Source organism: Sparus aurata, chromosome 5 (genome assembly GCF_900880675.1).
Source record: "Sparus aurata chromosome 5, fSpaAur1.1, whole genome shotgun sequence".
Taxonomy (NCBI): Eukaryota; Metazoa; Chordata; class Actinopteri; order Spariformes; family Sparidae; genus Sparus; species Sparus aurata.
In genome coordinates, this window is record NC_044191.1 from 24,261,546 (window position 1) to 24,404,957 (window position 143,412).

At 42.4% G+C, this 143,412-nt stretch overlaps 7 protein-coding genes and 1 long non-coding RNA gene across 20 annotated transcripts; 3 read left to right on the forward strand and 5 right to left on the reverse strand.

The window, feature by feature from the left end:
* Positions 1-539: 539 nt before the first annotated feature.
* areg (amphiregulin) lies at positions 540-6,683 on the reverse strand. The gene is made up of 6 exons (XM_030416729.1): positions 6,522-6,683; positions 5,606-5,776; positions 5,180-5,408; positions 4,850-5,020; positions 3,365-3,478; positions 540-896 (listed from the first exon to the last, which is right to left on the reverse strand). The coding sequence occupies exons 1-5, from the start codon at positions 6,556-6,558 to the stop codon at positions 3,385-3,387; spliced, it is 702 nt and encodes a 233-aa protein (XP_030272589.1). The 5' UTR covers positions 6,559-6,683; the 3' UTR covers positions 540-896; positions 3,365-3,384.
* A 5,074-nt stretch (positions 6,684-11,757) lies between these two features.
* Positions 11,758-20,115, reverse strand: LOC115581561 (proepiregulin-like). The gene is made up of 5 exons (XM_030416739.1): positions 19,869-20,115; positions 14,572-14,637; positions 13,480-13,606; positions 13,236-13,382; positions 11,758-12,836 (listed from the first exon to the last, which is right to left on the reverse strand). Exons 1-5 carry the CDS (start codon positions 19,909-19,911, stop codon positions 12,770-12,772), a joined length of 450 nt encoding a protein of 149 aa, XP_030272599.1. The 5' UTR covers positions 19,912-20,115; the 3' UTR covers positions 11,758-12,769.
* Positions 20,116-20,444: 329 nt separating this feature from the next.
* On the reverse strand, positions 20,445-23,913 carry LOC115581555 (epithelial mitogen homolog (mouse)). The gene is made up of 5 exons (XM_030416731.1): positions 23,169-23,913; positions 22,768-22,902; positions 22,260-22,380; positions 21,947-22,099; positions 20,445-21,549 (listed from the first exon to the last, which is right to left on the reverse strand). Exons 1-5 carry the CDS (start codon positions 23,371-23,373, stop codon positions 21,495-21,497), a joined length of 669 nt encoding a protein of 222 aa, XP_030272591.1. The 5' UTR covers positions 23,374-23,913; the 3' UTR covers positions 20,445-21,494.
* Positions 23,914-24,821: 908 nt separating this feature from the next.
* On the reverse strand, positions 24,822-35,738 carry LOC115581560 (probable bifunctional methylenetetrahydrofolate dehydrogenase/cyclohydrolase 2). Its single transcript, XM_030416738.1, has 8 exons — positions 35,550-35,738; positions 34,408-34,592; positions 34,075-34,197; positions 33,655-33,807; positions 31,900-32,007; positions 27,743-27,835; positions 25,486-25,611; positions 24,822-25,377 (listed from the first exon to the last, which is right to left on the reverse strand). Exons 1-8 carry the CDS (start codon positions 35,693-35,695, stop codon positions 25,262-25,264), a joined length of 1,050 nt encoding a protein of 349 aa, XP_030272598.1. The 5' UTR covers positions 35,696-35,738; the 3' UTR covers positions 24,822-25,261.
* A 65-nt stretch (positions 35,739-35,803) lies between these two features.
* Positions 35,804-90,970, forward strand: slc20a2 (solute carrier family 20 member 2). 12 transcript variants are annotated; one of them, XM_030416674.1, is made up of 12 exons: positions 35,804-35,892; positions 40,786-41,098; positions 69,092-69,678; positions 71,922-72,062; positions 73,494-73,579; positions 74,966-75,062; positions 75,276-75,395; positions 76,834-77,067; positions 78,134-78,770; positions 79,017-79,202; positions 82,231-82,315; positions 85,384-85,548. In XM_030416674.1, exons 3-12 carry the CDS (start codon positions 69,390-69,392, stop codon positions 85,546-85,548), a joined length of 2,040 nt encoding a protein of 679 aa, XP_030272534.1. In that variant the 5' UTR covers positions 35,804-35,892; positions 40,786-41,098; positions 69,092-69,389. The 12 variants fall into 12 exon arrangements, with proteins under 12 accessions (XP_030272534.1, XP_030272545.1, XP_030272546.1 ...); XM_030416685.1 differs by lacking the exon at positions 35,804-35,892 and adding an exon at positions 40,278-40,380 and having other exon boundaries at positions 85,384-90,970; XM_030416686.1 differs by lacking the exons at positions 35,804-35,892; positions 82,231-82,315 and adding exons at positions 40,278-40,380; positions 82,917-83,001.
* A 1,267-nt stretch (positions 90,971-92,237) lies between these two features.
* LOC115581566 (uncharacterized) lies at positions 92,238-93,526 on the forward strand. 2 transcript variants are annotated; one of them, XR_003984047.1, is made up of 4 exons: positions 92,238-92,863; positions 93,014-93,046; positions 93,160-93,259; positions 93,373-93,526. It is a non-coding gene; the product is annotated as an uncharacterized LOC115581566 (long non-coding RNA). The 2 variants fall into 2 exon arrangements; XR_003984046.1 differs by having other exon boundaries at positions 93,160-93,526.
* A 582-nt stretch (positions 93,527-94,108) lies between these two features.
* LOC115581538 (E3 ubiquitin-protein ligase KCMF1-like) lies at positions 94,109-108,527 on the reverse strand. Its single transcript, XM_030416706.1, has 7 exons — positions 108,356-108,527; positions 105,610-105,777; positions 101,780-101,919; positions 100,167-100,268; positions 97,481-97,661; positions 95,949-96,267; positions 94,109-95,829 (listed from the first exon to the last, which is right to left on the reverse strand). The coding sequence occupies exons 1-7, from the start codon at positions 108,369-108,371 to the stop codon at positions 95,502-95,504; spliced, it is 1,254 nt and encodes a 417-aa protein (XP_030272566.1). The 5' UTR covers positions 108,372-108,527; the 3' UTR covers positions 94,109-95,501.
* A 3,435-nt stretch (positions 108,528-111,962) lies between these two features.
* On the forward strand, positions 111,963-117,740 carry lipg (lipase, endothelial). The gene is made up of 10 exons (XM_030416690.1): positions 111,963-112,370; positions 113,519-113,709; positions 113,940-114,119; positions 114,995-115,106; positions 115,202-115,420; positions 115,532-115,774; positions 115,981-116,101; positions 116,377-116,604; positions 116,701-116,805; positions 116,919-117,740. The coding sequence occupies exons 1-10, from the start codon at positions 112,280-112,282 to the stop codon at positions 116,929-116,931; spliced, it is 1,503 nt and encodes a 500-aa protein (XP_030272550.1). The 5' UTR covers positions 111,963-112,279; the 3' UTR covers positions 116,932-117,740.
* The last annotated feature ends 25,672 nt before the right edge of the window (positions 117,741-143,412 follow it).

Here is a 143,412-nt window from a genome sequence, read left to right on the forward strand (position 1 = left end):
GTATTTGTTTTAGGAGTTGACATCCAAGACATTCTCAAAATAGCTCAGACGAGTCACGCCCCGGCTTCTTTTCCCAGTGCACCTGTGCAACAGTACAACATCTACCCGTTCACAAAGCTTTGAGCGTCACTCAACGGGTAAAAAACAATGAAGTGTTATAGCAACGTAGCGATCGGTTCAGTTTGTGTGTGTGTGTGTGTGTGTGTGTGTGTGTGGGTTTGTGTGTGTGTGTGTTTGCAGCAAAAATGCTTGTGTTTCTCTTTGAAGTTGCTTTACCTTCCAATAGTCAAAAGCTGTAAAGAAAAATTAATTAGATGTTTCTGTCGGTAACACACGCACACACACCTTAAGTGAAGAAAAGAAAAAGACTTTCCGTTCTCTCGTGTGTTTGTGTTCCTCAGGGTTATTCTCGTCTCCTCAATCTGTGTTTGGCTAACAGGCCGAGGTGTTTGTGCGAACAGGCTGCTGAGGAATGGGACGCATCCACCGATGGGAATGTAAACACAATGCTCCGGCAGAGATGCACAGACAAGTAAGACTTTCATATAACACTGAGACACTTTATTGGTGATCAAAATTCCATCCCTTTTCCAAAGTGAGATGAAGAGTGTTTCTCTGACCTATTACAACAGCAGTGCAATAAATAAAACCGAACCTACAGAAGAGAAGTGGACTGAATGCTCAGCATTCACACATAAAAGACATCATAACAATAGTCCAACACACAAACAGTCATACACTCATAAGCAATAAATAATCACACTAAATAAATTACATTCTAACAGTTACAGGACAGTGTTGTTATATTTTTACAGCATCTAATGAAGCAGTCTATTCACTCTACTGCTCTCTCAGGTCTTAGACTCCTCTGGTCTGCTTCGCCTTTGATCGGGCAGCTGGATGAGGAAAGACAGAGAGAAATCAGATGTCAGTAAACAAGTTAACATAGAAACAATAAGCACTACATATAAAAGTAAAGAAATCAAGCATGCAACAGTTAATTCAACACTTCTAATGCTGTCATTTTTATGCATATGTTGTGGTTGTGTGCTTTGTTAAAGCCACTATGCGTAGATATTTATATATTGTAATAAAATATGTTTGTTGGTTTGTCACCAGGATTACACAAAAAATGCTGCACAGGTTTTCATGAAACTTGGATGGAGGATTGGTCTCGGCCCAGAATAGAGCCCATTAGCTTTTGGTGTGGATCCAGATAAAGAGAAGGATTCAGGGATTTCCTTTTAACGTTGCAAGATTCTCAACATTTTCATTGATTTCTCAGGAAATGACGTGTGGATCCTGATGGAAAAACATCAGGTGTATTTGGGTGGCTAGTACAGTTGGACGCAGATGCAAATAAAATATCCAGATCTAGCAGATTTAAATATGTTTAGCAACAAGTTGGGTGTGCTCACTTTTGGTTTTACCTTCCAAATAAAGTGGTTTAAATAACATTGTTCAGAACTGTCTGTTTGTATACCCCAGCAATTGCTTTGGTGAGTTTAGTCTTATGATTACTTAGAAATGATGGCTAAACTAATCAAAAATCAATTGTAGAATAGTGAGATTGTAACTTTAGCTTTGGCATTGATCCCATTTGTATGACTCTTTACTGTATGTGTGAGCCGGACAACTTTTTCTCAGGGAGGACACCGAGTGACACAGGTAATGAGGAGAATGCTGCACGGGTGCATTGTTTGTCCTGCAGCTAACGTGTGTTTCTGCATGCATGTGTGTGTGCATGTGATGCTCAGTGAGATCTCACCACATGTAAGCGCACACTAAGCTCTTATGGCAAGGTTATCACGTGTAGAGTTAGTGTGTCAGTACTGTTATTCTTTCGACACACGGGTGAATGTGTACGATCAGGGTTTTTCTTTACGCTGGTATGCAGAGCAGAAGATGGGACATGCCGAAACACCCCAGGCTAATCCAGGTTAACTCCTCTAGTGGGGATTCCTCTTTGTGTGATGCAACCTGCTGTACTCAATAACAACAACAGGCAGACGGTCTCCTCTGTCACTCTTCGGGCCCACTCTTTCCTGTTTGGCTTAAGGCTCACATGAGTGCAGGACGGACACCGCCCTCGGAGGACTTAAGCAAGAGTTCTGCATGAAATACATCACCAGAATATACACCACCGGAAACACAGGAGCGCCTCATCATATTTCTTTTATTACAGCATCATAGTCAAGCCTGTACGAAATGGCATTAACGTTGCATCAGCTTGGGGGAAGCTCTGGGTTTCCATTCTGAGTCCTTAGTAAGTCAGGTCTTTGATTTTAGACAGAGGGAGACAAAAGCTCCTTTCTATCCGTCGAACGCAGATTTTTTTTGCTAACAGTACAACCGTCGCTAGCAGATTTTACCAGCTGTAGCTTGTTCAGTAATGAAGCTAATGTTTGAGTGTTAAAATCTTACATAAATGAAATACTTTGAATTAATTGACTAATTATAATATGCACTTCATGTTTCATCAACATACATGATGTTGTGCTAAGATGCAGACTCTAAACATCCCTGTCAAGAAGTTAGCAGACCAGTTGATGATTATATAGAAGACACGTAAATGAAGGAACATTGATATTCTGTTTTTATAGTGTAGAGCGCAGTGGTGTATCCCAGAATTATGTGTATTATAAGGAAAAATGTAATGTAACAGGGACGACTAACTGACTGCCACAAATCCAACAGAGCAGAATAGAAATGCTAACATTAGCCAAAACGCTAGTAGAGTCCATGAAAGTCTCCAAAACAGCAGGAGAATAGACAGTCCTCGAGGACGTTACAGTAAATCTGGACAAAGTGTTGGAGGCAGAGACCCATTTATTCCTGTGAAAGCTGCTCAATGGTGCTTTGAAACCAAAAAAGCTTGACTCCCCGGGTTTGAAAATACCCAGATCTTCCACATTGGGCGGCCTGTTGAGCATGTGTACTAGAGACCAACCGAGCCAGCTGAAGTTAGCGCCGGCTAACTTGAAGGGGGTTAACATATGAGCGTGCCGCTTTTTAGGTGTTTTCAAAATTATCTGACAAACACTGTTAAATCATTACATCCTTGTTGTTGTGTTTTTAGTTTTGGGGGTGTTCATTAAACAAACAGCACTACCTAAACTATAGTATCACCGCATTTTAACATTCGAATCCCAAATCTTGACTTTGCTCAGCTATAATTGGACAATAGTGGTTCAAGAGGAAAAGAAGGCAAACAATAGAAGTTCTCAAGTTTGGGGATACTGAGATGTTTGTGAATGGCAGGGTGTCAGAATTGAATAGATTTGAATGCAGTTAACTCACTAAGAAGTACAGTGAGAGTGCCCTTGTGGACACACAAGTAGGTCAAAACCTCGACAACACCTACCTCTTCGTAACATGATGCCCTCACACCACGACATCACCGATGGGTTTCTGTAGCTTCTCCTGCTCCGCCCCAGTTCCCAGGTAGGATGCCAGGAAGTTTTTATGTGACCTGTAACTACAAAAAAGATTCAACATGAGTACAAAAGCCGAGCGTAGTGCTCGCGATTATCAGATGACCGCAGAAAAGAGTGCAGAGTCAGTTACATGACTTGATCCTGCCCAGACGAATGAGACTCGAGGTGTGTTTTTATTGTATTTTGGCCATCATTTCCAAGGATTAAAGCCCATAAAGGACATTGTACATTAACCACGTCACAACATTTTTTCACTTTTTATTTCCTCGGGTGGTTTTGCTGTGAGGTGAAACTGGAGGCAGTTCAGTCTCACTGTCACTACTTTCTCTCCGCCTCCACACCGTGGCTGTAAAGCTTTGATTGCCCTGCTGGTGGTTCGTGGACTGTTGACTTTGTCCCACATTCCAGCAGCTGTGATCTAGTTAAATATTGATAAGGAACCGCAATTACACAACAAATGACCTGTCACACAATTACAGTAAGTCATAGGTTGTCGTTTAAAAGAAATCGTGAGTAATACGCACAGTGTATCAATCGACGTGACACAATGTGTAGTGATATTTCAGATTTCACGGCAAGTTGAGTTTTTTTTCCGTTAAGGTGGTGAGCAATACCTGTACAGTGAGGGTGTGTTTGGGTGTGTTAATGTGCTTTTTGATGTGTCAGTGTGTTTGAATGCCAAGAACTGTTACTGGGCACGATGTGTGGATTGTACATGTGTTTTATATTACAGTGAGATTCACCAGGGTGTGGATGGTTTGTTTAAAGCTTCAGTACTTCACCTATGACAGTTTAAAAGAATAAAGAAAGGTCTTTAGTACCAAACCAATGGTGCTGGTTCTTCCCTTATTATAGCTATCATCATATCCAGAGTATTGTAATTTCCCATAAGATAACGAAATATAATTTTTTGAGAAGTCTTCTTTTTGAGTTTGGCGCATTTTGATTCTTACATGTTTTTTACAAGTTGAACTGAGTTAAATTGTAAAAAAAACAAATCATTAAAAAAAATGTTGAATGATTAAATGGATACAGACATATGATACAATATGTAAAGCATTTATTTTAATCTGAATTATTTAACAAGCAGTAGTTATTATTGATGTCATATTTTTGACTTGTCTGAAAACCTTTTATTTAGTCGGTTTTGGGGCTCCATATATTTTCTTTTTTCGCTTTTTCCTGATGTTTTTTTTTGTAAATCATGGTTAAGACCACCACTGCGGTACACGTAGAGTCGCTGCTGGCATCTTTTCACCTCGTCGCTTTGTCATTTTTCACCAGTTTTGCCTCAAGATCCCTCACTGGCTTCCCACCCGTAAACACTAACACTGAAAGCGTTTAGTGCAGCTTCAAACTCAAAGTATGTGTAATAGTGTGTGCATGCGACTGCGCGACTCTTGCATACTCACTGAGCACAGGTCAGGAGCAGGATGGCGGTGCAGCTGATGACCGACAGGACCACGGCGATGACCACTAAGACTGTCTGCACTAGCTCGGTGTGGTTGATCTGACCGGGCTGGGTGTTTTTCACCGTCAGCGTTTGGGTCCCGCAGCGCCCCCCGTCGTAACCCTTCATACATCTGCAGAGTGAAAAGTGACCAGAGCAAATGAATCAGCCAGTGTCAAGACATGACATCAGACACTGAACTCATAGTGTAAACTGAAAGAGGTTTAAAACCTGGTGCCGAATACAGAATGTACTGAATCTGGTCAATGATTTGGACTGATGCTGTACTCACATGCAGACTGGCTCCGACAGGCCCTCTATGTACTTGCAGTAACCGTGAATGCAGTAGCCCAGGTGGGTGGTGGTGCAGGGATCGTCTGTGGTGCTGTGAGTCGACGTGTATCCGCTGGTGAGGAACGTGTGCTCCGGGTTGAAGGCGGTCGTGCTTTTGCTCTTGCTCTTGTTCCTCCTCTTGCCTTTGCCTCTCTTCCTCTTTCTCTCATCTCTGTTGGGATGTGACTCTGTCGGAGGAGACAAAAAATAACGTGTTTATAACATTTCACCCTTTTAGCCCAGTTTTTTTATGTCCTTTTTTCTTTTGTATTCTGAAAACACTTGGTGATCTCAGATTCACTAAAATATGACCTTAAACCCAAGTTGACCTGCATGTTAATGGGGAATTCAAAATGTCGAGAAGGAAAGAGTTTGTTTGTCCTACCGTGAAGGCTGAAGTTTTCGTTGTCTCCTCCTGAAAGCTCCTCGTCTACCTCCAGCTCGTCATCGTCGCTCAGCTGGAGGCCCTCCCCAGAGGCCGGACCCCCGGTGACCCCAGCTAGTTCACTGGAGAGCGCGGTCCCAGATCCCTGAGTACCAAGAGCACCGCAGACGACTGTAAAGCCAAGAGGACAAAAAAAAAGGAATGAGTTCAGAATAGATCTACATGATGATAAACTGTGAAGCAATGAGGGACCACGTTTTAATCACATGATGCAGTTTCATGTGTTTTTTCCATTACGTTCTGTCCAAGCGTGAAACTGTTGCCTGATACGAAATACAATTCAGCTTAAAAAGTTACAGGGGCGAAGACATTTAATTTGAGATAGATGAAATGGCATTTACTCTTCATCACCAGGAGCCTAAAGGTTGCTTAGTTACTTTCCCTAAACATCAAATTCTGAAATCTTGGCTCTTTTACAACTGACTCATCCATTCATCTTAAAAACATTCGGCACAATCTGAGCTTTCAAATTACACACATATTGTATTAGCACCTAAACCAGTAAGACCAGTCCTCATCCAGATCTGCACTGTACCTGAACACAGCGTTCACAACAGACAAAAACAGTGATTTATATCCCTTGATGAAGTATGTGAAACATGTTGACCTTTGGCAGTGAACAATAATTTGGTCTATAAATAGATTTTGAATCAGAAGTGCCACAAACATCTCTCTAAAAACAGCTGAATATCTTCGTCCTGCCTGACAAGTCCTCACTTGCAGAGACATTTCCTCCTTCTTACGCCCCCCATTCTCTGTCCTCAAACACATTTTTACATTTCTTCCCATTCACCGCCTGCACTTCACACACACCAGCACACACACACACACAATATAGGTACAAGTCCAGACTTACCGAAGCACAGGAGACAGGTGAGGACGAGAGTGTTCATATCCCAGGAAAGAGAGTGTGGTGTGTATGACAGGCCTGCGCTAATCTGTATGTGTGTCAGAGCTGTGTGTGTGTCTGTGTGTGTGTGCTGGTCCCCTGCCGATAGAAGTTGTGCTTTGCTCTCTTTACCTCTGCTGGGTGCAGCTTTTATAGAGCAACGCCTGCCTCTCAACTCCAAGGAGTTAGTAGGGTGTGTGTGTGTGTGTGTGTGTGTGTGTGTGTGTGTGTGTGTGTGTGTGTGTGAGTGAGAGAGAGAGACAGACGCAACTGTGTGCGTGCGTGTGTGTGTGTGTGTGTGTGTGTGTGTGTGTGTGTTTAAGTGTGTTTGTGTATGTATGTGCACGCTTAAACAGTTAGATCGTAGAAGGGAGGTGTAATAAAGGTGTGTGTGTGTGTGTGTGTCTGGTGATTAATCTGCCCGAGGCAACACATTTTGCGCCTAATGACGAGGCTTCTGTCGGGGAATAATTAGTCTGAACGAGACTGAGACACAAAACAGTTTGAGGTATTCTGACTTGCTTCTGGTCACCATTAACACGAACACACAAACACTACTGCACCTGCTTCTTTAAATGTTATTACTTCCGCACGTCTCCATCTATGTTCACAATTACAGCATGTACCCATTAGTAGCACGCACGCACGCACACACACACACACCCACGCACACCCACACCAACACACACAAAGCTACTTCAAAAATAAGAAAAGAAAAAGTGTGTGTGAGAATGATTTTGTTAAGATGCCTTGAAATAAGGCATCTTAACAAAAAACGATACTTGTTTGGTGATTGTGTCTCATGATAAGTGTAATAAGTCTTCTTGATCTTGATCTTGATCATGATCGTGCACATTTTAATTTGGGTGTTTAGGTGCTACAGGAGGGTTTAATAGGAACAAACATCTGAACTTAAAGGACAACACAATTCATACTGTTTTACATATATGTGGTGTACCCTGCCACCTTTCTAGCTTCAAACAGTGTTCTGGGGAGTTTATTTTCTCTTGCGAACAACTTGTTTATTCTCTTCTGGAAAATGATTGATTCTGAGTTTGTATTATTACCTCATTAATAGTGTAAATCTTCTCTAAACTACGCAGTGCCTCTCAGGAGTTGGGAGGCTCTGCAACACACGCTTGTGACTTGTGTTTATTAATAAACTGCATCAGGAGTCACGTCTGCGCATAACTACGAAGGTACGAAGAGGTCAATATAAAAAAGGCCATTGACATCGATACCAATTACAAAAGTCATAAAACTGATTTACGTGATTGATAGATAGTATCATGTACAGATATGCTCTAAACGGTGAGAATGTTTAGATGACATCATGAAACAAAGCAACAGCAAATTCATCTCTGTACTTGTGTTTTTGCTGAATGATGAGTCGTTTTTTTTTTTTTTTTTTTTACTGTGTTTCAATTTGACTTTACACTGATCAAAACACATTTAAAACAAATCTGTTATTTTAACATTACATGTATGTTTTGTGTTTTTCAACAGGGTTGTTCTTTCTGTGTCTGATGTGTTGTGTGTCTGTGGTTTTTATCAAATGCTGTCATTATTTCAGTGCACTGTAACCATGAGGAGACCTTAAGGTATGGGTGGGGATGCTTTTGCAGAAGGGTGTGTTAGAAATGTTGTTGTGTCTGTACACAGAGGCAGCCCCATCATTCGTGCTCCACAGGAATCCCATAGAAACCTGCGAGGAATGCCGGGAACTTTTCCGTGTCTTTCCTCTGGCCTCAGCAGCGACCACAAGCTCCTTACGCGTTTTTTTTTTTTTTGTAACTGCTGTGGAATGAAATTGTTTGGATTATGCGTAATGGCATTGGGGATATGTAATAGGAATATGTGGAAAGTCTGACACAAGGCTGGAGGGAAGCACCTTGTAGCAGCCGCCCATTGTAAACACACCGCAACATAGCTCGCGGCATGAAGGAAGACAACTTTCTGACAAGCAAATACAGCCGTAACTATTTGGATAAAACTTTGAATCATGCTTTTTCACAAAGCAGTTGTCACAATAAAAGGGATTATTGCACACGTGAAGGACAACTTAAGATTTGGATGCAAGCTTTAAGCAGATTCATTGAGACCATATAAGGCTGGTGAATAAGACTTTACTTAATCGCTGTTGTATTTTTCCGGCATGCACCTTGTGTTTGGCCGCTTAAGGTGTTTGCCCTGATTTGTCACACCTGTCCCAGTTGGTGTGATGCCAGTTAGGGTTACGGCCGTAGTTCATCCTGAAGAAGGCAGTTTATTGTCGTGTCAGTGTGATACATGTGCGGCTTTCTTGTTCTTTGAGCTAAACAGTAGTCCAGAAAACAGATCCCGATGTTTGTTTACAAAGGCTTTCAGGTTTTCTGCCCAAGCTGCATTGTGCAACTATATTTCTTTACATTTTTAAGTTAAAGCTGAAAATGAGAGCAGAAATTAATGAGGTGCAAATGCAAATCAAGAACCAGCCGCCAACCTAGATTTGACTGTTGGTAGCAGGACGGCACAGTGACTTCTAAAATGCTAACATGCTAATATTTAGCAGGCTTGCCATCTCAGTTGAGCATCACCTCATGAGGGAGCTGGTATATGACATCACACAACAATGCTGCACCCATGGGATCAGTGCCAACCCAAGCCTTTTAGGGGGCCCTAAGCAGAATTTGATTTGGGGCCCCCCCTTTATTTAATACGTAAAAAAAAAAAAAATTTATTTGTAGTATTTGTGTTCGACCCGTGAATAAAAAGTTGAGGGTTCAAGCAGGTTTTTATGGTCAGTCAAGTTTTTTGTTCGCGTTTAACGTGTTGCACCTGAAAAGCTGGGACTAGGAATTTCCGAAGGTGGAGGCAAGGCACTTTCTCTTAGTAGACAAATGTTTGTGTCCCATGCAACACCAAAAGTTATCGGTGAGAATGTAGCTTGCTTATTTTTTACCAAGAACAATTTCTTTTCTAAACCTAACCAAGTATTTTTTTGATCCTGAACCTACCCAAACTGTGACCCCCACCTTCACAACATTAATAAGGTGATGCCAAAGTTTCAGCCCTTTTAAGAAACATAAACATAATCAGTTTTAACAATCTGCAAAACACAAGACATCCAAATCTGCCGAGAGTTTTTGAAAAATCTGCAGTTAATATGGAGCATTGAACTACAAATGCGATTTATCACTGGATGAATGGAAATTTTGACCTGCTGGTGGCGTAAGAGAATAAGTCACAGAATTACAAAAATCATTAGGATTCATTCACCCTTTAGGGATCATGAATGTCTGTACAAAGTTTCACATTAGTCCATCCAATAAGCCGTGGAAATATTTCAGTGGTGGCGGACCGACCGACAAACCTACATTACCATCCCCCCCGCCGTGCTGCTAGCGTGTCAAACAAATGTAACAGTGAAAATATGACATGAATCACCCTCGAGTTACAAAATTAATGTGTGCATGGTACACGTGGACACTTTGTTTTGTTAATGGACACGCAAGGATGTGCTTAATGGGGCTTCCACCAACCACATTACTCACTGCATGAGCAACCTACTATTACTTATGCAATAATTAGGTCTTAACATTGAATGAGCACAGTTTGGAGATTAGACAAGCATTTCCTGGATTTTGTTGTGAATGTTTACCCAATGGCTTTATATTTAGAACAAAACGGACACCGCTCAGAGGGTGTGTTGTGTTTAAGTGCGTGCTTATGTGTTTTTAAGTATGTCCTCAACAGAGCCGTGTCTGCGGGTGAGTTAATGTTTATGTGTAATCATTGCTGTTCATTAGCATAGAGAACATATAAAGACTCAGTCAGGTGTTAAAAACTGCTCATTGACTCTGGTCGAAGCACTAATGAGGGAGCACAGATTATTGATTAACTCCTCACCGGACGCTGCACTCATTAAATCAGACGTGACCGACCTACGACATGCACGTTTTAATCGCAAAGTCTTTAGAAATCCTTGTTCTTACTTTTCAACCATCTGAAAACGAAGAGTAAAAGCAACACTGGTTTGATAAATCTTAACAATGTTACGAGGCGACAGTTCTGGAGATGCAGTTCTCGGCAGAGTTGAACCTGTTCTTGTTCCTAGAAATTTGTATTAAATAATCCTAAAATATCGCAGTCGATGTAAATTCAAAACTGTTGTTGACCTATTTGAAGTAGTGGCATGGTTTGGGGCATTTAAAATGTTATGAGCTGGTTTTGGGCTGAAAAAATGTATATATACTATACATTGCTGGATTTGAAATCTCATTGGCTACAGGATGCATCAGTCATCTTGTGGCTGGCATGTAAAATGCTCAGGACAGGCATATAAGCTCCAAACAAACAGCTGCTTTTGCCATTTTGTCAACATTTAATAATGGAATACTGTGTTTTGGAATAAATATGTCACTAAAATGGATCAAGTGGACATTTTGGGAATAAGAAAAGTTTTTGATTTGGAAGTAGAACCATAAAATACTGATACTCTTCATGTCATTGTATCCAAGAGTCGGTAAAGAAGATTGATCCATCTGATAAGTAAGATTCTTCTATCCGTCCTGACATCCTGTCAAGGTCTTCACAAGTCAAATGCACCAATTTCGATTTCCAAATAAACTCTTGGTCCCAGTTCTGTCTTACACTCCAACTGCTACCATAGTTTATTGTATTAAAAAACTACAGTAACAGGTTAGGTTGTGAATCAAATACTCTGTTTGAAGGCGTCCTCACATTGTTTTCGAGCCAGTGTTAGACTTTCATGTTTCAAAGCTTTTGGAGATCTTTCTCGCTGTATACATTTTGACCCGTCACAGCAAGATAAGCACAGGCATAGTAAGATTAATAATGACTCACATCCTTCGAGCCAGCATGCAGAACCCTGGAGCTGTGAATCAAGAACAGCTGCTCTTCACTGAAGCTTTACAATTCCTGTTCTAGAACAAACTATATAAGACACAAATAAAAGCTAAATACAATGATTTCAAATCATTTGACATATATTCAATAAAGACAAAGACATTATATTTAATGTTCAACTTAAGTTGAAGTGTCTACTGTGATGAAAGCATTTTAGAAGCTCTGAGGATAAATGAAGATTACATTTGAAAACTTAAACGACATATCAGGTGATTCACTTTGACTCACTGTATAAGTAAGGTCCAGTCAAGAGTAGGGCTGAAATTCAGTATCAAAATAAAGGGAGAACAAGCTGCAAGTTTGAAATGTGTTTGCTTTATTTTTATTTCAATAAACATGCTATTTCTCGCAGTAATACTGCCATTGCAAAAGTTACAGAAATGTGTTGGTAAAGAGCGATGTTTTCATCCAAAAGCAAACTGCTATGCCATGAGAAGAATGCGAAATGTGCAGATTTTCAGTTGTAGCCTTCAGACAACAATGTCGTTTGATGTAAGAAGTCAATAACAAGAAACAGAAAAGGAATTTCATCCAGGAGTAAAAAATTCAAGTTTTTGTAGCAGTAACAGAGCTTCCAAAAAAAAAAAAAGATAATAATAATTCTAGTGTATACAATAATACTTTATAATAAATTATCAAATGAGAATTATATCTGACTACTCAATTAATAAAACACAGAACTGTTACACTCAGTGACCAGTTTAATGACACTAATGGTTATTTTTGATTTTCATTATAGCTTCAGAGGGCTAAAAGTCACAATAAATACAAACTATGTCGGGAAGAAAGGTATGATACTGTATGAAGGCAGCTAAATGTTTAAGATGTCATCACATGGTTTCTAATAACTTTAATTTATTTATCTCTGAGGCTGATTTAAAAGAACCTGTGAAGTTGCTACATCAATACGACTGTCACTGTCAGCCAAATTCAGTCAATTGTGGTGCTAAACTACCGCTTGTTGCCTTTCTTCGTGAACTTTACGCCGTCACAGTGGGTGGGTTTCACCCACAGAAACTGCCTTTGTGTATGTCACAATTCATCTTTTCAAACATGAGGGAAGCAGTCGCTGAAGCAACATTGGGGCCACATCACAAAGCGGCTTCTTTTTGAACATTTTAATCTCTTTGTGTCGATCTGCCCGCTTGATAAAGTGATCCAGAGCCGCGTGACGTAGAGTACCGCAGGAGGTAACAATTCAGTAAACCAGTCGCTGAGTGTAAGATCGTCAGGTTACATCATGATGCTGAAGTTTTCACTTAGAAAATCGTAAAAAAGATCCTGGTATGCTGGAAGTATGTGGCCCTCTAAGCAGTCTGGACTCCTTTGTATCCCTGCTGCTTCTGCTTACGTGGGAATTTGTTTTTCTTATACCTGTAAAAGTAACACAGAACAGCCAAATCATTGACTCATCATCCATCCTTAAAAATCCTTAGGGTGGTGAGCCGGTTTGATCTTTGCCAGTGGCTTGACATGTTTCTGCATGAACCAGGATGTTGGAAGGCCGACTTTACGTCACGAGGGGGCTTCATTTGTCATTAAAGCAAGCTACACCTGCAGGTTTTACACGATGAGAGGAAGTGTCTGAGTCACCCTCGTCATCTATGAGCACACTGTGTTCAGCTGACGTAGCAAAAAACGAAAACGCTTCATCAGAAAAAGGAGGGTTTCAAATACTGACTGAATTATTTGGGTGAACTTATCCTTTAAAGTCACATTAAAAGTCATTGATATTACACACACACACACTGGTTGTCAGTCTAAAAGCCTTACCATTTGCAGCAGAAGTACAGAGCTCCGGACAGCCCTATAATCAGCAGACTCACACAGAAAATGGCCACAATTATCTGCTCCTCTCCCATTGGCTGAATGACGAGCTCCGGGTTGCTACACCTGGGGCCGTAGTAGCCCCTCTCACACCTGCAGCGCAAAGAGATGAGTCATTCGTGACCACACAGGATGATGACAAGCAAGCAGACACACACACACTGACACACACACACACACGGGATCGTACTTGCAGTGGTGTTCATTGATGTCCACCAGCAGCATGCACTGTCCGTTGTTGAGGCAGTACTTGTCAAACGAGCCGTCACAGTTCTGCGTCGACCGCCTCACCACATGAGGGCGCGCTTCTCCCTGACCTGAAGCACCGAAAAGAAGGCAGCTGTTAGAAAACCCTTTTCACAGGAAACCCGGCAGCATTGTTCACTGAGTGGATCTCTGTTGAGCCTCTGGGATCATTTGTTCAACTTACAGACTCGTTAAGCCGGTGAAAAAAAGCAACCTGGTGCTGTGACTGAGCTGTTCCCTTTTCTTGTAGAAATGTACGTCTAATCACTTTGAATCACTGTTTCATTTGGCTTTGAGTTGCAGTCATTACTTGATTACATCTGCAGCTATTTCAGCAATCGCTTAATCATCATTTCCCAGGGAAAACTGACAAACATCTGATGGTTCCTGGTTCATAAATGTAACAGTTTGATGTTAGATGTGAGCTGTAGTTCAAAATCATTAACTTTAATGTTACTCTTTATCTAAATGGGTCGTATTTCTATTAGAATGGGCCTCTACTTGCACTTCGTAAATTTGTTTTGTGAAAATAAAATAAATGGCCGAGCCGAAATTGTTGACTTCCAGCTTCAAGGGTGTCTAACTAACTGTCTTGCTTAACCTTTTTATCTATGAATCGTCAGAAAATTGTGAATTGTGGACAGAAGTTTGGTATTTTTAATTTTTCAGTAGGTCGGCTTATCAAAGAATCACTATCTTGTCATTTCAGCCTCACAGCACTTTACCCTCTCGTATCTCAGATCCACTGTAGGCTTCACACTGAGGTGAAAACGCTCCTTTAAATGTCTCATTTAGGTTTGATTCATTCACTACTTTCACAAACACACAATTCTCTCTTTTCCTTGACATTATCTACAGTTGTCAAGAGTATAATATCCTTTATGAGATTAATTCCACTTCCACAAGACAGCACCTAAAATGACGTGTTTGGGGGAAACCTTTCAGAGACAGATCCCTGCACATTTATCACACCTGACAAATAAAGCGATTTTGCTATCTTGGAAAAATGAATGAAAACAGCTGTCTGGGTGAATACCTGCAGAGAGCGAGGCGCTGGAGGAGACGCTCTTGGTGAGAACGTAGGGCCACAGCAGCATGACACCTGTTGAACAGAGAACATGTGTCTCATTAGTTACAGTGGATTTAAGATTAAGGGCGGTTTTTCAGGGACGTTGACTTTGACCCAAGTCGTGAGTCTCCTTATAATGAAGCTGTGTGCCCCTGTCACAGGTTTAGTTGAGATAACATTATTTATCATTTTCTCAAATTGTTCAAGTTAAATAATTTTAGTGGCCATTTTTACTTTTTTGAACCCCAAATTCATATCTTTCAAGTGTTTTCCCACATGATCACTTTTACCTAGTTTCATTTGTCAAAACAGATAACATGTCATATGATAAGGTACTTTTTTTAAATTTTACAGATTTAAAATGAGGATTTACACGTTTACAAACTGAGCTGATGGGACCGGTCTGTGTTTGATGAGTGTGTTTAGATAAGGCAGAAACACATTAAAGGGATATTCCGGTGTAAGTTTAATCCATGGTCTAACACACCGTGAAACTGTGTTACACTCCCTCTCGAAAGATAAAGTTAGCAGACCGCTAATTTACGGAGTTTTATCAACCTCAGAAACGGCCGCACGACAACAATACACTGCAGTAAATGGGTCCAAATATAAACCGCCACCAAAAAGCCACAAATAATGCTCAGTACAGCACCAAACTTCAGCAACAGTACAAATGGGGTCTCAGCACATAGTCCGGGGCATCTAACCTCCGCTAGCTTAGCTGGATTTCTACTGAAAAGCTGACAAAATTTACCACTCTTCTGCAGCAGCTTCCTGTTGACGGGAAGTCCCGACGAGTCGATTACCGAGTGCAGTAGAGTTCCGCAGTTCATGGATGAAAATGTATGATTATGACTCCATGGAAAAGCAATCAAAGATCATATGTGTCTTACCTGCCAGTTTATAACAGTTATTAGCGAGAGCGGACAGGGAAAAGAACGGAATTGAGCATTTCTTACTGCACTCGGTAATCGTCGTGTCGGGACTTCCCCGACCCGGAAGCTGATGGAGGAGAGTTGAAATCTGTTTTTAGCTTCCCAATAGAAATCCAGCTAAGCTAGCGGAGGTAAGATGCCCCGGACTATGTGCTGGGACCCTATTTGTACTGTTGCTGAAGTTTGGTGCTGTTCTGAGCATTATTTGTGGCTTTTTGGTGGCGGTTTATATTTGGATCCATTTACTGCAGTGTATTGTTGTCGTGCGGTCGTTTCTGAGGTTGATAAAACTCCGTAAATTAGCGGTCTGCTAACTTGATCTCTCGAGAGGGAGTCTAACACAGTTTCACGGTGTGTTAGACCATGGATTAAACTTACACCGGAAGGAAAACGTACAAAACCAAACAAAAAAAAACATTTCTTTGGCACTGAGACGTCAGATTGGCTTCCAGGTTCTTTGTGTAAACTACTCGGAGCAGGACATGATGTGGTGCGGCTCGTGTTGCCCAGCCCAACATGCCTGTACCAGCCTGCACGGCTCCATAATGCAGACGCCCACATTCCTGCAGGCGGGACAGAAAAACACATGAACTCGGATGCAAGATGTGTCTGGTTACGACTGGTTAAGAATCGGGTTATACTCGCTGTAGAACCTTCGTTCTCTCTCTCTCTCTCTCTCTCTCTCTCTGGTGTCTGTCCGTTGTTATGGCTGCAGAGGTATTTTTCCTCAGTGTTTGCTGTGAGAGGACTCAAGCCCGGTTGTTGGGTGTTTCTGACGTAGGCTGATTGGTGTAAAGTGCACTTCAATCAGCTCATTTATATCATTAGTCACTCTCTCCCCGGCTCGTCAAGAACCAGCAGGATCCAGATACTCATCTCACCTCATTAGGGGTAATTTGGATGGGAGTCACACCTGTATTTTTCCAACAGTTTGCAAAATCATACGCAAATTATTGGGACTCTTTGACTTGCAACATGCTGCTGCACCGATGTCTGGTGCCTCAGGTAAAGGCGAGCATGCTGACTTTATATCCCCCACATGATGGAGAGCAGTATCAGAGGTAAGGTCATCAGCAGCTCAACTCCTATAGTGACGGATATCTGGTTATAAAAATAAAATGAACCAAGAGGAGGAATAAATGCAGAAGTTGGATGGGATTGTTAAAAAAGGAGGAGGCATTATGGGATTTCCACTCTGTAAAAATCTGACAATCTGAGTTTACTTTGTAACCGATTACTTCAAGGTTTTTAGCTCGCACAGCTTCCAGCAGTTCAGCAGTCTACTTTACCTGGCAATTCTGAGGTTTCTTTGTCTTTTTTTTTTTTTAAGTAAAGTCAACTTTTAAAATGTACAATGTAAACAATGAGTAAAAAATCCCAAATGAAAAAGCTCAGCCATAGTTTTAGAAAATAAATGAGGAGCTTTCATTTATTCATCTGCTGCACAATTTTAGTATGAATTCACAATAAATCGGAATATTATCAAAATTTCCAAATCGTCGAGGCTGCACTTTTTTGATAAATAGGTAAAATGTGTGAAAACAGCTTCATAATTACATTTGCAAATCTTGTTCTACAGATGTAAAATAACTTGTGCAGACTCTTAACGAATGTTGCATCATCACGATATGAATATTTTTTCAGCGAAAAAACGATAATTGTGTTGCAAAACTGTTTGTTCCGACTAAAAATTTATCACATCTCAATATGCTCGTTGGACCATATCATACATGTTCCTTTTACTCCATTACATTTATCTCACTGTGAGTCACTGTGAGTCCTTACGAATGATTCCCGTCTAGATGTTGCAGATGTCTTCTGATGAGTCATGAGCAGCTGATTTTCTCTCTGAACAGATCTGCTCGATGCCAAAATGTGGCCGGCATTTTCAATATTTCACAAAAAGGCCAAAGATTAGAGAAAAGTCCAACACATGAGGCACATTTTTGAAGGCAGGGACTCATTTCTCATACTGGTTGCGCTGATGTGCCTAACGGTGTGACCAATAATACACTGCATTTTCAATTTCTTAACACAATGTGTAAATGAAACAGGAAAAGGGTGCAAAAACATGTTTTTCTTCACATGCAACAAAAAAACTTTGATAATTTCCCTTGTTTTGGGGTGCATATGTGATCAATTTAGTTGCACCCTGGGGCCCTGGTAGCAGAACTTTCATTTCTTCTTCTCTCCCAATAATAATCTCACGACCCTCAGATTTATGTCATGACCCATTGGAGGGGCCCAACACTGAACTACTACATAAAAGTAGTTTAAACTTGATGCAGCTCAGCCAGTTCCAACAGTAAAACGTTGCTTTAGCATATCTTATATTTCTTCAGAACAAGTGCTTTTTTTTCACTTTTATAAAAAGTGTTTTTTAAATGCAGGACTTTTATTGGTAACGGAGTATTTTGACATGGTGGTATTGGCAGGTAAAGTATCCGAGTAACTCCTCCATCAGTTTATACAAGCTAGAACATATTGTTACCTTCTTATGTTTGTATTTTGGCTTTTTTATTAGTCAAAATTAACCTAAACAAGGTGTAACCGACAGATTTAGTCAGACCACATGTGCGTTCAGATAATCAATCTTCCATTTGTGGTTTAGCTGCCAGCATCCCTCAGGCTCCACACTTAGAATGTGCGTCAACTCATTAAAACAGGCATGAGGGAAGGTCGTTCTCCGAAATCTTCCACTTGGTTTCTGACATAAACTCAGACCTGATGAAACAGGCCTTTCACCTGGGGATAAAGGTCCATTTTACTGACTTAACAAGTACTGACAGAGGAAATCGGATACTTTACAGAGTGAAATTTGCATCTGATCCAAGTGAGTCTGAAACTACCGCTGCAACACTCCTGTCTCCCCAGCTGAGGTACTTTCATGTTTTCAGTCCGGATAAAGAATTTGATGTATAGGTTTAAAAGGTTGGAGATATTTTCACCTGACATTAGCTGAGTTTTACGGTCGTGGGAAGAAATACTGAGATATTGTTTAACATAAAAACATTAATATTAATGTCTTAAAGGTACATGATGTAGTTCTGGGGAAGACATTTGATTTTCATTGACTTAAACAAACTGTCTTTGTTTCCATGATCGAATCAACAAACTGACCTTAAAGAACAACACAATTTCATATTGCTTTACTTTGTTTATATATGGCGGACCCTGCCACATTTCTAGCTTCAAACTGTGTCCTGGGGACCTTATTTTCCTCTGAGAACAGCTTGTTTATTCAGTTATGAAAATTGTTTATATTTCTGAGTTTGTATTATTACCTCATCATTATTGTAAATATTATAATTCTGGGTTTGAATTTCTTCTCCAAAACTACATAATGCCCCTCTAATATTGAGTCCCGCATGCATGACTGTACATACAGAGAAATATTATCTGAACTTTGCACTCAAGATGTCAAAAGTAAAAGTACTCACAACACTGCCTGTTAGAGTTTTATATTACAGAAGTAGATTATTATTTACTGGTATTATTATTGTTAAGAATTTGTATGTGTTGAGGTCATTTCAACCTATAAACTGTTGTTATGTTCAAGTTTTTTCAGCTGATTGTACATCATGTAGGTCTCTTGACCTTCAAAGTAACTTATTACTTCTGTGAATAAAAAGTTCAGCATTTCCCTCTGAAATGTATCGTGTGTGGGCACAAAATGGCATGATGGGAATACTCAAGGAAAGCATATATTGACAGCATCATTCTGCTGCATAATGTTCACTTGTTCCACCACAAGTCAAGCTGCAGAAAAAAAGTAATTATAAGTAGGTGAGTACAATGTGTTCGATTAAAGTATATATATTTAGATAGTTAACTCAAGTAAAGGCAGCAGTGCCATGCCCTGAGAAAAGTAGATCATCACATTCAAAATGTTAGTTAAGTACCAAAAAGTACCAACGGCCATGTGTACTTAAAAGTAAAAGTAAAGTAAAAATAAGAATACTCATTTTGCAGATGAAAAGATGTGTGTTATATTATCATATAATGCTGCTTTAAATAGCGTCAGAATAATCTGAAATGTAACTACAGCTGTCAGACACATGTAGAGGTGTAAAAAAAAAAAAAACAAAACACACAAAATGTCCCTCTGAAATGAAGCATAAAGTAACATAAACTGGAAATACTCGGTAGCAGTACTCAGAACTGCGCTCAGGTGAATGCGTAAATGTCCTCAGTTACTTATCCTGCGCTCTCAGGTGTTCCCTGTGCCTGTGGAGCTGATCTCAGTCCTCAGCAGAACCACGTCAGGACTCATCGACAGGATAAATTACAAAGTGTGAGCCTGTCAAACGTTAGAGAAGATCTACTGACCGATGAGTGAGAGCAGCGCTGAAGGTTTGCAGGTCGGATCCATCTCAGAGCCGCTGGCAGGAGGTGCAGGTACCGTCTGAGGCCAGGAGCTGGTCTGGAGACGCTTCCGACTTACTGTCAAAATAACTATTAGGTGGAGGAAGGCAGGCGATGCGTTTCCTGACGGAGACAAACCTGAAACCAATGGGCTCAAACCTGCGGTCTGGGTGTGGTGACTGCACTCCTGTAATTCAGACAATTTAACACATCAAAGGTCCGAATAAAAAGACGGACCCTGAAGGCACCACTTAAAAAAAAAACAAAAAAAAAAAAAAACGAGGAGGGCGTCTCACGCATCCTCCTGTCAATCATGGACTTCTACAAAGTCAGATGGGAGACTGGCCTTTACTCGAGCTTGTACTATTAAAGAAAGAGTGATGGAGGAAGCGTCCAGGTGTTTTACCTGATGTTTAAAAGTATTTCAAATGTGAAAAATACTCTATTAAGTAAAAGTCTATTATTAAAATCAAACTTCGGTAGAGGCACAGAAGTGTTATCAGCAAAAGTAAAGTCTCAAAACTGAAGGTGGTTCTTCTGGATGAATATCATTCTGTTCTTTATTTAGATTATTACATTTATGTATAATACAAATATTATACTTCTCAAATAATATAAAGATGTGCAATGACTTGAATGAGTCGTTTTTCATGAACATTCACATATTATTTCGTTATTATACAGTCCTTTCTGTCCTCATTGGTGTGACTTTAATTGTTGCCAGTTCATAGATGAGCTCTCTGTGTTTCATCTTCAGCATTAACTGGTAGATCACAGTTTGTCTTTGTCCGGTCTTTAGCCTGTAGCTCTTCTACATGTTGACTCCGTGAAATGCTTTGAAATTGATATGTCATTCGATTTTTAGGAGAGCTCTTGTACAGTTTGTCTGTGGATCATCCAGTCAAACGCCATGCGCCAGTAAAATCTTGTATTTCCATGTGGCTGTAGTGTTTGACAGTAATGGAAGAAGTACAGAGATCTTTCTTTTAATAATACTTTACTTGACTATTTCCATTTTCTAGCTTCTTTGTGCTTTCACTCCACTGCCTTTTGGAGGCAAATATTGTACTTTTACACAACACTACACATTAATTGATGACTTTGGTTACTAGTTGCCTTGCAGACTGTGCGCTGAATCAGAAACAGAGTAGGACATTTCAGAAATTGGATAAAAAAAGAGAGAAACAAATCATCCAGATTCCAATATCATATTTTAAATGATATTATGGTATCTCTTGCAATTACACCGAAAAATCTTCTCCATTATCTCCAAAACGATAATGATTGCGTGTGTGTGTTTGTGTTCATCTTTTACCCACAGAAATACAGCTACACAGCTATATTTTTTTAATACATTTATTACAAAAAATTAAATAAATGGCACACTTTTAATAAGTTAATTGATATATTACAATAAATAGTCACATTTGGTCTGCCTCATTCTTTACAGGACGATGAGGTGGTACGTTTCTGATTCTGTTCAACGTGACACACTGTTTTTCCAGTGAACTGAGAATGTTGGTGATAATGATGAAGAAGATGATGGTGGTGGTGGTGATGATGATGATGATGGAGAGCGAGTTGCAGGGGTCACACTGATGACTCAGACGGTGCCGTCTTAATTAGTGGTGCTGATTTTTTACACCTGAAAGAGAAAAAAAATCATCTGGATTAGACACTGTGGTCTCTTATTCTTGATATTGTTGAGCAAAATGCCAAAAATGTAAACATGTGACTGACTGTAAATATACCAATAGCTCCTTTTTACGATTTAAATGTAAACTTTAACACGTGTAAACCACAAGACTGAGGAGAAAACACCAGAAAAATGAGTCATTTTGCTTGAGATGCTCGGTATGAAGATGTCTCAGATAAATGTGCCACGACTTGATGAGTGACAATGATGTAAGAACGTCCCTAAAAGTTCATAGAAAGGTTTATCTCAAATCTTACGAAGCTTCAATCCTCCCGTATTTACGCGACATGCTCCCATTCCGTCACACAAGTACACCACTGTGTGGAGAAAGCCCGCAGATACTCACCTCTTGTAGGCGCAGCAGTAGATGATGACGGCCAGGACAGAGATGAGCATGGCCACCCCACAACTGATGGCAATCAGCTGCTCCGACTCAGGCAGAGTGCGAGTGAGATCACTGGTGAACATGCAGCGGTGCCCGGTGTACGAGGACGCGCAGCTGCAACGGAAGAAAGGGAAATATGTGAGTGCATTCCGACGGTGAACACGAACCAACATGTGCATGTAGACATGAAGTAGCGTTTGCACAAAAACATAGCAGGCACAGGGAGCCTGGAGGCCAGAGCTTGTGTGTGTGAGAGAGAGATAATGCTTCTTACATGCAAAAAGGTTTGTCAGTATCTTGGGGGAACATGCACGTTCCACCGTTCTCACACCAGTTCACATGCTCGCTTCCGCAGGATTTGTGCGAGTGCAGGACCAGAGGTTCCTCCATGCTGCCTGCAGAGAGAACGAGAGAGAGAGAGAGGAGCTGCAGTGATCACATTTCAACATGGAAGTATGGAGGGTAGGTTGTGCCATTGATTAATCAACTGACCAATTAATAGATGAGGTGATAATCAATAAAGAAATAATTTAACAAGGGTGCAGAAATTATTTATACATGATAAAACAACCAATTACTCCTTGTGAGATGGATTAATTAATAATTGATTTTTGAGTGGCACGTTTGGACCCTCAAAGGTTTCTATGGAGACTCAGATCAATCTTTAATCTCCGGTGAAAAAGTTTATAGTCCATCTAACTCAGCTGTCAGTTAAATCAGCGATGACACACTTCGGTAAAACAGTTCAACGTCTTTGAGCTGAGACAAAACTCTGCACTCACTGTTGTCGGGCTGTGTGGTCAGAGTGGACCCTGACAGAGCCGGGGCCGCTGTGGTCTGCAGCTCGTTGGTCAGCGTCGCAGACTGTCCTGGAGGAGTCAGGAGGAGGAGCAGCACTGCCACTGCTGAGAGGAGGGCTGGAAATGACAACAACAAAAAATTAATGTGCTGTTAAAATTATTTTTGCTGCCTCGCAAGAGTCTCATTGTTTTCATATCTACAAATGCTGTGATTGTGATTTTTTTACTCTAAAACCTGCATTGATTTGGAAAAAAATGACTGCAAGTTGGTGTAACATCACCAGCACAACACATTTAAACTGTTAATATAATCAAAGACAATTAACGCACCTTCAGACTAATCTAACTTTAAAAACTGACAGTACAGAGTAAACTAAACTTACCGTTCTCCAGGTGTGTCTGTCTTTCTGTAAACATCTCGTCTCCTGTTGCTGTGACGTCTGATGTTCTCAGCTCAGCGCTCAGTGCAGTGAGTGTTATCAGCTCTTTGCTCGGCTTATATATACTGTCTCCCGACCGGCGAGAGGATTTTACCAGCCAATCAATCAACCGCAGATTTCTTTTTTTTTTAAGTGAGAAGCATTTCATTCCAAAAAATCCATTTGCATCATTTCCTATTTTTTTTTTCTTTTTGTGCGGACTCTCTCTGCATGCACAGGCAGAGTCATCAGGTTTGATGATGGTGCCGGGTGACCACGTGATTACCCAGGAGCTTTAGAAGTGTGGTTTATACTTTGGAAGCCTCTGAACCCACGTAAGCCCATGGCAGATTGATAGCTTCACTCAAATACCTCCTTTGCGGTTTTAGAGGGTTGCTTCATTGCCGATTACAGATGTTGTGAAAGACTCAATTTTCTTTAGTGGGGTTTTTACAGGAGATTTTTTTTTCTTTGCTGCCTTTAACTTTACATAACAAGTAAGGACAGGATGTATAGACAAGAAAGACAGAGGCATGCGTGACAGGAGCTGTGAGGATGAAAGCAAAGCATTGTTCAATGGACGGCACCCAAAGAAAGGTCGAAGAAATGCTTCCTAGTGTCCAAAGCTGTATCTCAGTACAACATGCCTGAGAAAGAGCTGTGTTATCTTCATTAATGGCTAATAAATCATTCACAAATCCTTTACAAATGAGTTGTAACTCATTAATAATAATAATAATATTAATATTAATAATAATAACTTTTGAATTTCCAGATTGTGGAAAAATCATTGACACTTGTCTTTTTAAGCTACCTGGACTTCGCAGTTCCCTTTAAATGTTCATTATGTTAACAGATAGCCAAAGTCTGTGCTTGAATTGTTAAATAAATTCCCATTCTCCTTTTTCAAGTGATACATGCGATGAATTAGTGCACATCTGTGAAAAATAAATGTGAGTCAAAGTCCCAGGTAACTAATCAGAACAACGGACCCACGTTAGTATTAACTGACCACAGGCTAACTTGCTAAACATATGGGAGACATTCTCTTGTAGGTATGTCAACTTGGATTGACCCCCCCATTTATGTTTTTCATTTAGTGATTTTGACATCCAGTGTCAGTGATGCTTTTTACAGGAAGAATGTGTGACACATGAAATTCTTCTGGCAGCAAAATCATTTTCTCTGGAAGAAGGATGAGATGAAGAAATTGTATTTGTTACCCAGCAGCAGTTTTCCCGGGTGATATTATACAACGCGCTTGGCAGGTCAGGTGGGTGTGAAGCCAGTGTGGGATCATGTTGTGCCTGGAGGTGCTGGTGGTGAGGCATCCATTGGGGTCAGCTGGAAATGGAATGGAAAATCTACTGGAAATATATTGAGATGTATGGTGGCTGAGTTTGCATTTCATGGAAGTTTTTATGTGAAAAACGAGACAACAATACATAAAAATAGCCACAGTCTGTGTTTTGCAATCAGCAGCATGGTGTGTTGTGCTGTGGCAAAGTCTCCTTTGATCCCAGCAGTCTAAGCTGTAAGGCCCGCTCTACTTGACCTACAACGTCTATGGTTAAAAAAAAAAAACGCATCTAGAAAAAAATATCAACTGAGAAAAGGTCGTATCGGCACAGCATTGTTTTGTTTTTTATTTAATACTCATTTTCCAGTGAATCTGGATGTTCAAAAATGAACCAAAACAACTTCAGTAGAAAAAATATTAATCTAAATTCTTAAAAAGTGAACTCTGAAATAAATAACTTAAATAAATAAATGAACAAATTCACAATATAAACAAAGTACATATCAAGTAAGTTTCCCAGCAGGTATGAAGTCTTGAGCTTGTGGATTTTTAAATAAAAGTGTGTGGGATGTTTTGCAAACTGTGTGTGTGTGTGTGTGTGTGTGTGTGTGTGTGTTTGTGTGTGTGTGTGTGTGTGTGGGCGTGCTTGCGCACACGTGTGTGTACGTGTGTGTGTGTGTGAACTGAGGTATGTATGCCTATGATATTTTAACTGTATATCATTCAATAAACTGAGCTGCTTTTATCGTGCTTGTGTTTAATGCATCAGTGCATTTCTGGCAGCAGTCACAGTGTTCTTCATCAGCATGGCGACTGTCATCGGGCCCACGCCTCCGGGAACAGGTGTGATGAAACCTGCCTTCTGCTTCACTCCTGAAACGCAAACAATTGATGCTAAAGTTACCGGAGCTTGACCGAGACCAGTTTTGCAGAAACCTCCCTTTCTGAAAAACACAATAAGAAACATTTTGGATTATTTACCCTCAAAGTCCACGTCACCGATGAGCCGCAGTTTCCCCGTTTTCGGGTCCTGGATGCGGTTTATGCCCACGTCAATGACAGCCGCGCCCTCTTTCACCATATCTGCTGTGATCAGCCCAGGAACACCTACGCACAGATACCAAGGAGAAGTAAATCATCATCGCGGTGAAACTATGGGACTTCATGGCTGGACTCATCTGTTTGGGGGCCCATTCTCTGTGCGATCTGAACATCAGTCCTGAGGAACTACCTGACCTTAGGTTTTGTAGTAATTTGGGAAAGTTTTCCGATGGCATTCCTGGCCATGCCTAGTCAAACCAAGATGTGCAAATTTGCAATACCATTATGTGCTTTACCACGCCGAGTTGAGTCGCATGGACCCGCTCTGGAGTGGGGCCAACACACGCCCGCCACACCGACCAAGCCTCAACTCTTGTCTGTGCAGAACACCTGAGAGAATTGTGTTTTTCTTAAAAGGTTTCTGTGAGTTCAGCTCCCAGTAATCTTGTTGCTTCTTACTGAATCTTTGGGGTTTGACTGCATCGCTGATCATACTTTCAGATATCTGCTGCGTTTTACGGTTTCATCGTGTTCCCTTTAGCTGTTTGAGAGTCAAGTTACTGCTGGTTAAAACACAACATTTCCTGATTCTTCTGATTCATAAAAAAAGATTTTAATAACCAATTTCTTTGATAGCAGCCCTGCTGTTATGGAAACACAAATCCCTGCCTCCAAAAAAGAAAGAAAAGCCCCAAAAAAGTAGTACGTTTGGTTGGTTGCTTGGTTAAAAAGGCATCTGCACCCACCATTACATTCATATCCTAACCACCATGCCAGTGTAAATAACCCGTATCAGGACAGAGTTGAAGTTCTGCAGGTTCCATTAAGCATGCTCTCTTCTCTTCTGCAGCGATGCTTGTCAACACACAGCTTCTAGAGGAAGACCATGACAATTACCACTTCACCTCACACTTGTTATGCATTATGATAGCAGAATAGGATGATACCTCAGCTGACTGTCAACAAGGAACAAAAATAATTAAGCCATCTATGTTTCTGTTGATAACCATTCCATTTGAAGATGTCTATTTGAACTCCTGAAACTACAATTATATCTACTCAATAATGGAAGCAAGTCTGAGTGAAATAACAATTAAGAACCGGATTTAACTTCAGAAAATACAAACGCTTATTTATAGCACACAGACATCAGAGGAGCTCAGTGACACGCTGACCCCAAACAGCACCCCGAGGCAAATGTATGTATGTATTCATGCTGTAATTACAACAATTAAATCTCCAACATACCCCTAATTTCGACTACAGCTACATTACACTCAAATGTGGACTGCTGGGGTTCATTTAATCATACAGCACAGTGCAGACACACTTTCTTTCAGGCAAAACTAACAGTTGGAGGAAAAGAAACTGAGGTGTCCTTCCCAAAGAGCCACTCTTAGTCATCAGAAAGAATCCCATTTATTATCAAGGAAATACTACATGGCACCCCCTGAAGGCATATCCGGTTACTTAAGAGACGCCTAACCGGCATTGATTGATTGTTGCACATTCCAGCTGCCACGGATCACTATTGTTCTTCACAAAATTTCAAATCCGTGAAACAGAAACTTCCGTGTTGACTATTTAGATTTATACGACATCACTTCAAGTAATGGCAGGAAAGGACTTTCACAACCTCTCTTCCTGGTTGCATTACCAGGCCAGATAATTCCCTCTACGGTAGTTCCAACATGGCGAAATCACATCCGACACTGGTTTAAACACCATAAAAAGTGGAATCACTTCCCTTAAAAGTACAAATTTGTTTCATTAAATGGAATAATGCATGAAAATGACACGAGTGTTTGCACACATTATTAATCTTCGTGTTAAACAACAGAGGCTCATTCAGTTATTTGAACAGAGAAAGAAAACAAACAAATGAAAACACAACTACTCAGATTGTTACAAATGACATCCAACATCCATTGGTTTCAGGTTCTCAGTTGTGAGAACTTCCTGCCTTCCTCTCGTGAACTGAGTATCTTTGACTTCTTGACAGTTGGTTGGGCAAAACAAGACATTTGAAGGCATCAGCTTGAATGTAAAGGACATAGTGATGGAAATGTTATACTGTTTTCTGACATTTTATAGGGCAAACAATTAACTAAGAAAAGAATCAGCAGATCAATCAATACTCAGAATGATGAGTAAGCTACTGCTGACTCAATGTGTTGTGAACCGGGGGTGAAATTACCTGCAGCTGCAATAATGATGTCTGCCAGGCTGGTGAGCTCCTTCAGCTGCTCCTTCGGTGTACATCGGTGGGCAATAGTCACCGTGGCATCGCCTGAGAGGAAACAGTGAATTCACCTAAATCATTAAAAACACGTCTTTAATAAAAACTCAACACAAATGTGTTGTTACTCAGGACAATTAACAGACAAAGCTTTGAAAGCTCTCTTTTGAAACTTAAGTGGTCATGATCCTTTTAGAAAATGTACAACTATCCTGACTGACAAAGACATTTCCTTCAGGGTTTCTTGAGGCGTTCCTTGTCTCCTTAAATAAGTATGGATTATCACCTATGTACCGGAAATAACATATATACATAACATAACATATATATCATCATATATACAACATATATACATCTACATCTATACAGCCCTTTAAATAAGAAAAATACTGAAATTAAAGAGGCTTTGTGGAATTTGCTGGTTCATGTTTGCTGTCATTTCTAAGTTACCATATGCTACTGTTGCTCTCTGTTAGCCGTGAGGCTATAAGACGAGGCAATCAAGAATGTGTATAAAGTCACATACTTTGGACTGTCATGGAAAACACTACCTGCGTCCTTCACAGAGGAATCCACAGTCCAGCAGCATTTTTCAGCATATTCCGGTGTAAGTTTAATCCATGGTCTAACACACCATGAAACTGTGTTAGACTCCCTCTCGAGAGATAAAGTTTGCAGACTGCTAGCTAACGTAGTTTTAGCATCATCAGAAACGACTGCACGACAACAATACATTGCAGTAAATGGGTCCAAATATAAAACCGCCATCAAAAAGCCACAAATAATGCTCAGAACAGCACCAAACTTCAGCAACAGTAGAAATAGGGTTCCAGCACATATTTCGAGGCATCAAACATTTGATATAGTTGCCGTATTTGTCGGAAAATATAAACGAAACTCACCACCCGAGAAGCCTTCCTTGTGAAGATTGTGAAGATGTAGATATTCCTCAACAGGTCCTCGGCTGCCTACACAAGCCTATGGATATTTGAGTTAGTTAAAGGGATACTCCGGTGTAAATTTAATCCATGGTCTAACACACCGTGAAACTTTGTTAGACTCCCTCTCGAGAGATAAAGTTTGCATCAAACATTTGATATAGTTGCCGTATTTGTCGGAAAATATAAACGAAACTCACCACCCGAGAAGCCTTCCTTGTTGTGGGGAAGCCCTGTGAGTCGATTACCGAGTGCAGTAGAGTTCCGCAGCTCAATGATGATCATTACTGCGGGACTCTACTGCACTCGGTAATCGACTCACAGGGCTTCCCCACAACAAGGAAGGCTTCTCGGGTGGTGAGTTTCGTTTATATTTTCCGACAAATACGGCAACTATATCAAATGTTTGATGCAAACTTTATCTCTCGAGAGGGAGTCTAACAAAGTTTCACGGTGTGTTAGACCATGGATTAAATTTACACCGGAATATCCCTTTAACTAACTCAAATATCCATAGGCTTGTGTAGGCAGCCGAGGACCTGTTGAGGAATATCTACATCTTCACAATTTTGCATCTCAATGATTTACTAAACTGCATAATTTGATCTGTTAATTTTCACAAGAGTGGGCGAGAAAGTTGATCCGATCTTATATTGACCCTGCTACTACTACCTTTAACTGCGTGTTTGGTTTATTTGATTTATCTGTCTGACACAGATCAGGATGTGACAGTGATTTATGTACATTCACTCTGCAGGAAATAGCATCAAAAAGAAAAGTGTAGGAGCTTTTACAAGCCTGTAAAAAACTGCTCGGGGTATCTAATTTCTCGGTGCTGCAAGCAGTACAAACAAAATTCCTTTCACGTCCACTGGATTGAGTAGGCAGCACAAAGTTCAGAGGAAAATATCTCAAATATCTCTGCATGCCCCAGTAGCAATATGGTTAAACAGGAATTAAACAAAAAAATGTGTGCGTTTGTGTAATGTGTGTGTCTAATATATAACTTATTAAACAACAGTGATACATCCTCCATTGCACTACGTGGCAGGTGCCGGTGGGTTAACGAGACTTTACGTAGTGAGTAAGTACACAATTAGGGAAAGCACAATTATGAAAGTTATCCTTATCTTATCTAAGATGAGTAAGGATATCCTGCATAGTCATAACCGTGAGCAGGAGGACCGGGGTAGGAAGAAAAGAGAGGATCACACAACGAGGGCTTCAAGGAAGATAAGAATGAAAGGGAAGGAGAGGCAAGTTATGGCACGTCACACCTCCAGGTCACATACCTAATGGGGAGTGTGTGTGTGTGTGTGTGTGTGTGTGTGTGTGTGTGTGTGTGTGTGTGCGTGCGTGCGTGCTTGTGTGGGATGGTGAGGGGGGAGAGGACCGACCTCAAAATGAAACATAAAAATCTCACAAAATTGGATACAAACATCTTTTTCTTTTAAATATTTTGGAAGTTGGCCAAGTGTGTTTGCTATATTGTTGTATTTGTTATTATATGTTAACACTTATAAGAGGTGGCTTGTTTTCAGCTTAATCATCTTTGTAACCTTGTCACTCTGTGTAGGTTCGTGCAAAATCAGTTTCTATCCCACACAGTTTTGTCTTCAGAGAATAGAGTCTTAATAGCATGAAGATTGAAATCTCGATGTGGGGCTTTGTTAAAAACCCAAGTTCAACAAGTTTTAAGACTTTGACATGAATTCACTTGTTGGGTTACCAGTTTAAATAAAGAGTGAGTAAGACATGACTGTCAGATATTATCAGGTTAAACTGGTTTTGTAAATAGTAAATAGTTCAAATCTAGTAGTAGCTTCAAAGGGACCCTGTGTACACTGGTGTGCACAAGCTTATAAGATTTAACACTGCCAGTTGGAGGTTTTGAAAATTAAATGGAACAGTTTTTTTTCTTTTCTTTTTTTTACCTATGACAAGTTTCTTTAAAGCAACAATAAGTAACTTTTAAAGCAATTCTGAAAAGACATATAGCAGAAAAAGTAAGGAAATTTGTATTTGGTAGATTATTTCTTTGTTCTAACAATGCTTCTTGGCAATAAATCTTATAACGTTAGAAAGCCTGTTTATTTCCCTTGTAAATGGTGCAACATTTGTAAGGACAATGCATTTGTCGGATGAGCAGCAGAGTATGCGGGTTGCGCCCATGAAAAATTTGCCAAATCTGCCAGTGCCAAACAGCTTATTCTACAGTTGCTATTGACTCTTGTTTTGAGGTTCTGGTACCCCCAGGTGCTGTCAACCAGGTGCCTGATGCAATCTCAAAACAGACAGATATTGAGATGAGATTCTGCAACCATTAAAAAGGGAAATAAACAGGCTTTCCAACAGTATGAGATTTATTGCCATGACACATTGTGACAACAAAGAAATATCTATCAAAAATCTACCAAACACAAATTCCCTTACTTGTTGTGCTATGTTTATTTAACACACAAAATAAGAGTATTTTCCAATATGTCACCAATATGAGCAGTCCTCTTAGTTAGGACAACTTCATACAGCCGACAGTTACAAACCTTTAGTAGCTTCTATAGAGCCTTTAATACAGTGGTGGTTATTGAACATAAATGTATCTTGAGTGAAACTGTGTCGCATACAACTGCTGCTGAGTTGTTAACACCATTGTGCTGATCTGACCTGTCGTACAGCCATACCTCTTTGACAGGTACAACATATTGTGTTGCTTCATATTTCCAAATTCCATTCTATGCCTTTCCAAATCCCCTCCCTTCTTCCTACACCCTTATAAGGACAGTCGATCCGTCTGCCAACAGTGCACAATGCCAAAAGTCTTGCCCAGTTCGGCCCTTTCCTTCACACTCCCTGTTTTTTTTGTCTTCAATCTCTTCCAGCAGGACGTGCATCAGCATTTATTGTTTCATTAAATAAGGTGGGAGTCAATGAAGCATTCATTTGTGGGTCACATCCTGACCAAAGCTGTGAGTATCAAATATCTTCCAGGGAGAGTCAAGGTGGTGCAACATCATTGACATACAAAGAGCAGCACTCCGATCATTTTGATGCTGACTCGCCTGCGCGCGCACACACACACACACACACACACACACACACACACACACACACACACACACACACACACACACACACACACACACACACACACACACACACACACACACACGTGCTTACCACCAGGGCGTTCATGGTTGCGATCGGTGTGCAGCAGCATTGCGATGGGCATTCCAACATTTTTGGAGCGACCGGCGACCAGCACATTCTTTCCCACAGTCTCAATACCTGCACAAACACATTTTTCAGAGGAAAAATACTTGTGATATATTTTGCTTGTTTGACTGTGCTGATCAACTGAGAAAAGGGAGAACTTGAGCCTCCAAGGATAAAATTGTTTGTTAACCACAAAATACCGAAAATTAACATAAATGTCCCAGCGAGCCTGGGGCTGTGTTTCCTCCTCGACTGATCACAAAGGCATGTCGAGGGAGGTGATTCTGCCAGCTGCACCACAGCCTGGCACCGCTGTGTCGGGCCAGTGACATTTACCACATCTATTATCAGCCGACACATCAGTCATTACAGCGTATTATAGTGGGAGGACAGGTATGTACACAGTAGGGCCATATCTCAGTTCACTGATGAAGTCTGCATTAAATATATTAATTCTATTGAGCCCAGTAGTCAGTTAGCAATCAGTCAATGTAACCTGAACTGAAATAGTGATCATATATGTGGATTTTATTCATTTATATAAACCTCTGGTGAGTTCTTCACGTTTTGAATTCACTGTGTCACAATAGTGTTATATCTTAGGTTTCACAACCAACATGCTCATTCAATTTAAAATTCAGAAATTCAGGAGTAATCTTAAGGAGAAGGAAAGTTCTTCAACAACATTCTCCAGGCAATATTAGGTAGAGCAAGGAGAAAAGGTGTATTATATGTACTATAATCCCCCAGAATGCATCCAAAGCCACTTCAACACAAAATTCCCTGATAGCAGCTGATGGAGAATGTACTCATCAGGAACCGTATCACAATCATTATTAACACTGCATCCAGTAAATCCTTCAACATTTTCATAGAGCCTTCCCACACTGAATGACTCTTTATCTCCAAATCCTGGAAGTCGTGACAAAGTCATCTAAACTTGAACTGACAGACTGTGTAAGAACTTTTTCCCTCTGCAGTCAAGACTCTCAGCGACATCGACTGCTTGTACCAAATCATCAGTTTGATTGAAAGTTTAGCTCTGTTCGTACATGACCGACAGCGCCCTCTGCCTGGTTTGTAAAGCAACAAATGAGTTAGGTCCCAAAGCAGCCAGTTTTCTTATGAATTTTGGTTTGTTTTGGGGGTTTTTAACCATTGCCTGGTCATTAAAGAATGGTCTGCCTTATTTTCGAGTTACGGTCACATCATTTTGGAAGATTTCTTTAGGTGTGTTCCCCACATTCAGTATATAAAATCTAAGTGGATCAGATATTCTATCATTGAAATGTGTATACGCTGTGATTTTGTTGGTCTGCTCTGTACACACAGCATCTACTGCATGCCTAGTTAAATGGAATCCCTCCACTGTAGCTTTAGGTTTATAGGTTTCTTCCATATTTTTCCTCATGTTAAAAAGGGGAGGAGTTTTTCCTTACTCAAATCGAGGGTCTAAAGGACGGAGAATGCCATTCACTGAACAGATTGTAAAGCCCATTGAGGCCAGCCGATTGAGATTTTGGACTATCCAACTAAACCTGACTTGACTTTGTTGGTGTGTTAATGATTGTTAGGCGCCATCTACTGGGTCGGACATGACAGAAAGCCCAAGTTATAGGTTACACTAATGACGACGTTGCATCTAATTCAATTCAAGAGATCTCCAGTGTCCCCTTCAGGATAAGACAAAGAGCTGAAGAGGTTTTTTTTATGGTTTACCTGCTCTTTTGATGATCTCCCACACAGCTGCAGGAGTTGCAGGCACCATGGATCTCTGGTCCAGACACAGCTTTCCGATGTTCACAATATGGAAGCCGTCCACATCCTTCTCTGGAGCGATGGCGTTACATACGGCTCGCTCGTTGATGTGCTCTACAGAGGTGCGAGAGAATGGCAGATACTCAATATAAAAATGTTTACATAATATCTATCATATAACACAAACCAGCCTATTGTTGACCACCACTTCATAATGTATGTGGATGTTCTGAATATTGCCAGTCATGTAAGGAACAAAAACTATAGAAAGAGTGACACAAATGTGTTCAGTGTATACTGAACTGTACAGACCAGCTCATTTGTTTAACTTTCATGTCAGTGATGGAAACTCGCGTGCAGCTGTGTGACGCCTGTGTTTACCAGGAAGTGGCAGCTGCACCAACAGGCCGCTGACCCTCCAGTCACGGTTCATTTTGTCAATCAGCTCCAGCAGCTCCTCTTGGGAGACCGAGCTCGGCCGTACCACTGTGTCACTGGAGATACCTGGAGAGCACATACACATCCCACACACCCCATGTTCAAACTGCTGCCATGTGCACGTTTGATTACATCTTTAACATTACATCAAACGTGTTTATCCCTGTGTATGCATGCGTAAAATGTGAAATGCATTAGGGAGAATTATAGTCATTGATCTGCATGATACACATTATGCATACAGTGTTAGGAATGCACGCAAAGCTCATGTCTGACCCAGGATGCTGGCTGCCCGGGTCTTGTTCTTCACGTAGGTGCGACTGGCTGGGTCGTCCCCCACTAAGACTACTCCCAGGTGGGGTCTCATGTTGCCCTGAGCGACCAGCTCCTCCACATCACGCTGGATTTCTCTATGGAGCTGACGAGCCAACTCTGTCCCCGATATCACCACAGCTGCGTGTCTGGAGGGGGTAATCATAATGGCGTGAATAAGTGCACATGCACAGCTCACACATCACAGATTACAAAAACCAACAACACATCTGACATATTATTTCAAATAAAGCTTGGACAGTTAGGCGACAAGTTAGTTGCTTGATAGAAACGTAATCAGCAACAATTTTATTAAATAATAAAGTTCAGTCCTGATAAAGTCCAGACGCCATTTGGACAATATCACAGACATGATGCGCGACGGGTCTCAAAGGGGTTTTACTGTCATTTTTGGTAACTCTACACATTTCTCATACTTTTCTCAGTAGATATCACAGTACGGTAACAAGTTCCTTTTAAAAGTAATGTTACTATGCCTTGAGTCACATGTCTGCCATGATTCAAACAGTGGTTTTGTGAGCGGACCAGTGGACTGCTTCTGAAAACCTGATGCACACATTACCCACAATGCATCTTGAGTGACATCACTGGAGGCAGTTTATCAGATTACAAGCTTTCAGAGCCACAAAAGGGCTTCATACTACTTTTTCTCACATATGCAGCAGTACTCCACAAGACATGTAACCTTTAACACGCCTGGTTGAGTAAAATTGGTGTAGTTACCCTTTAAAAAGCTTAAACGACCGCGGGATGAGCGCTAGCTAACCGTCCGGCACTGTGCTCTGGAACGTTGAGCTAACGTTATAACCGGCGAAACTGCGGCTCGTTATGCAACACAGAGCCGTTTATCGACAGCATGGTCGGGCTAACCGGACCTGTGCTTGACCTCCCAGCTACAGGGACGTCCAGTAACGCGTCCCCTCTCCACCATGTACGGTGAGCCCTGCTGTCAATCACCATCCTCCGACACGTGACGGCACACACGCCCTCACCGGCGGATGGAGCGTCGCTCGTCCCCTCCGCAAAAGTAACACCGGACATTAACAGAGGAGAGCGGCGGTGTCTCCCAACATGGAGCCGTTTACCTCGTCGCCGTCTGGTGCAGGTGTCTCCTCTGGCTCTCGCATTTTCTGCTGTGCGTCCGCAGTTTGGCCCGGCAGCAGTGATGGTGTAACGTTAGCGGGCTACAAATCCTGAAGGAGGAGCGTAGCGGTGAAACAGAGGCCGCCATGTTTGTATGCGTGTGTGTGTGCGTCGTGCGTGTGTGCGTGCGTGCGCGAGAGGGAGGGAGGGAGGGGGGGGGGGGGGGGTCCAGAGACGCCACAGCTGATGGATGACAGGCTGTGCTGCACATACTGAACATACCCTGGCTCGTTGTGACGGAGAGGGGGGCATGCATCATTGTCTGACTGAAACAAGAATGAGTTGGTGAGTCAGAGGGCTGCAGGGAGCTCACAACAAGAAGCAAACAGAATCACAATCACAATTGCTTTTATTGCTAAGTAAGTTTACACATACGATGGATTTTCTGTGGTCTGTAAAAACCAAACCATAGTAAAACAGACATAATGAACATGGATATAAACAGTGTGACCAATTTTAAAGTAGGTGAAGACCATCTAGATCCACTCACAGTTAAAGGTATTATTCAGGTGATGTGGCACACTGAAGCTGCATTAACCTTCATGCAACATTTTATGTTTTCAAACTTTTAGTGTTGGATCATTTTGGACTGGATGAATGCATACTGCATACATTTTGGCAAAGGTGTTTTTTTTTTTAATTCTTTCTCTTGAATTTCAACCTCAGTTCATATAATATCAATAAATCAGCCAAACTTTATATATATACAGCACCTTTCAAACTGCAATTCCAAGTGCTTCACAAGTGATTGGTTTAGAGACTAATGTAAATGTATGTATATAGCACCTTTAAAAACAGAGTGCTTTGACAATCAGGCGAAAGCAGGAAACCCAGGAAACATTATTGCAGAAAAAAACAAAACAAGAACACAAAATGTAATAACACAAATGAAACTGTGAGTCTTTTACAAGTAAAAGGAATAAATTGTAAAATTGTAAAGTACAAAACTTGAATAAATGTACATTATTTTACATTCCATCACTAATAATAAGGGACATTCAGACAATGAATTATTTCATATTTGTGTTTCTATTTCACAGCAGCAGATTGAAGAATAAATCAAAGTTTTGCCCACATAAATATTTCACTTCACAATACATCAGATGAGAAGCAGTGAGTGTGGCTGCTATATCCTGATATGCCACAAGGTGGCAGCAAATATTTGTTGCAACAAGATCTGTTTAGAAATGCTTGTATTTAATGAGGAAAATGAGCATCAGGTGCCCACTCAGAATATCATGTACAAATCATGTTAAGAACATCTAGAGTGAATTATTCAACAGACCAAACAGGAGGTAAAATAACCTGGATTTATGGTCCAAAGTGTGCTGGTTTGACCGATTAAAAGAATAGTGAGCAACATGTTGAGCCATTTAATGCCTGTCTCCTACAAATTACATTCATATGCCACAAACAGAGAGGAGCCTTTTAGATGGTTAGGCAGGTGCATAGAAAGAACATGACCTTGACACTTGGCCATTTCATATCCTGTCTGGTCCTTTAACACCTTTTCAATATTTTATCAAGACCACAATCTTTTCTCCATCCTGAGATAAGTTTTAGTTCTCTCAACAGAGGCATAAAAAGAAAGAAACGTCGACAATATATCAGCACGTATAATGTTCAGTGTGAAACTGTTCCCGTTGTATTGCTAAAAATGAAACACGATGGGTAAAAAATGCGGGCAGAAGATCAGAGGTTTCATGTGAAATGTATGTTTTCAAAGTCAACTTTCACAATGTGTTCACCTGTGGGACTACATGGTCTCGCGACTTAATACATCAAAGGGTAAAGCTTCACATGTAAAATACTGATGTTGCTCCGTGTCTCTCCGGCAATGACATGTCAGTGTTGTGTGTTCGTTTCGTTGTGCTGCAGTTCACACAGCTCGTGAGCCAGCGAAACCTAACGTCGAGCCGGCTATCTTCACGATCACCTTTGTAAGCAACATACATGCACGGCAACTGACGCCATGGTAACGGTACTAGTGAGGACGAGACGGTCTTAGTGCGGGTTATGTAATTGGATTCCAGCGTATGGGTGTTAAAAAACAGTCAGAGAGGAGGAAAGTTAGGACAATTTGTACAAGAGGATAAGAGAGAGTGAAGAAGACTACTTTGCTGGCAAAAACAAAAATACAGTCTTCGCGTGTGTAACTTGGAATGTGAAACACCACTAGATTCATATCATTGGATTCTGAATCATAAAGTCTATGACACATTTAGGGTAAAGGTTTGTTTGAGGGGTGGGAGTGTATTCAGAAAATGTGGTAAACACCCCTCCCAACCAGGCCTGCCTTGACACGAGGCTCATAGAGAATGTACGCTTTATCCTGTGTGACAAAAGCAAAGCTGCAGTTTACCCTAATTAATGGCTTTTCCATACGACGTCTGTTTGCCAATGTATAGGCTCTTTTCCTAACTCCGAAAGCATGTCTTTGAGAAACATAACAATTCAGTTGAAGATGATACATGCCAGGAAAAGATAGAATAACGTACGTCTGACTGTCACTGAGAACATTGAAACATCAGCAACAAGCATATTTCAAACTGTCTGATCCAGTGATTGTTTATTGTAACAGCACAGACCGTAAAACACATTGTGCAGCTGCCAAACAAAGCTCAACTCAGTATGAGAACACTCCTGGAAAGCGAGAACAAAGAGGATCCATTTCCTGTAACTGTGATGAAGCTGTGATATTTGTGGCGTGACTGTTAAAGAGCAGACAGAACATCTGAGGCGCCGCAAAGCATTCGGTTCTGATCAGGGTCGCTACACGTGAGAGATGAAAATGAACTCTTGCTCTTTTATTATAACCTTGGATCATCTTCAGGAAAAAAGAAGGGACAACTATAGGGAGAAGGTCACAGATGAGACCTGGGAATCATCATCGGCTGAGATGATCCACACAACCTCCACATGAGTCAGACGCAGTGAGATCCAGCGTCTCGCCATCCTCATCCGGAATTCGATCCAGCCTGTCATCGCCGTATACCAATCCCCCTAAAATCCTTATTCAATCATTCTGGTCTTGGGGCAAGTTTAAACCAGTTCCTGGATCAGGTTTATGAACATGTGGTCTTATATAGTTGCGTCATACAACTTTGTGCTCATGCGCCAGGCGTATGATATTGTGGCCGTCTCGTTGTTTTGAAGAAGACGTCTCATTCTTTACAATTTTCCAACATGTCCGCTAGGTCGTCAAGGTGTTCCACCTGAAGCTGAGTGAGCTTTTAGAGACAACTCAGGGCTCGATTAATGAATGAAAGAATGGAAGCAATTCCTGGTCTTCCACAATAAATGTCCATACTAATGGAAGTCTAGCCTCTAATTGATAACCATACAAAATAATACAGATTAATATACATATGAGCTACAAGAGATGCGATGGAAAAGGTGCAAAAAGCCCTCAGGTTGGGCCTGACAATGGCAATGACTACATTAGTCTGTCATAAAAGAGAAACATTTTAAAAATTTAACAAATCTGTGTGATTAGAAATCGTGTATTGATGATTGTAATGGTGTAATCGATAGGGCTGCCTATGGGACAGGATTTTGTACAAAACTGTATTTCAGATTATATTTTTGTACAACCTGAAAAAATAATAAAGACACTTTGAGCAAAAAGAAATAAGATTCCAGATGACAAGAACACTAATGAAATTAGGATTAGTGGGTTGTTGACGAAGATAATCCATGAGGTTAACATTGCAGAGATAACAAAACAAACCTTTAACAGATTTCTTAAATTGTCCTGGTGCTAACTGATAAATGGCAAATCATCCCACATCACTGAACCTCTGTAAATCAAACCACACTATAGTTGAGATGTTCGACAGATCGTAGGCTTCACTCTCATTGTAGGGTCCATTTATTAATGTCAGGATTATTATTGCTCTTTGACATTGTGTTTTTCTGCTTGTGTGTGTTGGCCACTCCTGCGGGGGGGATGGATTGGGCTTTGAATATACATATAAACGCTTGAAAACCTTTTAACGACATCTACTTTATCCTCAGAGGGGTGAGCATTAAAAAGAGCTCTTTCACTTTTTGCAAATCTGCTCTCAGCCCCTTACAAGATAGTCACAGGATTATAATGACAGGAAAAGCCCCATCAGAGGGAGCGTAAGCAGAGTTGGTCAGCGAGGTTGAATGCTGATCATTTTGGTGCCGTCTGGTGAAATGTGTCGTGGATTTTAAAACATTTTTACGCTGGCTGTTGAGTCCGGAGTGGAATAAAATAATAAGGTGCCTGGGCAATGCGTGGGTGAAAGTAGGCGAGGAGTCAGTTGTTCCACCCTAACCACCGGCTGAGAAGTCATGTCTCGACAAGAGGCAGCACTTATAAGTTCAAAAGGGGAATTATTTTTCAGATCACACACACAACAAGGGACTCCAACATGGTCATAAATATTTTATTTTGAAGGGGCTGTTTCAATCTGTGGAGTGTGTTTCCCTCGATTAAGGAAATTCAGGTGAAAACCGGAAACATTTGATTTTTCTTTTAATTATTCACACATTTTAATGTGCTGCTCGCCATAGGCTGTATGTATACCCCACAGTTGAAGCAGGTTTGACTACCCCCCTCCTCCTTTCCCAGTCTCCACCCACCCACTGTTGTTGACTGGCTGCGCCGGTTACGTAACCCATTTATGCCTCGCGCACGTGGCCACAGCCATAATAGACGGGCAACATTTTGACGGATTAAACGTTACCACCGACCCAGTAATCACAAACCTTCACACAGCAAAGCCACGTCTCTACCTTCTTCTGGTAGGGGGGTTGGGGGGGTCAAGGAACCCCATTATTGTGGGGTCGCTATAAAAGATAATAATCGACAATGGGGGCTGGCTGTTGTATGGGGAGGGGGACTGTGTGTTTGCTTCTGATTAGATCTGAAGGTGCACACAGGTTGCCTGTATTCTTTATTTTATCACTAAAATATATTTAAAGCAAAGTTACGCACTGGAAAATAAATATCCAAGCGTAACATATGGAAACCAGTTGGATATATTTTTACGCACAAATAATGCTCTTAAATCCCCCCTCCTCCCCCCTATATGGTCTCAGCATGACCTCAGCAGACTGACCACTACTCCTCTCTCTCTCTCTCTTTCTCTCTCCCTCCTTCCCTGTCTCACGCTACCCTCCTCCTCCTCCTCCTCCTTCATCCCCTAGCTGTCATCCCGAGCAGCGTTGAGACTACGGCTCAATCCCTAAACGCCCGGATGAGAGCAGCAGCGGCGGCAGCAGCAGCAGTAGGCGACATTCAGGGCAACATGGTCGCATAGAGTCCGAGGAGGCGCACAGAACACCCCCCCCTCCTCAGCCATTGACGGGACGACGCACGGGGCCTCTGCTGGAATCCGTGACATTTTCGACGCAGCCCACGGAGCCGAGCCGCTTCTGGGAAACGTACAGGCAGAGATATAGAGGCGCGGAGGCGGAGAGCAGCGGCACGTTTCCCCCCTTGTGGTGTCCTATTTCGTTGGTGAGTACATTTTGTCTGGCTGCCCCTGTCTTCTCCCGACACCAACACCCCCCTCTTCCCTTTCCTTTACCACTGGGGATTTTTTTTTCCACAAATCTTCTTCAGTCACTTTTTCCTCACGCATTTCCTTTGCGGTGAGCTGTCTGTGCGGGGCTGCATTTTGGAGGAGGAACGGGCCTGGTAAGTGTGCGCGTAAAAATAAGACATGTCCGTGCGTTTCTCCTCTTTCTTTCTTCCTAAATGAGCCGCTGCAGCTCCCCGGACACGCAGTCTGCTGACTCGCATTAACGCTATTTTGTTGTGTGACAGGAATCACCGGAACATGTTGCGTTTCGCGTTGTGTGCTCGCGATTCTGTTGCCACCGCACGCTCGCACGCACGCACACTGACTGAGTGTGTGAATGGAGCTGCTACACGTGTGTGTATGTGTGTGTGTGTGTGTGTGTGTGACTCCACATCCGATAGAGAACCACAATAGCAGTGATTCAGTCGGGCTGTCTGCTGGCGTGTTCACTGGTCTGAGCCAGTGTGGGAAACTGGGAAAAGCCAAGAAAACGGCGAGCACTTGGCCCGCAGCGGCGCGTCCAGCGAGGCTTTAATTACTCTGCTGTTAATCACGCGAGTTCATTTCACTCTGTTGAGCTTTACTGTTTGACGACAAGGCGGGTCGACAACTGAGCATGCGCACTGTGCGCTGCCGCTGCCGCTCCATTGCCCAATAACAATAAGACAAGCCTGTCCCAAACATCTCAGAAGTGGCCCAATGTCACTTCCCTGCTCTCCTTCACCAGCTTCAGGCTTTTTGTTAGTCTATCCTCATGTTTGACTGGATGGTTTAGTTGTGTCAGACGGTCAGGCAGCGCAGGGGAATGATAATGTATAATAATATTAATAATGATATGATCTGCTCACCTGCAGATATCTGTCTGCACCAGCAAACCAGGGAGTTACTGTGCTACACAATATGTTCCAGGCTCCACCAGCTTCCTCTGCCCTGCCGCGAGATAACTACTTCCCAAAAACAAAAATCACAAACACTGGAACATACACACAGTCAACACGGAGGGGTGGAAAGACAAAACAGGAACTCCTTTCAAATTCAGCTTTGTACTGGAGTGGAAGGAGAAATACACCACTGTAAAGTCCTCAATTAGACGGATTTATGTTTATTAGAGAAAAAATGTTCTTAATAATAATGATAAAAAAAACCTTGTTTATTACAATACAGAAGTTACAAGGTGCTTCACAGAATGTAATACCATACAGTACAAGAAAGGCAAATGAAACAATTAAAATGCGATAAAGTCAGATGCTTCTCAAGATACAATACCGGTGTGAAGAGCAGTAAACAAGAACTTTTCCTTTAAATAATATGCTACGAAAAACGCTGGAAATCTAATAAATAAATCACATGCAAAAAGAAACTAGGACCAATACAGACAAATTATCGTAATAACTGATGCTTTATTGTGGGAGCAACATGTTACTGTGGTAGTAACAACTGATTGTAGCAACTTACTAGCACTATTAATTGAGTGATTTAATGTTGAATCATGTGTTGTGTGAGCTCGTTGTGTTTCTTTATGTAAAATCTTAATTTGTCTAATAATTTAGCTATAGGCAAATACATGCATTTTGTAAAAGCACAATATGTCCCTCTAAAATGGGGTGGAGTACGAGTATTGAGTATGGAAAAGGTAAATAGTTAAGTAAAGTACAAGTACCTCAAAATTGTTCTTACGTAAGGTATAGCAAGAAACATACTTAGTTACCTTTCACTATTGTAATGCCGACCCGACACACTTTCATAAAGTTAATTCACTGACAACAATGAAATTAAAGTTCATCCTGTGTTCTTTATGCTCCACCTGCCCTACACCCGTGACTCCTCTCATCCTATGGCTCACATAGGCAGGGGAAGCTCCCAGCGCTCACAGCAGCCAGTATGTGGCCTGCGAGTTAATGATTAATCTGCATATTACGATAAGAAAGAAGGAAAAAAATGCCGGGGTCTGCTGCCACGACCTGTCATGTTTTTTCTTTTTTTTTCATTCTCTTGAAAAAATGTAACGTAGGTGCTTTTTACACAGCAGGGGCTCGTAAACTAGAAACGCGCTGATTGCTCTATCTTGTCTCGCCATAAAGGTTGTCAGACAGATATGAAGGCGTATTATGATAAGATGCACAGATTAATGACTTCCCCAGTTTATCACACACCTTTTCTACTTTATCCTAACGTTTTGAGGGCACAGTCTGGGGCCCTCTGTTGACCACCGCCTCTGATAAGGAGCATGTCGCCAGCCTCTCCCTCTCGTGCATTGTTAAAGAACATACCCACCTGTCTGTGAGGTGTGCTTAAGTGATAATTAAATGGCACAGGAATTTACTGGCCGCTCCTCACGCCCATGTTCATACTGTAGGTACAGTATTTGTAGAGCTCCTGAAAAGCGATTAATACAAATTTAAAGCTCCTGCAACCACACAGTTAAATTTTTAATTCCCTAAAGCGCTAGCCGAAGAAACACGCTTACCAAGAAAACACTGGTGTTAAACTCGTCTCTCCAGTGGTGCTGCCTCGTCCGACAGCTCTGTCGGGGAGGGAAAAAACGAATATCACCGTCTTTTTTTTTTTAACTGGGGCTTAATTAGGTTTTTTCTGCAGCTATCTTGTAGAATCAAGGTGGGTTCGAAGGGACATTAGGGACAGATTCAATTCATATTTCCTCTGTACTTTGACCCTCCCTTTGTCAGCGTAATCCTTTCGGAGAAAAAAAAAGAAAAACAAACCGAGGCAGAGTGATTCACACTAAATTGCCAGGGTGCAGCTGCGGCTTCGGCCACATCGTCAATAGAGCTGCTCTCTTGTACGCTCAGCCGTAAATCCAAAAGGCTTCAGGTCAGACACACAGCAGCGGCGTGTGTGTGTTTAAACAGTGGTCGAGTCGGCGGCAGCTCATGTTTTCGAAAGTTTTGTGCGTTGTCGAAAGCTGGCCCGGGGGGGAGGAGGAGGGGGAGGGAAGAGCAGTTCACATGCACAGAAGAAGTACGTTGTGCAATGTTTTCATGTTCAACAAGATGCTGAAAGAGTAGAGTCAGACCAGTTTTCATGGAGGTGATCTTGCTCGGCGCACGTGTGCTGACTGTTGACGGTTTCTAAGAACTGTCTGCCCTCCGTGACTCCACCTTTTGTTCCAGGTCGATGTCGGATTCGCTTCAGGCCTCTTGCTCTGTCACAAAAATGTCTTCCATGAGCAGGCAGGTCACACCATGTTACTTGACAATCTCCCCCTACGCACATTGTCGCTTCGTGGACTAAGACTTTTTTTGCTGTGTTTAACCAATATTTGCTTGTACTGGATTTTCAAGTATGAGGATTTGCTGCCTCACTTTCACCATTTGCACACCAGAATTAATGTCGACTCTTTTCATCAGGCTACATCCAGAAGACATTACACTTGTTCTGATGAGTCTCAATCAACAACACCCTGAATTATACTTGTTTTTGTTTTCTTCGGGAGCCAGTAATGTGTAAGGAGTGACACATCTCTCTTCATTCATATCTCTGTTGTCACAAATCTGTTACTGAGAAGGAAGCAACTGCAACCGTGACATGGAAGGATGGAGAAGTGCTAACAGGCCAACATCCTGAATTTAGACCCAAGTCGTAGCATCGGGCCTGAAAAGGGGAGAAAATGTACGTGTTTACGTGGCTGTTGTGACCTGTGACTACTGCAGAATCATTTGTTGGCGAGTAAAGGCAAATTGTATACGTTCACATTTAAGACAAAAGCCAGATGTTAGCAGGTGTTAGTGGGGTTTTCTGTCCAGTGTGAAAGGGGTATTTGTTTTATATCTTGGCGATAGCTCGACAAATCCTGGATCTTTGACAACTCGCCTATTTTAACACGTGTACTGGTGTTTCAAAAACCTGCATTTACGCACTTGTTTTGGTGTAAAGTTGGCCGGTATTGAAAGATTGATTTGTTATTATTCAACAAAAGGTTGCATAATGAAACTCCACTATGCCACACACACGAAATAAACAAAAAATAAAACTTCACTTCACATATAGTTGACATTCCTTCACTGGAATCAGCTGACATATACACTAATATAGGCATCTGCAGTATGTTCATATCTGCTGAGATATCGGTATATCTTCTTGCGTCTGACTTTTTTTCAAAACAAGCAATCTGAGTTCCTCACCTCGGCCGCTCAGATGGGAATCTTCACTGTTTTGTTGACATTTTCAGTGATGCTTAGTGACATGGCCCCTACGGATGACGGTGACAGCCAGTCCACCTCTTTGGTCCAGACTGAAATACACCATCAATTATCAGATGGATTAAGATGCCATTTTGTACATACTTTCATGATCCCCAGAGGATGAGTCCTAATAACTTTGATGATCCCCTGACCTTTTTCCTACACCGGACTTGCGTGTTGGTCTCAGGTCTCTCTTGGATCGGCAGATGAAATTGATAGCTCTGATTTGTAGCACCTGTCTCAGCTGGCGTAAATGCCTGTCAGGTGACTGCAGTATTTTATCCTGCAGGAGGAAGAGTGCCGAAAGGTTGAACGTCATCAGTTGAAAGTGGTGCTTTTGAGCAATTTCCCCAATACATGACCAAATAATTTTCCAATCATCAGATGGAGTTTGTTTTTATTGCTTATCAGTAAATGTTGGCATGCTAATATGGTGGACTCTTTAGCATTTAGCCTGAAGCAAACCACAACATAAAAGCTGCAAGCATGATGACTGATGGATGCCTTTTTTACGATATATTCCATATTGAGGTTTTGCAAGTATAGTCAGCTGCCTGATGCAAAAGACGTTTAGATTTCCGAAGTGAATTCACATTTTCTAACACAAATGACCTTGACGTTGTGCATCTACGCGAGCAGGAACAAAGGAGAAAGAAAAGTGTGGAAAATGCATAGGAGTCTTTTCTGGTTTCCATGACGGTGGGGCACCGTGCAGGCTGGCCCTTCTGCCGGTGGGTGTGTCTGCATCTCTGTGGGCGGAAGGGCAGTTGGCATCGGGGCCGACAGAGTCACAGTCAGAGAACAGTCTGTCTCTCTGATCGGCCCACCTCGCCCTCGGAGCACAATCATCACACTGTTATGTCTGAGTCACATGATAGCACAGAAAGAGTGGGAATCGCCATGCTGTGTATGTGTGCGTGTGTGTGTGCTTGTGCTAGCTTGGCTTAATCCATGTTATTGTTGAAAATCTCGTTAAGCATGTCACTGATCATGTGGAGCCGATAACGTGTGTTTTCATTTTGCATTAAGGAAAGGTCAAAACAAGCGCACTGGACAGGAGGGAGGGCAGGAAAAGGTCCGGAGCGAGGGTTGTTGCACGCACTTAATTAAGTTGCGAGCCAACAGCGATGGGTGAACACGCCAAAAACAAAATGGTACAAGCGTTCAGGATCGCAGTGTTTAAGACATCGCAGTTCCGTGAGTCGCTTGACGATTTGAGATTCCAGCATTGCTTTGGGCTCAGGGCACTGTTAAAAGCTTGGGAAAATAATCAAAAACCCTTGTAGGTCTTAATTAGACTACTTTACAACCACTGGTTTTGTGTCTGTTTTTGAACCAGATCTAAGTTTTCTGGACACAAAAATACTTTAGGGCCACATTTACGCACTGAAATACTTGTGGTTTGTGCACATATATGTGCGCAGCTGGTTTCGGGGAACTCCTGCCCGGTGGCAACCTTGCAAACCCATTTTTGAAAAATGTCGGCACCCCATAATGCTCGTAATGCCCTGTCCTCCTGTCAGCTCCTGTCACGAAGTCCTGCATTCTTCTTTCACCCAAAAGTGAGCCTTAATAGCTCATAATGCCTCGAAGTCTTTGTCCTTCATTATTGTCTTCACAGCACGATTGTGGTATTTTCTTCTGTCTACTTGACAAATATCAGCGTTTACAGCGTCGACTTAGTCATTTAATCCCCGCTGGCGGCCATAGGCTTCCTGGTAGTCATCCCCATCTGGGTTGCTTTGAAGTGAACGGCCCTCGCTTAAAATCGTGGTGGGTGATGCACAGAAGAAAACCTCTATTCTTTAAGTTATGGCCTCCTTAAAGACTAAACCTCTAGATTCTTCCTTGTAAAAAAACAAACTCCATATTGACATGCAAACAATTAGCCATTTATAACCCCAGTTAGCGTGTGACTGCTTGTGCTAGTTGCATCGTTTACTCTGACCCATTGTGTGTTTTTTGGCCCGTGTTTGTCCTCTCCACTCAGGCCATGAGAGCCATTTTGTAGTGTTTCTGGTGGCCTTCTGTAAGCGGCGGGGTCCGTATCAAAGCGTTGTCACACAGAGCGTCTCTTGTTTGGGTGCTGGCCTGGTGTTAACTATGCTAATGACGAGCTTACTGCCCGAACTGTGAGCCATTGTGGTTTTCTTCATGGGAGGTAGGATCGACATTATTTTCCTGTTCTTCTCACTCGAGTACGTTTGTTCAGCAGCACCTATGTCGTGCTTGACTTTAATGAGTCACCATTTACCGCAAAGGCTTGGGGTCAGGTTGAGGTCTTGGAAAAAACTTCTGATGGCAAAACACTTGGGGAAATACGGAGAGAAGCCTGGGAAAAGTTATTCTTGGGAGGATCTGTCATGTCATGTAAACATCATGTTATTTTTGTCCTCTGTGGATACAAACCTATGCCTCTGTTACCTATAAATTAAAAGTAAATACCTATAAATTGGCTCCAGGTTTCCATAGAGTGGTTCTTTTTTCTGATGGGAAAGTTGTGTGGGTGACTTGCACATGTTAGACATTGTTGTCTACATCATTTTTTTAAATAGCTAAATTTTGCAGTACGGACTGCTTCTCTCCTTCGTTGTTGCTTATATATATGAGTGGGAGGATTAAAGAGGATGATATAATGTAGGGGTGCTCGATGATGGCAAGAATCATACAGATGACAATTACCTGATTGTCTTTAGAAACATCATGCATTGATGAACTAACAGAGGATTTCTTTGAACTGTAAATATAATTTTGCTGTGGAACACATTCTTAAAAATGAATAAAGAAGCTGCTATTTTATCTGATCAAAATAAAATCTGTGACTAAGTAGCATTATACTTAACTACTCTGCTGTCGGCTCCTGTGCTTTTATAGTGAAATTTAAATTGTAATACACAAATTTTCATTCCCACAAATCCTATTTCTGCATCATATTTTGACCCTAGTGTTTAGAATGGAGTGGAATGCTTACATGTGACTCTCATCCTGAGCTAACATAACGGCAGCAATAGACGTGCCCTCAAAATCTGTGCGGCAGCTAGCTTCTCCAGGTTTATACCAACGGTGACTTATTGGAAAGTGCTGAACTCAACTAACTGAATTTGGTTTTTTAGTGAAGGGAGAAAGTGCAACGACCGCTAAGATTATTTTGTAACAGTTGGAAGCCAAAATCGTAAAAACTCAAATGTGATCCATTTGCGAAATAACTTCGTTTAAAATGATTAGACCGGAATATTCTGCACGGCACGCAGCCCTTGCGCAGGAGTTCCAGGAGAATGTTTTTTCACCGCTCTCGGGCTTTCATATGGTTTGACTGAGACAATTTATTTGATTTCCGTGTGAACGTCTTTGTAATGAATTCTCACAAATATAATTGTATAGTCATAACCTTTTCAGGAAAGCATGTGTTTTTCAGTTTCTCCCGTGGGAAATGGGGCTCAGTAGTTTATTTTGTCTCCTGCTGTTTGAACAGGTGTGAGCTCACATGTCCATTTTCAACTTGTGAGAGGTGTGACCGGCCCTCAGAGATGAACGATCGACCTGTCTGCTGCAACGCTCCTCGCCGCTGTGCTGGCAGTATTGCCTACCGCCTGCGTGCGTTTGATTGTACGGATGGGGCAGGGCTCCATGTAAGGATGAGCAGCTGGCTGACTGGTCACTGCTCACACTCATGTGACACTGCTATTTCTAGCCAAATCATTCCTCCTCCCTTCTGCCTTTAGCAACACGAGCAAGTGGTGGATATGTGACACCTCAGAAAATCAGCGAGGCCGGAGGGTGGGGGCAGTTTGTCAGGTGGAGTCCAGCGGTAGCTGTTCAGAGGCCACCCTCGTGAGCTAGGTAGAACAATGGCACATGTGAACATGAATTATTCTATTTCGGAGGACAGTGAAATGAAGGTATGTGCTGTAAGTTCATTGTTACTACTACATTGTTTGTCAAGCAATGTTTGCATGTTTTTCAGATGGCACACTCAAAATAAGCACATGTTCTGTTGGCTGAGGCACATCTGTTCAGCCAGTTGACAGGATGTCAAGAGACCAGGGGATAGTGATACTGTAGTATGGAGCTTTTCTTAGTCCGGGCTCGGTTGCTTATTGTCATTTAGTTTCGAAATTTTTTGACAGTTCAGTTGGCTGTCCAATCAAAGAGTCAAAGGTAGAACCCTTACTGCACCCTCTGCTCTCCTGAGGCTCTCCTCGATAGCCCCATTTGTTTCTCAAGGTGCTGATCAACGACATTACCTAATGTGATTGATGAGGTAGAGGTTACGTGCTCACACATTCTCGCCGTCTCATGGTGCATGGTTTCGGGGATGTCAAGACATCTGTGTCAACACATTATGTGATAGAATCTACTTACAGGATCACAGAAGTTTCCCTGTGGAATAGTCAGGTTGACATGTCATGTTTAATATAACATCTTTGGCGCTGATCGGACTGGTTCATAACATATTCTTAATTGAATTGATATTCTTACTGCATGGTTTGTCCAATGGAGTGACTGTGATGCAAGCTGAAGGTATTTTAAACAAGTTATGTCTTTTCATTTTTACCAACGCGACATTTAATTGCACAGTGTTGAGAAAATACTATTGTGACGACTGCGCTTAAATCCTGTCGCTACGCCTTAACAAGCTGCAACATCCTTAAGATGAATTAATCATGGTGTTCAAAGTGAGCGGAGGATATGATTAGTGGTCTAATACAGGCCCTCCTTTCTAATAATGATAAATTGTATAATCGGTCCTCCTTAGATCTACAATAATCCAAACATAGAAATGAGAACCTTTCGGGAGCTGAGCCTGGAAAAATGCACTGGCACCAAAAATACTGCTGTACTACAAGAAACCCTGGGGAAAACACTGAAAGTGGAGCGTGCACGCAGGTCCTATCCTTCAGCAAAAAAAAATTGCTTTTCCAGGGTAATGTCAGGCCAGTAAACGATGGCAGACAAGGATTAAATATCATACAGAATCTCCTGGGTTCCCGGCACTGAACGGGCGATGACATCTTCTTAATGTTTCACGCATTCCAGGCTGGCTGCAGTTCTACAGTCAGGGACCCCCCACCACCACCCAGTGCCCCGGTAATGCTGAGAAGGCTTTACCCAGCTTCAGTCTGAACAGTAGTCAACAAACCTGTCAACATAATCTTTGCACATAAACACTCCTGTTTCTGGCTTGATAAGGCAGTTTTGCATGTTGCCTTCTTGCTAAACTATGAATTGTTGTTCTACTGAAACTGTGATTTACAGGTGCTGGTATCTTATTATTAACACGGCCTGATAATCTTCAAAGTGAAATGTTATTCAGGCGAGTATGTTTAAGGCTGACGATCGTGTTTTTTGCTTTTCCATAAAAGACTGACAGAGTGGCCTCTCTGTACACAAAGCTAGCAGGCAGCAGGGCAGGCGGAGTGACAGTAGCCAGCTGATGTCTGAATCTCCCCGTTAAACTTTCAAGCACGTTGTGTCATTGCTGTTAAGCTCGATGCCTAAAGGATCTCTGAATTGAGACTTCCAGGATTTTGGGCTGAGACGCCGTCTGTCAAGGCGCGTCAAGCTAACGTTAGCTCAAGCAGCTAAAGCGCTGTCAGACAGCGGAGCTCGTCAGTTGTCAAGATAATTTTCAAATGCGACTCATTGGCAGTTTGTCATTATTACTATGTGGCCAAATATGGAAATGATCATCTGATATAGAGCCACTTTTAGATATTATTAAAGACGCACTGTGTAGTTTTGGGTAAGAAATGTAAAGAGAGCAGAGCAAGAGAAAATTGTGAGAAAATTGTAAGAAAAACATCAGTTGTGATGGATTTTCATGTCTGAATAAGCAAAATAAATACAATGTCATACTGTTTCATAACGTCCTAGCTTCAAACGGACCTCATTTTCCTCTGAGGCTGGCTTGTTTATTATGGGAACATATCGATTACATATTTGAGCTTGTATAACAATTTTATTAATATTGTAAATATCAACTTTCTGAGTTTGAATTCATTTTCCAAAAATATATAGTGCACCTTTAAAGCGAAACTCTTGCCAAAAAGCAACCGAGGCTTTATTTGGGATTGAATATGAGTCAAACCTTCGTGTAAAGCATAATTACGACGAGGCACTTTTTAAGATTTACCGTAGTTTCGGTTTTGGGCACGTTAATTTTGAATGGGAGAGCTAGGGGCATGACACGCTAGCATCAAAATCGCTATTTTTAGAACAATAAGAAGGCTCGACACAACATGAAACTTTGCTCGTAGCATCACCAGGGTCTCTAATCATGAGTAGTTCAGAAACCTTCTTTTTCATAAACTCTGTGTCCACAAACAATGCTCTCAATGCTCCTGTTCATGTGTAGAGACCCTAGTGATGCTACGAGCAAAGTTTCATGTTGTTTCGATACTTCTTAGTGTATTAAAAATAGCGATTTTGATGCTAGCGTGTCATGCCCCTAGCTCTCCTGTTCAAAATTAACGTGCCCAAAACCGAAACTACGGTAAATCTTAAAAGTGCCTCTTTTGTTGTAATTATGCTTTTACACGAAGGTTTGACTCATATTCAATCCCAAATAAAGCCTCGGTTGCTTTTTGGCGAGAGTTTCGCTTTAAGTAACGCCCTGCAGGGATGTGCTCAATTACAACTTGTCAATTTCAAGATCCTCGCTAGTCAGGAGCATAAATGCTAATCAGTTTAACACATAATTTTATTAATGTCTACGTTTTAACTGCTTGACATAATTTGAACTGAATATCATGTCTACCTTGGTGCGAGCATCGGTGCTAATGTTACTAATGTGCCAGATTTATTATAGGCAATACTTTATCCGACAATATCTAACCTTGTAGATCAAATTGTGCTGAAGTTTGAATATTTTCTGAATGTTTTCTCTCTTTTAGACCAGCAGACTGACCCACGTTTAAAATTTAAGTTTGAGGAAAGTTTGGGAGGTCCTCAACAGCAAACAGCCGCATTCTTTTATTCAATTCTAGTAGACAGGTTTGTCTGTGGTCACACTTGGTACAGTCTTCTCGCAGGCATCTCACGAAATCAATTCAAATAACGATATCGGTTGGACAGATTGGAGTTATAAATTGCCACCAAAGAGGCCGAACCCGCTGATGTGTTTGCCAGTAGAAAGCGCTCACTGTTTGTTCTGCTACGGCTTCATCTTTACCTCATTACGTTCATGTGTGTGGCAATAAAGAGGCAAATTGAAACCCGTAGCGGAGAAGATGCATCTCATCGGAGACACAAAGCGATCCCCGCGCACTCAGTTCTGCTATAATAGAGCTATGTTTCAAACGACTGGGCTGTTATAAAGTCATCTGGAGGGACAAATTAGATATGCGATTGTGTTTTTAAAATGGTGGAGGCAGCAGTATCTCAGCAAGTTTTCAATGAACACCACTGCAGCCTACAGCTTGCAGGAGGCACAGTAAGACTAACTGGAAGAGACAGCGGTAACCTCTCGCTGTGGCAGACGCACGACATGAACAGTTACTCCACGCTTGTAAATTCTAGGTATACACGTGGAAAAACGCAGGGATTTGAGCCTGGTTGTGCCCCCTCCTGGTGGGGCAAGATGATGTTCTGATTTGAGGCGATGGGTTGAAAAGTCTCAAGGAAGTCTTGGTATTAGAGGTGACCCTCCTCCCCGTTCACCCTCCATCACCGGAACACCAGCAGACCACTTGTCACAATGAGTTTCCTTCAGTGTCGAGCATGCTGCGACGGCACTCGGACACAAATGAAGTAGCACATGTCAGACACAGCCTCAAACGATGCTGTTCCCGAAAATACCTCCGCCCGGAGTCAACAGCTGTATTGAAACATTTTTGCAATGGGTCTAAAATTGTCCTTTTTTCTTTTTTTTTTTTTTTTTTTTCAGTTATAAAACAGGCACTTTGTCTGTGAGGAGAGTCTGTTTTGAAGTCCTCCTTTCAGATTGTATTTGTTCAGTATTGGAGTAGAAAAACCTGCCAGGGTGCGACCTGATTTGCAAACTCGCCACACAAATGCAAAAATGAACACCGCTCCTTTTTTTGAGTTGGAGAGTACAATCTGTGTTTGTGCACCATGTGCTGTAAGTGTGCAACACAACTGGCAAACATGTGATAGATAACGCCGGTCACACAGTGTGTACTGTGTGATTTTAAGATTAACTCATTCATGCTCCAGAGGTAGTGGCAGCCGTCGTAGCAGCATGGGGATCCAGCTCTCCTGCCAAGTGATATTTTTTACTCTGCGCTCAAGATTTAGATTTTTGTTGGTGCACAAATGTGTTCGCTGTCAGGAAAACTGCCCGTGGACTCCTCAGCGTCTGTCACTGTGAGTCTTCAAAGACTTTTTGTCATTTATAAATCTCTCGAATGGATCCTGCTGTTGCACAACAAAATACCCTTGACGGTTTCAAACATCAGCTTCATGTTAAAAGTCGTGACTCTCACTCAAATCTATTTTATTAGCAGTACAAACATCGTAGGGACGTAGCAGAAATATGTTCCCCAGAGGGAATACGACATACAGTTCACCCCCCGCGGTGAAGACACGCTGTGCTGAATTCCGCAGCAGTTTCCTCTCAACAGTATTGTTTTCAAAAATGACCAGCTTTATTTTCCTCCCTTTATCAGGATGTCGTAAGAGCACGGCATGAGGTTTTTGTTAATTCAACATATTGAGTGATGAAGGTGCATCAACCAGTACCAGTCAGAACTTGGTGTCACTAAAACATTAGCTGTATTTTAGTGAGGATAGTCTTTGCATTAATATAGTATAAATTAGATCGAAGGAGAACTATTATGTTTTAATGTTTTTTTCTTTCCTTCAGCATTTTATATAGGTTCTCTTACAAAGGTCAAAGGTCACACCATCAGAAACTTTCTCCCACAGAAAATGCTGCTCCTTAAATGCCTCATCAGTAGCCTTGCCTTTAATTCTTTGATTTTCTGACATCACACTACTATTTGTGTTGCTACTAAAATATGTTTACACGCTTTAATGTTAAATTAGTTTTCTCATAAAGTAACATACCTGGAAGTGAGCATAATAAGTCCCCTGTGACCACAAATCAATGGCAGTTTTTGATAGTTTGTGATAATCACAATTGATTTTTAATCACCGGGCCCAAGTCCAATTCTATGGTTGTTGTTTTTTCCCCCCTATAAATTCAAAAATTCTAAAAGTTCTTTAAACAAACTCGCTTGCTCGAGACCCCTTGACGTGATTAAGGCCAAACTGCTGAAGTCGTCATGTGAACTCCCCCCCCCCCCCCCCACCCCCCCCCCCCCCCCCCACCCCCACTGTTGCGACCGACCCAAGTGCCATTCTCGCAGCTCATTCTGCGGCCTGCGGCCCGCGGCTAATACTAGCAGCACGGTATTGAGCATTACTCTTAGTTTTCACCTAGAATAACTAGCGGGGGTAATCCGCTGACTCACTGACTCGCAGGCCTAATCTGGCAAGGCTCGTGTCGTTTTTTTTTCTTTTTCTTCAGCCTTGTGTAGGATGTGTACACTGAGGTTAAGCGTATGGTTAAATACTGTGTGTGTGTGAGTGAGGGGAGGGGGCAGTATGCGTAAGTGTCTGTGCAGAGGCCTGGCATTCCTGCAAAGTGGTGGCAGAGCGAAGGACCCCATGTTCCCCCCGCTGCCGCCACGTCTCCCAGTACGTGCGCTCAGCAGCAGGTCTAATCAAAGCGCTCCATAATACTGTTAGCTGGGTCATGTGCTGGAAGCCAGGATTAAGAGCAGGAGGGCACAGGCCACTAGATCCAGCTTAGGGAGGGGGTGTTCTCCCTTTCTCTCTCCCTCCCTCTTTCTTTTCTCTCTCTACCTCGCTCTCCATACTCATCTGTTCACATGTGGGGACAAAGCCATCCAAGGTCACAACAGTCCGTAATACAGTAGTTACACGGAGACATAATGAGTGTATTAGATTGTTTATTTCCTACTTTGCCTCAAATCTGTGACAGCACCAATGTAGCACCAATGTAGTCACTTTGAGCTGCGGCAACTGCGAGTACAATAAAAAAACTACACATATATGAGTAATATCTCAATGCAACATTATGTATCAGTCAATCTTTTCAATCATTGTGGTCGTTTTCAAAAAGAAAGTAAGTAAAAGTGTGAAAATAAATGTGTAATGCGCATCAGAGTACCTGGAAGTGTATTTTATATTTGCACTTTATGAGGTAGTTTTGTGTTAAAGGATCAATTCACACAATACTGAACATTAAGTTATTATCTGTTCCCCCTGTGTACATTTGAAGTTTTAGTCCTCAAAACATTTCTGAAGATGGGGACCAAATAAAAACATGAAATCTCTTCATAAAGCTCTTCAGGTAAAATCCAATCAAAATCCAAGTCTTTGGAAACCCAGAGATCCTGCATTGGCTTGAAAACAGCATCTTTAGAAAGGGTGTGAATGTCTTCTCAGCTCAATTTGGGATCTTGGAGCTTCCTGAGACTTTGATCACGCTGGACTTGCTGTATGGAGCGTTGTTATGTGTTTTGTTTGTCTGTTTTTTAAGCTTTCTAAAGAATTCCCCATCTACTTAAGTTGTTTATGAGAATGCTGCAACGCTATTTTTGCTGTGAGGCTCCAAAAATGTTTTGTGGACTATGACTCGTGACTTCCCATTAGCATGGGGATGACAAAATAATGACTGAATTTACATGTTTGGTGGAACTTATCCACGAATCACTATCAAATGCCACATTGACTCTTCTTCGATTCAATTTTGTAAGACAATAGAAAATGTAAAAAATGTACCGGAGGATTCATTGGTTTAACAAGCTCTTTATAAGATCTCCACCTTGGAGGACACTTTTATTAAGATTTCATTGTCAAAGCGATGTGGACAGAAGGCCAGAACAGAGTCGACAGTGTGCATTTATCTACATTAGTTTGGAGGTAGCCTAAAACATAATTCATCATGTTGCTACCTGTCCTTTCTCACCAAGTCTCTCTCATTATCGGTGCTGCGTTTATCGGCATTCACTAATACCGGCACCCACTTTGCCCTAGTAACACATTTTAATACCGCTGAGCATGCCAGCAGTAGATTACCAGCCTCAGCAGTCGAGAAAAGAGGTAGGTAGGTTGGAGGTCCTGGCAGTGGTCTGTGTGCGCCGGGCCAGATCAACATTTCTCAGTTTCCACACCTCAGATGAGGAGAGATAGCGAGGGGTAAGCAGAGGGGAGAAAGGGCAGGAAGGACAGGGGGTGAAGGGGACACACTCCTGCTATTTGGTGCCGATGCTAATTCGCGGAAGAGAACTGGAACTGTCCGGATAAAGCCTAGCACGGGGAGGGTGTGAGGGAGGAGGAGGAAAACAGAGAAAGGGTCAAGGGTAAGATGACTCCCATGCTCAGGAACACGAGGACAGGTGGGAGAAAGAGAAGAAAGACGGACTGCGACCTCAGAAAGCCCACAACTGTCGGTAGGTACTGAGCGTAATTGTGTCGGTGGACCTGTGATGCAACGGGCCGGCCAACAAAACAAGCCCCCTTACTGTTGGTAATAAAATTGTTGGCTCTCCACATAAATCTTTGAGGCACATTTTGATTGGTCAATTAGAATCCCTGCTGTGAGCGTGGTTTATTCTCAGAGATGACTAATAGTTTCTGCTGGCCTAATAGCTTAATATTGCGTTGGGCACCGTGTCCTTTGTGTCGCTGCTATTTTAGTGGTTTTTATGAGTGTGTGTGCGCGCTCGCTCGCTCAGCTGGACATCTCCAGAGAATGGTGTCAAATCCCAGATGTATTAACTTACAAGAAAAAAAAAAAACACGACTGTTTGTTGTAGCGATATGAACTTCCTCGTCATCATTCTGTTTTATGCCCGGTGTTGTATGGCTGTTGATTAGTGTCCTTTTATGGGCCCTTTTTATGAAGCGCCATATACATAAACAGTGTAAGGACAGTGGAGTGAGTCTGTCTCAGTCACTTGAAACAGTTGTACAGACACTCAGAACAGGGAGGAGGCGCTTCAGTCACTTTGCCATTTCAGGGTGAGGGAGTCAATCTTGCGCACAGTCTCCTCTGAAACCAGAGAGAGCTGACCTTAAAAGAGTATTTAAACATAAGGCTAACTCAACACTGACAGCCGGAGGGGGGACTCGATTGTTTGCTGTTGTAACGCAATCTGCTTTTGCGTTGCTAAAGGCTCGTCCGGGGAGTGTGAGTCTGACGTGTCTCTGATTCTGTCATCCCTTGAAACTGGAATCGAAGAGCTCACTAAACTGCCATATTAATCCACAGAGGACACTGAAAACCACGAAGTGGCTTTGACATCACGGACTAATGTGTCAGAGTTCTCATTTGAAATAGTGATAAAGTATTGGGTGTGTTTAGTGGGCGGTAAACTGGACTGCAAGGAATGTAAGGTAACACTAAAAGATGCAATATGCAAGTATTGGACAGCTGTATGATTTAGCCATCTGCTACTAACTGTAGTTGCCATTAGCTAGTTAGCTTAGTTAGCTGTGCAGTTAGCAGTTCAGAGCCTGAGATATACTGTCTATTGGCTCTTGAATGAGGTGTAAAGTTGTATTATGAGACAGACAGGACTGTCCTAGGTAATTTGCACGCTATCTTCAGAACATGTATAATTGCAACAATTGTTTTTCACATCACGTCAAAACTGTCATTGTATCACATTCTGTTGATACTTGGAGTTATCATTTCTTCGTATTAAACCTTTTTTAAAGGGAAGTGCCAAAAATTTCTAACTGAAAAGGGGTGTTCATACTGCACAGTGTGTTTACAGTATAAGCAGATGTTCTAGAAGTAATCTTCAACAAACACAAGAGTTTAATGTGTCCAAACATAAATGCGCAAGTACACCGATGACACCTTCATTTACATTTCAAACTGACTTAGGCGCCACATGTTGTCAGCTTTTGTGTCAAACCTAAATAAACTATGAAGGGAAAATAAATATTCATGAAGCTTAAGGAGGCGATTTTGTCTCAGAGGAGGGATTGTGCTTGGAGATGATTTACTGCAGCCCTGGGACTTTAACCATGGTGAGAAGTCAGCAGGATGATGATCGCTCATCTCTACCAGGGCCAAAAAAAGTCTTCTGAGAACTAATGATTTAGCCGCAGGCCCGCATGAATTTTTGACGGATCGCCTGTGTGCTTGTAATGGTCGTCAAAAACAATCCGAAGGATTACCAGAGTTACTCGCCTCTTGACAGCCTGACTTAGTGCTGCAATGCAGGCCCGTGGCATCAGAGGGAAAAAAGGAACGGGTTAGAGGATTTATGGAAATGTGTTGAACCTTTTGGGGAACCTTTTGAAGATGGTGTTGAGAGCGACATGCTCTTTGCAGTTATGCGCGCCCTTGTTGTCATTCTTAAGCGACCCCCCTCCTGTCTGTGCAGGCTGACTGATCTCAACACTGTGTGCGTCTGTGTGTGTGTGTGTGTGTGTGTATGTGTGTGTTTTGGTTCTAGGAGACAGCGCCTCCCCGCTGCGAAGCACAGAGTCAGAGGCAGCAGGTGCAGCTGACGCAGATAGGCTTTTTAGCAGGCAGGGCCAGTTGGGGGACAGAGAGGGAGAGACTGAGTGAGAGACGATAGAGGAGAAACCACGGGAACTCAAACAAACACAGGATCAGACCACCGAACGGCACCGGACAAATGAATTTATCGCCCCTACTCTGGCGCTTGTACAGGCTTTGAGAGCAACTGGAAACCGGACCTGGACTGCCCAGTGGCACCGGGCGTTCAGAGGTGTATGTGAGTAATTACTGTTTCTGGTTTAAACCGTGCAAAGATATGTGTTGAGGTCAAGATGGAAAACGTGCATGACAGGATCCGTGTGGTTGAAAAATCTCTGGTGAATTTTTCCAAAGTTTGACAAACATTTATAAAGATGCCGTAACCATTTAAAGAGCTGCAAGTCTTGCGCTGCCTTCCAGAAAGCTCCAACTTATCTGCTCTTCTCAGCCTTATCTTTCGTATACTTGTTCTTCATGCCTCTTGTCGTATTATCAGCGAGGGTTGATGAAATACTGTATAAGACTCTGGCTCTGCTTTTTGTATTTTGTCAGCAGTGAACCCGCAGCGACTCTGCTCCATCATTGTGTCGACGAAAAAGCCCCCCGTCCCTGCCATCTGAAACCAAGTCACATAAAGACATACTGTTCAGCATGTCTGTGAAAGGGGCAATTGTGGCAGAGACAGTGATGGGTGGACCGGAGCCAAATGACAGTTTTGAGATGGTGTGTCTTCTTGTTTCATTGTGCTGAATACTCGCAGTTAACACGCATCATCAATGATTGTGTAACCTGGAGCTCATTCCCTCAGTCTTCAGACTGTTGCTCTCATTTTAAACATGTGTATTAACATTTGTGCTGGCGTATCGTGTTGGTCTATCTGCGACCAGAGTGACCAAGGGAATGCTGGCGCTCTGAATGCCCTTGATCTGTCGGCATGCTTTTTCTCCGGCTCTCGAAACACACATCCACACACATGCTCACCTCCTCTCCCTCTCATCTGCCCCTGGTTGGTTATCCTCCTCCGCTGTCATTGGCTGCCTCCCCTCCATCTGTCCGTCCTCTCCGCGTTCTGACAGCCAGTCAGAGCGGCACCCTCTCCTCTCCGACATTTGTCATTGGCTGGCGTGCGCTGTGAATGCGGATACTTTCTTTTGAGAGGCAGTCTAGACTCAGCTGGCTGCGCCGCTCGCTCGCTCTCTCTCCCTCTCTCTCCTCCTCTCTCGTGTTATCTCGCTCTCTCCTCCTCTCTCCTGCAACACCACCACAACCTGCTGATTTCTCACTAAGCCTCTCCTGCTCCTTCCTCTCACTCCTCCTCTCCTCCTGTCATCAGCTGTTCTCTTCCACTCTCTCCTCATAATTTCATTTTTTTCCCTCATCAATCACATGCTCACACGCCCTCCCCCCTTTTTTTTTTTATTCCCGGTCCATTTTTTATTCTCTGTCCGTGTTTCTCCCCAACACTGTCATTTTGTCTTTGACATTCATTCATCTCCACCACTTTCTCACCGTCCACTGACGTGAGGGAGACATGAAGGTGAGTGGAGCTGATTTCCAGGCCGATCTCCTGTCAGTTCTTTGTCTTCACGGTACCTCTCTGTTTTGTTAACTTTGTTATACCATCCGGTTGATGCGAGTGTGTGGTGTCCTTGGAGGAGCCGGCCGCAGTTGCGTATGCTTCAGGTGTAACAATTAGGCAGCGGAGGTAGGATGCTGCTGTGACTCATCATCTGACGCTGCATGTATGTTCTAGCACTGGTCCTCTCAGCATGTGCCTGGAGAGGAAGGGTTAGTTGATGAGGGAGGCAGGCAGGCAGGGAGGGGAGGGGGTGTTGAATCAGTGCGTGGATAGCAGCCGCGTGTCAATGCAGACTGTAGCTCGTGACACAGTGTTTTGCACCAGCTGTGGCTGTGGTGCAGTGGCATCTCGGGCAGATTAATGAGCATTGTACGCCGACGACGGCAAACAATTAGAGAAGTGATCGCAGCAAGTAGTTTGTCTTCACAGTCATGGCACACGGCGTCTGCTTCCAGAGGTCAGTGCTGTAACAGGTTAAAAAACGCTCCGCTGGGGATGTGATGCAGCCAGACGGTAAGCTGTCAGAAGAAGTGTTAATATTCCCGACATGTATCGAACGATGTCCCTCAAATGTGTCCTCCGGGAAGACGCGAAGACCTAATTTAGTATGTAGCTTTTTCCCCTTGTTGTGTTGTCTACTTTTGTGTGTCAGTGTCCTCATTATCTGTGCTGTTTGCCACCTGACACCCACAGGAAGAAAATGTGTCTGCCAGAAATAATCCTCAAGAGCATGTTGTCTCACAGAGTGTGGCGCTTTCAAGTGTTTTTTATTTAGGTTAGCTTTTTTAGATGGGACAGTTTATTTCAAGCCGAGTGCAAGATGGTGAATGTTGGACTGACTGCACTCGACGGAGGGCTTTTCTCATAAACACACACGGCTGCCATGGAAGCCTGACCCCCAGGCATGGAAACACTGACCCACAGACTGCTCCCAGTGGGCAGGCTGTGCTGGCCTGCCCACTGGGAGCAGTCTGTGGGTCAGTGTTTTCAGTGTGTGGACAGGTGGAGCCGGGCATTAAACCGCCAACAAAAAGTGGCGCAACCTGCTCCACCTCCAGACTTCCAGATAGTAAAGTTTGTTGTAAACACCAAGGAGTTAGAAAACCTCTACAAGCTCACTGCAGTGAGAAATTGTGAACACACTGGGATGTGGAGTAGCAGAAAGACATCTGCCTCCTTTGGGCTTTTTGACGTCTCAGTTAGAAAATCGAACCCTCCTCTTGACCCTGGTCCGCACTGAACAGCTGAACCTTGGTCTGACCCAAAGAGGTGGGATCATACTGAACCATGGTTCAGTTCGTTTCTAGTGTGAAGACATTATTTTGAAAGGTCTGGACTTTCAGACTTATCAGAGGAAGTTACGAGAGGCTAAGGTAAGAACTGGAAACCAGACATATCGGTAGATACACCTGAAGTTGAAGCTGGGAAAGACTCAACCATGTCAATATGTGAGATTGTTGGGCGAGTGCTATCCAGGTCATCATAAAAAGACCTATTTTTGTAGCCTATGAAGTGCTGCCAAAGTTTGTTGATCTTCAGGTGGTATTGTTGTCCCGTCCTCACTTGGCTTTCTCTTTCATCGCCTCAGAAAACAATTGAAACGCTTTTTTTTCCCCTCCCAATTGACTCTCTACCATTTTCAACCAAGTTTGAATATCATGATAAAGTATCAATTAAAATCAGGTTATAAATGTTTGGAATTACTCGGGCAGCATAATCAAAGGTTTCCTTTTCCACACTAAGATATTGTTGGATCAGTTCTAACATGAAAAAAAAACATTGCGGGTATCTCCTTGTGTCGCAGTGTAATTACCAGCAATCACTCCAGACAGCTCCCGCATCCCTGGTGGTCTCAGGTTCAGCACCTTGGACAGCAGTCGTGACACACTTGTTGTAAATGATGCACCTGAGCTCAACAGGGAAGCGGGATGTTGCACACTGTCGGCGTTTTCCACGGATCGTCTCACAACCTTTAAGTCTGGTTACGTTCTCAAGTCACAGTGGTCCCGTTGTGTTCCAGAAGCCTCCGGGCCAGATGAAGTCGAGTTAACCCGCTGCCCTCTCAGAAAACAAGAATTGAATAAATATGCACAGCATTCTGCAACAAACGGCTTGAAACTGACTCATCACCAGTATTTTAATTCCATAGTGGTCCTTTTAAACAAACTCTGAAATGATAATTAACAGCAACATTGATTCTAAAGCAGCTGACATCAAGTATGTCTTGGTAATAACTGGACATTAACCTCCTCATGGATTAAAGAAATGTTTTTTTCTCCCTCCTGTTGGTGCAGAACAGGAACATAATCATGGAGTGTGTTCTCACAAAGCCATTATAATCACTGCTGGTGAGTCTGCAGCGTGGCACTGCAGACTCTGCTTGTTTTCTGGGGTTTTTGGGGGTTTAATACTCCTTGAAGGTGAACTGAGATGTAGATCCAGTGGATGTCATGTTTTAATATCTTCTTTATTATTGGGATGGAGGAATAAAGAGGAACGATAACCTTCGCAGAGGTTGTATAACAGTTTATGCAACTCATTTTTTTTTTATTTTGCTCTATTAATTTGTGAAGGTTTTATAAGTTTTTTGCTTTCAAAAGTCTCAAGGTCCCGATGAATCATTCGCTCCAGCGGTGTGAAGAAGCCACTGTGCAGCCCCGAGACGGTTCCTCTAACATATTGAAGATTGTGAAATGTCAGCCTGTTTGCAAGAAAACGCATTTCACACCAACTTGAACACACATGAACCTGACACTGGATCTCTGGCTCACGCCGTACTCTCTGAATGGTTGCTGCATGTACAAATCGATGTATGCAGCAAGTCGTGGCCGGGGTTGTTGACTCACTCACTATTCAAGGACATTAGGTCATCTTCATCTGTGACGGTGTATAAACATTCCCAGGCTGTGTTTTCCACATTGAAACTGGGCACCAGACATTTTGATATGTTTTTCAAATCTGCCAGCTAAGGCTCCAGATGTTTAGAGCAGCAGACAGGTTTTTTGTTTTTTGTTTTTAGAAGTCTGGTGTTCTTTTGACCGCAGTTTGGACGTTTTCCTCACTCAGTTCAACAGCTTGGGTCAACTGCAGTGTGTGTGTGTGTGTGTGTGTGTGTGTGTGTGTGTGTGTGTGTGTGTGTGTGTGTGTGTGTGTGTGTGTGTGTGTGTGTGTGTGTGTGCGTGCGTGCGTGCGTGCGTGCGTGCGTGCGTGCGTGCGTGCGTGCGTGCGTGCGTGCGTGCGTGCGTGCGTGCGTGCGTGCGTCAGTCTACAGGTTGATGATGAGCGGTCTGCACAAGGACAAGGATGTCCAAGGACAAGCTAAAGTAGTTCCTCTGTCTCTGCAGCCACCATATTCCGAGGGAGGTGACGAGGAATAACAAGAGCTGGAGTTTTTAAAATTATTTCTGTTTTGCATGCATCTTAAAGGAATAGTTTGACATCTGGGGAAATCAAGCTTAATGCTGGGCCACGGGCCAAACGCAACCAACTATTGTACTGTGGTGTATTTTGATGCATTCTTAAGATGGCAGGATCCCAAGTTCCACTTTATTGACTGACTTCCTGCAAGTATAACTTGGCCCACTGTGCTCAGCTTATGTAAAATAATTAATAATGAACAACCCTACATATCTAAACAACACTAGAAACACACAGACAGACAGCCCTGTAGGGAAACATTGCTCCATAGCCCAGAGTCAGATAAATACATATGGATAACACTCTTGTGTCTGTACACGTGAACATGACACTAAACCCAGTGGATGGTTATCATAGCTTAAGTTTGGACAGAGCCAGGCAAGCTGTTTCCCTCTGTTACTAGTCTTTGCTAAGCTAACTGGCTGCTTGCTGTAGTTTTACGTTCAGATATATTTGCTTCAGAACCAGACGTTTGCGTAGACACGCATGATTGGAGGATACCACCAGGTGGGACATGCTGTTGTGACGTGTTTACTGACCTGCTGGAAAGAACAACCCTACAAACAGACGCAGGGTACGTTAGCCGTGCTGTATGTGTGCCCAGACGGTTAAAAGCAAGTATATCTTAACCCTGCGTTAACCCTTAACCCTAACCCTCAGCAACAGAGCAAGCAAGACATTTCCCAAAATGTTTACATATTGTAAGAATACTCCTGCTTGCCGCTGTTGAGGCACTGGAGTTGCCCCAAGGCGTCAAAGGCATTAAATGAAGTTTAGCTTATTATCATTTTTGAAAATTAGGAGCTTCTTGAGGCACTTAAGCTAAAGTAGAAGCTTATTAAAATGCCAGTTGATGTTCTCGAGAAATGGGAATCTATTAAAATCAAACTTTCACAGATTATCAGGATGAAGGTCAAACTGAGCTTTCAGGCATTTTCATTTTGGGCTTCACAGCATAAACTGATGACATCCTGCAGCCATTTACGAAGGCTACTGAAGCTGGAGCATATTGTTCCTCTTTAGAATTCCCTTTAGACTAGTTGAGTGTTTTATTTCCTTCGAGGAGGGAGCTGTTTGAGTCAATTAGATGACTCCACAGGTCTCTTACCAGACTCCTCTTACTGTACTGGAGAAAATAGTTTTTATGTGCAGGACAGGGTGTGTCGGTATGTGAGCTGGTCTTCGTGGATTCCAGCAGGAGCAGCGCTTCAGCTTCAGCGTCGGCGTCGGCATCAGCGTTGGCTTCAGCGTCAGAGTCAGCTGCAGCTGTCATGTTGACTCTACCCGTTTAGAAAACTGCAGACCTGATTAAACTGGGTTGGTGCTTGTGTGCACACCCACTCTCGAGTCACTCATACTCATCTTCCTCCCTCTCACACTCGATCGATGACGTGTTTGACCGTTTCCTCTGTGGAGTCAGTCTGCGGCTCTGTATCGCGGCCGGCCATGTTTGACTGCGTGGTCGTCCTGTGGCGGAGGTGTTCCCCCGGATCAAACATTTACACAGCACGCGGCGCGTTAGTCCTTTCGGAGTCTGCTACTCCCAACACACTGACTGTCAGATGTAATATTTGTACAGCAAAAAGAAATGTCTCAAAAGCCTTGATATACTTGTTTTTGGTTCAGGTTTAAAGGAATGTAATTTCTCTGCTATGCGTGACATGACGCACTGAAGAAATCATCTCAATCTTCGAGCTTCAGATGAAGATAGCACTCCCACTTAGGTTTGTTTTTCTCACAAATTATTAACCTAGCAAACCTTTTTAATCACATCACATTGATGAACAATATAAAGTTGATGACATGAATTCACTCCCGGCCCGACAGCCTCAGACTGAATCTTCATGTCCAGGGTTGCTGATCCCTCGCTCTGATCCTTCGCTTTGATCTCTTTCTGGAGGGGAGGTTAGCGAAAAGAGAATTTCCCTGCAGGCATCGGTGAAGTATCACATCATTTTTTACCCAGTCTGTTTGACATGTGGCACCCCCTGAGCCCTCTGTATAGAAGAGAACTGGCTGGGGATGTGAAGGAAACGATAAACGTGTCAGATACATTTTTGGATTATTTAACCGTTAACCACATAATGATGTTCAGTGCCACTTAAGGTATCACGAGTCAGGGAGGTCTGGCATGAACCTGATCAAGAGACAAATCATTATCGTCTTTTAATGCGTGTGTTGTGGTTCAACAAAGGCAAAAGGATAGAAGTTAGTGACCTCAACTGTTCCAGATGGAGCACTCGGTCGGGAGGAGGGAGCCGTAACCGGCCGCAGGCTATTTAGAAAAGAGCTGCCTGCCCCCACGCGATGAGGAGCACACAGTCGCTTCATGCTGAGAGAATGTCCTCGTCTGGCCTTCAAGCTGTTTACATTTAATGCTCCCCATTAACAATTGGCTAAACCATAGAAGGAAATGTGCTGCCATTAACCCCTATGAAATGACTTTGATTATGTGGCACAGACAGGAGAAAAAAAAAGAGGAGAAAGAAGCCAGACCGAGTCGTTTGTGGTAAAGAGGTTTCTCCAGGACCACCAGAGGCTTTCAGTGTTGGGTGGCCTCATCATCTGCCTCCAGAGCTTGTTGTCCTTGTTGCGATGTAAATAAGCCTTGTGGGACTTTACAGGGACGTGGGAAGCTGTTTTACCTCAACAAGTGCAGAGTCCAGCACGCCTCTTACAACAGAGTCACGGGAACGTTTCATCATTGATGTGTTCATTAGTTCTTGATTAATCGATTCATCGCTCCCTGTCTCTTCGTCTTCTATAAGGACAAACTTGACATTTCTTTTTTTTTTTCAATTCAATTAACAAATCGGTATGTTGATGACTCATCATTAATCAATTCATCGTTGTTGAGAATTGAACCGATTAAAAGTCTATTAACGAAAATGGAGTCATCATTTTGTGTTATATAGTTCATAATTTAGTCAATAATTAAGGGTTTGCTTAATCTGTTCTTTTAACTTAATGTGAAAACATGAAACATATTTAACAGTTTATTAACGATTAACCAATGATCGATCGTTTGCAGCTGACTATCAGTTAAAGAAGCTGCTTAAAATTTGCATCCTTTTTTATTAAAATATGTTTAAAAGATCATTTGATTCTTTCTAACATAGCTGGCAACAATTTTCTATTGATTTAGAAAATAAAGCTCTGTGATAAAGTATTCTCAAATCTTGATCTTCCACACCACTGACCCATGCCCAAGACATTTGTGCGCATTATCTTAATAGCTATAGTTATATACTTATTTCTTGAGCTTCTTAGCTAATGTCCATGAGGTTTGGGGTGTACACAAGCACAGAAACATGTGATTCACGTTTGCTGCTTGAATATTTGTATGAACGCAAACATTTGTTCAGGAGATTTCGAGTGTCACCTCCAGATTTTGAAGGGTTCCATCCGTTGTCGTTATGACTGCAGAGTAAAATGCTGAAGTCTTTATATTTTTTTTTTTACAAAAGACACGAGAAGTTTCATATTGTCTGCTACACTATCAGTTGACTTCCCTGACCCTGAGCGGTGCAGCTTTGCGAACTGTTCCCACCCCCAGCAGCAGTAAAGCATCACTGCTGATGTTCTTACTGCATTGCAGTCTTAGCATAAATCCAACCACTGAGATTTTTTTTTCTCCTTATCTTGTACTGCAGCAAAGCCTCAGATGTAGTTCAAACCTGTACTCCAAATCTTGTTACAAAACTGGTCTGAACCTTTTGACTGTCGCCCGGTGAGCAGCGAAGCAGCCATGGTGAGGCTGAAAGAGCAAAGATCAGAAGGCTAATGTGATGTGGCACCAGTGAAACGGTCTCTTGGTTCACACTGGAGACGCTGCAGGTGAGAACAAGCACTGGTAGTTTTTTTTTTTTTTTTAGATTTTGGGCCATTTTGCCTCCATAAACTACCTTCTTTCAGAAAACATCTAAAATACACACTGAGGAGTTTATTTTAATTCAGATTTCTGTTCTGGAAATGTACAAAAAGAAGCACATATTTAATTAACTGATGCCTTATTTGCATATTTAAAGCTACTATAAGGAATTTTGTACTGGTAGCAAAACACTCTCCGGCTAATACTGACGCCGCTTTATGACCTACACAAGCAAACAACACCATCAGCATGAAGATGAAGTATGTCTATTTAGTCCACCGGGTCCGTCTTTACATTTCCTTAAACCGAGTTACAGTGAGTCAGATGTAGTAGGAGATTTCTCTTCAGGTGATTCTATTTTGGACGTAATATTTTGAGGTTTTGACGGTGGAAACACGACCACTAGGGCCGACCAAATCAACAGAATATTAAAAGTTCCGTCAAAAAAATCAATGTATCAAACTCGTAATCCAAAAAAAGAATTGTCGTAATGTCAGCAATCAAGTGGAGAAGTTTCATGGGGACGTCTCCGTTTGAGCTCCAGCTTCTCAAATGTGGGTATCTCTGGGTTGTGGACTAAACAAGGACATAATCTCCGGCTATGGGGAAACACTGAAACATTTGTAGACCAAACAACTAATCGAGAAAATAGCAGATTAATTAACAATGAAAATAGTCATTAGTTGCAGAACCTACAGTGTAGCTTTTATTTACATTGTGGCCCTATTCACCTTAATTGCTCCCTTGATGTAAAACATTTGGTCGTCGTGCCCATCATCAGTTTTGGCATCGCTGCGTCAGACGTGAAAGTGATGAAAGTGGTTGAAACAGTGTGGTGGTCTGCGAGGGGAACTCAGTGAATTTTATATTCCTGTCAGAGGCCGCCTGGGTGTGTGGAGAAGAGGTAAACCTGTGGAACAAAAGCAGGTTTGGCAGAGACGCCGGCCGGCCTGTGGTGAGGGGATAAGGTGTTAATAGTCCACCTTGATGCTCGCTCTGGATACTCTGGGCTTTTTATAGTCTGGCCGCTGTCAGCAGGCCCTCTAGAAGCGTCTGATTTGATTCCCATGAAGTGCAGACTGTGATTTCTTATTGTGGTTATCTGAGACGTCCACAGTTTTCCGTCCGGTTCTGCGTCGTCATCCCGACTCCTTCAGGTTTGGGTGTGTTTTTTTATCTCCTCCTCCTCCTCCTTCTCTTCCTCCTCTCTCTCTCTGCTGGTCCCTCCCCTCCTTTGTTTTTAGGTTTTGTGAGGAAGTCACAGGGAGGTGTTGCCAGATGGTAACTGCTGCTGAAAAAGAGTAATCATGGCTCGTGATACTAATCTGTTTCTGTCTCTTGTGTCTCTTGCAGGTGAAGGACCGGGCAGACAGGCTGTCTCACACTAAGCTATGGAATGCTCCCTGCACCCACCATCACTAGTCTCCAATCTTTGGACTGAGCTCCAAACGCTTAGTTAGCGGCTGTGCTTCTCCCCTCGAACTCTTTATAACCAGGGGACGAAGAAAAAAAAGGAGCGGACTTACCAAGTCCTCCTCTACAAACGCACGGAGCACTTCTTTCTTCTTTTAAAAAAAAAAAAAAAAAAGAATATTTAAGCTAGTTTTTTTTTTTCTCCGCTTGGATTTTTGTCTGGTCAAATCCTATCAAGATGGATCTGGAACCGTTCCTGTGGATGGTCATTATTGGCTTCATCATTGCCTTCATTCTGGCCTTCTCCGTGGGCGCCAATGATGTGGCCAATTCGTTCGGCACAGCAGTGGGCTCTGGCGTGGTCACACTGAAACAGGCCTGCATCCTGGCATCCATCTTCGAGACTCTGGGCTCGATGCTGCTGGGGGCCAAAGTCGGCGAGACGATTCGAAAGGGCATCATCGACGTCAGCCTGTACAATGAAACGGTGCCCGTACTCATGGCAGGGGAGGTCAGCGCCATGGTCGGTAAGTCGGACTATTGATTCATCATTTTAGCCTGAAAAAAGGCCAGAACCTCTCTGATTACAGCTTGTAACTGGGAAGATTTGCTGCTCTTCTTCATCATAACTGGTAGTGAACTGAATATCTTTTGGTTTTTGGCTGTTAGTTGTTACTAAACGAGGAATTCAAAGACACCACCTTGGACTCTAGGAAGTCATAGTGGACACTTTAACACTTATGGTTTTGTTTCACAAAATGTTGTATAAGTCAGTGAATAAAAATAAATGAAAAATCACTCAATTATGTAAATAAACAGTAGTTGCAGCGGTGAGTAATGAGTTACTGCCGTTCCTCGGCTCCATAATGAAGTGAACCGGGCTGGTGACAGCTGCTGAGACGAGGTTTGAGAGGTAATAATTACAGCTGCACTTTGTTTTATGACATTCAAGAAAAAATTGTTGTTTCAGAAACGAATTTATTGTTCAGTGGTTTAAGTCATTTTTTCAAAAGGGGAAAAAAATGCTGGTTATAAGTTGCTAAACGGGAGAATTGCATAGTTTATAAGTCACTGTAAGCTTAATGTCTTTGGTCGGACACAGTGATTCATTTGAATTTGTCACATCGGGCTCTTAGTAAGAATAATCAACAGTTGGATCTGCAAATGAAAACAATCATCCCTCGCAGCGCTGAAACGAATCAACGGAAACCTCAGGGATTAACACTAATGATGAAGAACAGTCCAGAACCCAAAGATATTCAAGTTACAATGATATAAATCCGAGGAAACAAGAAAATCCTGACACTTGTTCACATCACCTGTGAACGTTCTGCTCCATAAACAACTCAAACAAACGATGAATTATTCAAACTGTTGCAGATCAATTTCCCGTTGAGCTACTCATGGATCAATCAGTGAATTATTTCAGCTCTGTCGTGTATCACTATTAATAATTTATTGTAGTTCAGTTATCGTGGAGCAGACTCTGCTGTTCACTCTGCCCTTCACAGTCAAGCAGCATTTTGTTTATGAAAAACACCGGGCACATTTCTTTCATATCCTGACCTGAGGGCCAACACAATAGTGACTAGTTGATACGAGGAGCGTTCCCACCGCTCTGCCTCTCACACACACACACACACACACACACACACACACACACACGCACACACATCTTCATCGCAGGTTATCTGAACCTCATACTCGCAGCTCTGTTCTCCTGAAATCTGAACTGCCAAGTTGCATAACAACTCTTGGCGAGTTGTTTTTGTAGAAGTTCACAATTGTTCGCTTGAATAACATCTGTGCTCGTTTTACGACCCATTTGGCTTTACGAGAGATGTTATAAAATTTGTTTCGTCCTTGAGAAGTTTTTAAAGGCAGCTCCGACGCAGCGTGAAACAAAAATATTTAATCTGTTTTAAGGTGGACCTCTTCGTGTGATGTTTCCGTGTTGTCATTCTCAACATCTCACGAGTTGCTCGACGGGGGAAAAAAAACGCTCTTGCATTGAATTTACAGTGAGTTTGTTGAGTATCTGCGGTAGCTTGAGATGACCTCAGTGAATGAATTTGTGCAGAGCGGAAAACAATGGGGCTCCCGTCGAGACAATGGCATCTTAATGAAAGAGTGACTGCTGGGAAACGGTGATAAATAAGGGCGATATTACGCACAGGGGGATTACCTGTGTCGCTGGAAATTCAGATGTGGCAGAAAGTGAATGTTGGTGGAACAGGAAGCGTTTGTCGCTGGTGTGTTGTTTCTACAGAATTAGAAGGAATAAAACTTCTCGATTTCATTAGATAAAAAGCAGAATAATGCTTTTGTATCCAGCAGGAGTTCACAAAACGGCACAATGCAGATTATAGTGGTCGGTGTCTAAGTAAGGACTTTGAATCAAACCTGTAAGCCTTACAAAGAGACGCCGATTGTGTTGAGACTGCTGGATTCGAAACATTATTCTGTATGTTACATCTTGCAGCTCGTCGTCAACGAAGATGTTTCGGCTGAATCTCATTCAGCAAATCTAGCTCTAGAGTTTCAATCTGATGATGTTTTGCGTACGAGTTTTTTGGATGGAGGATAATGTGTTTGTACAGAAGCTCTAAAGGCAGGTCAGTGCCAACATTTCCACGCAGCACAGGCCCAAAGTGAGACAGAGTGCAGAGGCCCATGCCGTCATTTAACTGTTTTTTTGATGGGAAACACTGGCGACTAAAGGATGAAAAATGACTGAGATTTGTGTTGGGTTTTTTTTTTCTGTCCACAGGGTCAGCAGTCTGGCAGCTAATCGCCTCCTTCCTCAAACTGCCCGTCTCTGGGACTCACTGCATTGTTGGCGCCACCATCGGCTTCTCCATGGTGGCCATTGGCACCAAGGGAGTACAGTGGATGCAGCTTGTCAAGATCGGTAATGTCTTTGAGCTCTTTCAGGCCCGTATGTGTGTATGTGATGTTAATGTAGATGTTCAAGGTCTTCAAAGTGTGGAAAAGGCTTATGTTCTTGAATTAGAACATCCATGTAGTCCTTGATCTGGTGTTTCATCAACTCAATCACTTGCATAGGCCAAAATATATTTTGATATTTTAAGTAAAACGATCTGGTTTTCAAATTTTTTTTTATTGTCTCCTGGCATCAATTTGCAGGCATTAAGTAATCTTGAGCCAAACCAACAATCAAAGTTAATATATAAGCAGCTGGTGAAGTCCACAAAGTGTCAACATACATGTACTGCTGTGGGTATAACGGAATGTTGTAAACCTTATTATTCGCAATTGCTTTTATCGTAGCAGTTTAGATGTGACGATAAAGAGAACAATGTTGGTTTAGAAACCTTGAAAGTGCTTTAAGGTCACTCTGACAGAGCTGCACAAACTCTGCACAATTACTCAGTTCCACGCGAGTTCAAGCTGCTTTCCCATTAAAAACCGACAAAATGAACTTAATGCCACCACAGTGAGGTATCTACAGCACAGCTACAGTCGAGTTTAGCTCTCTCTAAATCGGACAGTAATCATCAGGTTATGTTGCCAGCAAGGACGACCATTTTACACAGCGAGCGATAGAAGAGTTACTGTTTCCTCCAGGGTTAGGAGCCTCGATAGAGCAGCGGGAAATGCAGCCACCAGACAGACAGACAGACAGACAGACAGACAGACAGACAGAAGGTACCCTGAAGTAAAATAAACTCAAAAGCTAAAAGATAGAGAAGGATGCAAACACCATGACTTTATTTGAAAAGTTAATTCCTGTTCCTTTCAGGATTCAAAGTGATTCTGGGTCAGTGGTGGAAAGATCCGATCACCAGTTACCAGTGAACCTGTTCGGAGCTTGTCCGCAACTTTCCCAGTCTTGTGTTGTGATGTAATATCATCGAATGAGATAAAGCTTTAGTCATCCTCAGAGGGGAAATTTACAATCCGCCCAGTGGATATGGAAGCACATAAAGTGATTAAAAAGAGCTCCATGTTTTCACAAGCTTCAGCGTTAAAAAGATAAACACATTAACACATCAGTTATTATAATCCAGTGATATGACATACATCATTTTGCATAATTAGTGTTCTTTTCGTACTTTTTAATGCACAACAGTATTTCTACACTGTGGTGTTGCTACTGTTCTGTAAGCAGAAGATCTACTGGAGCTTCTTCAACCACTTTTCCGAAAGTTACAAATGAAGTGCAGATGATCGTGTTTGGAAAAAACAAACAAAATACAAGAACAAAAGGACAGTTGTCGGACTCACTCAGGGCTGCCTGGTGCATCGGTGTGTGAGATGTTGGTCTGTTAAGAGGTGTGTTGCTGTTGTTTTCTGATCACATGTTCTCCTCCTCTTCCAGTTTCGTCGTGGTTCATCTCCCCTCTGCTCTCCGGACTCATGTCTGGACTCCTCTTCATGCTTATCAGGCACTTTATCCTCAACAAGGTGGGCTCACGTCGCTACGCGGACAAACACAAACAACACTACTCCTTCCCCACCACATGTTCAGGTTCTTCGTTGTGTTTTCTGGGTCAGAACCATATTAACATTTAGTTTGTAAGGCAATGGTGTACTGACCGTGGAAAATAGTGTTTCACGACTTCCCATGCGGTGGATTATTGCCCGTGATGTCCGTGAATAATTTAATGATTTTATGATGTAATTTGAACTTCTCCTCACATTCACATCGTCGGCGTGTGCAGCGAGCTGTCGGTCCAGGAGGTTTAAAACACCAGAATTCAGACACAGACGTGTCGAGAGAGACCTGTCCGAAGAACTCCAGCACAGATAAAAATCCATTTGATTTGGCAACACCCGCGGATCTGTTGTTACGTAACAGGCAATCTCTGGCAGACTGGGAAGAGGGAAGTGTTGTAGCTCATCCTAAGGTCACAACCGCAGGATTATGTATGAATGACTCATAGGACGATGTGTCATTCCGAGTGGAGTTGGTGTGCAGCTGGGTCAGATCCAGGATGAGTTCATCTCCGTCTCTCCGGGCTATTTGCATCACCTAAATCGGAATGTAATACTTTCTACTGTATGTATGGCGTGTTTTTTCCAAAAAGCACAGTCAGGACAGGTTAGTGTTGTTGACGTGACGACGGGTCACGCTGCATGTCAAACTCCTCATAAACCGCGCGTTGTGCAAGAGTGAATTGTTGGATGTTTCATTTCACTCATCACCTGTTTTCATAATTTCCGCACCTTTGACCTGAGCCGAGCTTTTACTCGACGTCAGCAGATGTAGCACACTGTAGCCTTTGCAGCCTCATCACAACACTAAACACTTGCTGTTCATACTTTACTTTGAACACCGGTTTTGACTGTGGTGACAGATCTAACTGAAGTGCATCCTATTGTACATGTTGCTCTTTAAAGACGGTAGCTGTCCTTGTGCAAAGTGAGGTATAGGGAGAAGTTGACTGCTCGTTTTCTTCCTCAGCGACACTTTTACGCGATTAAAGAGGGAAGAGGAAAGGGCAAGTTTGATAGAAAGTTTAAAAGTAATATCACGCACGTAGGAGTTGGCGATACATTTAGCGTCAGAATGCAGGTTTTCATTATTTTTATCATCCATTTAAAGGTACATAAGTGATTTTGGTGGTCATTGTAGCCTCAGACAAAACTTCATACACGTGAACCCAAGCAGCTGATTGATTACAGATTTGCCTGGAATCATTAATTGGCAGCATTTTTTTTTGTTCGAACCAGAAACTCTGCCTGATTACATCACCATGAAATGAAACTAAAAGTCGATAAACATGCATGAATGCGAGCTCTTATCATGTCAGAAACTGTAACAACAATCTGTGTGTGCTTCCTACACAGGATGACTGCGTCCCTAATGGGCTGCGAGCTCTGCCTCTGTTCTATGCCTCCACGATTGGGATCAACACATTCTCCATCCTGTACACCGGAGCACCATGTAAGTGCTTTTTTTTTTTTCTTTTTCTATTTTTTTAAATCTGACACCAACGTATGATCATATTATCATCTCCGTCTAAACGGGTGGGTGATGCGCCAATGTGGTTTGCTTGCTCGAAATTCCTTTTGAAGGTGAGAAAAGAGTATAACTTTGAAACCACTTGCGAGGTGTTATTTTTACTATGCGTGTGTGTTTGTGTTTTATTAATTGCAGTGCTCGGGCTGGAGATGCTGCCGGTGTGGGCCATCTTTCTCATCACGTTAGCGGAGTCGATAATCTGCGCAGGTCTTGTCTGGATATTCGTATGTCCCTGGATGAGGAGGAAAATAGCAAGTAGGTATCTGTGTGTGTGTGTGTGTGTGTGTGTGTGTGTGTGTGTGTGTGTGTCTGAGAGAGTGTCCAGTCTTTCCCACGCCATCTGACACCCCACCGCTCTGACCCGGGCCTAACACAACAGCGCTGCAGCCTCTGCTTGCACACTCTGTGCTCTGACACCAAACAAGAGATGCCAGCGGATGTGTTTACTCATTGGCCTCTGCCAGAGCCACTAAAGCCACCAAAAAAAACCCTGTGAACTCTGTGTAGTAACCCAGTCTGCCTGTTTAGAACCACTTTATCATCTCAACTCAACTCTATTTATTCATTTATTGATTGATTTATTGATTTATTTACTGCTGCTCGGCCAGAAGCGAAGGGTTAAGATCATAGCCTGCAGTGGAGGGAGCTCTCAGATCAGGGTGGAAGATGTTTTCCTAATGGGAAAATCAGCCTGCAGCAAAGCACATGACACATGAAATAAAACAGTGGAAAGAGCAGGAGGTGGAATATCTGAGGGAGCGGTGGACATAACCAAGGCAGCCAGTCTGTTAAATTCAACTTAATGTCAGCGCGGATAAATAAGAGCTCCTGTTAATGGCAGCAGTCCAGAGACTAAACTTCAAACTCTTGAGCCCCGAGCCGAAGGTGCCGGTAATATTTCCAAATTGCTAAGTTGGTGATATGCAACAGAATAAAGATGTGCTGGTATCGAGGCTTAAAACAGATTTATTTTCTCGAAACTTTCCCTCAAATCCCCCCCCATCCCCCCCCCCCCCCCCCCGCACCCCGCACCCCGCACCCCGACTTCACCTGTTGCTTAAACTGTGTCATGATCTCTGAATGCCTGCGAGGATTCTAACCGATAATTTCGGTCCTAATCTGGATGTCACTACAGCGGTCAAAATGAGACAGGTGGCGGGCAGAGTTTATGTGTTTGCACTGAGGGTTGTTTTGAGGAGCGCGGGGGCATCAAGTGTATCAGCACCGGGATTAGTCTGGATCAGCTGATGGCTTTCCTTGTGTTTGCGGAATGTTGCTGCCTGGTTTGCTCCTTCTCTTGACAGGATACCAGGCTTTTTCTCAAGATTATTAATAATTGGTATTGTTAGTAACAATACAGCAAAAAACACGCCTGAAATTATTTGTATTTCAAGAAAAGAAAATAGGATGTGTGTGCCAGAATTAGTGATTTACTTGCGGAACTCGTGTCCTGATTTCATCAGCTCGCCCTCATTGGAAATCTTTCAGATTACTTTCTATAAACCCCAAGTGTTTTTTGCCAGCGCTCGAAATTTTGATTCTTCTGTAAATGATCACTCAGATTTCATAGAATATAAACCTTGTCATGTAAAAAAAAAGTTGTGGCATTCTCCCCATAACTAATTAAACCCTTCATCACAAATGTCTCTGTTTGCAGGACTGATAAAGGAATTCTGATTCTGATTTCCTCCAGGTCGTCTAAAGAAGGAGCAGGCTCTGTCCCGGATCTCTGACGAGAGCCTGGACAAGATACCTGAAGAGGAGGAGGAGAGCCCCGTCTTTAAGGAGCTACCAGGGGCCAAGGGCACAGATGAGGCCGTGCTGCCGCTCACGGGGGGCAGCAGTGAACGGAGCACTCGCGAGTCCACCGGAGAGCTCACCAACCTGGCTAACGGAGGCACCATCCTGCCGAATGGCAGGGTGTACGGTAAAACTGGGATTTTATTTTTGATTTGAGATGTGGCTGTAGATCACTGTATCTGTTCTTGACCGGAGGCTGAGCTGCTGTAGCGCTGTCGCTTCTTTTCATAATGCTAACTTATACTGCCACGCATCCTCTCACCCCCATGACCTGGAAATCATTCCTCCCCTGCCATCTTGGAGGAATTTCTTTTCTTTCTACAAGGAAGAGACACTTTGAGAGGGAAGCAAAAATATGAAAGGCACCATATTTTCTAAAATGTTTACAGTCATCGTGTCTACATTAAACTGCTTTTTGTTATTTTATTTGCAATTAATCAATTAGTGTAGTGAGTTTACAAGAAAAATATAGTCAATTATAATTAATATAAAACATGCAAAACATTCTTTCAATAGAAATCAATATTGTGTATATATATTCGATATTTACTCAGAGCACAGTAAGTGATGATTCTATTAAAGCAGAATTATGTGGAAATCTGCATTTTGTGAGATTTGGCGCCCCCCAGGGTTTCTGAGTGTAACAGCGCTGTCGTAAATACAGATCCCAGGTCTGTAACAATTTGTCAGGCCAACTACAAAAAAAACTCATCACGTCATAAGAATGTTATGTGTTGAAAACTTTAGGAAAGCATGACAACGCTGTGATCCAACACACTCTCACTGAAATGACATAAAGCAGAAACAAGAGTTTATGGGGCCGAGACAGAGACACCTGTTACAAGACACTGTGCCACAAACATGATTTTGAAACTGTCATTTTAAGGTTTAAAAAAAGTTACATGTTGTAGCTTTTAATGATTGACTACTGATTTTTCAGTAAAATACAGGATACTTCATACTTTCATCGCCTCATTTTAAGAATGTGACATTCAAAAATTGTAATTGTGTGAAATGACTTCCCGTTTGCTTTGAGGTGCTCCTCTAGACTCTCCTCCTCCCTTCTCTTTGTATATGTAGAGGAGTACAACTATAAATATGCTACTACTGTATATTGATTTGCAGCTGTTCGGTTTGATGAACGTCATTCATTCACACACTCACACACACTTTCGTCATCGTCTCTCCTTCAGGCCGGACCCACTCGATGACCAACGGCTGCCTCAAGTCACCCGTCTCCAACGGCAGCTTCAGCTTCGACGGCCACATGCGCAGCGATGGCCAGGTGTACCACACTGTGCACAAGGACTCCGGTCTCTACAAAGACCTGCTCCACAAAATCCACCTGGGCCGCATGGATGACAGCGACCGCTCAGGCTCCAACGCAGGCCCGGCTGACAACAATTACCGCCTGCTGCGCCGCAACAACAGCTACACCTGCTACACGGCGGCCATATGCGGCATGCCCGTCCAGCCGCTCCTGCGCACGGAGTCGCGTGAGGACAGCGAGAAGCTGGTGGGAGAGGGAGGCGGCAGGAGCAACAGCGTGTCCTACTCCAAGAAGAGGGTGCGCTACGACAGCTACTCATCGTACTGCAACGCCGTGGCGGAGGCTGAGATCGAGGCAGAGGAGGGCGGGGTGGAGATGAAGCTGGCGACGGAGCTGGAGGGGGTGGAGGAAGAAGGGGCTCCGGCTCCGGTGCCCCTGGACGACATGGCCGAGGAGGACCACGAGGAGAAGGATAAGTCAGAGGTGTTCCTGCTGTTCCACTTCCTGCAGATCCTCACCGCCTGCTTCGGCTCCTTCGCCCACGGAGGAAACGACGTCAGGTGCTGCCTCCAGCTTCACAGAGGACACACAGCATGCCATACAGCCAGTGCACCTGCCAAATCACATTCCCCTGAAGCTTTACGCTTTATTAGATTTATCAGATAATCAAATCAAAAAGAACAAATGTGTTATTAGCAACAAATACAGAAATCAGCTTTTCTCTGCTGCTTATACGTCATTTTGTCCTTCATGTTCAGTCCAGCATGAATACTATAATCTTTTTTTTCTCCACTTAATTCTGTCAGTAATGCCATCGGGCCCCTGGTGGCACTGTGGATGATCTATGACCAGGGCGGTGTCATGCAGGACGCAGCTACTCCCGTCTGGCTGCTGTTCTATGGCGGCATAGGCATCTGCGCCGGCCTGTGGGTGTGGGGCCGCCGCGTCATCCAGACCATGGGCAAAGACCTGACTCCCATCACCCCCTCAAGGTGAGAAAGCCACCACACGGGGGGAGCGGGGGGAGAGGGTGTGTGTGCGTGTGTGTGAGTGTGTGTGTGTGTGTGCGCGCGCGTGTTTGTGTGTGTGGAGTGGACGAGAGGAAGAACGACTGTTTGTGACGGAGGTGAACTTTTTCCAACATGCTTGGTTTGACCTGCTTCCCAAAAAGCCCGGACATGCTAACACACAGGTCCGTCGGGTGCAGCAGCTTCCCTGGTGAGTGTTCACGTGCACGCAGCTGTATGAATGCACAACACTTTGTCTTTTAAGTGTTCAGGCGATTCCACTGACAGTACAATGCATAAACTAGAGGCAGTACGATCAGGGTTAGATTTCTCTGTCGCCTCAAGTGCTCCCCGCAGGTACAGTAAACTTGTCTGACTAATCAAGGCTGTTTGTGTCGAGCGTGCGCTGATTGACCGCGCTCTACTCCCCAAACAGAGCTGCCGCTGCAGGCAAGAAGCACATTGTTACTAAACGGGCAACCTGCAAGTACAGTGTTGCATTTGGATCTTCCATGTTGGTTGCATCTTTAAAGTGATGTATATAACTGGAGACGATTTTTCACAATTTCATTACTTCAATTTGAAGATTTGCATATTTCAAGTCTTAAGTCTTACTTAAACTTTGCTGGAACGGATTCTTTCCCTGCTTTTGATGAGAATGAGAAAGGGATGATGCACTCTCTGTTTCTCTTCTGCCCTCTGACCTATTACATAATAAATTATGAATAAATAAGGAGTCTCGTGGACCGTGGCACACATAAAGCTCCAGGGCTGTCCTCGGCCCACAACCTTAGCAGCAGACATCACGCATCCTGAACCGCTGACTGCTGCTCCTCTGTCCTCCAGATCAGTCTCTCTCTCTCGCTGTCCTCCCATCTTCCCACGCATGAGCTGAAGTGTGTGTGTGTGTGTGTGTGTGTGTGTGTGTGTGTGTGTGTGTGTGTGTGTGTGTGTGTGTGTGTGGGGGGGGGGGGTGTGTGTGGGTGTGTTGTGTGTGTGTGCGTGTGTGTGTGCGCATACCTCAAGGATGTTTGTGCGTTTCGTGTCAGCTTAAAGAAGGCAGGCTCCATGCCTGCCGGTTGTCGTACATGTTAAGGTCTAATTGTTCCAGCTATTTATTGTGTGTGTGTGTGTGTGTGTGTGTTATGTGTGTGCTCTGTTGCCTGGCAGGAACATCACACAGGGTTTCAGGAAGTTGTTTGGCATTCTGGATGAAGAGAAGTAGAGCAGGGGGGTTGAGGGAGGGGTTGAAGCCACAGTGGGAAACCCTGGCCTCTCTCCTCCAACCGCAGGGAGGGACGCCAGCCTGACTCCGTCTCTTTGCACTTTTTCTTCTCCTCCCCCCCTGTCCTCCTCCTGTTTTCATATTCCTTCCTCACCCTCTGCTTTAAATCCCTGTTTTTGTGGTTAACCCACTTCTTCCTTTTTTTTTTCCTTCATTCCGTCTCCTCACCACATCTTTTTGTCTTGTTTTTCTTGTTTTGTTTGTTTTTTTTTTTTATCACCGTCTCACCTCTAAATCTTTCTCCTCTTCCCTTAAGTCCCGCGATTGTTCTCACGCTCGTACCATCTCATTATTTTTCTCCTCTCTCGTCATTCTCCTCCTGTTTTCTTTTTTTTTTTTTGGCCCCTCTTTCTCTCTCTGTGGGCCGTCTTTCTCTCTTAATCTTCCTCTTTCCATCACCAGCTTAGTCTTTTCACTGCAGGACTCAAAGACACATTTGCTTTGGTTCACTGTTCTAAAGGCTTCTCTTTCCTCCCAGTGTCTGTTTCCAAAGAGGTTTGTTTGGGGGCAAGGACAGGAAAGGACAGGAAAACTGTGTGTGTGTGTGTGTGTCTGTGTGTCTGTGTGTGTGTGTCTATAGTTTGTGGCTGAGCGTATGTTTGAGCAGGCACAGTGAACACTTAACGAGTGTTGTGTATCAAAGCAGTAAAAGCAGGTTTTTCTATCTGGTTTAGGATCTCGTACTTTGCACGCTGGCTCACGTACCTTCGTTGAACTGAGTGATGCTAATATTATGACCACCTGCAGGATAAAGAATCCCACTATGAAGAGCTGCAACTAATGTCTATTACCATTATTGATAAATCGATCTCTCTCTTTGTTTCCCCAAGCTTAAAATGACGTCCTCAGATGTCTTTTTTTGTCGCAAAGACATTCAGCTTACTGTTCTGGAGTAAAGAAACCAGAAAGTATTCACATTTAAGCGGCTACAATCAGATTTTGGACATATATTCTGAAAAAAACATGACTCAAAGTGATCTTTTAATTACTGAAATAGTTGACTATAACACCTGCTTTCTTGCTATCGATGCTGATACGTAATGCCATCACCCAGATCAATCTGATGGCTATCAATTAATCAAATAATCGAGTTGAAGCTACCTACTATGACTAGTCAAGATGTCTAGAGAACTAAACTCAAAACACATAGTAATTATCACAGAAAGTACATTATATAAGAATCTTCTGGGCGTTTTTCTCCCTCAGCTTTCAGTGTAGCGCTGACAGTAAATGAGTAGAGTAGAGAGATGCACCGGAGGTCCTTGACCATCGCAACAGATGGGACTGAAAATGTTGCAGACACGACCAATTAAAATTCAGCAGTGTCTCTGTCCCCCCAGAGCTTTAGTGAGTTTTATTGGTTGCTGTTTTAATGTAGTTTTTAACTGCAATAAAGAAAAAGTACCAGCTACTGATTCAAATTCAGGTCGCCTTCTCACTCAACCTGTCTCTCTTTGACTCTAGATTTAACACCTTATAGAAATATTGTCTTTACTCTGTGTGTGTGTGTGTGTGTGTGTGTGCGTGTGTGTGTGTGTGTGTGTGTGTGTGTTTCTGTGTGTGATCACCATGTTTGTTTCTTTCTGTGTGTGTTGAGTGTACTTTTAACTGTGGATGCTGGATTATGGTGCCCTGAGCACTACGGCCCAGACAAAACAATGAAGGATGTCTCTTTGCTCCCCTCCTCCTCCTCTTCCTCCCCTCCCCTCCCCTCCTCCTCCTCCACAGTGGATTCACTATTGAACTGGCTTCTGCACTCACAGTGGTGTTGGCTTCCAATGTCGGAATCCCTGTCAGTACCACACACTGCAAGGTATGACTGATGACTGAACGGCCCCCTCCAGCTCCAGCCCCCCCCCCCCCTCACAGGAACCCCCCCCTCACAGGAACATCCAGGGGACGGGGAGCTCACGCTGCCTCCCAGGGCCCCCCGGGCTGGAAATACACTCTAGTTAACTCAGTCTTGCAATCAGATCCATGTTTTTATGAATGTAGGAAAGCTATTTATAATTGTGATTTAATTCACTTTTAATTCCCACTAAACTTTCAGTACATTAAAAGACAATCAAACATTGTGTCCAGGCGGCCCCGGGCAGCAGCGTGCGGCCCCTCTCCCCTGTTCTTTTCAGGAACATCGAATCCAGACTGGAAGGCATATCGGACCCCTCCTGCCTGCTCCCCATCACAGTGTCTCATCCTGTTTCATTACCCACCAACTCTCTTCCATTTTGCCCCTTTCAGCATTGGCATGGTTTGACGTGTGGGTCCCTACGCCCACCCCCCGCCCTCCGACAGCATCCTCCTCCTCCTCCTCCTCCTCCCGACCCCCCGACCCCACCTGTCACACTTGTTTTCCACTTTTTTACCCCCGTCTCCATCTTTCTCTCTGTCTCTCCACTCATCTGTCTTCACAGCGGATTTTGCATTGAAGTAATGAGTGCGCTAACAGTGCTTGTTGCATCAAATGTGGGCATCCCAATAAGCTCCACCCACTGCAAGGTACTGGAGTCACTGGTAGTGAAGCCGTGTTAGAGAGCCCTCTCAGAGCTCCACTTCATCGCTTCACCTTGTAGCTTTCAATCGCCAAAGCCAATCACAACTCCTGAAGTTGCTCTTTTGACCTCTCGTGCAGTTTCCCTCTGGCAGCGACCCCTCCAAGTTTGTCTTCAAAGGGATCTCTGGATGGAACATTTTGTGAAATTCAAAGCGAGCGTATTTGATGTGTAGCGACTGAACTGCACTTTTCGAAAGACTTTAGGGTGCTTTATTCTGAGATGAAATATCTTGGGTGCTGTTCTCGTGAACGCAGTATCTCAGAAATAGTGAGGGAATTTCTTCAAAATTTGGCCCAAGCATCCACATGGACTCGAGGATAACCTGATTAGAATTTGGGGGTCAAAGGTTAAAGGACACTGCGACCTCATAACGCACTTTAACACATTTCCACTCAACTATTGTCAGCATCACTCAACAATAAGACCAAATTTGACACACACGTCTAAAAGGATTAAATGAAGGCGTTATAACTTTAGAGGTTCTGGTTAGTAGATTTTGTTGGACAGTAGCCAGGCTAGCTTTTTCTCCCTGTTCAGTCATTATTCAAAGCCAAGCTAACTGGCTGCTGGCTGTAGCTTTTGAATTTAACCAACCTGAGACTATACAGATCTTGTCTTTTGATTGTCTGCCAGAACGGAAATAAGTTTGTTTTACCTGTTTTGGGGGAGACAGTTAAGGGTAACACAGGCGTCTTATTGTCGATCAATCATGACACAAGTCAGAATCTGTGAAAACATAAAAGCATCACAAGACTTGATAGGTCTATACTTCAAAAATGTCTGCTGAAGGGAAACTGCACGAGACTCAAAACTGGTATTTAATTGCTGATTTATCAATTTGTCTAAACATCAACATCGCCATCCATTCCTTATTTACACTCCTCACCTCCAAACACCCTCGTCTCTTCCCTAAAACCTCAGATAACATACTGCTATCTTAAAATCTACTGATGGTTAGAGGTATACAATTGTGGTGGTGATTTGATCGATCGAGTGGTTGTGTGCGGGGGATCCACAGACGTTGTTGGGCATGATCAGTATTTTAAAGTTTTAATGAGCTCGTTTTTGTTTTTTTTCAATGGTAAGCATCGTTAAAAGTGACGCTGAAAGTTTTCGAAAAAACAACCAACAACATCTGTAAACATCCCCGAGGCGGCTGTGAGAGAGAATGCAAAATGTGTGCGAGCAGCGGCGGGCATCCATTTGGTTTCGTCAGACTCTTTTTTTTTTTTTGGCTTTCTTCACTCAACGTGTGGATGAAACTAAATCGATGCCCGGCCGTGGTGTGCGGGGCGCTGCCCCAGTGCGTTTATGTGCAATGACTCGTCGTTTCAAAAAGCTCTACGGGCAGTCGGCAGCACAAACACCAAGGTTGTGCTGAGTTCAAGGCTTTGCAGTTTGCATGCCTGAAATACTACAATTGGCTGTAAACAGATATCAAGACCACAAAAGTTTTAGAACAATGCTAATTATCCAAATGAGGGAGAAGCTGAGACATTTTTTAACACAAAGCTAAGAAGCCATCCAGAAGATGTTTTTGTGTGGTCTGGCACCAGCGTGACTTTGACCTCTGACCCACAAACAGGACAGCTCTGTGTTGAGCCGACCTTCCACATTTAGTCACGAGTGTGACAGAGGCCGTCTCATGTTTCTCTGGCCGTATAAGAGCAGGCACAGTGTCGACTCCCGCCCACCTGCTTCGTCACAAACAGAGCTGAAACGGGTCACTGCACATACCGCTCCGACGCACCGAGGTGTCGTCTCAAATGTGTCCTCTTACTCAACAGAGGGCTGATTTTGATTCCTTGAATAAAAGGTGAGAGAAGAGGTTCGTTGGTGGACGTCTGACATGAGCAGAAAAATCACATGACCCGAGAAAAAAACCTTCAAAATGTATTTCAAAGAATTAAATTAAAGCTCAGAGGAAAACCATCAGATTTTTCTTTAGACCTTAAACTGCTGATTTCCGACGTCCACCCCCCTTAAAAATAAAAATGAAGTAGTGTTTAACTTTTTGCAATCGGCTTGCTCTAATTAACATTTTGGACCGAGCTGGTCTTGAGGAGCTGAAGGTCGAGTTCAGGCTTTTCTGTTCAGATGTTACCTGTGTGCTTTCTTTTGGTCTACTCAATGAAAATATAACTAAGTCCATTATATAAATCCACTGGTTACAATTTTGAGGTGCTTGAATATATGAATTTTCTCAATTATAAGAAAAGCCTGAACATCCTGCAGCTCCTCACATTGTCTTTGCCTCTTCAGAACTTCAGTTCTGTGCTGCTTCTGATTGTGTCCTCTCTCCCCTTCCCGGCCTGCGGCCCTCCAGGTCGGCTCAGTCGTGGCCGTCGGTTGGATCCGCTCCCAGAAAGCAGTGGACTGGCGCCTCTTCAGGAACATCTTCCTGGCGTGGTTTGTCACGGTGCCCGTGGCCGGCCTGTTCAGCGCTGCCGTCATGGCCCTGTTCGTCTACGGCATCCTGCCCTTCGTCTGAGGGCGCACGGCCGGGAGGGACGAAGAAGAAGAGAAAGAGAGTAAAAGAGAGAGGGAAACTTGGGTAAAAATCACAGCTCGAGTGTCGGGGTTTGCAGAGAAAAGAGATTGAAGTGAAGAGAGGGAAAAGGGCAGGGGGTGACGGGGAGTTGAGAGGTTTACAGATGGACTTGGTTTGTCCTGTGGATGTGAGGAGGGTTGGTTCATACGCTGCCTGGCTCCGTAGTCCAGAGATCTTTTTTTTTGGCTCATTTTGAGTTTCTGATCGTTTTTTTATTTATTCTCGTTAAGGGGTGTGCATAAGAAAGCGTGCAACCACCGCGTTCACCGAAAACCATTAAACCTGCTGTACATAACGACAATAAGGTGGGCGATGTAACAAGAACGGCGCTTGTTGGAGACGCGGCAACGTTCACCTTCTGTCTCAAAATCGTGAGTTTTAAACAGAAAAACAAAACCAGACAGCACACGACGACAAATAAATCAAACGGTTAATCCTGCACACCTGATCCGACGAACATGCCCTGCAGTGTATCATTCTGCCCGGTAGCATAGTTGGTCAAGTGCTTATTATTATTATTATTATTGTAATTATTATTATTATTACTCTTGTTCCAAAATGCCAGGAAAAAAAAACAACAACCTGTACATATTGTTATACTGGATTGAGTGTGATTTGTTGTATTGCGGCTTGCTTTAAAGTATAAAAAAAAAAGACGAAAAAAAAGAAGCAAAGATGTGCGTGTGGTCAACCAACCCCCATCCATCACGTTATTTAAAAACATGCTCTACAGGTACAACCATGGCCAAACCTGACGGACGCCTCAGAGAAGAAGAGGGTGGTGGGACTGTCACTCTGCTTTTCTTTTCTTTTTTTTCTTTTTTTTCACATGATACCATAGAAACCTGATTTGCTAAAGAGTTGATTTTTTTTTTTTTCCTGTAAGTTTTTAGAAGATGGATCTCATATTTTTTAATGATGTATTATAATGTAATTTGTACTGTAAATACTTGTCCTGAAAGAGTTTTGGGGGGGGGGGGGATCATGGTTTTGATTTCGGACGGAGGGGTGCGTCGCCTCTTCACAATGTCATATTAAGTATGAGTATATTTAATCCCAGAGTACACGCAGACGCTCGGTGAACGCGCACACTCGACATGGCTGCTGAGGGAAAAAGCGGTGTCTTCGTTCAAAGCAACGAACCGAACACGTAGATACTGTTCCCTCCTTTTTCTTCGGGTCGAGGCAGAAAGTTTTTTGGTCGCTCTTTTTGAGGTTTCAGTTGCGGCAGAAAGCCACAACGCAAAGAAAAAAATAATAAATCTGAGACAAAAACACGCTGACGACATCTCAAAACAGTGTTCACATATCTCCATCCGTATGCCTTTTTAGTTTTTTCTAAAGCTGAGTTACCGGAGTCATTTTCCTCATATCGTAAAGGCTCCCTGCCAATGATCGACCTCTACACTGTCACAGGTTTGGATCTGTTCGGATCAGTTCAGATCTCTCACCCTGAGTTCTGTCTTGTTTTTTTTTTTTTTTATCTGTCTCATTACTGCTCCTTGCGACAAACCTGAGGCATGGCTCTCGGGATGCCTCCGAAAAAAGCCTTGTCGTGTCAGACAGCTATTATGTGTCATATCAAAACCGTAGTATTGTCAACTCAGCTGGTTATGCAGAGGTGGAGAGAAAAGGGGGGGGATTGAACCCCACCGGCCACACTTGTAGCTCCTGAAAAAAAATGGGCTGGTTGTTGTTTGTAGAAGCATTTAGCATATTGATCACCTGTGTTTCAATCTAAGTGCTAAAGGTTAGGTAGGTATCGTGGAGTCGGGTTCAGGGCTGAGCAGACTTCGGTCTTGGGATCTTTTATGTTTTGAATGAGATGGTATCGGGGGCGGGGGGGGGGGTTAGTACTGATCATCACCAGCTTTTTAACAGGGTCACCTGACCTGTAGATGAACAAAGTCTAAAGCTTTTTTTATTTGAACAAATTCGATGCCAGGTGTTGCAACTTTTCTCTTTTTTTTTTTTTTCGTTCTTGTGGTGTATTTCCTATTTTTTTTGTTTTGTTTTTTTTCTTTCTCATGAACAAATCTATGCTTAAGTAGCCACTTGCCTTGTAACATTGTGTTTTTATTTCGTGCAGATACGGTAAAATTATTAAGTACTGTGGTGTTTACATCGTAACCATATTGTAGAGTATCTGGAAAAAAAAAAAACTGTTGCCTAATGATGCCAATGAAAAGACAAACTATTAACCATGAACTTTAAAAGTGCAAGTAAAACAAAAAAATAACCTGAAGTGTCTAGAGAGAGAGAGAGAACGAGAGCGAGCGCGATGTGACTCATTTTTATTTTCTTTGTCGTAGTAGTCGTGCTAATCATGATCCCCGTCACTTTACACTGCTACTACTTAACATTACATGTATGGGTGCAATTCAGTAATGAAGAGAATGACTTAGAGAAATTTCATCAAGACTATATATTTTTCTACCATATCTGAGTTTTAACCTGGGCGAGCTTCCAGACACGTTTGGAGGACACACTGCTGGCGGGGAGGGGGGGCGGCACTAGAACTGGACAACAGGGACTGGTTGTTATGAGATCACAGTGACACTGAGAAAAGCGTCTCATTACTAGGTGTCTCACCTCGCTGGTGCCACGTGTCACACACTCCCTCTGAGGCCCCGGTGTGTTCCTCTAACATGTAGATTGACGTGTCGGTTGCCGATAGATCAGATTTTTAAATTACCATTTTTATTTTTGAATTTTAGATGAAAACACTTTGTAATTTTGTTTCCCTACCGCTTCGATCATGAGCTGTGAGAGCAGGACAGCATCTCGCTAAGACCTGGACGACTGCTCGCCGGAGGCAAATTATTTGAAATCTAGTTGACAAAACAATCTTACACTTGGTGTCTGATAAACTGGACTGTGAGGACATTTGTTTCCTTGTTTTGGCAGGTAACCACTCTTGAGGCTCACACCCTTTTTTACTCTTTCACAGGCCGTGTGTTACATGGGGGGGGGGGGGGCGCGCTGAGCTGGGCCGCTGAGTTCAGATGCTCTTTGTACTCTTGTACAGGAGCCGGGAGGAAGTCGGTTTTTGAAAGAAATCTTTGATGCACAAGACGTCTGGCCTTGTTTCCTAAAACATCAGAGACGTTTCTCCGCATTGTCCCATTGTGAGCCGGTGTAACATCAGCCGCCATAGCCACAAGAGCAAACAGTACATGTTCAAGCAGACTGTAACAGACGTACATGAGAATACAGTAATAATATGATCTAATAGAAAGGTTTAGAGTCATTTCTCGCTTCAGAGATGAGCTAGTCTTACTTTAAGATGCAATATGATACGAGTTTTAGCTTAAAACACTCAAAATAAATGAACTAAAATGATCAACTTAAGGTGAAGAAATGACTGTTCAGGCTTCTACAGTATCTGCTGAAGCTAGCATGCTAACTAGCTAGCCCCAAGCTTGGGAAAAGAAAAAAAAAAAAACCTTTCTCCCAACGGTCCAAAGCTCTAGCACGAGCAAGTGTAAATGCCACCACTCTCTAGGCAGTCAGCCTAGCTGCACAGCTAAAAGAGCTTACAAGCTAACAATAGTTACAGAGTACATGTTGCATTTTCCACCAACTTGACAGAAACTGTCGTCCAGACATCGTCAGATTTTACACTTCCAGAGCTTCCAGATTAGCTTCAGTTCGCTAGCTTCCAATTCTCAGTGTATCTTCATTTCTCTTTAGAAATGCTTTAAAACAACTAACTGATGCTTAGTTGATGGTCACATTTGAGGACCATGTCAACTGATCATTTTGTTAGCATGCAACAGAAGTTAAAATGAGTGTGCAGTAACAACCTCGTGACAGCTGCTACTGTTGAACGCTAACAAAATATTTATCTATTCATCTTCACAAATATGTTTTATACGTTTCTCTAGAAGCCAAATTAAATTAAATACGCTATGTATTGTCTGGTTGGAGTTGGCTGAACATGTGTTGCTCTTGTGTGAAAACCGCATAATGACTCCGAATCCTCTCGTTGGAATCGTGAGGTTTATTTGTAAATGGACGGAGGTACACTCCAGATATCTGGTGTGTGTGCCGGATCACCGTGCTCTGCAGAGCCCCCCTCTGTGTGACTCGCGCTGTGGTTTCTTTTGTGTTTTGTTTTTTTCCATGCATTCTCAGTCCTGATAGGCCAAAAGGGATGCACTGCTCAAGATGGGGAGGGAAAGTGAAAACCGCCCTCTGATGGCAGCGTTAAACCACGTCTGACAACAACGGCTATAGCAAAGTGGATCAAGCAGCTAATCGGACAAATAGCCCCTGAAAACCTGGTTTCAAATCTTGCGTATTTCTGTTTAACATTTGGTATTTATTGCTAAAAAGCCACAATTAAAATAGAAGTTTGGAAAATAAGACATGTATAGGTACGATTTAATAAAACTCAAACTCAGCTAATCTGCTTCATCAGATCTGTGTGGGTTTGTTTTGATCATTGTAAGAAGCTGACTGACGTAAAGGTTTTCGGGGCCTTTAGATGATTCAAACCTTATTGAGGCTTTTCATCTTACCAATTACAGCTGATATTTTTTTCATTGACACATTTTTAGATCAAATTATAGCCTGAAAGCCAATAATTCCACCACAGGTTCAAAAAAAGTAAATAAATAAATAAAAAATTGCGCTGATCTTTTGCAGAGAAAGTTTGTTAGCTTTTAACGCGTTACCAGACGGCGGAGCCCGCCACTTCTCCTCCCCGCAGAGAGGGACAGCATTGTAGATCAGTCTGTTTCAACTGATCGGTGTGAATCGACGAATGGTGCGATTGCCATTGAGGGAGTTTCTGTGCTTCTACTGCAGTTCTGACTGTTTTGTAACGTTTTTATCGAGGAAAAACTAGAGAAAAACAGGACGCGCCATTTCTCCCTCCCTGAATGTGCAATACAAACGGTTTTCTTCTTGAAGGTGCTGTCACTCTGTGGTCGTGTAGCTCCACCTGCCCTGGTGTAATAGCGCCCTCTCCTGTTTGTTATGGAACTAGCACCACCTCTCGGAGGTGGAGGGGCATCAGTTCAGACCTTCATCTGGATGTGGCGTGCTGTCTCTAGTTTTCTGGTCTGTTTTGTAATAGAATGTGCTCCTTGGCTGGCCTGCAGGCTTTACAGCTCTGTGTTGTCTTTTTACTGTTTACTGCTATCTAACTGTCCGGTCCTTCAAACAGTTTTAAAAAATAAACGAATAAAAAAAAAAAAAAATCTAAAGAAAACTGTAGCCTGCTTCTACCAAAATCTTAAAAGCTCTTCTGACTTGCATATATCGTACTGTAATGTTTTATTTAAGATTTTAGTGGAAAAAAAATGTCTGCATTTAAACTAAATTATGGGAATTAAAATTACAAAGAATACCTAAATGCTACCGAGTTGTGTCTTTATTGTGTAAGGATGTGCACGAGTGGAAGAGTTTCTAACCTTTTCTCTTTTTTCACTTGCGTGATAAAATCTTTGTGTTGTCATAACACACACACCACACACAGTACAGGTGCAGCAAGATTAGAAAGTGTAGTCCCGACATATACGTTGTACATCACTGTGTCTGATCAGATATATGAGATAGAGAGGATAATCATGCTCAGGCTGCGTGGCAGTGTTACCTCATCAGGCAGCTTGGTTTCAAATTTTCAGTATTTCGTTATTTAATTTTTATAGCTTAATAACCATTGAAGTGGATGGATGCCCTGGCGAAGAGTTGAAACACACTGACACATCCATGAAGATGGTAAAGGATTTTTTAACATTATCCAAAAGCCTCGGATTCTCAATCAAACTGCCTGCACACCATAGGACTGTCTTGGCTCTTGTCTTTTTTTTATGTAATCGACATACAAACCAACACCATGTAACTTTCTTTTATTAACCTTAAAATAACAGCTTGTAAATCATTTTGATGGTTCAGTGATGATTTCGAGCTGGTCTTTCGTCGTGACCTCTTTCTTCCTGCCAAGGAGGCACATGTGAGTTTTAAACAAATTCAGAGTTGTTAATCAAAAACACAAAAAAACTGAACAGTCCAAAAGGACAAAAAAGGCCAAAAACAAGTAATGTAAATGTCAACATATTTTTGATTAGATATATTTTCACCCACATGTTTGGTAACTTGTCATATAAAAGATTGAATGTAATAAAGAAGTGTTAAATGTCACTCGTGGCCCTCTGGACCTCACTCCTCTCAGGGAGAGGTTTATATAATATAAAAAACATTGTTGACCCAGATTATTAATGACTGGTGATTCTTCCCGGGCATTATCCCCTTTTGATCTTGTGTGACTGCTGTGTAAAAGCTCTTGGATGTCTGCTGTAACCCCACATTCTCGTGACCATATTAAAGGGGCGATACATAAGAAAACATTAAAAAATGATCAACAGAATGTGAATAAACAGCAGCATTGACATTGTGATGCAGTCATATTAACTTAAGTTAGCATGCTAACCTGGCAGCACTTGGTGCACCTTAAATGGTGATATTTTCTTTCCTGTTATTTTCATCATGATAATATGAAAAACTCATGATTTTTATTTTTGTTGATTAAAAAAAACAACCTGTATGGTTGTCCAAACATTTACATTAACTTTATTGTTGGATTTGTAACTTAATTAACAGTAATATAATGTTGTGCCCTTAAAACATTTATCGTCGTGGTTAGATCTGCTCATTTCCGCCCACCTCGCATGCATTTGGTTTCCTATAGCAACCGCCCTCTACACACTCAACGCCTCTGCCAGATCTTTGCAGGCTGCTGTTATTTAGGGGATTTGAGCTCAGATAATAATTCAGTGACTTGGCACGGATTGCACTTTAAGTTCCCAGCACTGTGCGCTGTGGCCTGTCTGCACTGGCTTTAATCTAAGACGTCTCTACGGCAACGCCGAAAAAAATGCTGGTTTGATTCTGGCACACAGAGAGTGACACCATTTACATTCGACGGGATAATGGTTTCCATTTCATGTCGGTTAAATCAGTAACCAACGAGAGATGGAAACCATTCAGGAACCTCCCTTCAGTCAGGGAGTGTGTAGTGTCTCAGGAGCAGTGACATTGTTCAGAGAGTTACGTGTTCGTCTTGATTTCCTCATTTGTGGCTCTTGTGGTTCATCTTAATCGACGACAGAAAAGCCCTTCAGCTGTGATGGAGTGATTGTGGCTCCTGCACACTATGAACAGACTCATCAGGGATTTGGATTTGGAAGTCCACTTAACCCCCGCCTGAAGTTTGTAGTGACCTTTAAATCAGCCTCACTTCAAGATGGTAATGAATGAAAAACTTTGAACAGCGAGAAGCTTGTGTTTTGTCCTTCAAATTAATTAATACAGCAGGGATGTTTTTTTTTTTCTGGTTTACATTTTAATTCTTAATGTTTTATACTAATCAACCGTGACTATATCCCTTCTGTTTCAGAGTGACATTCACAACCACTTAAAGGTGCAATATGTGAGCATTCTAGTTTGTATCTTGAGTAAGTCAAATATCAACTGAATGTGACAGTAACAGGTAACAGTTCTGATGCTGTGTAAAAGACATCTAAATATTATGTTGCTAACCAGCTAACCCTGACCCATCCTGTCCACTCGTTTGGCTCCCATTCTGGCACTGCTCCCCGCCGCTTCGAGCTCCCAGTCCGGACTGCTAGCTGCGCAGCTAAAGGTGCTAACTGGCTAACGGCAGCGAGAGCTGAATTTAAACTGTGCCTTTTTTCTCCTGCGACAGCACCCAAAAGGATGAAATTAATGTGTTTTGGTTTCCTGGTTGCACCTCAGGCTGAACAACGCGCAAACAAATCATCATTTTCCCAGGAAAATATGAAGACAGTGATGTGATTTTTGCTTTGCATCTGGACTAACAACACATGTTCCCTTACAATTTTTATAATATTTGGATTTCTTGTTGAGCCCCTGGTTGCACCTCTTATCTTTGCATAAACATTTTCTGAATATTATTAGGTCTCCCTCTACATGACTGTAGTTTGTTTTCATATCGTCAATAAAACATTGAGAGAGCTGAATAAGAGATGAAATGAGACCAGAGATGAGGGGAAAACACCATCAAAGGAAGACGACTGGAGTTTTTAAGCTCTAAAAAAGCAAGTAAGAGGACCTTCTGATCTTCTTTTTTTTTTTTACACTGTTCCCAAACATCAAGAATAAACTTCCGTGCTCAGAAACCAGAGGAGGTTTTGTTATTCCAGACATGTCATGGATGTTTTTACTTTGATGTCTGAGATTTGTTGGGCCCTACATGGTCTGTTTCCAGATATAACAGACAGAATTCAGTTTGGATGAGAAGGACACAGCCATTTTTGCTCTATTTTAGGCATTTTGTGAATGTGACTGAATATCTGATTTGCATGAATGACTGGACTGGACTGGATTTCCTGGACAGCAACAATTTTCCACAGCACATTACCCTTCACTTAAACATCAAAGTTGGAAGTTAGTCCAGCTGTTAATTTGCCGCTGTTGAACGAGGACATGGATCAGGAGATGACAAGACTAATTGAGATTGAACTTGACCTGTAAGATAGGTGTTTATTTTATTTTTTTTAACCATATCTGTACATGCTCACCAAGAAGTTAGCAACTGAGAAAAAAACAAAAAAAACAAACAACAAAAGTAAAAACAACAAACCAGAGAGCAGGATTGGGTTAGTTCATTTCCATCCAAAACATTTTTATTGTCCTCCAAACTTAAATGATTACCCTGTGATTTGGCTTGTTCGCCGAGCCAAAGACATACATTGCATTTCTTCAGGTAGCAGTGGAGGCATACAAAGATCTTTTTTTGACTGAGAGAAAATTAATGGAAAGAGCAATACAGGATTCTCTCCTTCAAGTCACATTATAAATAATCTTTGCATTCATGAGTAATGGAGAGAAGATTAATTTCGGATCACGGGAAGCTTTAGAAAGAAGCATCTGGTCTTCTGTAAAAGAGAGAGAGAGAAATAAAACAAACAAACAAAAAAAAAATGAAACAACCGTATGTGTGTTGTGTTTCTTCCGTGTTAGAAAAGGCCTGAAAATGGTCACATTTGAAGAGATGGTGTCATCTCTGTTTGCCTCCGAAGTCGTGGATGTAGAGCATCTGTAGTGTACACAAATGGACACTGGATATGCAATTCAAAACCAAAGTGCCCACAGTCGATATAAAGCAAGGTCACATGACCCAAAACAGGTGATGTCACACAAGGGGGAGGGGGTTGAGACTGGACATGAATGTAACCAAATGCAGCCATCAGTCTGTTTCTCTGCGTTTGTGTGTGTGTGTGGTGCAGAAATGCCCGTGAAGTGGCACTCAGCACCATTAATTTACAGTTACTCAGGTGTCTGAACGAAAAGAGAAAGACCTCCCCGTCTAGTGACTGTGCAGTTAAAAATGGGCACATGGTGATTTAAGCTCATGCTTAAGTTGTGGTAAACCATCCAAGCACTTTAATTAATAACTATAAATACACAGCAGCGTTTTATCGGAGAGGTTTCTGTCTGCTTCCTCTCCCTGGGTGAGTGTGTGACGTGTTTGTCTCTTAAAAATGGCTAACTACGCTTTGCTCATCTGCTAGAGGAAACACGGGTTATGTGGATTTGATTATCAACTTTCATATAGATTTTTCTATAATATATTTATATAGTTATTTTTCTTTCTCTCACGCACCCACCACGCTTGCTTGCTTTCACATTCTCTCGTCTCACTACTTTTATTCAATGTACACAACGTAATAAACATGGGGTCGAGTGGGGAGCGACAGAGCTGAAATGACAATCACTGAGAAAAAAAAAATAAAACAAAGCCAAAAAGAACTGCAGTCTTTTTTGTCATCCATTGGCAGTTGGACCGACTCAGCAGTCAGCCAGTTACAATGGTGGTTTGAGGGGAGGGAGTGGCCATGTCATCAAAGGGGCGGCGCTGGGGGCTCTTTCTTCGTTGGCGCCGTTTTAGTCGTCGTTTTCGTCGTCTTGGTAGCCGGGGTCATCTCCTTGAGGTTGAGGTTCTCCAGTGCCACGTCCAAGGTCATGACCTCAACACAGCCCATGGCCTCGAAGTCAGCGAAATTCCGCAATGAGCCATGACAGTCGTCCTCGTCCTCGGAGGAGGAGGCCGAGGCGTCCTCGTCGGGAAGCAGCGTTGACAGCAGCAGCTCCGTCACAAACAGGCTCCTGTCGGCCCACTGGGCCTCACACGCTTGCCGCTCCGCCTCGGACAGCCGCGGTTCGCTCAGCCTGTGGGGGACATAAGAGGATCATGTAAGAGCTCATACGGAGATAAAGCCAGGCGGATAGAGATAAAACAGGACAGTTTAAGTTGATCCAAAAAGTAACCACCCCAGTAATAGCCCCACCTGCTGAGTAGAAACTGGGAGCTATGTGCATTATGCTGTGTGTTGGACTCAGGAGGACCCGGGTTGGGACTGGGGTTGGTATTGTGGTTGGCGCTGGGGTTGGGGTTTGCAGCGGCTGAATTGGTATTTAGGATTGCATTGGTTCGGCCACCGCCCCGGGTGGCGTTTCGGGCTGTCTCCAACTGCTGACGCGCCGCCTGGGCCTGCTGACGCTCCAGTTGAAGTTGCATCTGAAGCTGTTGGAGCTGCGAGGCTGAGGGGCCCGAGCTGAGCTGACCACCCGCTGAACGCCGCACCCCCGACAACTGGGACAGCAGCTCTGGAGGATGAGAATGTAACAGAAAAAGGCTTAAGATCAACAACAAGGAGCACAGAGATGGTTAATGTACATTACATTAGATGAGCCTGACAGACAATATACGACAATAAATGTGGGCTATAAGTTTATTATTTACATTGTTGATTAATCTATTGATTATTTTCCTGATTCAGTCAATGAAAAAGCAAAAAAAAAAAGATGGAAAATGTCCATCATTGTTTCCTATCAGCCCAGATGATATTGTTTTTGGGTTGTGGACAAAACAATCAATTTACGTGTAAGAAGAAGTAACGACACCAGAAAATATTCACATTTAAGAAGCTGGAATCACTGCCTTCTTTTTTTCTTTAGATACTCAAACATTATTCCATTATCAAAACGAATTGGCCATTAATTCAAGAGTTGACAACTAATTGATCAATTGCCGAAGCTCACAATAAATAACAAGGAAAATAAGTTTGCTCAAATAGTTCACTCCAAAAACTAGCACTCATTAGCTTCTCTGTCTCAGAGCTGCAACCACAACAGCAATCTCGTAGACCCCTGTGCAGCCTCGGATCCACAATCACAAGTATGACATTGTATCTCAAAAAGACACACTAGCCACTTGGCAGTGAGGTTTTTTAGGCTACAACTCGACCAGTCGGGTCATTAGAGAGGAGACTGGTGCCCTGTTTGTGAGGCAGTCAGAACAGGGACCCTCATTATGGCACAGCTGGAGCTGACATGGCGAATGCCAAGCACTGAACCGGATTAAAATTGGGAACAGGATAAACAAGGAATTGCCACAGCAACAACTCTGCCCACACATTACTCCATGTGATAGACCATCTTTAAATGTAGACAAACAAAGACTAGGATGAGATCTCTGCTACTGCATGTAGTGCGTGTGTGTGTGTGTCAGAGAGAGAAAGGATTTGTTCATGACTCCTATTAAATGCATCTGTTTATGCCTGATTTGGTTCAGAACACAGTGTGTCAGACCTCCTGCAGGTGCAGCTGAGTGATACCGAGTTTAACTACAACAAGAAGGTAATTGTTTTCAGCCTGACAGTGCTAATGACAAGAATGGAGTTGTTTTTTGTCTGTCCTACATCAGCTTCTTGTTCTGTGCCCCTGAGAGAGTCTGTACTATTTCTATCATACATGTCAGCACTGGTTCACCATGTAACCACAAATCCCCCTCCATGTTGGTGTCTGTGGTGTGACTGACCTGCTATGGGGTCCATGGCCTCTCTGCTGTAGTTGGAACTCTGTGAAGAGCTCTGACTGGTGGAGAGCCCCCCTGTGGTGCTGCTGGTGAAGTGCATGTTAGACCTGCGGGCTCGAGGACCTCCGAGCCCACGCCCAGGGTGGAACATCCTCCTCACGTGCCGCACCCCACTGGACTCATCGTGAAGCTCATCATTAAGGAACAACGGTGCAACAAACCATTTTCATTGTAAAAATCATCTCTGGATTACACTCGATAGCTTCTAGAGCTAAAGCTATTCTTCAATCTGACTGTTTTGTCCAACCAACAGTCTAAAACCCAAGATGGTTTGTATTTGGTTTCCTGTAAACTCTCTACAAGATGAGCCAAAATCAAAAATGAATTCTCTGCTGATCACCAAATTCTACTGTCATTACCATTTCCTGGTGCTCGCTGCACTCAGGCCTCTATAGTAGCTGCAATCTGAAACATATTTGCATAGTGCTCTCATGTACTATGTTGCAGGCTCTGCTCACAAAAAAAGCTAAAGGCCTATTTTCTGGCACTTAGGATGCACTTGTTCAGTCTGTTTCATTAAAACACATTTTTGCATCTTTTGTTAACTCCGCCACACTTATTCAAGTATCCTATAAATAGACAGAATGCTGTCTTCAGTGCTCTGAGTCGATCCCAGAGTGCAGCGTATTGCAGCTGATTCCCGACAGGTAGAAGCAGATTCTACCATTCAAACCCTGCACATCATTGGATAAATAACTGAGTTTAATGTTCCCTACCTTAGGAAATTCATGTGCTCCTTTGCTGAACAATTTGTATTTATGTGGGAAGATTCCTACATGAACTGCATTTTGAACCTCAAAAGGACTGAAGAGGACAAGTACAGATTTCTGGAACATAATCAAACTGACAAATATAGTTCAACAAGGCCGCAAGATTGATTGAGATTTCATCGTAATTAGGCAACACAAAAGCCATCATCAGATGGCATATGTGTTCAAACAAGACACGTTTCTGTCTTGCAATCAGGAGTATTGCAGTTGTTATGGTTTTCATACTACATTACTGATCAGCAGGTCACACATAAGATCACACTGGCGAGATGTGAAACAGGAATGATGCTGTTCAAGTTCTTTGTGCACTGATCTGAGGCAGAGAAACAATTAAGAGAAACGAACATGAGTGAGAGAATAGATTAGGATTATTTTTGTACTGAAAAAATGTAACTGTCGGCTTCTTTTGTTCAACAAGGAAGTCAGGGTGACAAATACAGAACCGCTTGTGTGTATGTATTCTGATACATACATTTTCTGATCAAGAGAATATAGGTCATTATTGCGCCTGCTACGTACACATAGATGCATGATAAGACTGGGTTCAGAGAGCTACTGCAGTTGAAGGCAGAAGAGAGAGGGAGAAAGGAAAGCTCTCATTGGCTGTATCTTGTTCATGGCTCATTGACCCCTCGGCGGATCAACCACCCTGCTAGATATCCAGCGGGTGTCTGCGAGCTCCTGGATTGCATCTTTGAACAGTTCACACATGTGAGCGAGCACCAATTTGCCTCCGATTCAGAGCTTTTTGTTGGAAAATAAGGGTTGAAATCCTTTAGAGAGAACTTAATAAGAGCTTAACTGATAAGAGAAGACCATAACTCACTAAGAAAACTGTTTACTTGAGTTACCATTTTCCCCAATTAGTCTGAATAAAACTGAATCTTGTGTGAATTTGTTTCTTTCTCTAACAAAACACTGTCTAATGACTTTTTCCCTGCGTTGTTTGCAACGTTCGCCGTCTTCACTTCTTTTCTATAACTATTTTTTGTGCCACAAATAGTTACTGCCTTCTGCAGTTGGCAGAAATTTGGGTCAGCGCACTGCACGTGACATGCCAGTAGAACAGCTAATAAAAACAATGCAAATCATTAGGGATGCACCAATTCAGCTTTTCTCTCCAGATACCGACTGAAATACCGAGTACAAATCTGATACCAGTGCTCTCTTTCTTCTTAAATCAAAAATCTTTAGACATCCCAAATTAACAATCATTGGGAATATTTCAGTGTAAGATAACCCAGGGCCAGGGGTTGTTTAGGCACTTAAAACTAGAGGCTAACCAATATAATCAGCCGATATTGGCCTATCACTGATATATCGTATTGGTGTATATGTTATCTGATGTGCACTGATATGAAAGTCTATTATTTACAGAACATACTGCTAAAAAAAAGATGCTTAGGATAATTTAATCCTAGCAAAGTTCATTGTTTTAGTAGACTGCTGTCATTTGTGATAATAATTTGTATTACAGCATTGGCATCATTATTGCACATATTTTGATGATTTCCATCATTTATATTCACCCACCATGATGATTTAGAAAACTACCACAGGAGGCTTAAATGCGATTAGCAAAATGTCAACAAATGTCAGTTTCAGTAAACAGACGCCTCTCTGGTGAACTAATCTTGAAAATGACAAAACAATCTGGACAACACAGACAGCATTGCTTTTTCCCCACGTCCATGAGCTAGAATGTTTAAATGTCTGAATAATTTGGACATAGAAACCTTGAAATATCTTCTTCTGTTTGTTTAACAGACTGAAGCACAAATTCATGTTTTTTTTGCAGTCAATATTGCAGCCAAGTTGTGGTCATGACAGCAGAGTAAACTACTACTTGAGAAGGATATCAAGTCTCTGGGTGCTCTGTGTTCAAGTGTGAGATGAGCAGCAAAGTCATCTGTCACATGATTGGGGTCGCCACCTGGCAGCGCTGCACATATGGGGCAGATCTAGAGGACAGGAAGAGAGAGTGGACATGTTAATATCAGCACACTTCACTGCTAAACATTCATCGGTTGGTGCTGGGTTCTCCTGAACAAATACTGAGATTGGAACATATCTACTGTACAAATGCCAAGTTTGATCACGAAGAGATGCAATCTCAGAAAAGCTCCAGCTCTGTGTTGAGTATGTCAAAACTCTGGACTAATTTTGAATGTTTGATGAGTTAGTCAACAATTGGATAGTCTGCTGGCAAACAGCATCACATATGAGCTGTAAGGATCCTGTGATTTTGTTCAGTTCATGTATTTAAAAGGGATGACCATCAAAATTAACCCAGCTAACTTCCAGCGTTGACTTGGTGCTGTTAGTAAAGGACTTCCCAAACATACATTTTTTCCATCAAAGCACATGACTCAATGTCATACTCTGAGGACTAGCATAACGTGACAAATGGAAACAACCTTATGATCATGAACTTCATAATGTTTTTCACATCACGCTTGCTGCCTGCCCACGACTACAAACTAGATTCAGCATCTGTCCACAGAAGTGCACCTGGGAGGCCGCTTGTTTACAGAGCTGATAGGCTGAACAAACTGACAGCACTGGTAGAAATGTGAATTGTTTGCTAGTATTAATTAATTAATTGATTTTCCTTCTCAGCTCACTGTAATGAGTGGAGGCAATCTGCAGCTCACAGAGAGATGATCAAAGTAGACATGGTTATAAAATAATTTTTTAAAAAAGCACTACTGCATATATGAGAAAAGTAGTATAAGCCTTGGCTCATGGAGGAAACTGCATGTTAGAGATGTCACTCAGTGGCTTAGTTGCATTGTTTGTAATGTAGGCGCCAGATTTTGACCAGCTGTCTACTGAATGAGCATCGCACTACAAAACTGTTGGACTGTTATGGACAGTTCAACAACAAATGATAAAAATCGTCCTATTCAGAACCTGGCTCATAATTAGCCACAATATAACTTAGTCATTGTAACCACAGACCGTTCATGCTGACTTAAAAACCTTTGCGTTAATTTCTGTTAAGCGACACACTTCATTATAATGGTTTGGACCTCAAGCAAGTTGGAAGAAGTAAGAATGACACCCAAAACAATCCAAATTAAATATATGTCTTGCAGTAAAATGTAGAGTACATGGGCTGAGCTTCTTAACGTATTTCTCAGTAGCTCAAACAAGTGATTTCTTGCTGCCAGAAGTAAAACAGTGAGCATCTATACATAGAGCTGCACAGTGTACCTGACATCACTTGCAGCTAAGATGACATCGGAACAAGACTTCGACTGTGACACTGTGAAGCAAGACACTGAAAAATGCCTAAAGATAGGACTGCACATTTTCAAAACCTACAGGAATCTCGAATGTGAGAGACTGAGAACAAATTCTGAGGCACACGAGGAAAAATCAACACAAATGTTAATGTTTCCAGGTCTGTGCAAACATCTACTCAAGGTTTCATAGGTGACTGTGTGTGACACTTCAGCGCCAAACTTACCACTTCTGTGGAGGTCTCTGTGTGCTCTGCAGCCACGTGCTCCTGCAGGGAAATCTCCGTGTAGCCCATCCTGCCACAGTAGGGACATGTGAAGGCCTGGGGCTGCTCCACTGAGAATGCTTCTCCACCATAGTACAGGTCTGCAGGGAGATCGAGACGGACATTCAGCGTCACCATTTTGACTTGTTTTAACTGCAAGTCCATTACAAGTGATGGGATTACAGTTATTTCTCCAAAACTGCTGTATATAATCTCTAAGTCAAGAGTGGTGGATACTGGTGAAGGAAGTTTGACAATGATAAAGCTTAATAAGGTGTATTTCATCAGAATAAAACTGCACAAAGTCAGGTTGAAGCCCATTTTGACCAGATTCATTTTGACAGGTTAATATTCAGACAGGTTTAGATGACAGGAGACACCCGCTAGTGAACTTCTTTTTCTTTTGCCACATTACAGGAATGGGTTGACAATAAAACCTTCACAAGCTGACTGACACCATCTATTAAAGCTAACCTGTGTCTGACATGACATATCTTTTAACGACAGTGTAGCATTTAGCTTTCGACAGCTTTACTTAAACCTGCATTAAGTGATATTTTTGCCAAAGCTGACATTGTGAACATGTTAGCGAACATTTAGCTATACAGACAGTCGGTAGATAAAGAGCACCATCAGATTTTATTTGAAGTAGTGTTTGTGTGCACCTGATGAAGCTCTGTTTTGGCTTTCACAAACATCTGATGGAAATATAAGGTCACTTATCTTGTAACTGTTATATTATGTTCACCAGCAAGTCGCTACCTTTGTCCAGCTAGCATTTTAGGGCTGGGTATTTCCTACAATCTCAAGATACGATACGTATCCCGATACGTGGGCTACGATACGATACGTATCGTGATACACATACATTTTGAAAAATGACAACATCCTTTACACAATTAACAACAGTAATAATAATAATTATTACATTTTTTTGAAAATGATTGTTACTGCTGCCGTTAATATAAATTATATGAATATCTGTGAAATCCATATTAACAGGTATGACAGAGTCAGTCAGGACTTTTCGTAGCTTTTTAGACAGAAATTTGACAACAGAGGCCCCATAGATTGATATACATAAGCTTATTCCCAGGACAGAGGTGGACAGCTCCCTCCACCAGTAACAACATATCATCATACAAGAATGTCTTTGACTCTTTCTTTCATATCTTTGTACAACTTCGGCGACGCTGTTTCTGTGATGAACCGATGAGTGGGAATTACATAGTGTGGCTCACACTCGTTGAGCAGCTGCCTGAATCCTTCACTGTCCACTACGCTGTACGGGCGCAAGTCCTTACAAATAAATCATAAAAGTGCCTCTGTAATTTTCTGTGCCGTGCAGAAGTAGATGGGTATTTAGACTTGAAAGCGTCACTCATTTTTGGTTGAGAAGGCACAAAATTCCCAAGTGTAGCCTCCTTAGCACCTGCTGCTCTGGATGGTGTCTCGCTATGTGGAGATAGAGGTTGGTCGTATTAGTGCAGTATTTCACCTTGCATTTACTAAGCCTGAATACTGCATAGCTCATGTCCAAATCCCGACCTCCGGCTGTTCTCCAAAATCCAAAATGCACCCATATCTTGGCTTTTAGCTTGGACGGCGGTGGGTAAACTTTCTCATCCATACTTGTTTGTCTGTTTTGGCGAAAAACGTGCACTGCATTGTGTAGATGGCCCTCTACCGCCACCTCTGGCCAATATGTGTACTGCACCTTGGAAAACGTGTCTTGAAACGTCAGTCTAGGCATTTATGGAAATATCGATTCTTTAAAGTGTTCATCGATGCAAGTATCGGCAAAAATACGCGACGATATCTGGCCGTATCGATTTTTTGAACACAGGCCTATAGCATTTGGTGCTGGGAACGTAAAGAACTGGTTGATGACAGCAGTGAGACCTAACCAAAAGCCCAACGTTTGCAACCCAAAACAGTGCGCTGAAACATGCAACGGTGCTGTGAAGACTCAAGAAAAAATGACTTGGGTGTTAATTGAGAAATGGACGAAATGACTTGAGTCATAAGACTGGTAAATATTGAAGAGTATTAGGGCCAGGGGTGAGGAAAAAATTAGAGATGGAAGCTTTTTTTCATTATGCACTTCTAGAGAATGGTCAAATTATCTAGAATAAAGTTGAAATAAAATTTTGGAAATAAAGTCAAAATGTTGACAATGAGGTCAACCCTTCTGGTCCGTCAAATCCAGATAGGCAAGCGACTGACAGCTGTGCGAGCTGCCCGAGCAGCTGGTCTCCGCCATGAAATGATTATTCTCGACATTTGGACTTTACTCACAAAACTATATTTTTAGCTTTATTTCGATTTTTTTTTTTTTCTTGAAGTGCATAACAGTTTCTTAAAAAAAATGTTCCTATAATTTTTTTTCTCACCACTGGCCCCAATTCTATACACGTAATTATCCCCTTTGCTTTCATCATTTAAGTGAGCTTTTTTACATCATGCAGTCATTACAATTAAAACACTGATTGGCACAGTTTCATGGAAAGCAGTTTGTAATGCATGTTTCCTTGCCTACTGGCTGCATATGAAATCACCTCTAGGAAGTCTCTCAACAGCCCAGCTCTAGCTACTAATACAGTCATTTTAAAAGAAAGATTAGCATGTGGGTCTCTTAACAGCTCTTCTTTCCATCCAAAAAATACCAATGTTCCAATTCAAACTTAAACTACTACCGGTAAGTACATACTGAGATTCACCATAAAATCTCAGGTTGGTCTGCTTCAGGCACACTGAAAATGTAAAAACAACAGAAAAGCGGCCTTCTTTGTGAGCTTGCACCTTCTGCTGTGTTTACAACAACAGTTTGTCAGTTGTCTTTTTTTCACACGTCGTAAAACAACAGTATGTTGAATGCAACATATTTCAAAGCATCAATTAGTTATAAAAGCATTCACACAAAATCCAGTGAAATTATCCATTAAATCAAAACCATAATTTTACTAGGAGATGAGATTACACCCAGCTACTGAAACAACTTTAAAAACAATTATTTTTAACTGAATTTAGAGTACATATTGTATGATTAAGACTGGAATATCTCTCCCCATTACTGCCACTACAAAATTATTTATTTTTGGTTTGTAAAATCAAATTCTCAATAACACAATCCCAAAAAACTCATCAGGCTGTCTGGATAAAATCAGGCATCATTACACCATTAGTAGCCTTCCTATCTGCAAACAAAGGCCAGTGCCGGGAAAAGATTCCGACACTACTGGAGATTTATTCTTAATATGATGTGCCATAGTGTTGTTAGTTCTTGATTAAATGTGACTGGTGGCTGTGAGCAATGGTTCATATTCTAAAATTCAAATAAATCCCTGCACCAAGTTTGGAAAATAAAACCTCTCAAATTTCCACATGAAGCTATTCATTCTCTTTGTTTAACTGTCTGTCACCCATCACAACATATGCACAAAGACACACACACCATTTAATCTGCATCTAATGAGGGTGTCATAGATGCAGATTAAATTGTACGGTTAATGTACTGACATTCAGGCGATAAACCACCATGAGAAACACTTTATAGATACTGTGATTGTAATCTTACAACCAACTGTGGTAAATGTTCATATGTTGTGTTAAACATCTATAATTTGGTGTAAAATGTTACTAAACACCAATAATGACAGCAACAAATATAACACTGACTGACAGACAGCACTTGTGGTTCAAGTTCACACAGTCTATATGTTCACAAGCCAGACAGGCGCTCCACTCACAATTTGCCAGATGTGAATACTGATCACTTATATCGTACTTACCGAAGTCGACTCGGGTTAATATACACTGCATTGGATGCTCTGTGGTGTGTCTGGTTGTGGTTGCACCGCTCTCATAGCATGATGCGCACAGGTCGTAGTCGTAGCAAATTAAACATTTGTATCGTCGACCTCTGAAGTTGCCTTTTAAACACGCATCACAGCTGACGCCTGAGGGGAGAAAGATAAGGCATTATGAGAGAATGTAAAAAACAAAATATTAAAAGATAAATGGTGATGAAAGGTGGAACTTTGATTGGAATAATATGGAGTCTGGTTGGAGGTCATGCTAATGGGGGAACAAATTGTGCAAATGCCTGACATTATTCTATTTTGAGCAGGAAGCTCCACATACAACATTATTACTGAATGAAAAGTCCTAAAATGTGTTGTAGACATGGTCGACAGAAAACAAACCACTTAAAACATCTAGAATGCAAGAATCTGGTAAGATGAATAACTACTGTATTCATGTACAGTTATCTAAAGTTTTAACTGTGACAGAGGTTGATTTAACCGTTTTGTGGTGATGTGACAGTGTACTGCATGCTATGGGCTGTAAATCATCAGTCTCATCGCCATACAATATTATATCAACTCTTTGGTCAACAATTTGATAACTGCAGATATCACAAAGTCTGTCACGACACAGTTTAATTCGATTTTATCAGGGGCCTGCAACTGATATACGATGATGTCATGATGATATCAAGATGGTCTCAAGATGCTGTGATCCCTTTCTTTTCTGATTTTGGCTATTAAAGAAAAAACAACACATAAATATTAGTAACCAGAAAAATGCCGAAAGGTTTACTTTAAATTGACTCCAGTGACACACATAAAACATGGCCTAACAACAAGAACCTCTGAAAATATCACATTTGTTTTTTGCTAATCACCATTCCAGCTTCAGTTTATGGCAGTTTACATTGCATAAAACAGCCTCACAGTTTTCCTCTCACTTTGAATGTTAAAGAGGGAGGTAACGTTTGGACAGAAAAGGTGACACGTATGTGCCAGGAGAATTTCAAAATGGAGGTGTATCTTAACAATGATGATATGGATGGAGGTTTTCACCCCACAGCGATATTGATTTATCATTAAATCGATTGCGATAGGCTGTTACAACCCTACTGGATTGCTGTATGTTTTGTATTTTGTTGGTTTAGTTGTATATTTGCCTTTGTCATGGCGGTGAAGGGACATGGGTCAGATGTCTGCGTTGTTGTGTCATTAATGTTGTTTGATTGTAACACAATAAGACTGCTTTATTAAAAATACATTTGAAGAAACAACACTTAGTTGATGCAGTCCAGCCAAAACTGAACATTAAAAGTGCCGCATGTTTCTTCTGCTTGGCATCATATATTACAGGTTTGCTTGCTGTATCCATCCATTGTAGCAATCCTTTTAACTAGGGGTAAGCAACAGATTTACATAGAGTCCCTACTCCATACATCATTTAATAAAACTACACTCACAACACCCCACTCAATCATTAAAGACCCCTCATGACTTAATTCATTCCAACACTAATTATATATATATATATATATATATATATATATATATATATATATATATATATATATATATATATATATATAGATATAGATATAGATATAGATAGATAGATAGATAGATAGATAGTTTAACCTGATGTGTCACATAGGGTTCACATGTGTTCATGTCAGGCCAATTCTTGATTGACTTGGACAGTCGTGCAGTCTCGGTGTATTGTATGACACCAGGCTGTTTAAACTCCCTCTTATCTCCATTGATAGCTAGCACACTGGAAAAGCTCAGTGCCAAGCAGATCCTGCTGTGCAGAGGCTGACGACTAGCTGTTACAGAGGCGTTTATGGCGTAACAACGATAACAAGTTACATCTCAGACATAAATAACTTGATGACTTACTGACAGTAAAGTTGACAACAACAACAACACAGGCAAGGGAAATATATAAGGCCGCTCAGGCCTGACTAACCTTCGCTGCTGCCTAATCATTTAACGAACAACCCGGCTAACGTTAGCTTAACTCTTAGCTGACAAGCTAGACAGCTGTTGTATACTTCACCCAACTTCACTTTTTAATGGCTGGTGGGCTGAAACATGTATTGACAGTGTTAACAGACGTCTGCTCGACACGAACAACGAACTTCAAGCCTAACAAGGTTGAGCACAAGGACGAGGTGAATGTTGGTTCGCTACACGTTAGCTTGCGAAACTGGAATATACAGGCCAGCTCGTTACCAGGAAGGGGAGCTAAAAACTAGCTAACATTCACAATTTGACAAGACTCGACCCGGCAACGCCATCTGGGGTCCGCTGCTCTCCCGTGTTTCCTATTCTCGGCACTCCCCCCTTTGCCCCACGGCTCGCCAACGTTAACCTACATAACCTATTACCAGTTAGCTTGTGAGCTAGCTGGCACACTTGGCTATCATAAATTAGCGTCTTCCGTTTATATGTCAGCGTTGTTTTGGTGTACTGACGCTGACCGTTGCACATTTTCGGACACGCAAACGTCAACCGCAAGGTCCGTCGGGTGAGATGAACGTTTTTGCGGCCGCCATAATGCGTCCCCACGAAATTACACTGCAACCTTGCTGCACTAGCCAGCGTTAGCGAGGATGGGCTGCAAAACAAGAAATTCTCGGCTAGCTCACGTTAGCTAGCGGTGCTCTGTCAACGCTTTTGTCGCAAAATCCCGACTTGCTGGCGCCTCTGTGCCGGGGTGTACTCTTACCTTCATGACGGGACATCCTATAAACACTAACGCAAGCCCCTGCTCGGGCTCCCTGGCGTGCAATACAGAATAATATCAGTGAAGAGAGGAGAAGCCGGGGTTGGCTGGCTGTCCCTGGCCTCTTCCCTCATGAAGGATCCGGTCTGGCTCACTGCCTCCCTCCGCCTCCTGCTGTGTCACTGTCCGGTGCGCCGCTCCTCCGTCCACACGGTGGCGCTGTTGTCTCAGTTCTGATTTGAGGACTGCTGAGGTATACTGATGCTCCAGGGACTTAAAGCCATCAAGAGACCCCTCACAAACATTTCTTCTTTTATTATTATTAATATTTGTTTTTATTAATATTTTTTTGTCTTTCCGAACAGGCACATAATCCCCTCTTAGATGTGTTTCCCCTCACCTGATAGGGCTCAAGTATCCTTCTCGTATTAAAGGATACATTCAAGTAAAACAATGACATTTCAGTCATTATTCACTCTGCCTCATGATGATGGAGAGCCAGGTGACGTTTTGTAGTCCACATAACATTTCTTCAAGCTTCAGAGCAAAGCAGCAAAGCAGCAAAGCAGCGAACAGCAGCTTCACTCCTGAACAAGTGAAGTAAATGTGGACTCGTTCTAAACTGTAAAGAGAAGTAACTGAAATGAAACACAACACGCCCCGAGACCCCAAATTGATCTGAAAATCTATAGGTGAGCTGAGCCTAAATTCTTGACTGTACATGCTGAGCAAACAGTGTTGGGGCCCACTCCATCTTCAAGGGCGGCACAAGCTCACCTGAGGGTGAAAATGACGTCTTTCCACATTCATTTGGGATCTCTTATCTTTTTAGAAAGCCATTTTTATTCCTTTTAAAACAAGTCCCCTACTACTTCAGTTGTCTAGGAGAATGCTGCAACGCCGATTTGCTCTGAAACTCCAGAAAAGTTTATTGGACTATAAAAACTTCTCCATCAGCGGCATTGAGTAGATAAGGACTTAATTTTTCTTTTTTTCGGGAACTTATCCTTTAAACAGACTCACTGTTTATTCTTATTTATATACACAGGACGGATCGGAAGACAGTAGTGATTGAAACAACATAGACTGAAGTGAGACAGGCCATAAAAACATAATTTATTGATCTTTAATAAGATTTAATAAGCTGCGCGTCGGACGGTTCTTAGGCCTCCGCGTCGTCCATTAACTCCTGTTTATGGACACCTCGTCGGGCGTTATCCCTTACTTATAGGACAATCACGCCTGAATGTGGGTCATGTGATACTCTGAGTAGACGAGGACACATACATGAATTAGACCTACATACTATGAGTTCAATGGCCACACCTGTTGACCTTAGCAAACTTCTTAATTCTTCTCACCTACATTAAAAACAATATTAAACAAATCAATATAGCAGTAAAGGTGAGACAGATAGCATTAAGAGACGTTTACGTGCAAGGAGCCTCCTTGTTATGACACAATTACAGGTGCTGCTTGACCCATGGAGTAGATGAGGGAGAAACGTGATGAAGGGTGTACACAAACAAGTCAAATAATCCAAAAGTTGTTGGATTTTAAGGGATCGGCACAAAGGAAACTTAAGGATTGCAGCTTTTGTTTAGTCTTCATGGCGCAATCCTGAGGGTTTTTTTCTGAAAATAACTGCAGGAATGAGTCAAGTTACACAAGATAAAGATGTTTAAATGTAACTCCTTCTGCAGCCGAGTAGGTCTACATGATTATTTTTAGGATTTCACATTGCCTCATTGTTGGCCAGACCTCGGAGGGCTAAACCAGGGCAGGCCAGCATTATTGCAGAATCAAACCCGGCGCTCAGACCGAGCAGCTGGCTGTGGTGTGCGAATGGAAATAACATCAACACCCCTGCGTGAAAAGCGGCTGTGACTTTGAAGCAAATATAACTGCTAATGTCTGACATCAGGGCCGTCCAACAGGCTGATTCTTATCCTATTTCTAAAGAACTGCTGACTTTTTTGTCACAGGGGAGTTCAGGTAAAGAACAGAAATATAAAAAAAAAAAAAAAAGCTGGATTGAATTCCCATAAAACACAACATTTAGATTTTCAGTGGTAGGGAGGTAGTGGTGCCGGCAGCGTCATCACCTGGAAGATCTTTATCGTCCAGCCTTTTCAAAATACACACACCACTTCCTGTGATGCAGTGATGACTGCCTCCCCCCAGAGATCACTCATGTCCACGAAAAAAAAAAGGAGCAGCAGGAGGGTGAGTGAGCAGGACGAATCATACACTCCACGCGTCACTGCATCACCTCATCACTTGAACTGTAGTGCCCTCTCGAGATGGAGCATCTCACGCACCTTCTGCTACGTTCCCACATCCGTGCAGACCGGCTATTAATATATGTGGGTAAAAATAGGACGAGTTATTTTGGATTCTCCTCCATCAGGCACACCATCACTATCCTCCTTTTGAAGAAATACATGTTTCTTTTAATGTTAGTGCGTTCGGTTGTGAGAAAAATGCATAAATGTTAGTCGAGTCCATCCAGGTCATATGGAAAATGAGATTGGATCTGTTTGCATCAGGACTCATTTGTCAGATAGATAGATAGATAGATAGATAGATAGATAGATAGATAGATAGATAGATAGATAGATAGATAGATAGCAGAATGTGCAATACAATAATAGGCCTACAATAAAATGCTGATGTAGAAAATATAATAAAGTGGAAAATAAGCTCGTTTTAAGGGAATACCTCATGTACAGACCAAGATAAGCAGACCTACAATCAGCCAAAAGTTAAATATCTTCATGGCTTATTGACCTCTTGAGCCGCTGAACCCACTGACCCACTGCACATTGTACCCAGCAGCCTGACTTTGTTTCCACAGATGCTTAAAAAAAAAAAGAGAAAAAAAAAGCTGTGGCTGGATGCAGGTGCCCAGGGGCTGCTGGGTGGGTGTGGGCAGGTGACACTTCCTACCGGGCGTATAGTGAGGGCTGCCGGTTTGTATGTACACAAAACAGTGGTGTTATTGTAGCGGGGATCCTTGCGTGAGTGCGCCCTTTCTTCAGCCTCATCAATTGAAAACCGGTCGTGAGCTAAGCTGATAGTTTGGCAGCGAGCCAGCTGAGAGGGGACGGTGCTTTCAGTGGGTGAGCCTCGCCATCCTCCTCCCCCCTCACACACACACACACACACGCGGGTCGGAGCCTTTTAAATGTTCCCATAGACGCGCAGGGGGGGCTGAGGCTTTCCCACGTATAATAAAAGGCACTGGGAATTTCATTTTTTACAGTTTAAAAGAAAATGTTTTTGAATCATTCCCTGTAAGCGCCTCCTCATTCCAGTGCGCTTCACAGGCTCACGATCTGCTTATTTATTAATCTATTCAATTATTTATTTATATATTTAAAAAAAAAAAAATTGCGGCATTGTTTGAATCCGGTTAGGCAACAAAGGTGTGAGCCGGATGACCTTCATACCAACTACTGAGCCACTGAATACGTTGCACTGCTTGCGTCAGTCGCGCGCGCGCGCGCACACACACACACACACACACACGCCCCAACAAGGGTTGAAACACGCGCAACGTGAGAAGCCTACTACGACTTCATTCACCGCTCGCCACGCCCTCAACGTAAAGAAAAACGGGGGCTTGACCAATGAGATCCGCGATAGATCAGCCGATGATCAGATGACTCAAAAGGGGAAACTATTTAAATCTCTAATCACACGCTCGATGCTAGTTTATACATCTGCTTTGAGCGGTGCGTCCAAAAAAGACGCGCACACCCCAAAAAAAACAACGCACTACCGGCTCTGTTGCTCTTTTGTCACCACTGGATCTAAACTCTGCCGCACCACCAGCAGTCACAGATTAAAACAAAAAAAAGAAGATATTTTTCATATACTCCAGGAAAGCTTTTAATTCCAACCACACTCGTCTGTGACTGAGAAATGAATCATAAAGCCCTTTTACTGTGGATTTTCCTACAGTGTGCCGCTGCGCTCTTCTCGTCCGCTCTCGGGGAAAACGCCGTTCTTAAAGGTAAGAAATCGGCTTTGTGTCTATTGTTCATTCATTTCTATCATTTCTGTCTCTGCCAGCCTCACGGGGAAGTGTCAGACTCTTCACACCGCGGCTGTAAAGTAAAGGGGCAAACGTGAGCTGGTGGGAAGATGTTGAATGAAGAATCCCAGTAAAGCGGCTTTTACCTCAAACTTTCCTCACATCGATCTGCTTAATTAATCCGCATTTTTTTTAAAAATATTTTTTTTAGGTTAAGTCACAAATGCGAGCAAGTGTGGCGGGCAGGGTGAGCCAGAAAAACGGGAATGGATTTTTTTTTTTATTTTTTTTTTTAACAAGACTGCGACGTGTCCTTTTCTGGGAGCCTGGAGACGCGCAGCGCCACGTCTGTGACAACTCTTTGGAAAGATGTTCCGCTGAATCCGCGTTTTACCGCAGACCGGCTCACCCAGAGGTTTTTTTTTTTTTACTACCCAGCTGAAGTCATTTTGGTCTGTGTGGCCCATTACCAAAGGGTGTTGGGTTCATGATTTAAATTCAGATCTGACGTCTCTGCCCTTCTGCGGAGGCATTAACCAAGTCTGGTATTAAGCTCGTGCAAACCCCTTCATCAGGAATCAAAGAGAGAGAGCGGATAAATGTCTAAAAGAAAAAAAAAAAATCTGCTGTGCAGTCTTAAAATAACCAAACATTTCCATACGGTGTTCTTCTTTTTCTCCTTTAATCTGTGGATAAACTGTCAGCATCCTCTTCCTTTTATTGCCTGATTCGAGGTGTGTGTGACCGTTTTAGCCTCCAGGCTGAGAGCACAGTGTGTTAAAGTCAGATATAATTATACGAGCACTGGCTGCAACCGTGTGAAAGAGAGGTTGAAATGGAAGAAGAAGGAGAAGAAGAAGAAGAAGGGTGGTGTTGGTGTTGGTGGTTGTGACATTTTGGCTCTGCGCCTGCGTGTATGGGCAACTTGCAGCCGGCCGGCTTTATTGTAGCAGCAGATGTTGGCTGCAAAAGCGTGTTGATTGGCTGGCTCACTCAGCCGCTCCCTGCCAGTGTGAGGGCTGATTGGCTGGTTGGTGTGTTTTGAAATTGAATCATTGTTAGTGAGATCCTTATTTAGTTTCCTTTCATTCTAAAAATGTATTTTGTATTTATTTTCTTTCCTTCAGGTGAGGACAGCGGACTGGATGAGTTGTCAACGGACGGCAGGGCTCTCGATGGCGCCGTCAAGTACAACATGAGGAAGAGTTTAGACCTGGAGCATGAGGGTTGCTACCTGCAGGCCGGCAAGAAGGACTGTCTCCAGGAGTGTGGCTTCAACGCTACAGCCAAGACCATCTTCATCATCCACGGCTGGACGGTACATGACTTGAAATACTGTAACCTTCATATCCAGTGGCAGGCCTGCTCTTTCCCTGTCTCGGTCACCCTTGGCAACTCTCACCTCTCACTGAGTGAAGGGGGCATCTGTGTTGCAGTCTGCTTTTTGATTGATGGAATTTATCATGTGAATGTGAGAGATTGTGCAAAGAGAGGTCACCAGGTTAGAGGAGTCCGTATGAATGATTCCTGTTGTCTTTTTTCTCGCAGATGAGTGGGATGTTCGAGAGCTGGATGCACAAGCTGGTCGCTGCGGTGATGCGGCGTGAATCGGAGGCCAATGTGGTGGTCGTCGACTGGATAGCGATGGCCCAGCAGCTGTACCCAGATGCGGTCAACCACACCCAAAACGTCGGCCTGGATATTGCCGCCATGATCAACTGGCTTCAGGTAAAAAAAACAACAAAAAAACTTGTGTATTTGTGGTCCAATAATACAAATGCACCTTTGGGTTTCTATTTCCTGCAATGAAACTCAACCGCAATACTCCTCGTGCACATATTGCCACTCAGCCGTGACGTAGTTTGGTCTAATAAATCCGAGGTGTCTTTGGCATGTACATGTAGGGCAATTGTCTCATTAAATATCATGTGTTTTTTTTCTGAATGATTTATGGCGAGTGTGTATGTTATCTGAGCCATCTTGGCAGAGCAGCTGAGAACCTGCTAATCCATAAAACCCGCCACCCCTCTGTCTTTCCATTAGAGTGATTTAAGAGGTCGTAGCCTTTTGTGAGCATGACAGAACTGTCGAGAACGTGTTAGACGAAGTGAGATGGTATGCTTAATATCCATTTTGTTGGATGTTTTTTTTTTTCTCTTTTGGAACTCCCATGCCACCCTGAGGCAGTCGCTCAATTTCTCTCTGCTATGTTGTCATCCCAGCTCAGATTCTACTTTAGATCAAAGCTCTTCAGAGAATTTGATAAGGAGCATGGTCGGTTTCGTACTGAGGCAAAGGCAACAATCGCCATTCAGCAGGACTGTCACAAAATTGGACCAGTGCACAAATGGCAAGTGTGGAGGGCTCCAGGCAGCCTGCCATGTAGTTGTAAACGTAGACAAAGACTATTTCATGGAGACAAACTGAGACAGATGGTGGAGGCGCTGTTGCATGGATCTGTAGATCCTGTCCCGGTTAACTGAGCTCGGCTCAGCTGCGGATACTACGGATCATCTGGCTGGAATCCAGAATTTGTTCAGTGTGTGTTAGCGTTCCTGGTCGCAGCTGTTGATGCTAGTGTTGCAACTGTCTTCTCTTAACAGGACGAGCAGCAGCTACCTCTGGAGAAAGTGCACCTGATTGGCTACAGCTTAGGCGCTCACGTCGCCGGCTACGCAGGAATGTATGTGCGCGGGACCATCGGCAGAATCACCGGTAAGTTATGGCTACTTGAATCGGCAATAGCCCTCCTTTTTAAAGATGGTGCCGCTTCATTTGACTGACACTGTCTCATCTATAATATCTGATAGGTCTGGACCCTGCAGGGCCGATGTTTGAGGGTGTGGAGGAGCAGAGGCGCCTCTCCCCAGATGACGCCGACTTTGTGGATGTTCTGCACACGTACACTCGAGAGGCTTTGGGTGTCAGCATTGGCATCCAGCAGCCAATTGGGGACATTGACATCTACCCCAACGGTGGTGACGTGCAGCCCGGCTGTGCACTTGGTGACGTGCTGGCAGTGGCTGGAAGTAAGTTCTTCAGCACTGACTGTAGCTCCAACAACAACATACCTAGCCTTTTGTGCGATGTCTGACTGTATACCCAACCTTTTTTCCTTTTCTATTTTTTTTTTTCTCCAGATTTTATGGAGGTGATGAAGTGCGAGCATGAGCGTGCCGTGCACTTGTTTGTGGACTCCCTGATGAACAAGGACCACATGAGCTTTGCCTTCCAGTGCACCGGCCCCGATCGCTTCAAGAAGGGCATCTGCCTCAGCTGCCGCAAAAATCGCTGCAACAACATCGGCTACAACACCAGGAAGATGCGCAAGAGACGCAACAGTAAAATGTATCTGAAGACACGTGCTGACACTCCCTTCGGAGGTGAGTTATGAGGACATTGCCTGGAAATGCATTGCAGTCAGTTATCTTTTGCTACCATGTTCACTTGCTAGAGTGAAACCAATTAGTTTCTTATCTTAAAACTCCATATCTACATCTTTTATGATCCAGCAGTTGCCAGAGTAAACTACTACTGTACACAATCCAGCGGGGGATCAAACATTAACTCTGTATGTTTTCTTTTGAAGGCTACCACTATCAGATGAAGATGCACGTGTTCAACAGGAAAGAGGCAGACCATGCAGATCCCACCTTCCACGTCAAGCTGTACGGAGCCCATAACGACACGGCAAACATATTTGTTGATGTGTAAGTACAAACTTTAAATGCTTCCTACAAAACTGTGTGCACAGACTGCTGTGATATACATTTGGAAACTGAACCTTGTTTGTACTGGACTTTTTAAAATGCCAGACACATACGTTTGTGATGTAGTCAGACTGAAGGAGGAACTAAAGTAACTTTCAGTTCAACTGCTAATTAGCTAAAGCTGATATAATGTCTTTGCCAGAACTACAAAGCTGCTAGAACTGTGATTTATTTCTGGGCAGCTAAATTAACACTGTTTATCGTTCTTTGTCCAGCCATGATGGAGCTGTCGGTCTGAACCTGACCAACACCTTCTTGGTGTTTACCGAGGATGAAATCGGTGACCTGCTGAAGATCCAACTGAGCTGGGAAGGAGATTCTGAATCCTGGAACTCGGTCTGGAAGAACATCAAGAAGACGTTCTGGTCCTGGAACACCAAGCCTCCCAAACCTGTGCTGGAAGTCCGGAGGATTCGTGTGAAAGCTGGAGAAACGCAGAAGAAGTAAGTAGGAGCAGCAGCAACTAGACGCCGCACCATCTAGGATCTGTTTCACATGACAAAGATTAACAGAGATTTCTCCTTTTTGCTTTGTCGCAGGTTTACGTTCTGTGCCCAAGACCCTGGAAAGACCGAGATTTCACCAGGGGAATCGGTAACTTTCGTGAAATGTCGTGATGGTTGGGAAGTGAAACCAAGAAAAAGGTAGGAACCATTACAATGTTGGATGTTTTCCGTGAAATGAGATTTTAATTCCACTGAAAACAGAAGAAGCTGGTTGTGATTCTTATTAAATGAAACTTGTTTTGGATTGGCAGGCTGCCCATGTAACGACAACTCGGCACTTCCACCAACCAATGCACCATCACCATGGGGGACCCAACATGGATCAGCGAGAAGCATCGCCTTCTCTTTATTTGAGCACTTTTCGTAGGAGGATTGATCAGCGCACGGTGCGAGGGGCTTGACTGGACTCTTAACTGCTCCAGCAAGGTTTCCATCTGTTTCTGGAAACGAGGACTCTGGGGTTCAGACTACAAGACAGCTGGAAGACGACGCGCGGGCTTGAGGCACGGGGCAGTCCTTACTGTGTCGAGATCGCCCGAGGAGTTACAGAACGTTCCTTTGTGTGGACTAGTGATGTAGAACACAGATCTGTGCCAGTGGACATACACCAGCAATTGTAGTCGCTGTACTGTACATTTTTAAATATTTTTTTATTTATGAAAAAAAGAATGGAAGCACTGCAAGACCAACGTTATTTATCAGATCACATCCCGTGATGAAACATATGTTGAATGCATTTCTCCTAGATGCAGTATTTGTGTTTGTGTGTGTGTGTGTGTGAATGTTGTGCGTGCGTGTGTTGTGTGTGTTTGGTGTGTGTGTGTTTGGTCATGTGTGGGTGTTTGTGAACAAGTGTGCCTTTCTGCTGAGAGATTACTGATACACTGAACCAGTGAAGGAAAAACGCCTGATCTCATTGCACACGATCTTTTCTGAGGTTTTTGTGCAGAGTGTTACTGTTACTGTATGTGGCTTATTATTATTTTTTTTTTGGGGGGGGGGGGGGAAGGGTGTTTATGTACATAATGTAAATAACTTTTTGGAAAAATAAATTCACCTGATATTTGTAGAAACTGTTGCCTGTCATTTTAAGTGTCTGAACTCTGAAAGACTTCTCGGCTTCTAGGTGGTAATTTGCCTCAGTCATTAGAGGAACTTAAGGTTCTTCGATGTCGGTAAATTTACTGGTGATAGTAGGGTGCTAGCTTCCTTAAATGGGTGACATGCAAGCTGCTCATTTAACAAATGCCCATAGATGAGCATGCGAGGGCCCCGTAGAGACTCACTTATGACCTGCGTGTAAGCATTGAATACAAATAGCCTTTGTTAGCTGATACCTGGGCATCAATCAAGCTTACTAGCCCCCTCTGAAGGAGGTCTGTACAATACCAAAGAAACAAGGAAGCCTTTATAACATGCTAAGCTCTTTAAAGAGGCTCTTTTATAACAATTTGTAGCATTTAACATGTATTAACCACTTTTTTTAATTGGCCTTCCCCGGCTCCCTGTTGCCTAATCAAGCCTCTGGATGATTTTAAGTTGATTAATGCTACTGGATTTCTTTGGACATGGGCTGTATTTTTCGTGTCAGTCCAAACGTTATGACTTGATGCAGATTTTCGAGCGCCTCGTCTCTGTAAGCTACCGATTAGAAGATGGAGTCCGCGAACATAAACTAATGACCGGCTTCTGGAAGTTGCACAGAGCCCCTTCAGAGATTTACAATAATAAAAAAATGTAAAATGGCTGCTTTTTTCCGGATGGCTTTTTTAGGACGGTAACTTGTAAATATCCGACAATGTTTGTGCCAACTTGAAAAATATCAAACATATGTCAGCTCTCACTGAACAGAAGCTCATTCATCCAACCTCAGTATTCGTCCCTCTAGACTGGAGAGCTTATGGATAAACACACCGAGTTACAACACTTTTTGGCTTAACTAGAAATCTACTAAGCAAGCACTGAGTTTTCACATTGTTCATCAGTAATCCAATCTTTCAACATGAAGTTCAAACCCTGTGCCACACTGGTTGGATTACTGTGAGTTGTAATAAATCAGGAATTCCACCGGCATTCCTGAGCTGTAATGACTCATTTGCATTTGTTGGTGCACGGGGCAGTGAAGTGGCAGCATCCTGCTGAGCTTTTTTGTCCCATTCATGTTCCACTTAAACGTCATGCCAAAAAAATCTGGATCCGAGCAAGTCGAGACAAATATTTTGTTACAAGAGAAATACCTGGATGGTTCGTGATGTGACAACTGTCGTAAAAGAATTCTACACACAAAATCAGGTGGTCGTTGTTGACTGCAGCTGGAGGATCCCGTTGGCTTAAACCACTCGTGCCTTTTACATTTCGTCTTCATCCGTGGGTTTCCTGGTTGTAATAAACTTCTAAATTCTGTTTTGCTCTCAGTGCAGCAGTGACCCATTTTTTTCCCAAAGACAGAAAAACCTGCAGTAACCCCGACAAGCCTGTCTGTTGCGGAGAACACGGAGCTCTCGTGCAACATACCACCCAGTGTTGGTTTGGTGACTCACTTCAATTTTCACAGTCATGGAGTCATCATAACTCTCTTGATGCCATCCGCCTCCCACATATAATAAAACCACGACCTATTTAGTCACTCTCTGGTCAAGCCTGTTAAGCCTCTTTTAAGTCTATAAGTGGAACTATAAAATAAATTATAACTGTGTGTCTTGCATCAGCCACAACACACATTAATGGTTAAACCAAGCAAGGATGCCAAATGTGTTAACACTGCGATGCTTTGCAAGAAAATCTTAATTCAATTTGCTACTACCCCTCAACTGCATCTCAAGGTTTACATTAGGGGATTGGGTTTGCTTATTGCGCTCTTCAATGTGTAACGTTAATGGGGGATTATCTGTGTTGCTATTTAAGTGCAGTCTTTGCCGTTTGTGACTTTGATCCCTCCCATAGTGTGACTCACTTTTGTTTGTTGTCTGCTGATTTCCCCCATTCTATATATAAGTTGCTTCCGCCACTATTGATAATGATTGATAAAAATTGTGGGGCGGGGTGTGTCACGTTTCACAGCTTCACGCAGGACAAAGTTTGAGAGCCACTACTTCAGGAGCAATTTCCAATATGTGGCCAGAATTTTAGTTTAAAACATTAGAAAAAACATCAACAGAGAAATTAAGTACTCGTTTTTCTGTTTACCTTGCAAACGAAATGAAAAATACAACCATACACCTTCTGAGGTCAAATAAATCTCTTTTAACGCACTTCATTCAAACTTGACATAAATTAAATAAAACGCAACAAAAGAGTCTTGGTTTGTCCTCCCACAATCTCCTCTGGTTTATTTTGAAATAAATCCCCACTTCACAGAGTAAGATGTGGGATATTCTGACTCTACAAGCCATTTTCACCTGCTGCTGTTGTCCGACTCTGTCGCTTCTTGCCGACTGCCATGCCTGTTCAGACCCTGGTTTGATGTCCATCTGTGTTCACTCTCAGGCCACTAAATCCAGTTGAACTAACAACCCCCTGCGAGCTGTGTGGCTTAGGCAAACTTTAGGGCTACTGGCTCCACAGCTAACAGAGCCATGAGCAACCTAGCTAACGGTAGCTAGGTACAGCTACCGTAAATAGTCTACATTTTTGTAACTAAATCTATTTGCTTTCCTGCTGAGAGTGGCTAGCTTAGCTTAGCATAAAGACTGGATATAGGGGGAAACAGCTAGCCTGGCTCTCTCAATCTGCTGTCTCAGGGGGTATTAATGTGATCAAAACACAATGTACTCTAGAACAGAGGCCTGCTCGAAGAGGTGGGAGTGCTTTCTGGTTCTAGGAAGCTCTGCTGAATAAAACCCAGCACAGGTCTTTGTACATCAATCCACATTCCACATTTTAGAGGGTCCCGGGCTTTAATGGGCAGTTGTCCAGCACATTCAGGGAACCTGCTTCTCAGAAGTGGCCCTGCAATGGAAAGAATGCAACAATGAATGACTTACTGATCATTAAAAAATAAAATCAAAGGAAAAATAATCAAGTCCCATTTATCCCACTGATATGCATCTTTCTAGCAGATTGTGTTATACCTAGAGCAATTATGTGGTTTTTTTTTACCATGAATTCCCCCAAATAACATATTTACTTAAATTTTACATATATATATATATATATATATATATATATATATATATATATATATATATATATATATATATATATATATACATATTTATTTATTTTTTATTTAAAGGCACACTCCAAGAACAAAATGTTAACAAAAGGTCTAAAACCCACTATTGCTCCCAATTTAAATTATTTTATTACAAAGACTACCATCAGATGACAACTAAATCCATGTTTCTTGATGTTTCTTTACATTTCTAAAACAAATTACAATTTAAATATTTTCAAATGCCTTGCTGATCTCCTGTGTAAACACACACTATTACCTGTATGTCTAAGACTAATGTCCAACAGTTGCAACCGTTGCTACATGACTCATTCTGATAAAAAGCTAAATTGAAGGGAAACCCCGCTCACACATAAAAAAGTGTAAACTGAAACCCACAAGCTTATCTGACTATAGGTTCATTTTCACAGAATGGGGAAGGAGAAGGGAACGGTTGCATGACAAGTGTCATCACCTTGATAACCTCTGTTAACACGAAGCCTCTGAAGTCGATTCACATGATCGAACGAGCTCGTGAAAGACAGACTTCACTAACATTTGCGTGGCAAATTAAATTGTGCAGGTCTTGTGGAGACGGAAAAATACACTTGAATAAGTTTGCAAATCTAAATGTTTTGGTTTCAAGGTCCTTCATGCTGTGTCTCTGTCATTGCTAACAGATCGTTTTGGCGCCACGAGCAGTTCTGTGTTTCTGGTTACCACGGGTGCCACGTGCCTCGCAGATTAAAGGGTGTTGGTGCGCACATCACCACATGTTGGGATGTTGGCTCAAGCACCACATCAGCCCATGCGCTGAGGGGCAGCAAGCAAAGAGCGGGTGGGGGAGGCCATCTCACGTGATCCTGGCAGTCTATGCACGCACTGATGTATGTTGGAGGGGAAACACCTGAGGGATGTTCGCGCAACGTTTCATGACAGTGGCCACAGTGGAAACAACAGCAGAGCCGGCTGTTGACCTCCAAACACCCGCTGCATGTACTGTACTCGGCGTGATGCCATCTGAGCGACTGTGGCATGCCAGTCAGAGTCTGGCCGGAGTTGAAAGTGTTGAGGTCACATGGACTCTCTCTGTTTCCAAGTAAGATGTCCTCCAAATGTTCTAGGAATGGGAGAGGCGAGAGAGAGAGAGAGATGTAGTGGACCCGACTTTTGTTTTCAGGGAATATGTTCTTACATAGGATTATTTGAACAAATAATCCACTGGATATTTGATCTGAGAATCGTGTTTTTGTTGAAGACATGTTGTGATACTAAAAGGTTGGAGCAGTTGGAGAGGTTGAACTGGATAAACCAGGCATTTAAGAAGCTTTGCTTTTCCTCTGACAGCACACTGTTTTGATTCTCTTGTGGCAGCAAGGAGGCCAAACTCACTGCATCATCTGTTTGGTTTGATGTCAGTCTGTGCTTTGGATGCCAATCAATTATTTCTGTCTTGATAAGATTAGCAATGAAGCAGGCTGATAGATAAAGATGTGAATGGTATTGTTCCCACCACTGCAAACTGGAATAAACAGACTCCATACAGCCACGTCTCTGTGAGGATGTTAGCTCACCATTGGCATCTTCAGAAGATCAGCGTTATGATAAAGTCTTGTAGTTTATGACTGTTTTGCTGAAATTGGTATTCCCTGTGACAGAGATAAATTCACCAGCATTGGAGAGGAAAGTTCAGGTTTTGACTTGATAGCAGCAGACTTTGAACCAACCACTGCCGACATCCAATCTTTCAACCATCCAACCTGACCACCCGGACGACCCCAAGAGAAGGAGGATGGCCAGGGTACAGACTATGCTAATCCATCTTGGATTTAAGGCTGCAACTGGTTACTGTTCAATCGCAAGAAAGTGAAATCAACAAATGACACAGCAGCAGCAAAATCAGAGACTTTTTTTACTGAGATCTTTCTGAGCCACAACAACTCAGATCACTGCAGTCAGAGCGCAGGACGAGAAGAGGTGGACTCTGTTCACTGATGCTTGGTGCTCCAACGCGGTCAACATTGATGGAGAGTGTTTACCTGACTTCAAATGTTTAATATGAAGCTGTCAACCATATTATCATCACCAACTTGTTCCAGGACGCAAATTTAAAAAATACACTACAGAGTTAATTTGAACATCTTAGTGTGTTAGCATTTCAATGCGAAACAAGATGATCTGCAGATGATCCACAAACAACAGCTATTGTTAGCTATGAAGTTGAAGCAACCTGTTCTACATAGTTTCCAATACCTCCCTGTCTTCTTTACTGGCATGCCCTTGGACACGGCCCCTTGTTACATACGTCGGGGATGTTGTGACGTAAGAGGAATGTAAAGAACAGCGCTCGCATGCAAGGGAGCAGTGTTGCTGCCGAGGAGAAGGTGCACAGTCACATTGAGTTTCATAGCGAGACGATCATAAATCAGCCAGCCAGGATGAACGTCCAATCAGGGATCTCATGCTTTGAAGTCTATGTTTATGTTTTGACAGGACTCACCATGTTTGTATACAAGCGGTTATAATTACACTGTCACCTGGTCTCTGTACTGTAAATGTGAGTGTTGTTTGGCGTGTAAGGGCAGGCAATTTTTCCACTGGCCCCCTTAGCTCCTATTGGTGCACACGTCAACACTTGACACGACGTCTTCTGGTGTCACATTTGTTTCCTTGTGCTTTCCTAACGGTACACAGTGTGTGGGATCAGTGTTGTGATACACAATGTTGTGACTGGGCGGTGCGTCAGCTGTTGTTGAAGTCATGAAGTCATCTTTTATGACTTCCAAGGAGGAATTCCTGAGGTCAAGTTCACAATGAGAGGTCCAAGGTGAAATGTGTTTCACCTTTTGGTACAATCAAGGTGACGGAGGTCATAAAAACAAATTGATATCATTGTTCTGTTCTGTTATTTATAGTTGTGTGTCTGCTGCCTGTGTTTGGATTATAAGGTTTTAATTAGAGATGCATTTATCAGAATGAAAGATAATCTTATCTTCAAGATACGATTTCTGGGGGCCAGATGTGTGATATTGCTGTTATGACTAGCCCAGATGTGCTTTGGCGCTGTGTTTAAAGTTCAATTTATTACTCTTTAATTTGTTTATTGAATTTTTCACCACAGTAACATATCTTATAATGTTGTGCTTTTTCTTTTTTTTAACCCAAATATTTAATTTATCACTAATTGAAATACAGTCATTTCTACCGGCCCTCTCAAAAACACAAGCAGAAATGTTGACCTGTGGTTTTCGCACAGTGTATCTCATTATGTCTGCAGACCAAGCAAGAGCGTAGATGTCATGGACTTTCATATAACATTTTAACATCTTGCTATTTTTGTCTATAATTTTGTGATTTCTGGTAAATCAACCAGCAGTTGCTCGGCAAAAGAGGGCCAAAAAAAAAACAAAACTGCCATAGCCTGACTCACAGGATGTAGACTGTCAGTATAAGCTTGCCTTTGGCCAGCTATTTCAGTCACCAATCCCCTCAGCTACTTGCATGTTACTGGTTTTAAAATACCCATCGCTACGGGAAACACGATTAACAGTGTAAGCAACCTGCAAGCTAAAAACAGGAAGTTACCCGAATCCAGTCTGCTTGGCGAGGGTATGAACCAAAACAAGCTGGCAGTTGACACGTTTTCTTTTGGAAGATTTTCCTCTCTATGTGCAAAACTAGTTCCACCCAATGCTATGTAGTTGCTAGCATGGAGGTTGTAGTTGTTTCCATAGTAACAGGGATTTTGAAAACGGTAAGACATAGAAAGACTTCCACTCCATTTTGGAGGCAAATAATCACTTTTCACTCCACTAAATTTATAGTTTTAATTTTAGTTACTCGGTACTTTGCAGTTACATTCTGCATCAGAGGAAGAAGTGCATCGTTCAGTTAGAGCAACACTACGTAACTGTCCGCAGGAAAATAGTTAATTGCTGAGATCCATCATCTGCAACACCTACTGATGGCTGAAGTCGATCCAAGCTTCTTGATGGTATAGCCCACTGCTGGTATGTGACGATCTGGGAATGAGACTCAACTATTACATTTCTTTCTCCAGAATTTCTTTAAAAGTTACAAAGTGTTGCCTCTGATAATCAGACGAATGCTGAATAGCTCATAATCAGTCGACCCATATTATACAGTATAAACATACATGTAAATATGTGTTTAATTTACATTTACTTGCACTGTACTTTTGAAGTACATTCAATATAACATACTTTGATACTTTACTCAAGTACTATTTGTATGGGTGACTTTCACGTTTACCAAAGTTATATTTAAAAACATTATCTTTACTTTTACTGAGAATGACTTTTGGGCACTTTTTACAACAGAATGGAATATTTAAGACTACGACTGACATATGAAATTAATAAAAATGTAATAAATAACAAGAAGGAACTTGCAAACCAACATAGTCAAGAAGTCCTTGCTCTTTATGTTTCATCAACAATTGGGTGTAGATTAAATTTTAGTTAAATTTCATATCACAGTCTTTCACTCATTTGGCGGTTTGAAGAGATCTCTGACTACATTTGTTGCTGACTCATTTCTAACCTTCTAACAAAATGAACAATGAGTAATACAGGCAAGATTAAAGGGAATTGTTAATTGAATCCATACGGTTGAGAATGACTTTCTCAAGAAATGAGTATGTTTTTGTAAGGCTCATTTGCTGCCTCTGATTGGCCGTGAATAACGTAGGGGGAGAACAACCCGGTCAGGCCACAGGTTGTGTTTCCCGACATACAGCTCCTACGCAGCTGGACCTCTGCCTGGCTGATCTGCCCACTCACTGCTGTACTGAGGGTCTCTTCAACCCAACCCACCCCCACCAGGATTTGCAGTATCATACCATATCCAATCATGACCACACCCCCTATCACGCAGCGCAGACAGAAGCAAAACTGGAGAGACCGGTGAGCCAATGGCGGAGAATCTGGCCATCTGGTAAACCCAGTTGACCCAGTCAGCTGTGAGCTGGAATCAGCACCATTTCTCTCTCATGGAATTTCCTCAATTAGAGTTGAGAGTTATCGGCCGTATCTGAATGTCACATATTTGCCACGACTTCTGCCTAGAAATGTCAAATGGCAATGATGGAATGATCCTTCAAATGGGAACTCAGGAAGTGTTCACACGTAGGATGATGGGAAAAATCTGACAAGAAGCGGAAACCACAGTACATCAAATTGGTTAACTGAGTGAGTTATATGAGGTCAGTTCCACTCTCTTGCTAGGCCCAGGACACTAAAGACTGAAAGCAAGGGCAAGACACTGGCAAAATTCAAATTCCTTCTTGGATGGACCTATGGTAGATGAAACATGATGAAGTGCACTCTAGGGGTCCTTTCCACTGTCGAAAACTTGGTGCCCTCTCATGACATTTTCAGCGCTGGTACCCCAGCACTTATAGCTGGTGCCCCTTTTATTTATTTGTTGCCCCTGCCACTCAAACATCCTGAAACTGCCACTGCAACAGTCCGTCCAGACCATCAGCATCAAGGGTAAGTCTCGATGAAGAACATGTTTTCATTCTTCTCACGAACGGCTTCAGGAAGAGTTTGATTTACCAAGCCTCATCTAGCCTACTAGCCAATGATAGCTGGCGACAGATAGAGGTATTCTATCAATATATAGAAGTATTCTTCGAAAGTGCCCGCCTTTTCCAAACAGTTTCTTGGTGACTTCCTGGATGGGTCTGTCTAACAAAACATGAAACTCCCCATAAGACTAGTGTTACGATCACATTTGTGCACAGATTAAAGCAATTTCTTTTTACTTTTATGAGAGCAAGGCTAGCTGTTCCCCCCCAGCTTCCAATCTTTAAGCAGTTTCAGCTTACTTTGGGGCTACCAGATCCCAACAAACCACATGCGGGACAAATAGTATGTTTGTGTGCATCTGCAGTACAGTACAACTATCTTTTTTTTCTCCGTCTTCCTCGGCATCATTTCAAGAATATTTCTATACGGATCCACTGAAAATGACTGAAAACGCTGTAGTTCATATTCCAGCCTCTAGGTGGCGCTTGACATTCACCAAAAACGGAGAAGAAGACACGGAGCTTGCGCAGTAAGCTTGCGCGCTGTAAACAAACAGACAGAAGACGGAGAAACCAAACACAACAAGAAGAAGATGAAAATGGCTAGTGCAAAATCGTTTGTGTGGACCGGTAATGAGGTCGAACTGCTGCTGCGACTCACACTCAACTACAAAGCGAGTAAGTTGCAAGAAAGGCTCAATATCTTCTGCGGCACAAACACGAGCATGTAGTCCGCCATTGTTGTTGTTGTTGTTATGAGACGTCGCAGGGTTCAGAGGTCAGAGGCAAGACGTCGAGGGGTGGTGCGATGGCGTCATCGTTTTGGAAAGTATGCGGATTCGCTGTCCACATGAAAACGGAGGGCTGCGTTTTCGGATTTCTCCACCCAAAGACCCATTTTCAAAAAAGTGCGTTTTCAGGCGCTGCGTTTTCAGGATCCATATGGATTATCAGCCAAAACGATGCAATACGTGTGCGTTTTCGCAAAAGAGCGTTGTCGTCTGGACGGGGCCTAAAACTGTTATATAATGTCCACTTAGTTTAAAAAATAAACATTTATATTCGTGGTCACCTCATAACATCTGCTAGTTATCTCAGCTGTTAGCAGTCTTTAGTGTTTATCATACACCATCTACATCCTGTTGGGCGTAGCGTAGGCAGCAAAGACAGAGACAGGTTTACACATACTTTTACCCACGATTGTGTATTCTGATTGGCATAAAGCAAACACACACACCCTCTTGCTCCTCACAGCCATTGGATATAAGTCAGATTTTAGGGAAGCATGCCAAAAGCATCTGTCCTGCAGTGATTTGACTTTTGAAAACTACATCCAATCAAAATATGGGACACAGGTACAAGGGATAAAAATGCTGTGCTTAATGCACAGACAGGAGATCTATTTTCTTCAAACAGCATATTTTTTTACAGTTTCAAGAGGTGTGTTTAGTAGTTTGCTCAGTGTCAGCAGTGAGCATAAAGTACACATAGGTTGTTTGAAGTCACCTGCAAATACCTGACATTGAGCTGATTCACTGTTGAGTGTCAACAGTGGGAGATAATGTAAACTCTGACTCAACGGGAGCAAAGTGCTGCTGGAAAAAACTGATTTACAGTTTGGAAGCTTTTTTCAATCCGCCAGTCTCAGAGGTCCAGGATGAGCAGGTGTAACAGAGTTCCTGCTCTCATTCAGGTTACTCAGTACAACAAAACTTCAGCGTAGTTTCAGTGTTGAGTCATAGCACGTCCAACCCGAAATAAAAAGGTAAATATGCAGCATGGCAACATGTTCTTTGACGCCACTGTTTCCAGAACAATGAGTTCCCTATGGTGTAACTGTAGATGCTACATGACTCAAACATGCTGAACAACCACTGCAGTTAATGGCAAGACACATTTCATCTGCCTGAGCGGAAGCTGATCAATAGTCAGACGCTCCTCTTTTGTAAAAAAGAGACATATGTTTTTTACGTGTTCCCTTTTGTTTAAACCTTTTTCTGATGCAATATATCAAAACGTTAAAAAATAACACATCGAGGTAAACACGGCTATTGCCATGCATCCATTCTTCTCACTCAGCATTACACATCCTGGATTTGTCCCACAGCACCACAGAGAACGTCACTGTTAACAGGACAATACGAAGTCTCAGATGGCGATCGGAGCTTTGCCGCTTCTTTTCAGGCTGTCAGACGTGTAGGCTGAGACTTTCTCGTGAGAACGAGCCGGACGATTGTGAGGAATGCAAAGAAATGCCCTTCTCGCTGAAAAAAAAACCAAACTATAATCTGCTGAGAATGGGATTTATGTAATTCTCACATGTTACAAAAGGATACATACAGGGTGAGTTTTTCTGAGCTGGCACGTTGATTTGGCTTTATTTCTCCAGTTCAATCAGCTTATGCATTAATAGTCTGGGCAGGAGAAAGCAGATCAGCAGATAGTTAGGGTGTGATTGTGTTTATGGTGAAGGTAAATGAATTCACTATATTTTGACTGTGTTTTTTAATTATGTTTGTTGGTGTTTTTTTAGGATCATTTTAGCACAATTTTTTTTATTTCAACATTTATTTGGATTTAGCAAGAGCTGAGGCAGCTTTGACCCAGTTTGCTCCTGTCTGCTGTGTAGCTGTACATATCAGCACAATCAGCCCACTAACTGTTGGCGCTCCCACTCGAATCACAATAATACTGATACCATGGGTTTATGCACGTACATCCTGGGTAACTTGAGGCCAGGCACCTTTTTAAAACGCTCTTTTGTACCTGAAAAAAATGCTGCTGTCATGATTACGCCACCTATGTTGTCTGCATAATGCAATAATCAGCTTTATGACGAAGGCAGCAACCCAAACACTTACCATTGCTTCTAATTTTGTCTAATCTGCGTGTGGTTCTTGGCCTGCTCGGTAAACAAGGACACGTTCACGTTTAAATACTCACTAAAGCCTTATGAGACCGTAACCCGCAGGCTGACATTGGTGTTTTCTGGCAGCGATTCAGGTCAAAGACACTTGCGCTCAAATCCGTGAAGCGTATATGGAGGTATTTAGCTTTGAAGTCACATGGTTTGATTCATACGATTTGAAGATTGTACAGCAGATCAAAACTCACTGCAGCTGCAGACAGATCCCACCTCAAAGGGAACTTCACTTTTCATCATTGCTACACTAGTCTGGAATGAGGATTTACTGTTAATCCTTTAATACCAACTTTATGTTCCAGAGACACATTCATTTCTGTGGGTAGACAGCAGGGAGGAGACAGTCGTAGGTGCAGGGAGGGCATCCACACGCTTCAGCCGCTTGAAAGTGGCAATTTGGAAGAATCACTTAACAGCTCATTTCACAAACCTACAACTTCCTAATAATTTCCCTGGAAAGTTTGCTGGGAAGTGCAGTTGTTAGGTTGAACAGTTTGCTCTTCAGTAATCATTTTGTTACTTCCTCATCTGGTTTGGCTGGCTGGTGCTTGATGAGGCTTTTGAATTAACATAGTAGGTCACGTGTGATAAGGCTTGTGGGTGGCAGCATCCAGTGTGGATCTTTGGTTCTGAACTGTTGTGAACCACTGTGAGAAACTCACTGCACACTGGAGCTACTGTTGTCCTGGTCGCGATAATGGAAAAACCCACAGCATCCAGCTTTGTTTCACCAGACTCCAGAGAGCGGTCTCAGTCGGAGGGTTGGACACCAAACTTGGTACTTTTAAGGTTACCGACCAAATGAGCTTGGTACTACAACTTAATCAATCAGTGCCATATTTAGGCTGACTGCACATCTTTAGGGTTACATTACAGAGCGAAAGAGAGAGGGAGAGACGTCACAGTGAGTCGGGGCAACACTTACTGCAATATCTTTAATGCAAAATGCAAATCTGATCAGAGCAACATGTCTTATCTGAGGAAAAACCTGCTTACCCAAAGTCTGAAAGCCAAGTTTCCCTGAAGGGCCTATAGCTAATGTTAGCATGCTGGCAGCCAGCCAGTGACTAGCTAATGTTAAAAACGTATTGTTATCACACAGGAATTGATATAAGGCTGTTTATTTTGCTGGATCAGCTGGAACAGTTTTGTGTTTAAGCTTAATAAGAAATCTTATTAGATTAATTAATGGCAATGGTAGAACTGCCAAAAAAGTGACTGTCCAGAAAAGGACACCGTCTTCCATAGCAATTCAAACAAAATAGTTAATCATTGATCATTTCGAGGTCAGCAGTGACGTAAGAAAGGACAGTGATTTTCTTTGATCAAAAAAGTGCATCTGTATTGAATTTCTAAGATTAAAAGCACATCACAAAGTTAAAAAGTTGAGAAGAAAAGCAGATGTGTCTGTGTCCTTTGGACGGGTCGGTCCAATAGTTTGAATCAGAAACAGGAGAAGAAATGAGGCTGGAGCCACTATTGAGTTGCAGGCTGGAGACCAATGCCTAATTCTAACTTGCTCTAACTTATTAATAGCCTGTAGGCCATATTACAGTGTACAGTTATGAAGTAATATATTTATCACGTCATTTAAATGTAATTTAATTTAGGGTAGAGGTCCCTGTCTCTAAAATAATCACCATATAGCAACCAACTTTAAACCTCTTATTGCGGAGTTTTCTGTCTGTCAGTTCAGAGCCTTCTGTTAATCTGCCATCGATATGCAAAGATGTCCCACCCTATGTTGAGTCTTTATTTGCTTATGTTAGCTATGAATCATCCTTTCAAACCAGAGGCACACCCCTCCGGAAGAAAAGACAAACCAGGTCATAAGTACTGGCGATGTAAGCGTGAGAAGTCAATATTTTCAAACTGGTGCGTTCCCTCAGATTTAGAGAGGATTTTAGTGTCTTTCAGCTCATTGTTTTGGTCTCATTACGCTCATCAATCTAATTTCCAACCCCAGCAGGAAACAAAGCTCTTAGCTAATGCTAATGTTAGCATGCTGACAGTCAGCCAGTGACTAGTTGATGTTAAAAACGTCTTGTTATATCACACAGGAATTGATATAAGGCTGTTTATTTTGCTGGATCAGCTGGAACAGTTTTCGGTCTAAGCTTAAAAAGAAATCTTATTAGATTGATTAATGGCAATTGTAGAACTGCCAAAAAAGGACTGCCAAAAAAGGACTGCCAGAAAAAGACGCCGTCTTCCATAGCAGTTCAAACAAAATAGTTGATCATTTATAATTTCGAGGTCAGTAGTGACGTAAGAAAGGACAGTGATTTTCTTTGATCCAAAAAGTGCATCTGCATTGAATTTCTAAGATTAAAAGCACATCACAAAGTGAAAACGTTGAGAAGAAAGCATTTTAGCATCATCTGTTTTGGTCTCATTACTCTCATCAATCTCATTTCCAACCCCAGCAGGAAACGAAGCTCTTATAAATCTGCTCTACCTGCTCAGCACCAAGCAGGAGACAAAGTCAGACACTAGCTGGCAAACACAGTGGAGGTATGTACTTATGAAACTGGTGGAGACACGTTAAATTAAGCTAATGCTATTGTTGCGTCGTTTCTCCTCCAGATTAGATTTAAGGATGTATCGAGGAGAAATTGATTCCAGGTTCCAAGAGGGTACTCCAATGGAAGGTGCTTACTGCTGAACACGTCTTTGCTTGGTTCATGGGGGCTTGCATTAGCCATAGCGTTACATGTACTAAAGCTGACTATTAACAACTTTTTTTCTTCTACTAAGTAAATGTAAATGTTGATTGCACAGTGTCATGACTGTAGAAGTAGGACATCATCCCCACACAGATCAGTTCCCTCCAGCCCTACTTTCACTAAGCTGTTCCGTCTTCCACCAGGCCATGAAAAGGCCAAAAGAATGAAGGTCACGAAGTCTGCATTACGAGGCATTGTCTTCCCAGGTCACTATCACCACGTAACAGTGAAACAACTGGAAAAAGGTGGAAAATGCACTGCAAAAAAAGGAAATGAACCCCTCTGATGGAGGAGGCAAAGAGGGAGAGGGAGAGAAACCGAGGTAACAGACGGACACTAACTCGAGTGCCAGTGTTGTGTCAAAGTCCATTCTCCCACTGATATGTGTTCCCCGTTACCAGCAGGACTTCATCCGACCAGATCAGTAAGTAACACTTATTGAAACAACTGGGTTTTCATACCGTCTAATTTTTCATACCACTAGGAGTGGAGTTTATACAGTTGGTCAAATTGGGATTCTTACAGTTTTTGTTTCTTTGCTTTGGACAGAAGTCTGGCTGCTGGCGACAGCGACACCAACATCAATACCACAGGGAAACGCTAGGAGGGGGGAAAGGTTTGATATGAGCTTGAATATCATATGACCAAAATGTGTCAGTGTCCACAGTGTCAGTTACCTGACAGATTAAAGTCTCTCACTCTTTTTTTTTTTTGCACTCAAGGGAATCATGCAATCCTACCCCTGTAGTATAATGGCACAAATAAGAGTGACTTAGTCAATTTTATAAGCTTTTCAAGACAGATCTTTACCCCAAAGGACTATGTACATATCTAATCATCTATTTTCATAACCTTTTTGTGTGAAATGATTAATAAATACCATATTTGGCCTTTATTTTAAAACAAACTACAACAAATCAGAGAGCAGTTTTAGTAATAAAGCTTGTATTATTTTGTCATTCTTGCGGTGAACTCGCTCTGGCCATTACAGTTTCGCTTGTATGTCGTGTTGTCATTGTGTTTCTTAATCTTTTCATTTTGTTTGCCCATACTGTGGTTCTGCTATTATCTCTGTCTGCTCTGTATTCACAACATGTCGTTAATCCTGGAGGACGGATCCCTCCCCCTTTCTCTCCCCATTAAAGAGTTTTCTCTGGAGTTCGTCCACCTGAATTGGAGGTCTACGGATGTAAGATGTTGTAAAGGAGAATGGGCTTGACTTGTAGTGCCGTCACCGTTTTTTCTTTCCCATCGCCGATTTCTCACCCTCGTGTCGGATTAAAAACAGATCCTCTGAAAGCAGGTTTATGTTTCTCTCCTCCAAAGCTTCGCTCCAAATAAAACAAGGACTTGTTATCGAGACGAGCTCGCCTCTCCACCTTCCCATCCACCTGATGTATGGGAACGGACCACATGAGCTTTGCTGTATGTTATGGTATTCTGTGGGAATCTGAGTTGACTAAGAAACAGAAACAGCTGTGTCTTGGCTTGACATATATTATGCAACTCCTGAGGGCATATGACAGTTTCTCCCACCTCGAATTACACTGTACTGACATCTGTGCACATACTTGAGTACACGCTCACGCTGACACAAGGTTCCTGACATGAGTACAGCCTCTCCAAAGAGCAAAGGATCAATACGCGGGAGACACTGTCCAGTGCAAACACAGACATAGTCATGCCCGAAATGGCCTCGGAGGTTGAGGGATTTCCCCCCGGTATTGTGTATTTTGTGAATGAATGAGTTGCACACAATGGCGTGGCAGACAAGCTGAAGAGATACAAGGACAAGAGCTTTAGGAGAAACAAAAAGTGACTGACTGGCACACACCAACAAATGGTAAACCATTTCCGCCTCTGGGGGTGGGCTGTTGCTCATGAAATAGTATTTCAGAAAGGATGAAAAGGAGACGGGAAAGAGAGAGAAAAAGAGAGAGCGGGGGGGAGAAAAACCACAAACGTGTTGATTGGTTCAGGGAAGGGTGCCTGATTCTAGTTCCTATTGTGATTGGCTGAGAGGTATGGCCTCACCTTAAAACAGGGTTACTCCAGTTCAATGACATTGAGATTTCCCTGTGTGTCTGCATGTGTTGGCGTGGCTGACACTCTATATTCACAACAAGAACATGCCTTTCAAATAAGCAGCATGTGGAAACATCAATCTGTGCATTCCTGTTCCTTCAGTCACTGTGTTACGACAGCTGTGTTACGTCCTCACTTATGATTGAACAATCCCATATTTGTTTTATTAACTGTCAGAGAATCCATGAAGGGTTTTGATTAATAATGAAAGATCTGGGCTCCTATGTATGACACAAACCATATTTATTTAAAATATTTTTTAATCAAAGCTCAAAGACCTTATTCAAAAATCTTGAAAGTTTGCTGCATCACAGTAGCGAGGTTTAACAAATAACTTCCTACTCAGTCCCACCATTCAGGCATTCAAATGTGACAGGCGGTGTGTCAGCCTAATCAGCTATGGCATGGAAAGTAATCCCTTGGAAAACATCACTAGGGACCATAAAATCAGTATTCACACCAAATTCATTTGTAGGCATGTACACATTTCTTCCCTGTGCGATGGGGCCATCCCCCCACGCCAGTTCAAACCTTAACCCTGACCCCTTCCTCGCTCTCCTCCATCAAACCTTTAAACTGACCCTAATCCCTGAACCGTGACCCTGCGCTCGCTTTGAATGTTAGCCATTGAATGTGCGGCACTTGGCCAAACAAAGAGACTTTGTGTCAAATCCAGCGCCAGCGCTCGGTGGGAAAGTGGCTGTGATGAGTTATTTCCCCACAAAATCTACTTTTGATCCCAAAATGGCTGATACTCTTGGTATTTTTCAGAGGAAAACTCATAATATGTCTCTGTCGCCCCAAGAATCACTGCAGTCATTTCTTGTAATTCTAGTTTTATATTTTGCTCCCTTGATTTCCGGTCCAGGTGGCTGATCAAAATGAACTGGGTCGGTTGTTGGGTAATTACATATATGCAGAGATGATAGTCAGTGGGTGAGTGTGTTAAGCCTTTTTGGGGCAGAGCCATGTTCACGGCTAAAGACTGTAACCAGCACACACCTCAGCCTCAGGATTAATAAGTCAGGCAGACATCTTTGCTCATTTTGCTAACAAGACTGATCCCCATCATCCCCCCTCAAATCATTTACTGATGATAGCAACCTATATATTCATTTGGTAATGTTGCTAACGGAGCAACATTGGCAACATATTTGCATTCCTGCAAAGTTGTATTTCCTCGAAAGCACATATTCGTCCTCCTTTTAGCTCTGTTTTGGTGTCCATCAGAGCTGCCTCCTAAATATCCGAAGTCGAAACCCTATTTTAACAGTCAAAACAGGCAATGCAGCTAGTTTCTTTCCTCCCTCAGTAACCCCCTGAAGCACTCCAGGGCTAAATGCCAACAAAGTCGTGCTAACTCTCATTCCATCCAGTGTGACTTCAACTTATCTGCAGCTACACTGTAGAAAAGAACTATAGCCAGTGAGCAAACTATTTTGCATGGAAATGTTTAGTTTTTCTCGTTACAAATGATGTTCAAAGACACTAAGACATACTAAGCATTGAAGTAGAATGACTGTGACGCTCACAACATAAAAAAATGTATTCAGCATGTTGTCAAAAAAAGAGTTCCCATGCACAGTCTTGTCTTTATAACAATTTTCTACCAAATAAATAGTCCCAATCAAAACTCTGATTCACTTAGCATGCTCCGCGGGATAGTGAACTTTTTTCAAATTATCAATGAATATTATTTTTGTTGGTGTAATTTAGGTGAATCAACCCTAAACATCGAAGTAAAATAAAAATATATCAGAGTGAGAAACTCGACATGTATGCCATGTAAAATCTATACTTGTCAACATTGACAATGCAAAAACTTTTGGAAGCAACTGTGTGTTTAAAAAAAAGGAGGCCAGCCAGTCCAGATCCTCCTGTCTCTTCACTGCATGAAGACAGGATGGTTGTAAACTGAGTCTGAAACGACACGCTTGGCACAGAGTTCTTAGTGCAGTTTGGACGTTGCCAAGACGCACAAAGAAGAAGGTTGATCTGCTCGCCTGAAGCCATGATCTCATCCATTGTTGTTTCACTTCACAACCGAAAGAGTTTACAAAAGTGTTTTTTTCTGTTGACTCGTAAACAGGATTTCATCGGAAGAGGCTGACTCCACAATTTGGGATATTTAGAGGAACTCACCAAACCAGATGATTTGGTTTTCTTTGTAATTTTTAGCTGATGACTTCAGTCTGTGATGTACATTGTGATGTGCAAAATATCTGCTTTTGGAAACGACTTCTTATGTTCTAGATGAAACCAACAACACAGAGTCATGTTGTTTAAAGGGATGGACCTTCACACAGAGTGTTGCAGGTTAATACTGTCCTGCAGCGGAACACCTTTGCATACCTACAGTACTGACTCACGCACCAAACACACCCATGTGGAGGATGTGGAGACAAGAGGAGGGTGAGGAGCGTTTGATGTCGGTTAACTGAGGACTGTGCTGCAGGGCTGTGACAGGACAGCTGGAGAACACATGAGCCCACAGATGTCCACCTCTGTGTATGAATGATGCCTGCACACAGCTTCATACCATTCACAGCACAAACATAACAGAGCACGAACTGTTTGTGTGTTCAGTTCATTCTGTGAGTGTTATGGGCCACGGCACTGACATGCAGAGTCGATGTACAGAATATGAGGAAGCTTTCGAGGTAGATCTCACAGTTTGGTGAAGCTCATGTTAAGTAAGAAATAAGACAGTTAAGAAATGCCATCATTTATATTTCCTACTTCAAGTGTATATTTTGGGATAATTGATTATGAACTCTCCCCAAAGTCAGCTTTTAAGCAAATCTGTGAGATCTGATCCCAGTCAAGGACAGAAAACCTCCACACAGAAAAAGTTCTTCAAATTTCAAAGAAATTGGGATCATTAGGTAATTAAGGTTTACTGCGTTTTCAGCAATTAAACATGTCCATCTCAGACCATAGTTGCAGTTTTCAATTTTAGGTTGTGACAACGCTGTGCTTATGGACTGGTTCCACAAACACCACTTGGTTAGGGTTAGGATAAGATCATGTTTTGGCTTTTACCTGGCTCTGTCGCCATGGCTAGAAAATGTCCCGACGTCCCATTAATACTGATAAATGTTGAAACTGCGCCGTGAACAGTCGTCTCAAGCTTGGCAGCTGTCTCACTCCGCTGTTACCCTGCAGCCATCGCCTCCTTAAAGTCATCCCAAGTCAGTGGTATGACTCATGAATGTTGATATGACACGAAAGAAACATGGTTTGCAGAAATGTACAATACCAGATATTTTTATTTGTATTTTTTTTCTGTTGTTGGTTATAAGTTTCTTCCTCAACAGTGAAAGTAATTAAGTGAACAACAATAAACTGGGTGACATTTGCAGGTGCAAAATGTTGAACTGAGTAGTTCTGGTGCAGACTTCAACTCCAGCGCCCTTGTGATCCAACACTGGAGCAGAAGGTAGTGTGCACTGCAAGAGAGCGTCTCAGCCTGTCAAAGCATAAAATCAAATACATATTAATTCAGTGTATGTCTTTTCCTGTTGCCCCAAGTCGGTGTGCTTCATTTCAATGTTGCATCTGATGACTGGACTCCAGTATACCTCTGTGTAAGACAAGTCTGGTATTCTTATTTCTCATCTTTTATTTTGAGAATAAAACAAAAAGTAAATAAGTAAACAGCATAATGACTTCTGGATAGCATTTAGAAAGTCAAAAACACATTTTAAATGATACCAGGAAGCTACTGACATCAAAATGAAATCCATCAACCTGAGGGTCACTTGTATAGTAAAGTGACAGTTTATGAAACCTTAAAGTTCCTTTTGATATAAAGCTACATATGACTCTAGAGTGCAGAGAAAAGAAAATCACCAGGATAAATGTGGATATGTTGAAACTTCACATCTCCTTATCTTGCAATTTTACATTTGTGACACGTTGTCCTTGTGGTCTGGTTGGTTTTAGGAACAAAAACTTTGGTAACCACTTGGTTGGAAATCGTTTTGGTTTGCCTGGTTGTGTCGTCACAGAACTGCTGGTAATCCCCAATGTCTTGTTAAAAACACACGTTGTTGTTGCCACAAGCACGGATGGAAAATACCCCCACAGCATGTTATAAACATCCAGAGGTTTCACACATACAAATGTTGAAACACCTTCTTGAACAGTGGTCTCTCGCTTGGTAATCATCTCTCCTCGCCGTAACAAGGCTGGAAATCATAACCGATCATCTGAATAGAGATTATCAATACGCTTTTCACCATTGCTTTTTATGAAATCACAGAAAAACACGAAGGTGATGGAAATTACCCAAAGCTTAACTAAAACAACAGATGGTGTGTAGGAAGTGGCAGATATTTGCACGTTTGGTGACTTCAGTTTTTATCTTTATCAACAGAATTTTACTTTCCACATTTTAAAATCAGGCATTTAGAGGCATGGATTTTTTATTTTTTATTTTTTTTGAAAAACAGCAAGTTAAGTTTTCAAAACCTTTAGAAATATTCCAGCCTATCCTCAGTAGACACAACAAGTCATTTGGAAAATTATATATGTCTATATAAAGTTCCCTGAGTTCATTTAAATGTAATTAGAGTGCATAGCAGTGTTAAATAAGGTCTGGTATTGCTTCCTGTTGCTTCATGCACAATTATGTGCAACCAGGTCAACAGTAGGATGCAAACATGCAGAGAACAGACCTAATTCACACTCTCTGCACTTTGAGCCACTCGCCTCAGTGCTATAATGAGCAGGAGAGGCATTTCACAATAATTACATGACAAACAAAACCTGTCTGTGACTGCCTGAAGGAATGACTTGTCGTTTTGAATGCTGCTGGATTGTTCAGAAAGACCAAAGGACACTTCCTTTTTTAAGGTATTTCTATCCAGTCAGGTCAGAGCGGCTCAGACGTCCTTTTCCTGCACGACTTCCTATGCACTCTCTGGGGAGACGTAATATAAACAACACACGAGAGAGACAAAAATGATGGGAAATCCAGGATCAAAGGGAATGTCAGCGACAAGCCTGAAGACTGTGGTAAAAAAGAGCCTGCCAGATGATTGTGTGTTGTTTTTCATATAGCGACTGCCCCGAGCTTATGGGTGAAATAATTAAAATCTTTGGCTGTTTCGTCACATTATAAAATCCCACATAAACTCATGGTCAGCGAGGCTTTCCTCTTTTGAATACCCTTGGAGACATCGGCCAGAAACTAGTCCTCCCAACAGAGATTGCGTCCACCAACCTCAGGCCAGACTTTTTACTCTGGTCCCCTTTACTAATGGCTGCTTACCTCATAGAGCTCACAGTTTCGTGGGAGGACTCGGTTGAAGAGGCCTATGAGCGTAAGAAGCTGTGCTATGCAGAACTAGCAGCAGAAGTGAAGGAGTGTGGCTGGAACACCAAAGTCCATCCAGTTGAAGTTGGATGCAGAGGATTTGTGGCATCCTCTACCATCAGACTGCTGAAAGATCTAGGAAGCCATGGTCAGGCCTTGTGAAGGACCATCAGAGCAGCCTCAGAGGCGGATAAAAGAAGCAGCCAGTGGATTTGGCTCAAGCGGAACAACCCTTGCTGGGTGCCAAGTACCACATGAGGGTGAATTTCGGAGGCGGCTGAGCGCAGGACACAAGCCTAAGGATGATCATCCTGCAGTGGTCCACCCTTACGGATGGTGTATAGTGATAAAAGGCTGGATAAAAACACCCAGTGACTCAAGGGCACACTACTGACGATGTGTCCTTTGCCTAACTGTCCAGGAGTTTTACCCTGGCCAAGATTCACCTCCCACACAACTCGAAGAAAAGGTTGACTGGTTGAGCCTCACGTGTCCTTCATCTTGGCCAGAAAGCTGCACCTGAACACGCCACAAAGACTACAGCTGATGGCCAACTAGCTCGTATGTTCTGGACCTGCAACAAAGGAAATGCATCTCTTCCGATATACAAACCGATTAAGCAGCCTTTTTTGACACCACTGTCGCTAATAAAGCCACACCTAATAGAGAATGCCTGATGAAAAGTTGTAAATGTCACTGGCGAAGAGGCAGAAGAGAAAAATATGGAGAAACCACGCTAAATGGGTGAAATCATGGATACTACAGCTCACAGGGATTTCCCTTTCTTTTCCCAATTCCCCCACTGATGTGCTAACCTGAACAGCCAATGAGAGTGATTTCTCTCACCAACAAGCTGCAACCGATTCTGCATGCTGAATTGACCAAGAAGCCTTTGAAAAAGGCCGTCCAGGGTTGAAGAGGTCACTGATTCTCATTGGTTGACAGGGACGAGTTAAAATCCCAGGGTAAGACACCTCAAACAAAGTTGCGGCCAACCCTTTTTCACTGAACCACATTTATAGATCTGTTAAGTATACATAGCCCATACTTATGTGCAGGTAACCATGGTAACAACACTTATGAAGCATGGCACATTCATTGCCTAATTTAACTGTGGCTGGTTCCTCCAGCCACCTGTGTGACTGTCCCAGTTGGTGTCACCTGTTCCTCGTCCTGATTGGATTTGCGTGATTCCCTGTGTGCTGAACCCTCTTTTGGCAAGTACAGGCTGCGTTTTCTAAAATGAATTCTAATATCAAGGTGATTTTCATTCAACTACATTGGCATAAGTGTGAACATGGCCAAAAGCTTGTGTGATAACTTTGGCATGATAGCAGCACCCTGAACAGAAGGTCACATTATGCAGTATGCAGATATATTCATTTTGCTTAAGGTGAATTCCACTGTATTAAAAAAACAAACAAAACAGAAACGTTTTTTAAGTGCCCTTAACTGTTAAATCAACTGCTGTAGCTGCTTGTGAAGTTCACACACTTGCCATTCAACGGTGACACTTCTAGATTGGAAGTCGGACATACTGACTCGGAAATTCCGACTTCTGACTTGCAATGGAACGTACCATTATATGCAGAATAGTTACAGAGCTGTGCTGTTATTTTTCATTTTATCAGTTTATCAGAGATTCAAACTGGTAAAAATGAATGGTTTTCACATCCAGCAGCCCTCGTCCAACACATCCAAACTTATTTCTGATTTGGTGCCCTAGTGGTCTCGAGGTTGAGGCCATGACTTTAAGATTCATCATCCCTGGATTGGGTCCTATTAGAGATCTCTGTGTCATTTCTCTCCTCTAGTTTTCAGTCTGTCCACAGTGGGCTTGTTGATAAAGACATAAAATGCCTAGTATAACATTACAAACTGCATTTGCTGACTCAACAGCTGTTAACAAAAAGTATCTGAGGATGAGATGTGCTGTACTACCGACAGCTACATGCACATGTAGCCTTTCTCTGCTTGATGATATAATGAAGGAGCTATCGGCAGCGGAAAGGAATGTGCTCATCAGATCAGATCATTCGGAAAGAAAATTGGCGTGCTTAACACCTTTGTTCTCTGTGACAAAAAGTTTGGCTGCAGACGAGGGTTCCCAGCCGACTGGGGGTTATCACAACGAGTGTGTGTGTGTGTGTGTGCGTGAGTGTGTGTGTGTGTGCAGCCGTCTAAGAGATAGACTTGATATCACACCACTCTGTCTGTCTGACACCACCCGCCAAACACGCAACTGCACCTACACACACACACACTCTCCTGCTTTTTCTGTTACACGCACGCACACACACACTGAAACTAACACCGCAGTCACCTCATACACATCACACCACTTCTCACCAATTGGAAGTGAGGGAGTCTCCAGCTGGTTTGTGTGTGTGTGTGTGTGTGTGTGTGTGTGTGTGTGTTGGCGTCCACATGTGTTTCATTTACGACACGAAAGAATACAACATGTTTTGAATAAAGTTAAACAATACAATTGACATCTTGAGAGACTTTTTTCTCTTTCTTTTTCAAACATCTCCGCTCAGATCTGAGCTGGTTTATTGAAATGTCCTGCTTTTATTTGTTTATTTCAGGGTTTCTTTTCTCCTGCTGCCATCAGTTGTTGCATTGTTCATGATCCCTTTTGAAGTTTTCCAGCACTAAATAACATCTCTTTTCGTGCAGCACGCAGCCTCCAGCTCTTTGTTCTTGAGCTGGATGATAAACATAAAGTTACGTTTGTTGACGCAAACATTAAAGGTAATTCCAAATCCTGTACAACCTCTTTCTATCTTGACCGTTTTGGGGTTTTTGAGGGGGGCAGGAAAGACACTTTTGGTGTTGACCTCTGTGAACTGAACTGAAATTGCTGCCATGAAATCCTGACTGTTTGGTTATTATTGTCCCCAGTCTTCGTCATGTGGTTTTATGCCTGTAAACCACATTCACAGACAAGAATGCTATCACGGCCGGCAAGGACTCGCAGACAATGCCGACAGTCCGGATGGACAGAACACATTTTAAATTGATCAGAAACAGTTGTTGTCTGGTGGTGGAGTTCTTTGATTTTAGTTGAAATCGTTCGTGTCACATGCCTGATCAGCTTTTTACAATAGTAGTGCGTAGCCTGTTTTTTTTCTTTTTGCGAACTTTCAAAAGTTTGCTTACAATTTGCTTGATGTTTTATGGCTCATGTTGTTCTGATATTTAAGACTCCCACCCATCACTACAGAGTCAAGCGTTTTTAATTTCCCCATAGGTGTTTTGTGTAAAGGCCTCATCTTGATCATTGACACAGCCAGGAGACCTCTGTAGAGAATAGTTTAGCCTCACAGAGACTTAAATAAAAAATGTATATATATATAAAAAAGTTTTAATTGAACGCTTTCACCCCCTTAAAGTCCATCTCTGAAAAACGGAAAGCTACTGAGATTAAAATATGAAACTTACGAGCATGCATCATGAAACAACTGCTGGAAAGACATTACAGACTGACTCACAGTCTGCAGTGTTTATTGCAGGCAACATACTGTATAGTTGACAGGTGCAATGGTAGAGATACCATAACATTTTAAGTGTGGCCTGAGGCAAAGTATGCATAAAGGCTGGTAAACTGTATGATTTATGCTCAACAAGTGAACGTCACATGGAGCACATGTTTTTCTCACGCAATTTCAGTCCTACTACTGCAACAAAAAAAACCTCTCCCTAAAAGTTACATTTTGCAGTGATGTGTACATTTTTGGTTCAGCAGCCAGTATAATTTAATGTCCTTTACTGTTTTAATAAAAGGTAAGACTATTGCAACATTGGAACTTTTGTCTCCAGAGTTGTCACATTATCTTCTGCAATTATTTAACTTTTTTCTACCGTCTGCATTGCATCGTGGGACAGCGGCGACCAACAGCACGGCTCAAAAATCAAGCAATCCGTGTGAGTGTCCAGGTATTTCTTAATGTGTAGCCGACTTCATTTGTGTACGACTGCCCGAAG

Bases quoted from the DNA above. Each gene is read 5' to 3' on its own strand.
- lipg (XM_030416690.1), top strand. From the start codon at position 112,280: ATGAATCATAAAGCCCTTTTACTGTGGATTTTCCTACAGTGTGCCGCT. The intron at 115,107-115,201 runs GTAAGTTATGGC...AATATCTGATAG, and splicing joins GACCATCGGCAGAATCACCG to GTCTGGACCCTGCAGGGCCG. The intron at 115,421-115,531 runs GTAAGTTCTTCA...TTTTTTCTCCAG, and splicing joins CGTGCTGGCAGTGGCTGGAA to ATTTTATGGAGGTGATGAAG.
- LOC115581560 (XM_030416738.1), bottom strand. From the start codon at position 35,695: ATGGCGGCCTCTGTTTCACCGCTACGCTCCTCCTTCAGGATTTGTAGC. The intron at 34,198-34,407 runs GTCAGACATGAG...TGTGCTCTCCAG, and splicing joins CCGGGCAGCCAGCATCCTGG to GTATCTCCAGTGACACAGTG. The intron at 27,836-31,899 runs GTAAGCACGTGT...GTTTCCTCTCAG, and splicing joins CAACCATGAACGCCCTGGTG to GCGATGCCACGGTGACTATT.
- areg (XM_030416729.1), bottom strand. From the start codon at position 6,558: ATGAACACTCTCGTCCTCACCTGTCTCCTGTGCTTCG. The intron at 5,409-5,605 runs GTAGGACAAACA...CTCCTCCGACAG, and splicing joins CGAAAACTTCAGCCTTCACG to AGTCACATCCCAACAGAGAT. The intron at 3,479-4,849 runs GTGAGTATGCAA...TCTTTTTTGTAG, and splicing joins CTGCTCCTGACCTGTGCTCA to TTACAGGTCACATAAAAACT.
- LOC115581538 (XM_030416706.1), bottom strand. The intron at 97,662-100,166 runs ATATCCTTCTCA...GATGAGCTTCAC, and splicing joins ACAGAGCACCCAGAGACTTG to GATGAGTCCAGTGGGGTGCG. The intron at 95,830-95,948 runs GTGGGGCTATTA...TGTCCCCCACAG, and splicing joins TCCCAGTTTCTACTCAGCAG to GCTGAGCGAACCGCGGCTGT.
- LOC115581555 (XM_030416731.1), bottom strand. From the start codon at position 23,373: ATGAAATGCTTCTCACTTAAAAAAAAAAGAAATCTGCGGTTGATTGAT. The intron at 22,903-23,168 runs GTAAGTTTAGTT...TGTCATTTCCAG, and splicing joins ACAGACACACCTGGAGAACG to CCCTCCTCTCAGCAGTGGCA. The intron at 21,550-21,946 runs GTGAGTATCTGC...TTTCTCTTTCAG, and splicing joins TACTGCTGCGCCTACAAGAG to GTGTAAAAAATCAGCACCAC.
- slc20a2 (XM_030416674.1), top strand. From the start codon at position 69,390: ATGGATCTGGAACCGTTCCTGTGGATGGTCATTATTGGCTTCATCATT. The intron at 75,396-76,833 runs GTAGGTATCTGT...GATTTCCTCCAG, and splicing joins GATGAGGAGGAAAATAGCAA to GTCGTCTAAAGAAGGAGCAG. The intron at 79,203-82,230 runs GTGAGAAAGCCA...CCTCCTCCACAG, and splicing joins ACTCCCATCACCCCCTCAAG to TGGATTCACTATTGAACTGG.
- LOC115581561 (XM_030416739.1), bottom strand. From the start codon at position 19,911: ATGGATCCGACCTGCAAACCTTCAGCGCTGCTCTCACTCATCG. The intron at 14,638-19,868 runs GTCAGTAGATCT...TCTGTTCAACAG, and splicing joins AGCGCTGCTCTCACTCATCG to GTGTCATGCTGCTGTGGCCC. The intron at 13,383-13,479 runs GTACGATCCCGT...TTTGCGCTGCAG, and splicing joins ATCAATGAACACCACTGCAA to GTGTGAGAGGGGCTACTACG.